This window comes from Orbicella franksi, chromosome 5 (genome assembly GCF_964199315.1).
Source record: "Orbicella franksi chromosome 5, jaOrbFran1.1, whole genome shotgun sequence".
NCBI classification, from domain to species: domain Eukaryota; kingdom Metazoa; phylum Cnidaria; class Anthozoa; order Scleractinia; family Merulinidae; genus Orbicella; species Orbicella franksi.
The window spans coordinates 8,870,411-9,014,589 of NC_138149.1; the positions used below are offsets into that span (position 1 = coordinate 8,870,411).

At 40.5% G+C, this 144,179-nt stretch overlaps 5 protein-coding genes across 10 annotated transcripts; all 5 read right to left on the reverse strand.

The window, feature by feature from the left end:
* Window positions 1-15,327: 15,327 nt before the first annotated feature.
* LOC145488563 (sacsin-like) lies at window positions 15,328-43,888 on the reverse strand. 4 transcript variants are annotated; one of them, XM_081467448.1, is made up of 10 exons: window positions 43,614-43,888; window positions 32,392-32,454; window positions 31,905-32,005; window positions 31,446-31,556; window positions 30,687-30,834; window positions 29,207-30,200; window positions 28,110-28,681; window positions 16,692-27,802; window positions 16,061-16,340; window positions 15,328-15,680 (listed from the first exon to the last, which is right to left on the reverse strand). In XM_081467448.1, the coding sequence occupies exons 2-9, from the start codon at window positions 32,393-32,395 to the stop codon at window positions 16,062-16,064; spliced, it is 13,320 nt and encodes a 4,439-aa protein (XP_081323574.1). In that variant the 5' UTR covers window positions 32,396-32,454; window positions 43,614-43,888; the 3' UTR covers window positions 15,328-15,680; window position 16,061. The 4 variants fall into 4 exon arrangements, with proteins under 4 accessions (XP_081323574.1, XP_081323575.1, XP_081323573.1 ...); XM_081467449.1 differs by lacking the exon at window positions 43,614-43,888 and adding an exon at window positions 40,471-41,467; XM_081467447.1 differs by lacking the exon at window positions 43,614-43,888 and adding an exon at window positions 33,989-41,467.
* A 381-nt stretch (window positions 43,889-44,269) lies between these two features.
* Window positions 44,270-88,745, reverse strand: LOC145488561 (sacsin-like). Of its 3 annotated transcripts, XM_081467442.1 has the most exons (12): window positions 68,764-71,121; window positions 67,253-68,541; window positions 65,118-65,180; window positions 63,416-63,478; window positions 62,917-63,017; window positions 62,444-62,554; window positions 61,668-61,815; window positions 59,872-60,865; window positions 58,778-59,355; window positions 47,271-58,480; window positions 46,546-46,825; window positions 44,270-46,056 (listed from the first exon to the last, which is right to left on the reverse strand). In XM_081467442.1, exons 4-11 carry the CDS (start codon window positions 63,417-63,419, stop codon window positions 46,547-46,549), a joined length of 13,425 nt encoding a protein of 4,474 aa, XP_081323568.1. In that variant the 5' UTR covers window positions 63,420-63,478; window positions 65,118-65,180; window positions 67,253-68,541; window positions 68,764-71,121; the 3' UTR covers window positions 44,270-46,056; window position 46,546. The 3 variants fall into 3 exon arrangements, with proteins under 3 accessions (XP_081323568.1, XP_081323569.1, XP_081323567.1); XM_081467443.1 differs by lacking the exons at window positions 67,253-68,541; window positions 68,764-71,121 and adding an exon at window positions 88,726-88,745; XM_081467441.1 differs by lacking the exons at window positions 67,253-68,541; window positions 68,764-71,121 and adding an exon at window positions 71,131-71,286.
* On the reverse strand, window positions 73,786-77,513 carry LOC145488586 (sacsin-like). The gene is made up of 2 exons (XM_081467476.1): window positions 76,746-77,513; window positions 73,786-75,273 (listed from the first exon to the last, which is right to left on the reverse strand). Exons 1-2 carry the CDS (start codon window positions 76,903-76,905, stop codon window positions 75,131-75,133), a joined length of 303 nt encoding a protein of 100 aa, XP_081323602.1. The 5' UTR covers window positions 76,906-77,513; the 3' UTR covers window positions 73,786-75,130.
* A 1,186-nt stretch (window positions 88,746-89,931) lies between the features above and the next one.
* On the reverse strand, window positions 89,932-111,857 carry LOC145488565 (sacsin-like). Its single transcript, XM_081467450.1, has 10 exons — window positions 109,726-111,857; window positions 108,891-108,953; window positions 108,390-108,490; window positions 107,928-108,038; window positions 107,178-107,325; window positions 105,696-106,689; window positions 104,588-105,165; window positions 93,082-104,285; window positions 92,410-92,689; window positions 89,932-91,953 (listed from the first exon to the last, which is right to left on the reverse strand). The coding sequence occupies exons 1-8, from the start codon at window positions 109,769-109,771 to the stop codon at window positions 94,933-94,935; spliced, it is 11,394 nt and encodes a 3,797-aa protein (XP_081323576.1). The 5' UTR covers window positions 109,772-111,857; the 3' UTR covers window positions 89,932-91,953; window positions 92,410-92,689; window positions 93,082-94,932.
* Window positions 111,858-116,823: 4,966 nt separating this feature from the next.
* LOC145488562 (sacsin-like) lies at window positions 116,824-141,241 on the reverse strand. Its single transcript, XM_081467444.1, has 10 exons — window positions 141,042-141,241; window positions 136,069-136,130; window positions 135,456-135,556; window positions 135,003-135,113; window positions 134,223-134,370; window positions 132,422-133,415; window positions 131,328-131,905; window positions 119,821-131,030; window positions 119,096-119,375; window positions 116,824-118,606 (listed from the first exon to the last, which is right to left on the reverse strand). Exons 2-9 carry the CDS (start codon window positions 136,070-136,072, stop codon window positions 119,097-119,099), a joined length of 13,425 nt encoding a protein of 4,474 aa, XP_081323570.1. The 5' UTR covers window positions 136,073-136,130; window positions 141,042-141,241; the 3' UTR covers window positions 116,824-118,606; window position 119,096.
* Window positions 141,242-144,179: the final 2,938 nt, after the last annotated feature.

Consider the following 144,179-nt stretch of genomic DNA (forward strand, 5'->3'; position numbering starts at 1 on the left):
GAGGAAAAGAAGAAAGAAGGACAAACAACCCTGACCTTTACTGGTGATTCCTTAGCACTACATTGCGAACCCTTCAAGTGCAAAATTTTCCCGAGCGGGGTACTCCGTTATATGGGCTATATAGGTATGTACGGCCCCAAAGGGTATGGTTTTTCAGCCGTTTTGGTCATAAATAGGGTATAGATTTTAGCTGATTTTGGTCATAAATAGGGTATGGTTTTTGCACTCTAGCCTTCATATGGGTAAGTTTTTAAGAAGAAGCCACTTTTTCATCATTATCGAAAAGAAAAACAACAAAAGCCCTTCACAAATTATGTTTATGGTAACTTAACATTGGTCTGAACTAGGGAACCAATCATAATGCAGGTCTGTAACAGGGTTTTGATTTAAAGGTTGGGTCATAAATAGGGTTTCGAATTTTTGGTCAGGTCATAAATAGGGCAGGGAATATCGCAGATTTTGGTCATAAATAGGGTAAGGGTCTTTGGAAGCGGGCCGCACACCCCCACTCAATTTTTTCGGAAGTACCCCCCCCCCCCCCCGTGAGAATTTTACACTTATGCAATAGCATGCAAAACAAAATCATTACTCGTGGACACAAATTAAGACCTTAAAATCTAACAACTTGAGGAACGCTCTGATTGTATGTCATTTGGATTATTTTAGATTCTTTTGCATAAGTTGTTTAGTATGTTGTTCCTCATGCTCAAAACTTCATGTATGCCTATCAAAGTTCATCAAAAAACTCTACCTTCCAGCCGCCACAAATTGTAATGTGGATTGATAAAATATATGAATAGTACTATTTATAAGAACTGGCAAAATAGGGTAAGACTGTACATCATATCTCTTTTGCAAGCATGGTGATCTATTTTAATTTATTTTTTGAGACTGTGCTTGGTAGGTAACATTCAGGGAAATGTATTGTACATTTGTTTTCATGATTGTGCCCAGGAGATTACTTTAAGCTTACTTTAAAATCGGTAGAAATCATTGCCAATACTGATAGAAGCACAGAAATATCAGACAAAATAAAGGCTCGAAAGTTCAAACTGTTACAAGAATGGTAAAACTGATTTCTTGACGTCCTGAACTAAACTCAAATTTCTTGAACTGTAACCAATTTCAATCCTTGCAATCCTACACTTTATTTCAAAACTACTGTTTTTGCTTTGCTCTATAGCATTTTTAGGCCTACTCTGGGACCTTAAGTCGCCTAAAGTCGCTTTAAGTCGCCTTAAGTTGCCTTAAGTCACCCCAAGTCACCCTAAGTCGCCTAAAGTCGCCTTAAGTTGCTTCCATTACGCAATGTTAAAAAGGTTTCAACACACTCAAATTGCCCCTTTAGAAGGTTATTAGACTTGTAACTGTCATGTTAGGGTAAACTCCACTCTAACCCTATGGAGGAGGAAGCACGATGGTCCAATGGTTGGTGCAATGGACCCCTATTGTGGATCATTGCATTGTGTTCATACTCTCATAGTGCCTCTCCTCACCCAGATGTATAAATGGGTACTGGATATGGAACAGGGGGGGGGGGGGGCAGGGTGCAGCAGAGGTAACCTTGATAGTTGTGCTTTTAATTTTTTTTAACACTCGTTCCCAATGCATTGGAGCCATCTAACCCCCCCCCCCCCCCCTTAAAGGGCCCTAGTCAGCCACACCTTTGTTTTTGTTTACATACAAGAGGTTGGCTTTTATGCTTTATTCAGAGCATGTCAAAGCAAAGAAAATCACTGTGAAGCTACTAAAGATAAAGGGACATACTTTCAGGAAGAAAACTTACAGTAAAGCAACAAGACTTTGCCTCAGCATGCAATATCAATAATTTTGATGGCATTGAAAATAGCAGAGGCTGACTTAGGGTCCTTTAAGAAGCTGAGGACCCAACAATTACTGTTATGTCTCAAGGCCGTGGCTCCCTTATACAAAACAAAAACCTAATATTATTATAGTCTTGCACCTCTCTAGCCCCCATGTTAGCAGGAATAATTTCTACATGTGGACAATACTTAAATAGGAATGACAATCTGATGTATACTCTCTCACAGACGGCTTTTTATTTCTATCAAGTTTTCTTTTTTTTTTCTTGTATTTCATTGTAAAAGAGTCAATAATTAAGATGACACTCTGTGTTGTCATCAGGAAGTATGTTAAATGTGGAAGGATATAACAAATGACTATACTGCAATAACTTCATTTAAGCTTATCAATTTTTGCACGATATTTCTGAATCAAATCTTCCGAAGACCTACAGTGTATAATTAATAAACAACAACAGTGAGAGGTGTTCCAGATCCTCTAGATGAAAAGAAAAAAAAAACAGAAAGATTTCTGGGTTAAGGCTCAATTCTTTCTAGTCACTTTTACACTGAGCAGTAAAAATATGGTCATCCAAAGTCAATTGAACCGAATTGAGTTTACACTTTATATACTTTACTTACCCAGTGTAAAAGAGTGACAAAAGTGGCCCATTTCTCCAGCAAAAATCATTGTTTGCATTTTACTTCCACATTCGACCAACTGTAAACGTTTGAATTTCGTAATTGGACGAACCAACTTGCAGCATAATGTTTATCTATCCTTTTCGTACACATGATGAAACCAGGTATTCACATAATCTTATACACTTTACGTGGACTGCGCTACTGTTACTATCGAAAGCTAAGGTACAGAAAATTCTCTGTGATCAACTCTCAGTAAACATGGCCGCCAGGGGAATGTTTGGAACACGTGACTTAGTTTGGCCCGTGACTAAGTACGCGAGCTCACGCGACCTACTCGCGCTCACGCGAGTATGATTACTCCGACAGGCGTTTACAAAAGACAAGAAAAAAAAAACTAAACACCAAATTAATACTCTCCGAAATATTTGAAGACAGTAATTTATTGTCGGGTGATTTGAAATCACCCGAACACTTAGCAAGAGAACTCGAGTTTTCGTGGCACAGATATCTTGTCTCTTTGAAGCATGGAAACCAGTTAGCGGCGCAAGGGTTACTGGGAGAATCAAAATGGCGGAGATGAGTGTGTCTGATATCGATGTATCAATTTCTAGTATTTCGTTGTGAAAATGTCGTTCTGGGCATTTGTAATTTCTCAGGTGGAAACTAGTGAAAGTTTGGAAGGTGTATTTCCTGGTAGTCTGATCAACAAAACCTTCTAAAAAGAATCGATTCACTGTATAAACTGCCAGGGTCATCAAAGTTTTCTGGAACCTGACAAGTAGTTGGTGAAATTTGACAGGACGTGTTCTTACGAAGGAACTTAGCATGCGCTATTCATTATGGTATTGGAATATTTTGTCTGACTGAGACAGGAGAGCATCAAATCGATTGGGTCCCTGAAAAGGACTGAAATTGACAGTGGAGATGCCAAAAATGGCAGATAAGTGTACCAAGATAACCATTTTTATAATTCGGGAAGCATTGTAAAAGAAATGCATGTAAAGGAGCTAAATTAATTTAAATTTCCCTGTTGTTTGAATAATTGATGGAAAATATACAAACACTTCAAATTAAATCAAGATATCTTAAATTTGAATTTTTTGTGACTGTGAATATATTTTTATTAGTTTTGTTTGATTTTTTTATTGTGATATCTTCACTAATATTCATGCTACCTTGCTGGTGTCTATTGTTATTATTATTCTTATAGTAGAAACTGTTCAGTGTTATCATAATCCTTTCTTTAATAGTATTTTTTTTAATGGTTTGAAATCTGGCCCGGGTTGTTCGAAAGCCGGTTAGCGCTAACCCAGGTAATATATTTTTTTTGAATAGAAATATCTTTCACTGCTTATGGTTGTGTAGTTTTAAAATGAATCAAACTCAAAACTGAAAGGCAAACAACATAAACAGAAAACTGGACCGAAAAGTTACAAAAAATGAAAGTAATCAAAATTTCCTCCAATGCTGGGTTAGTTTAATCAGGCTTTGAACAACCCAGCCCTGGATATTTGAGACTGTGGTGACTTAATTATGTACCAGTATTGGTACAATATTGGTTTATTGCAAGAGATATATGGAGAGACTGTTGCTAAGTTTGAATTTATAGCACTCGAGTGAAATAAAGTCTCCCCAGGTCACCTTAAGTCGCCTTAAATCGCCTTAAGTCGCCTTAAGTCGCCTAAAATCACCTTAAATCGCCTGTAGTCGCAATGTTTTTTCTGCCAATTTTGCTTAAGTCGCCTAAAGTCACCTTAAATCGCCCAAAGTCACCTTAACTTACAGCAACTTAAGGTCCCAGAGTAGGCCTATTTTTTATCCAACTAAGCTGTATATTTGGTGGCATTTGGCGATATAAGGTGGTAATAAGCTGAGTGAAAATTTGCTCTGTCGGCATGACAGCATTTCTCTATGCCCGTGACGGAGGCAGATCTTAATTGTAAAATGCAAAACACAACAGTGTGGACTATACAAACTTGTGCCAGCTTAGTTCGTGCTGCTTGAAAGCAACACGATCAACAATACTTAGATTGCTGATGAACATGTCGAAATGGCTTCGTAAACTTGAGCCATTAATTACTCACTCCATTACTGCAAACAACATAATACAATACACTACACTTCACAAAGCTTCCTACCAACAATATTAAGCTTCAAAGGCAGCTGTAAATGTGTTTCGGAACATGCAGGAAGATCCGGTTTCGAGCTGTCACCTGACAAACACCGTCCCGTCCCCTAGTAAAAATAATTCCAGAGGACACAGTCACAACGCATTTTCATTGGAAGAAACAACAACACATACAATTGGTCAAAAGGTGTTAGACGAGTTTGTTAGACATGTTTGCCACGCAGGACGAAAGTGCAACGCCATCAGTCCTAGATTCTAGGACTTCCGGCCTTCATGTATGCAGTCGTCATGTCTCTACATACTGTATGATATTGTCAATGGCGGCCGTTGAGCCAGGATTCGAGGAATCTTTGTGTCAAGCCTTAAGTGGTAGAGAGAAAGTTTCCCTCCATGTTGAACAGAGAGACGATAAGGAACATTGTTGTTTTGAAGAAAGACACTAATTTTTGACCCACTTCATTTTAAGACTGAAAGAGTAGCTGAGACCGCCTTACGCACATCGTGATTTTGAGCAACTTTGGCTCGATCTCCCGGAACTTGGGGGATATTTTCCAGTCTCGGGGAGAGACATTGAGCGAGGTTGAAATTGAAGATATCAAGTAATCGAAGTATTCAATAATTCATGACCTCCCGGAGGCGTTTGTTGGAAAATTAAGGAAGTTACTGGATTGTGAAGATGTGAGATGCAATACGGGAGCTGTCGCAACTGATGGAGCATGTCTCCTTGTAGAATGGCAAGTGTTTAAAATCTGTCTTGAGTTATTCCCATGTACTACAGTATGATATTAGGCTTTGTAAGCGAACGAATTTGCTCAGTAACTATGCTTTGGGGCCAAAGAATGTGACAAATAAAATTTTGTACCTTTTTTGAAATAGTCAACATGTCTTCTTGTAGATGAAGTTATGTGTACAAGAAATGTAATTTAGCTTCTTTATTTAGTCTTGCCTCACCTTCTCTCATTGAGGGTGGAATTCTCTGATTAGGTTGCAAATTATTACAGTGAATGGTGGCATTGTTTATGTGATCATCATTTCTATTTTATCGATGCACTCAGACAATCCCAATCCTGTATGAAAGGCTACTAATACAAAATGTGGAAATTTAATTGGCTGAGTTACTTGTATGCTACCACTGAGCACAAACTAATTATTATAAATTTATCATTGCTAAATCAGCAAACATTCGCATACATTGTGTTTACAGGAAGAGTTTTTGGCCTGCATATGCCCAACTAGGTATGCCAGGTGCCATATTTGCAAAGGTGCCTGTAGTTGCACTAACGGCAACAGTAACTGAGCAAACAAAATGTTATACATCAAGTTCCCTTGGAATGGTGGATCCAGAAATCATTGCAGTGAGCCCCAATAGGCAGAACATTTTCTACACATGTTCAGCATGACCACACACTGGTGATGTCAAAATCAAAGTGCTGCTTCTTCTGTACATAGCAAAACGACAAGTTATGAGAGAGAGGATGTCTCCTACAGTGATTTACTCCAATTTACATTCATTTTGGACATTGTATATTGACAATATAATTGGAAAATTTGACCTCAAAGCAGTATCCCTTGGTTGATGATTTTCTTAACTTGGCCTGTCTCAGACTTGAAAATGTATTACTACTACAGTAGGGAGAAATTATAGGTTGACCACTTGTTCTTGACAAGTGAAAATTTCATTACTTAGCCCCTATTTTGTAAGTGATGAACACTTTGTATATTTTCAAATCCACTGTAAACTTTGCAAACTTTAGCTATAAGACTATTATTGTGTACGTTTCCTCGGTTTCTATTTTTTTAAGTACCTATGAAATGAAAAAAATCAAGTTATTCATTTAGTACAACTCAAATTGCTCCAAATTTTATTCGAGGCTTGAAGAAACAGATGTATTTTTCTACCCTCAATGTTGGTAAAAAGGTCTCTTCATTTTGGGGGATTGATTGCAAGTCTCTCACTGATTAGTTGTCAGGTAGTAGATACAAACAGAATATCTAAATGTCTGTTTTCAGTTGCACATACATGTATATCAGCGTTGAGAATTCAATGTGTATAGTTTTATACAGTGACAAATTTGTTTTGAAATTGATGCCTTGCTGAGACCTGGTTTTAAAAACCCTAATTTCACCTAAAACATTTAATTATACCTGACTGCAAAAGGAACACCTCTTAACGTTTTGCATCAGCACATAGTTGAAATATTATCCAGTCATCATCATCATCATAAGTTCAGCTTCCTTGTTTGAAGATTGGGGCCAGCAAAGAAAAGTGGAAATCACTTATTGGCCTTCTCACAGTTCCTTCCATTGATGCCAAAGCAAAAAAAATATGCTGACAATTATTCGCCAGGAAACAAAACCAGTTACACACCGTTTTCCTTCAAGGGCAATAAAGTAATATATTTTAGACATATTTTCTGAAACACCAACCCTAAGCACGCATTTATAAACCGTTCCAACTTTTTAAAATTGTTGACGGCGCTGTAGTGCAGTCGTGTTGTTTTGGGGAGCAATGATGTTGATCACCTTCAACGAAAAAGACACATCTGACCACTTTCCACAGTTTCGCGGTTCACTCTTTTTCGCCTCACCGTAGACAGCGTAGAGTGCTGACTGGACGAGGGTGATTCCCCAACCTGTTGCGAGCCACAAACTCTTTTCCACAAGATCCTACGATCGACAATTCCTGCGAAGAAAGTGATGCCAGCCACAAAGAACGGAATTCTTCAATAGTTTCGTTGGTAAACCATCGCCAAACTTAATTTCTTTCTCAGTTAAAAACTCAAGCACTTCTCAAGATTTCTATGTTTTCAAACAGCCAATCAAAAATATTCGAATTAATCGTCCCCAACCCTTCGATTCTCGTGCTAAGGCCCTGCCGGTTAAGAAGAGGAGCGAAAAGGGCTATGGGGACGAGAATGGCCCCAGTAAAGAAATTTGGACATTTTGCGGGAGCGGGGATGAGTATTGCACAGTAAACCTGTGAGCGGGAACTCCACTACAAAGCAATGGGGATGTTTACTTCAGTGTAAGCCAGATTGCAGTCATCACGGTGTAATATTTCATTGGAGCATTTTTTTTTAGTGTGTGTAGTGGTGTAATATCGACGGGACAAACCGAAGTATTTCTGTATCTCTAGACTCCATGTTGGTAAGGGCTGCCTTTTTGAAAAGCTTCGTGTCCCCTTCTAGACCTTCTATGTGCACTTTTAACCCTGTCAGTTGATTAAAATAAAATTATACAGAGTTATAACACGTTTTATAGTGAGAACAGTTGGTGCGGCGCTTTTCTGTCTCGTTAAGGTTGAGGATTTTGCCTGTCACCTAATTAACAAATAAAGAAGCCTCGACTGTGCTCTGTTCTGTTGTAAAGCACGCAGGAAGCAGTAGAGCACGAAAGAAGTGTAGGGGAAAACACGAGACGTAGTCGAGTGTTTTTCCCTACTTCTTGAGTGCTCTACCGCTTCCTAAGTGCTTTACAACAGAACAGAGCACAGCCGAGGCTTCTTTATTTGTTTTATGATAAAGAATCCGATAATTTCTCCACGCATTCGGCTGAATTTTCAAACCAAACTTTATTTTCCAAACGAGCAAAAGTGGCGTCAGCGATGCACTGTTCTCTGATAAAGCACGCTAAAATAAGCCAATCACAATCCTTGTTAGAATTGTTCAAATAATTTGATTGGCTAACGAAGCGACAGCTGTCAATCACAAACTGGACTTCAGCTAAGCTTTCAGTTTCGAGTAGTTTGAGCGGCTTTCGAGAGAAGAACGACGCCTTCAAAGTTCGCTTTTAAGTTAATTTTTAAATACGGATCTAAGGGCAGGTAAAGGTTTATAGTCCAGAGGAATCCGGCCGTATTGTGGCCCATGAAAACGAGCACCTTTCCAGTGGAAATTACGAAACGCGGAGCTCAAAGCTTGCGGATGAAAATGCGAAATGCCGAGTTTAATTTGAAAGGAGCTGCAATTATTTACGGCTTGTAGCCGCATGCAGCAAGATTGCCCGAACTAGCGTAAAAGTTAGAAAGACCAAACGGCTCCCACTGGTTCTACTCCGAGCACAGAAGAGAATATCAGAGCAAGCTTTGCATTGACCACTCGTCGGTTCACTTCGCTGAGATGACCGGAGAACGAGCGTTACTACACTGCATGTAAGTGTTGTTTAAGCAATTGAGCATTTTTACAAAAATAAAGCTTCTCATCATAAACAGAGACAGTTCAATTGTTGTTTTCTGTCGTTGTTTTACTTCTTAAGTATAATTTCTGCCTTCGTAACAAATATAATGTCCTTATCGAAGCACTGTTTAGGTTGAGAATTTGTTTATTTCGCTATGTGTTTTGTCGGCGGGAATCTAGCAAAACTTGTTATTTTAGTACAGTTTTAACACTACTGTTGCTAACAATGGTCTCTGTGAGCCATATTTACTGCAGACAAATAGCTCGTTTCCACTGCGTTTGTCTGAGTCACAGGGGATGTTTAATTTGGGTCAAATTCGTCAAAATTCCGAAGCAAAAACTTGGAAGCCAACTTACCGTCATCAACCCGTGCTCTGTTCTCTGATAAAGCACGCTGTTTCAGCCAATCAGAGCGCGCGTTATATGGAAACTTTGTTATAACAACTTATTACTACGAGAGGTCTGTTTCATTTTCAGACAAAGCATCTGGCATTATTTATCAAAGTGAATACTGGATAGGTCCCTCGGCAGAAGTGAGAATCATAACCATCTCTTTGGTCCATATTTGAAACTCATAATTTATGTTTTTGATTCTTCATAATCATCCTCAGACTTTTCTTTTCATCTTCTAGATAATAATCTGATCAATCAAGTAGTTGTGATAGAGATTGTGTAGGAAGTTTGACTTTACTACCTCATTTTGTTGCCCTTTTTGTAGTCTCTGGCACAAGTTTTATTATTATTATTATTATTATTATTTATTTATTTATTTATTTTTTTTGCTGCCTCTGAAACAGTTTTCAAACAGTTCATGCTCCTCTATTGCACCAAGGATTCCCATTTCAGACAAGTATTATTAAAGGCTCCTTGTCTTACTTAACTGTCCTTTCATTACAGGAACTAGCAACTGATAGGCAACACTTTAGGTCAAATCTGCTACGTTTAAACCCCTACTCATCTCTTTGCCTTAGAGTAATAAAACAAACATTCCTTGCACTTGATATAACTTCTTGTTATTCCCCAAAGCCTTGGAGCCAACTATCAAACTTGGCCTATTTCAACATTGTGGAGGTTCTGTTGACTCTGGTTTGTCCAAGCTAAAGTCAGTTTTCTGGATAAATGACCATTTTGCCTGTCTACCTCATAATTAACTAGCACACACATACAGGTAACATGGCTCATTTGCCTTTTCCTTTGCAGATGAGTGTATGGCAGTCCTATTTTGATTTCCATAAGTATAACATAGTTTTCTTCCACTCAAGAATAACAAAGCATGTTATTTTAGTAATCATAATGATCAAGTACACATTGTGGTATATTGAATTAAAGCAAAAATTACTATTTTTAATTTTTGGCTTCTACGTTTTTAAAACCGACGTTGCATAATTTGGTCAGTTTAGGAAAGAAATGCAAAGCAGCAAAGATACTACAAAACTAATTGCCATGATAACATCCAGCGAAACCATCTATTTCCATTCTGTTTACTCTATCTCGTTTCTATAACCATAGTTAATAGAGAAAAATGGTTAGGAAACATTGGCAACGTTCTGTGTTGTATGTATATCGCTAATTTGGGGATTGACCCTGCACAAAACCTGCAAAATACAAAAGGTGGTTATGTGTGCTCATACAACTAACCAATAGAAGCATTGTGATAATGTAATTCATGCATAGTCTATGAGCATAAAACAAAAGATGTGCAGGGTCAAGGGACCTTCCAACATAAATCTTAGCCTGTTTGTTTGCTCCTTTGATGTTACCGGCCTTCCTGACCAGTTCCCTCTATTGACTATGCTATGACGGAATGATTCTGCAAACAAAACATTATTGTGTACTAAAATCTATTTTGAAGAAATACTTTAAAGGTATGACAGCCCCCAGGGAAACACTGTAATTGAATTCCACTAACTCTCTCCCATTTGGTTGGGAAAAATTGTCTGAACCAGCCTTTTGTGTGTAACTGGATCTCACACACGTGTTGGCAAAGAAGTATAACTAAATGACGCCAAGATATAGGGCTTGATTTAGGAATGATTTCGTTGTAAGATTAATAATGTTAGAAAGAGAAATATAGAAAACTTAGTTATAAGTTAATAAAATTCACCATCTTTATTAACTTATCACTACTCAAGATGACTTCGATAGCATTGATCCTAGCAGTATGCAGGACACCTGTCATGTATGAACTCAGTTAAATGACCTTGCTCTCCATGAGTTCTCGTAGCTCAGTGGATAGAGCGCCCGCCCGGTGTTCAGGAGGTCATGGGTTCGATTCCTGTCGGGGACTCAGAATTTTTCTTTGTCCCACGCTCGTGTCATGTTGATTAATTCACCTTCATAAAATCTTAGTTGTTATACTCGCCAGCGTTACAAACAGGAATCAGTCAATCTTGTTAAAATTAGGTGAATAGAACCACTTTTCAGATAAATTTGAATGCCTTATAGCTGGCACAAGATATTGATTCATGCATCACTTCATAATAAAAAACAGAAGAAAAGATTGAAAGGCCTAAAAGAATTTGAAGTCATTGTTAGAATTTGTGAATATCGGCTATCTTAAAGATCCTTCCTTTTCCTCCTTTGATTGGTTATGTTGAAAAATTTGAAAAAATGGTGTTGATGGTGATGATGGTTATTAACACCGTTCAAGAGAAAGCCTTAAATGCTACAGATATTTTATATGAGTATTTTTTTGTCTTGCGGGTGAGTTGGTAGCACAGTATTTGTACTCTCAGTTCTCCTGTAGTTCCAAAAGGAGATTCACAAACCAAAAAATATCTAGTAACTGAAACAGGTGGTCAGTGGGCGAGGAGCACTTAGTCTAAGAAAACTACTTCGCAAATTAATTCGATTGAGATACATCATTCCTTTCTCAAAAGAGTCCCTTGTCAATCATGTGTGATAGATGTTTTAATGTTATTTCAACCTGCAGCAGAAAAGAACCTTAGATTATTTAACTGTGACCTCTTGTACACATTTGAGAATATTCATGTTCTCTTTTTCTCCTTTAAAGCAAGATCAAACCAAGGGACAGTGCTTCACAAAAAGTGTTAATATGGACGACAGCTCCTATGTTGGTTTGATACAAGGTGTGATAGCCTAGACTCAATCATATTCAGAACTGCCACGTTATCAAAGTTTCTAGAGAAATTAATCTGTGAGGAAAGGAGTGGTATGGAGGGCAAATAGAGAATACTTTAGGTTCTGATTGCATGGTTTTCTTTTCAGCTTATAACTGACAGCTGTCAATATCTTGTTATTGTACTAGCTGTAAAATGAAATTTTCCGTTTCAATATTGCTAAAGAACTGAAATAAGGAAAAAAAGTAAGGAGGAACATTATTTGCATTATGCTGAGTCCCTTCGAAAAAGCTGGAAATTTCAAGTGTTTCACTCACTGGTTCTTTCAGTAGACTTTTTCAGTAATATAATAGGAAGGACATTACAGAAGAGCAGCCTGTACGAACGCAATACATTTTTAGACGTGAACTAGTTCAGTTCACTTTTGTCATGGTTCCCCGGGGTAATCGGCCAGTGGACGTGAACTACGGCATTGAGGTACCTCTCCCCTGAGCTATTCTAGACGGACGTTGTGTTTCTTTCAAAAGAACAAGCAAAGTCATACCCTCTCCTTGGGGTTTTTGTTATGTTGAGGCACACAAGAATAAATTTACATTGAGAAGAGATAGCGCTGTGCTTGCTCTGTGAGATGGCCATATTTTGCAGCCCCCATTTTTGTCATATGAGGTCAAACGACATCATTTGATTTGCCATCTTGAATCCATCATCTTGGATCGCTATTTTCTTAACAAGTCGAAAAATACCGGAAATTGATAAAAAATCAAACCTTCCCCCCACCCGCTGGTACGTCCGAGGGTTATATATATATAGCTGGGAGGGGCAACCTATATTTGTTTAGATAATTGCGAGATTATCCTTTATTGTTCAAGCTTCAAACCTAGCCATACAACTAAACGAGAGTCACTATACAACATTTTTCTCCATCTGAACCAGGCCTCAGGCCTGAAGCACGTGGCTTTCAATTGAGAATTATGTAACAGATACTATTAATGTCAAATTGTGAATGATTAATAATTACAGACTTAATAGAAAACTCTTTGTGATGGTTTCGGTCTATAAACAAACTAAAGAGCGTAAAGTAATATTACTTTAACCCCAAAAAGTGAAGTGCCATGAATTTCAAAACAAATAATGTTCAACGGCTTAAGCCTTTTGTCAGTTGGCAGTAAATCTGACTACAAATGTCAGTTAAGGTTTTCGAGTATTATCAGTTGTCAGTTATTTATTTTTGTTTTTGTTTTTGCCTTTTGTCAGTTGTCAAAGAAACCCATCCAGACCCTCACTACCATGCACGTCTCTCAATAGGCTACTTTTGATATATTAAAATTCTGCTTGATATTGAGGTCTAGAGGACACAAACAAAAGAAATAAATAAACATGGCATTCAAATTCCGTTATCTCCTCTAGGCCTCACTGCCACGCTTAATTTTAATATATCGAAAGTGGTCTATTAGGCACATCGTATAAAGAAGATATTTAGTCAATCCCTCTCACCTCACCCCCCTCACCGGCCCCATCATTCCCCCATCATGATAAACATTTTGGCCACTTTTTTTCGAAACCGAGCAAGAGTATCAATTAAATGAATTGTTTTAGTTTTCGTTTTTCTTTCGAATTACTGAAGCTTTGTACATGGACTATTTGCTTGGTACAAAGACTTTTAAGGTGGCTTAAAACAGTTCCCAGCACTTAGATTTTGAGGGCTTGTTATTACCTCTCTTCATCACTTGATGCTACAATCATGGTATCAAAAAACTGCCCAATCATTAGTGAACACGTTATCATTTTTGTGGCACAATAGGTTACACATAGGGTTCAGAGCCACCTTAAATTGTCAAAACTTTAAGGTGGCTCTGAACCCTATGTACTGAATTTTTTTAACCTTTAGCAAATGTTGCATCTTATCATGCCCATTAAAATTTTTAATATAAAAAATTTCACCCTGCCGTTTTTGAATTATAAGTCCCTAAAGCTGTAATTAAGGGTGTTCTTCGCAGGTCATACTATTGCTATGGTAACCTATTTTGTCACAAAAATGATAACAATGTGCTCACCAATGATTGGGCAATTTTTCTATTCCATGATTGTAGCATCAAGTGATAAAGAGTGGTTATAAGATCCATCAAAATTTAACTGCTGGAAACTGTTTTGAGCCACCTTAACTACGGCTCACGGCTCACTTTAGTTCTCTCTCACGTCACTTTATTCTATGACACATCTATATATCACAGGAATGGAGGTTTTCGTTCTTTGATCATGAACTTCATAAACACAGTCTAATAATATAAGAATCTCTATGAAAGGCATTCTTTGATTTATGTTATCAAACTCGTACTTTTGTACTGCAGACAACGTGTGTCACTGGTTTAAAAGTAGTCTGAGAATAATCAAACATACTAGCTTCTATTCAGCAAAACTGATCTTTTTATTTTCCTACAAAATAACGATGCGGCAAATCGATTATAAAACTGACAAAAAAGAAAAAGAGATAAGTGTGCATTTCTAAAACATCTACTACTGTTAAAATACGTCTCATTTAATATTCGGATGCAAAATTTGAACGCAATTGTAAAACGTCAACCGGACTAAAAAGCCATACTACTCTCATCTATCTGTTTTCTCTATTCGGGTGGTATGCCTGCAAACTAGTTTTGAGCAAGTGTATAATGACTACTAAAATCATGCAATTACCTTTCACTTGTCTCATTTCTACACTGATAAGTACGAGACAAACTACATCTACAACGAGTAAACAGGAGAGGACTCGTGTTTTCAACTAGAACGAACAAGTCTATCGTTTATATAGGATGACGCACCTGCGTGTATACCTGACTTGAAACTGACAATATAACTGAGGTTACACGTAGACTAACAGCTCAGTTTTTGCCTAGCCTGTGATTGAAAGGTATAGTAGCAAATGGGAACGTCTAAAGGGGTCCTCTGGTTGGTGAAAAAGCTCTACACTTACAAAGGCAAAACGACCTATTGAATATTGTATTTGAAGGAACACTGTCAAGATATATTTCCTTTAAACTGTTATAAATTCACGAAATGGCCCCTAAATTTAAGTAATAAGAACTTAATTAGCTCTAAGTAAATGATTAAAATCAATTTCGTGAAGAAAGTCCACAATGCAGCAACATTTTTGCAAAATTTCAACAATTTTCAGGCTAAACTTGAACCTTTTAAAAACTGACATCCCGACCTTTTTTCAAAAATCCATATCGCAATCCGTTTCCATCCTCGCCATCGTTATCCATCCTGACTTCCTAGTGGGTTTTAATTATTTGTCGAGTGCTGCTCTACAAAATAAAACCATTATTGTTCAGCTTCCAATGATCGACTGGATATGTTTTTGAGACTTTAAAAATCATACTAAAAATGGTGATAGTGTCCCTTTAATATCCCAACAAAATGACTCTTAATTTACTTGGAGCAAGGCTTAATAAAAGGTAAGTTGTCTTTGACTTTAGAACATAACTGAAACCAAACGCGACATTAACGCAAACTATGGTTATAATACTGACTGGAATTCTCCTCTGACTGTTTGGTTAATTTGAACACTAAAAGCGAAGTTTCTAACGGTAGATAACGAGATATAAAAAAACATGCACTACCGGAGACGAGAACTCCACGCTAAAAATCGTACTTGGGTTTGAATTTGGCTATATGAGCACTTCGATACATCAATCACTGTCCTTAAATCTACTGGTTTACTTCGAAGCTTTATTGTTCGATAAAGTTTAAATCGTCCACTGCTGCACACATGAGTATGAAGATTGGTCATCACTGTGAGAAATGCATGCGCACCCCTGCTTGAATCTTTCCAGTGGCACGTTTCTGTCACAGCCTGTCAAATTCAGTTTATAGCATTAGTTGTTGATATCTACACGTCATTAAATAAACGAAAGGACAGATATAAATATGCATATCACCCTTGCATATGTGCATGTGACATTAAACAAACCAAAAACATTTTCCTTGTTTCCATCGATTAATTTTTCAGTGGAATTCTACTGATATACTATAATACAATCTGATGGCTGGAGGTGGCGATCGTCCACATAATGACCGGCGACGCCCTTGTCAGCTATGTCTTGTGATAATTGTTACTAGAAACATGTAATCGTCCCACGGAGAGAGATCGCGAGGCGACTGTCCATTTATTTATCATGAATTTCACACCCACTTATGGACACACAGTACAGTATTTCTTTCTTCAGAACGCACCTTAAGAAATCCGGTCTTTAACACGCTCGACGATCTTCTTGGCAAGCTGCAAGGCTTGTTGAGCCATTTGGGCCGAGTAAACGTCGTTTGGAATCTGAGGAAAATGCATCCGATCTGGATAGCGCATGCGTGTTGAATCGCCAACAAGAACCTCCAACTGCCAAGCCAATTCGGTTAACTCTGAGTCATTCAAGCCGTTGCAATTCTGGACCAAGTTGTGGACACTAGTCTTGTCGGCGTCTATTGTGTACTGAGCGGCTTTCAGGGCTTTCTCCGCTGCCTACAAAAGCAGCATTCGCTTAGACTGAGCAAGTGTTAATTTGATAAGTTATGTTTTCAATTTTGATGAAAACGGTCGGGAAAGGGACAGTTATTTGAGCAACTGTAAGTACTCCAAGAGTAATTAAAATAGCACAAGCACATTTTTTAAAATAAGTATATGCTTGGAGAATTTCATGTAGCTGTACATTAATCTCCACATGCTGTCGTTATGGTGAAATATTGGATGCATCAGTCAACATATATGGCTTCAAAATGTGCTTCAAAATATGCATGTACAGAATGTTTCTCTTACCACCTGCACCTTGCTATCAAATTAGATTAAAGCTAGGGAAACACTTGTTAATCTTACCTGGTGGCATTTAAAACATGCCCACTCATAGGAAGGATTGCCATACACAATATCATTCTCCACTGCCGCGACATCGGCCTTAGCTTGTCTAAACCATCGCTTTGCTTCACGTGGTTGAGGATTCTTCCTGTGTGAGTTTCGAGGTGACCGTTGTCTTTCTTGATATCCCTGGCGCTGCGTGTAATGTTCCCTTGCACGAGCTCCCCAGGACGTAAAGAAATCGTCGTAGGATCCACCCGAAGTTCTGGCTCCTTTGTTAGGTCTTCTACTACCCCGTGGTTCACCTCTTTCCAATCGGGAGGTCTCGTGCTGTATATGTTGACAAACTTCTGTGCAGAATTCTTCATCGCCAAAGTTTTTATCGGGATGCCACTGCAGATACAGTCGCTTAATGATTTTCCTTCTCTTCTCTTCTGGTAGTTTCCATGCATCCTCCAGGAGGTCTGAAATTTCATCAAACACCTCCTGTCTACTTCTGTTTCTTGGAGGCTCCCTTCGCTGATCAGATAAAACAATTGCTGATGAGGTGACAGAAGTCACACGATGGAATTTGTACAAGTCAGCAGCATCGACCACAATTTCTTGATCATCTCCAATATTGATTTTGTAGCGCTTTGTCAAGGGGCTGAAATCTTCATTTGCCCTTACGTCGATAATCACAGCGTATATGTAGGTAGCGTTTCCTTCTTGCCTCTGCAGACTTGGGTCGTCTAGCTCGTATCCCACATATTCGCCGGGTTCAAATTCTTCAAAGGCATCATTCAGCAAATGGTGGTCTTCAATTGGGATAAAGCTCCCGGGCGGCGGAAAGATTTCGTCTTCTGCTGGACGATTCGAGTCATCTTGTCGAACACCCATATTATCTAACAGCGACCAAATTTCGCTGGGGGAACACAGCAACATGGTAGGAATAAGCACCGCCATTCTACCCAGAAGCCCCAAACATATTTCTACGATAACACTGGATACCAATGGTATGGCAGAGGTAATTTCATCCACTGCCGATGTAACATTAACATACACCCGCCATATCTCTTCATCAGAAACCACAACTTTGTCTAAAAAGGACTTCACTTCTTCTTCACTTTCAGGAATGGGAACTTCATTTGAAAAAAGCGTGGTTTTGAGGCTTTTTACAACACAAAGTTCGATTCGGCGAAGCCCTCTTGCGATACTGTCAATCACACTCTTATTGATATCTCTCTTCTGTCGACTGTTCTCGTCTCGAATTAGTCTGATAACTCCAGAACAAAACTGAGGGGAAGAGAGCTGGTGCTTCAGTTGTGTCACAGCTTGATTCATCACCAATTCAACGGTCTGTGGGGCACTCAGTTTTTCTTCGACAACCTGAGAAAGCATTTTTGGCTGTAAAGCTGTTGGTAACTTCATCGTTAGCTCTTTATAGTTGATCTGAGTAGAGCTGCAGGTCACATCCATCAAACGAAGGTCGAGTAAGAAAAGTTGATTGAAATTGCGCAGTCGACCCCGCAGAGAGGCAGGTGCATCATTGAAAATAAGATCTGAAGACTTGTGTAAGGAGACTGGTGTTACCGTCTGGATCCCCTCAGAAGAACTTCCTGTTAAAGACATTCCCGGAAGGTAAAGCGCTGAAAGGCTCTCCACCGCTTTGGCGTTTTCTTCTAGTCTTTCGAAGAAGCCTTTCGTTGCCTTGACACACATTCTGACTTCATTTGGGTGCAGTTTTGATTTCTGGCATTTCTTCTGTAACATGTCCAACACCATAGCATAGTGGGAAATTGTAACAACTTTGGAACAGCCAAGGCTCTCAAAGAGTGGGTGAAATTTTCCAAATTCTTTAGGAATTCCGTAAAGAAATGGTCTAATTTCAAGATGCTCATACAGCTCGAGGACTGCTTGACAAGGTAGAATGAGTTTCTTTCCATGTTCAACCAAAACGAAAGGGATATTCTCCAGGACTTTCTTTGCCCCACTGTGTGAGATTGGTTTTGTCAGCAAAAATGTGTAAATGCGTTCCATTACTGCCATAATTGTGTGACATTGCTCAGACATCTCCTCGTTGTTGTTTGCGAGATATACACATATATTTTGGCAGTGACCAACAACAAGATCGACTGGTGGCTTCTCTAAAATCTGGAGCTGTGAGACAAAAGAATTACAGTACTGGGCCATGCTGACACCGGGAGGGCTGTTAAGCTCATGAAGACGACACCGTGGGTTTGCCCATCTTGGAAGTAAATGCGCCTTCGTCCAAACAATTTCTGCATGTTCAGAGGGAACTGCCTCTTTGAACGCAAAGAAAGTAATCTGATGACCTACGACGCGCCCAAGCGGTGGAAAAAGTGCTTGAAGGGGTTCTCTTACGGGATCCCCGGCCACGAAACGAATATCGCAAATACTTTGTAGTAGTCCCTCCGCCACTACATTTTGTCGGTGTATGAGATGATTGACCAGAACTGTAGATTTCTTGTAAGTGCTATCATCTGGCGCTGATGCGGCCTCATGTGCAAGTTCCGTAGCAAATCTCTTGAAATTGTTCTTGGTAACTTCATGAACAAGACCAATACGTCGCAGAAAGTCCAACCACTCTGGTGAATTGAGAGGCTTTGAAGGAAACATGCTTTCTGAAAGCATTATGCTGAAAACATCAATTCCAGGGTCGTAGAAACAGGAGGCAGTCTTCAGACTCCCATCCGCTGAGGGAACAAGTGGGGTATTTCTTAAACATTCCAGTAGTCTTTCCTGGTCGCCATCTTCTGTTTCGAAATCGTCCAAAATGGATTTCCGGATAAATTCCAGGTGAACCTGCCTTGCATCCTCGCTAAGAATGGAGAACTTTGTCAGAATAAAGCTGCAATACACGTCAACAGCAGAAACACATTCAAGTTCCAGGAACTTGAACAACTCGGAGAGACTTTGCCAGGATTTCAGAAACACTACATTAAGCTCACGCTCCAACACATCTATTCCCTTTTGTGGTATTTCATTTGGTAGAACACACACTCTGCGATCCTTGAGTCTTATCAAACCACCATGTGTTGCTTCATAAAAGGGTAGCCTTCTTAGGATGATCCTGTCGGCATCTCGCAGGCACTTCACACTTCTACTGAAGTACTCCAGGATGGTGATACAATCCGGGGAGCCCAGCCTTCCTCTAAGTGACTGCGGGTCTAACTCCATCTTTTGATCAAGTGATGTTAGAAGTGATGCAGGGACCTTCAGCGATGCAACAATGATACGAGCGAGATTAACCGAGTTTTGAGATGAGCACGCATAGGTACCTGAACCCGTGGTTGAGAGTGTAGTAGAGTTAAGTTCAGGTAGACCAAGTTTGTGCAAGACGTCCACGAGTTTCTGGCTTGAAGAATCAGCACTTTTGAAGTCGAGGACAGATGCTGCTTTTCCCAGAGGCACAAGGAAATTTTCAGCGGGTGGGGGCCCACTGAACTGTAAGAGAGAACGGAAGGAGCGCTTCCCTTCTGTGTTTTTCGCCTCGGTAGCAGGAAGTATGCTCCAGTTCGACAGGGGTTCAAGTGCTCGCGCAATCTGAAGGTTCCTGGTCTGCGTATCCATGTTTACGTCATCGACAACATCCCTCACAATCTCATGAAGAAAAACCCATACCCTGTATATCCATCGTCGGTTGGGGGTAGCTTTTTGGGTTGGATACCACTCAACAAACTCTGCCTTTCCATAGCGTTCCTGTTGCAATGTTTGGGGTAAGTTCTCTGCGAATGCTCTTACATCCAAAGGCTTCAAAACGGACGAGTTTTTGGTTGTATCATCACTAAATATCTTCCTGTAAACTTGCTCATGAAGAAAGATATGTGGTGAACCAGGAAGAATATCTTGATATCGAGAGAGGAACTTGGGTTCTTCGCTTGAGAACAAATGAAGACGATTGTCTTGCGTAAGAAGCAGTGGAAGACCTTCCAGCTTATCGAGAAAGCTTGCATCACCTTTGCAGTACTGCAGCACCACATTAACTCCAAGAACATCTTTCAATGTTGTTCCATCTACTTGACAGGGAATTGGCCCAATCGTGCACAAGGGGTTCTGAGAACTACGTGTTCTGTAGAAATCTATAACAGAGCTTGGAGAGATGCAGCATGTAGTTATACCAGCTCTCAAAAAGGATTTGTGCAACGACAAGGAAAAGGCCACGAGGTTAAAACCGCTTTCAAGAAGTATTGCCTCAAACCTCTTTATTGTTTCCGTTTGGGATTTATTTGTTTCCTTGTCAGGGGACATGGCAAAGGGACCTTCTACTTCAAGGTTGTTGAAAAATGCTTGCTCCCTTCCATTGCTGGTTGGTGGTAGCCACGAAACTTCTACTACAGTTCTACTCTTCGCAGTTTTGCTGGCGACTTCCATTGGTCTTCTTCGAACAACTGGTATGATTTTCAGTTCTCTTCTGTTGATTTCTTGATAGACAGAGTCAACCAGCGTCTCCCAATACTGTTCCTTGGGAGGTAGACGTGGGAAAAAGGTTTCGTAGAAAGCAATCTTGTACAGGATCTCATCTTCGGTGCAGGGGTTTCTATCTTGGATTATTGGTAGCTGAAGAAAATTTCGCACTTCGACCAACAGCGTAATGTAGCACGATGCCACGACATCTTGCAACAATGCATTATTCCAGTCACTCTGGTATCCACCAGCTTCGTTGCTCCACAAATTTCTTCTTGCCTCGTGTTCCAGTGCAAAGTGACCATTAATGTGAACTGGCAGCTTAGTTTCGAATGGAAGTGGCAGAAAACAATAAGCTTTTTTTCTTCTTTGTACATGGCATTTTTGTACAGATTTCTTTTCCAAAAGGCAGGCCACACCGCCACGAGGAAGCATCCCAAGTTGATGTTTCTCAAAGGCATTAACGATACTCTTCTCCACAGACTTCTCAAAGCCCATCTGTTGAACAATTAGCCACTTTTCTTGGTTTCCAAGAGTGTCTGTGATGCTCAAGACATAGGACACTCTTGCTACTTGAATGTCAGTTGGAAGAACTTCTCTTCCCTCCTGTAGTAGCCTTCCAATCTCTTTGATGTAATTGGCAAATGCTCGTCTCTTGAGTTCATCCTCCTCTGACATCACTGCTTCGACTGTGTAAGCATTCTCTAGATCCCCACTTGTTCTATTGACTTCACAAAGGGTTATCTTCTTCACATTGTTTACAAAAAGGAGAACTTCAAATAGCTCTTTCTTCAATTCCTCCATCATTGTGTCCAGCTTTTCCAGTGACACAGAACTTGACGATATTTTGGATTCTAGAGCCATATGCGCTGTTCTCAGAGGAAATCTGAACATGGTTGCGCTATCTCTTGGAAAGTGTTTTCCCAGATAACATGGAAAAACATCCGGAAACCTTCTCTGAAGGGTTGTGTCGACTTTGATCATTAGTCCAGGTTCTTCTGAACTTGCACCAGGAGCGAACTTACAGTGGGGGTCAAAAACGCACAAGACATCGCCAATCTCCTCTCCTTTTGAAATGAAGGACGGCGCATCAGTCAAATGGTAGACAGCATTAAACCCGACACCATATTGACCAGTTTTATTTGGATCGTCGCCCTTACTACCCTCGCCAAGATTCCGTATTCCTTCAATATCGGCATTGGTGAAAGGCTTGTTGTTGTACACACACAAGGCAGGTCCCTGTAGTGCTTGCCAACTGTCTTCAAACACTTTTTCTTTGGGATGGTGTCTGGGGTCTTTTATGAAACAAATCTCAGTCGCTTTTGCATCATCAGCGTTTTGAAGAAGTTCTTTCAAAATTTCCTTCTCGCATGGATAGCATGTTAGAATACGTTTCAGGCGATTTGTGAGTTTCTCCCGCTGACCAAAGGGAATGCCAACGACATGAGACCGCAAAGCTTCTTCTCTGCGTGTTTTAACACCGACATAGTTACACGTTTCCCAAGGAATTCTAGTGCTAACAAAATGCACGCCTGGCTCATCAGGCATCCAAGGACAGTCCTTGATGCAAAGCTCGGAAACTGGTCGCAAAACTCCTCTCGAGTCAGGAAGATAAACAGTTCCACATTTTTCCTCGACTTCAGAAGGATCGCATTCAGAATCTCTGAGAGTTTCGCCCAGTTGATTCGCCAGATGCACGGCAGTCTGAAGACTTTTTTGATCAAGTTCAGTTTCAGCGAAGCGGCTTTTCATTTGTAGAAGACTTGAAATGAAATCTTTTTCCCCAAAATGGTCCCTTACACCAGCCACTTTCATCAGTTTTGGAAAAGCCTCCGCCAAACGTTCTGGAAGCTGGTAAAGGTATGGCGAGCAGTCGACTCTGAGATGAAAAGCCACCTGACTAGCAAAAAGAAACTGTCTTCCGTTAAGGATGAAGTTCTTGCTATTCAACAATTTCTCGATAGCCTTCGAATTGTTAGCAAGCGCTTTATCTAGATACGAATAAGCAGCGTGGCACAAATGGCTTATCTCTTCATGTACATTGAACTCTGACGATTCAACTTTGGTGGACATAGCTACTTCCAGTTGAGCTATTACATGGGCCAAAGTCGCGTGTTTTTTGTCTAGCCCCAACAACGGTCTAACATTTCGAGGGATAAACACTCCAACTAATGGTTCCGTGCAGCATAAAAGGTACTTTTTGTCTTCCAGAAAGACATCATTAGGTGCGAGGAGAACTTTGCTTCCTACCTCATCTCCTTTCCATCGAAGAGGAAACGAGGCAGGCTTCTTAAGAACTGGAAGAAACTTTGCCTCCAAAATGCGTCTTCCAATGATACTGTTTGAGGGAATTTTATCTTCGTATTTCATCTTCTTCTCCATAAATTGTAGCAATACCATCGTCCGCTTGCACGCTGCGTCACTGTTGACTTCATTTAGTCGTTGAATACTTTCGGCTCTCTCTGCAATCTCGTGCCAAGGAAGATAATCCGACACCATTCCCAGAGTCTCAAGTTTTGCAAGCCGTTGAGTGTGAAGGAAAGTATCTTTATTCCCAAAAGGAAACCTTCCATCGCCAGAAAGAAAGAGATGGGCTGCGTCTTTGCTTGGATGTATGAGTTGAGATGGATACTTGAGGGTGTTACCAAGTGGTGATGCTGGGATGCAAGCATGCGTCCTTATCAGGTCATTGCAGTTGATATCCAGAGCATGAAGCACTAGTGCATCTCTTAACTCTGGAGGTACAGTGGAGATGTTTGGGAAGAACAGTTCGCAAAAAAATCTATCCTTGTCGTAGATCTTGGGATTTACTACTTCTCCCAGTCCACAAAATTGGAACGACCTTAAGACATCCGCGGGAACATCAATGACCACTGCACTTCCTTTCATAAGCAGCTGGAAAACTGTGAGCGAGATATCTCCTATTAGCGGCTCCTTTCTAAAATCTGGATCAAGAAATGCAATTTCATCAATATTTAGCCACTTCTGTCCGTCAGAAAACAAAGAGTAATTTCCTCTGGCAACTTGTGTATAGAACGACTTCATGACTGGCCAGCAATTATGATGAGTCTCACAAGCTTTTGGCCACAACGAATGGAACTTATAAGATCCGTCAGCAGAAACAATGGACCTCAGATCCTCGAGAAGGCAGAGATAAGCAGAAGCAACAGAATCTTGCATGAGTATATTGTTCCAGTCTACTCCATAACACTTCTTGTCATCTTCAAGTTTTTCCTGCAAATGACGCCTGTTAGCAGCTAATGCAAATGCTCCATTTATGTGAATAGGAAGGCCACTGTGAATTGGAAGTGGGAGGTAGCAAAACAAGATCCCGTTGACATCTAATCCATCAGCTGTCTTCTTCACAGGCAAGGGCAAAATGGTGCCAGATGTATTTGGAACCAGCTGAACAGCTGCCCCCGCCGATGGGAGAAGGCTCAAATCATTCTTAGCAAATTTCAGTGCTTGACCATTACCCATGGAAGACGCCACAAGCCAGGTGCTACACTCCTTTTGATAAGGTACGTCATATGCGAAGAAACTCAGACCGTCCTCCGTAAAACTGCACTTGATGTTAACCTTCATGGCCGATTTTATTAGTTTGGTTGGTGCTCCCTTCCTAAAATTTCGAGTTACCTGTGACGACACTTGAAGAAAATTGCATTGCTTCAAGAAATCCTTTTCCTCTGAGGCCAACTTCATTGTCGCGGCTGGTAGATTAACAGGGACAGACAGGCCTCTAACTATTCCACCTTGTGCTAGTGACTTGCTTACTTGAAACAGTAATGTCGCCTTTCGGTCTTGACTGGGAGATACTGCCAAAGAAAATACACTGACATGAAGGACATTCTGCGTGAAGAGGAGTAAGGTATTGGCTCCATTAACGAGCATTAGCAACAATTCTCGTATTTGCTGGTCATCGTATGGTAGCTTCTTTATCTCACTTCTTTCAGCTTGCTCGCTCGTTCTCAATGGAAATCGAAAAAGAGTTCCATCAAATGAATTGTCTTCTTTATCAAGACGTAAATCACAGCCAAAGATACCAGTGAATGGCTTGAACTGATTGGTGAATTTTCGAAGCCTCTTCACGTCCTTGTTGAGATCAATCTTCATTCCTGGCTTCATTTTGTTCTTAATGGCCTTCCCGAGGTATGACGTGTGAGGATCAAAAATGACAAAATAGTTCCTACTAAGGAACATGGGCACATCTGTCAAATTGTACACCGCATTAAAGCCAAGTCCAAACCTGCCAATCTTTTCCGTTTCGTGCTCTTTTGTTGCCTCATTCAGTTTTGCAATGTTCTCAAAGTCTTCATCGTTGAATTGAGCGTCATTGTAGACCCACAATGCAGGACCTTGGCAACCTTTCATGCCTTCGTCGATCAAGCATGTCATGGCATCCTCGTTCGTCCTTTCATCATAGAGAAATCTGACCTCGGTGGCACCGGCATCGTCTGCGTTTTGAACAAGTTCTTTTAGAACTGAAAATCCATCCGTGTACTCCTCCAGAAGTCGGTTCAGCCGAGTAGTAAGCCTCTCTTCCTGTCCAAACTCTTCTCCTATGGACAGCTCGTCCGGGTCCAGCATTCGATTTGTGAGACTTGGGACACCAAGTCGTTCAGCAGTACTGTTAGGGACATTGGGGTGTACATAAAAGTAGTCCATGTCTTCATCGTCACCTTCTCTCTTCAGCCAATCGTGGTGGGAGTACATACAGCACTCTACTGGTTCAAGCCTTACATCTGAGTTGTTTTCAGTGTGTGTTGGTAGAACAATTTGCCCTTGTAGCTCCTCTGTCAACGTCTCGCTTGCCAACTCATTCAGAATGTTGACGGATAACTGAAGATCGTGCTTTACTTCTAAAGCGCTGGACAGGACATTTCCATCGTCATACTTCTCTTTAATCATGTGAAGGACCTGTACCAAAACAGTTGGATTACTGCGTTCCCTCATGCCAAAACGGTAAAACAGTTCACCGTACTTAGCCATGTCGGGAGGAAGAGAACGTAAGTAGGGTGTAAGATCAATGTGTGGCTTACTGAAAAGCACATGGCTAGGTGAAGAAAAGCCCTCTCCATTCCACACCCAATCAATTTCTTCTAAACAGTCATAGGCAGGATCCCCACCAACGTCCTTTGACGTTAGCACTCGACTAAGCAACAAGTAAATTTCGTTTACCACAACCATAAAGAGCGGTTTTTCTTCTTTTGAATACGATCTGATCACATTCTGCAACTGCTGAATGACCTGGAAGACACCGGGTAGATATTGCCAGCCAAAATACCTGGAAATTTGATTCGTTGGCTGTACTTCTACAAGAGGCATAACTGTTCCAACGAGGTTTGCGAGATACTGACTTTTCACTTCAGTTGGCTTGAAAAAGTGTTTGTCATTTTCTTCGCCTGCTTCAAACCATGCCAATCCCGCAGGATAGTTAGGGGGCCTCTCTTGCAACCTTGAAACCCACGGAATGTCCTTCAAAAGCGATCCTACTGGTTGTCCATTGACTGACTCTGACAACTTTTGGGGATTGTCTCTGAGGAACTCCAAAACTGCTCTTGACTTCTGCTCTGCAGTTGGAAGGTGAGTAAGCCCACTTACTAATTTCGCACTTTGGTACAAATCGTATCCAGTGATGTTGTCCTCGCTTTTCATTCCAAGTTCTTCTAACATGACGAGTACAGAACGTTCGTTGTACGCGACTGTGGGGAAAACATCTTCATTGACAAATAACTTCTTCAGGATCAGCTTTCTGGGATCAAAGAGGTCTGATGCTCTTGCGCGCCCTCTTTGTGTGGAGACAAAGGGCAAGGCCTGTAATTCCTGTTTGAAAGTGGAATTTTTGCGAATTTCCCTAGTGTGGTTTTCCAGTACATAAGTCAGGAGTTTGTCAATCTGCTCTCCAGTGTACTTTCCTCGTTGTATGTCTGGAAACACTATTTGGCAGAGTAACTCAGTTGGCGTTAGAATCTTGACGTCTAATAAAACTGCAAAAGACTTGGAATCGTGCTCGCTAATGTCAATCAGCTCTCGTACAGGTGAAACCGGAAGAGAATCAGCAACCGCTGCACAAAGACCCTCCGTCTTTGATACGAACTTCTTGGACAGCGTCTGGAAAATGGGAAGCGAACACAGAAGATTGTACTCCACTTGTCCTACAGATGACCGTCTCACATGGGCAAGAAATGACCTGAGGAGGTGCTTGTCGTTAGCAGATAATATCTTGCGTACGATTTCTGGAAACTTTCCAGCTGCCATCTGGCCAGAGGAAATCACCATTGCTTTCAAAACGCCTTGTGCGGAGGGTGGATGTACAAACGCCCCCAAGACAGCGGGATGGTGTCTTATATAGGCTGGAAAATCATTCATAATAATTACACCAAGCTTCCTCAAAACATTTGTTAGTGTGTCGTCGAGGCAATCATCATTTAGGCGTTTGACAACAACTCTAGAAGGGCGGCAAAGTCGTGCCAAGGTTATAGGTGTGTGTACTAGGCTGAGTGGAATCAGAGGTAGTTTTCCAAGGCTCTGAATATCTTCCTCTCTCGTGAAATGTTCTTGAAGATATCTCCAGACAACTTTGATCCAGTCTCTCGGGGGATGATTGTGATTACTGTCATCGGGGAACCACGAAACGGTATTACCCTTATTCCACTCATCCGGTAAGGCCTCCGAGAGAAGAGATGGTACATCATCTTCGCATAATAGCCGTAATTGTGTAACTTCTGTGAAAAAACGATAACAACATAAAGAGTGACGGTCTCCTTCATGAGACACGCAATATTAGGACGTTTTTCACCATAATAATGTAAAACCAACGAAAAGGAATTGATTAAAGGATAACAACCGGCATGCCTCAGTCGTCTTTGTTACAGTTTTGGTAAGTTAATTCGTTGTAAGGCCGTTTTTCTTTCCGCTGTGCCATGCGACTTATGAAAGGAATGTCATTAACTACTGTAGATATTAAAATTAAGAATAAAAAATGCTCGGTAAGATAACACCATAATCGAATCCAAATAGGAATCATTCTACCTTGATCAGCTGCATCATTCAGCTTCCCAATGACGTCCCCATCGAGTTTTTCGTCAAGGAAACGGTGTCCTAAACCAGGAAATAGTTGTCGTGGATGATTACGCGAGCAGACATAAATTCGCTCTCCCTGATCTGAAAATTTTGTGAAGGTGCCATTGAAGAGGGGCAACAACATCAAGCCGCAGAGTTTGTCATATTTGCGGTCTTTAAGACAAAACTGAAGAAGGAGTAGTTTCTCTCGTCTATCAAGGTTCTGGTAACAAGAAGGGACTTGCTTCAATATTGCTCTTGTACCACTGGGTGTGATATTCTTTACCCCTGCATAGCAACTAATGGCGTCCGTGACGTGGCTGGGTACTGAAACGACAGGCACATCAGCTGCTAGCAACACTTGCTGAAGCAGCTCTTTAGGTTCATCTTTAGACAGCAGGTCAAAAACGGCTTTCTGTACTGTCAGCCATTGCCCAAGATGTGCCGGGGTGTAAACAACTTTTTTCTGTAGTAGCAAGTGAAACAATACATCTCTTATCTTTTCCCACTTTGGGTCAATGGAGCTGATGTCTGGCCATGCTCTGTAAGAAACAAATAAGCGTAACACTGCAGTAGTTCCCTCGTTTCAATACCAGCATAGCAAGCAAGACTCTTCTCAAGAGCCATGCTTGCTATACTGCCTGTGCCTTGTAAACATTTTTGAAATTACATTTATTTATAGACGCAATATACGACTTAGTTCTTCTCCAAGAGTACCGAGCGTTGGCTCGGTGAACAGCGGTAGCCAGTTTTAACTTCAATGCTCTACATACTCCGTGTTTGAATGAAATAACATTTTTAACAAGTCCAGATTACTAACAAACGGTAAAAAGCACGACAAACTACGCGTTCGCGATCGTGGAAACAAAATGGGTCCAACAATACTAAGAGCTTATCATGTGCTAACAACCATCGATTACTTCTGGGTATAGAATCAAAAATCTGTAACTTACGTGAAAGCACGTTTAAGGGCCAACACTGAGTGAATATTTTGTAGTTGGAGGTATACTTATCCAAGAGCATGACAGTTATTATCCGAGTCACTTCTCAGACAAAATAACACTTACTTGAAGATGGATGTCCTTGGTACGAAAAATGATTTCTCGTTAATTGCTTCCAAAATCATCGTGGCATACGCTCTGGGTATCGCCTCCTCGAGAAGACATCTGTTCCATAGTAACGACTTGTCCGTCAGCTGCCGACCACTCGTCTCCCGATCCTCTTGATCCGCATTTGGAGATTTGATATAACGCCTGTTCTGACTCAAAGCAAAGAAGCCGTTAACGTGCACTGGCAAACCTGTCAAGCTCCTCTTTTGCACCGGCAGAGGCAAGAAGCAGAACACGTGGCCTTTGATGTCGGGTGTTTGCAGTTTGGGACCTGTTGGCAGTGCCATGGCGACACCCACTGTGGGTAGATAGTTAAGCTCTTTATCTGTCATTAGCCTCTTAAACCTCATAGAAACCTCCCCTCCACAAAAGTAATTGGTAACGAGGAAAGAATGCTGCTTCACGGGCGAGTGGAGCTTTACTGTCTCTATCGTGACAGGGTAGGTCACAGTGACAGATTCTGTCATCACTTTTCCAGGTTTGATCTGTGCGAGAAACTCCTTTCTCTTCGCTCGAACTATTTGGAGACTTTGATCGGCGATTCTAACTTGGAAGATCCTTTCAGGATCAGACTCTGACTCTTCTCTAACATAAAGCTCAATTGATTCCAGGTGTTGAAGAAAGAGGAGAATTAAGTGGGCGTCAGCCTCAAAACTTTCAAACAGTGTATCCATCTTCTCTGCAGAGTAGAGTGTTTCTGACAACTCGGAGGGTTTGGTCCTAAAAGGGAAACGGAACAAGGTGCCATCGTAAAATCCCTGGGAAAAAACATCTTTCGTACAGTCAAAGATTCCTTGGTAAGGAAGGAACTGGTCTGGTATTTCGTCCATTTCTGCGCGGTCTTCGTTGAGTCGCCAGTGTTTTCCTGTTCTTCTGTGCCGCTTGTCAGAAAAGTGAATACCATGAGGGTCAATGAAGCCAATTTGGGAATCACTGAGTAAACTTGGTAAATCTGAGATAGAAGAGTGAAGAAAACATGACTCAGGGGACCACTATATGGTGTCAAGTGCTTTTATTTAAGTAACGGAATATTGAATTCAATCTTGAAACAATTGTTTCACTTTTCTAAACAAAGTAGGCCAATTTAATTAACTAATAGAAGACAAGAGTTTTAAACGTTTCTCTTTGCAGCTATTGTCGTTTTTCATCTGGTTCAATAAATAAATATGAGTCTTTAAGCAGGGTCTCTCCTTCAGTTATGATTAAGAGGGCGCATATGTGTAGACCTATTTGTTACTCTGTGAACCTTAGATTCTCTGTGATTTCATATCACTGGATGATTTTTTGTATGGAAATATAAAAACGTGATTTGGTCGTAGCTCTCTGAAAAATTCTTTGTGTTAAGTAGATCTGGAATGTACATCTTTTACCTATGTACCATGTTAGCGACGTATATAAACACTAAAATTTATTAAGATTGTACTGGAGAGGCATGTACCTGTCATGTGAAATACAGACTTGAATCCCAAACCAAAACGGCCGACTTTCATTGGATCTTCCACTTTGATGCTATCACAGACCAGTCGAATACCCTTCCAGTCTTCTCTTGTAAACCGTGCGTTGTTGTAAGCGTAAAGCGCTGGGCCCTGTTTGAACATTTCAATAAAAGATATATGAGGAAGTCTTCTGTGGCACTGTGTCTTTTTGTAGCGTCCCCAGACGTAACTTGTGTAGTCATGTCAACTATAACAGTATGCTGTAGATATTGGCAGATTTTCTCCTTCCCTTATCTAACAACATCAGAGAAAACTTTAGGCTTTTTAAGCCTTAAAGATGTCTTTGTATCTATAGTTTCTCCAAAATAAAAACGGTTGGATGCACATTTATCTCGTTAAAGATCTGTTTGTCAGACATAAACGGAAACCATATTCTTCCGTTCGGGAAAATGCCAAGGGCACGCTCCTGTGCATGACTTCGAAAAGCCAGAACCCCAAAGGCTTTGACCATTAAATTAGAAGAAACCCTAAGTATAATGCACTGTAAAAAATGACTGTGAAACTGAACTGAGCTGATATTGTGAGTTATCCGTTCATAAGGTTTTTGGATTTTAGCACAATAATCACTCGGCCTTGAACAATTCAGTGAGTTTTTTCTACGTGGTCTTAGCGGCACATTTTTAATTTTGCGAATTTGCAGCGTTACTAAGTCATAATTTTTGTTCATTTTGATCAAAAATGAGACAAAACGATGTGTTTACCTGAAATTGTGCGAGGTCCTCATCAAAAAGATGTTCCGTGTCATGATTGTGTTTGTCGTGCAAGAATTTCACTCGACTGGCATTTGCATCCTCGGCATTTTGAATCAGTTCCTAGACACGAGAGACTCGAGTGATCAACAATTGCAAAAATAGAGATGCTACCACAGGAATATCTTTAACATCTAACGCAAAACTGTATAAATTTCTTATACACAGACTGTTACAAAAATAAACGAAGAGTTCTCGTACATGGCCTTGCTGGTTTTTATCATGAATGTGAAGTTGACGTTGTAATTCAGTATTTAATTGATCCATGGTAGTCCAATATGCTATGTGTTGTATTGTTTGGCAAAAGGACTATGTCGTGAAATTTGCAAACCTTACTGTAGCAGATAGAAGGAAGGAAATTTTGCTTCCCTGCAATCTCGGAGATTTTTGCACAAAAGTAATGTGTTTTACCTTCAGTATCTGTCCATCATCAGGATACTGATCTAAGATGGACCTCAACTGTTGGATGAGTGATGGCTGAATCAAATCAAACCCATCGTCATCTTTGTTCGCTGAGCAACAAATTAAAAGAAACAGACATTACAGGTAAGTTTCAAAGAAACCACACACAAAGACTGGCCTAAGAAATATCCGAAGTAACATAATTTCCTTCCTGAATGATCGAGGCTTTTTAAAGTTGCTTGAGACAAGAATTCCACTTCAGTTGAAATCTAATTATCTGATAATTTTGGCATATCCGGACTTCTATATGCACCACATGGACTATGGATAGACGAGAGACGTCTCTGTAACCTACGCGTAGGCATTAATTCCCGAAAGAATGCTTCCCTACGCGAGTTATTAAAAACGCCCCCAGAATATAGAAAACTAAAAATGAAACGCACCCGGATTTCTTACCGAAGTCATCGTTCAGTTATATGGCATAATTTATACCCACCCATGAGCAAGATTTCAGATTTTCTTCAAATAGCTTCTTGCTGTTCCTTCACCTGATAATCATCTGAATAAGAGAACAATTAAGAAATAAAATCAGCGCGCTTTGGAACCATATTGAACATTCAAGCACTGTATAGTTTCAAGCGATGTAAATATTCCGCGACACATACAAGTGTTAATTTTTAATTGAGAAGAACGTGTAACCGGCTAGGCACCGCTGGATCTTCTTCATTGTTATAGGAAGGCGAAAATCCTGCTGTTAAATCATAAATACGGCATATTTTGCACTTTTGAAACACGTCTCGCGTCTCGTCTTTCAAATTTTACAACCCAGATTCTGTTTGAAACGTTGCAAATATCTATCAAACTACGTTTCTTTGGGAAATTAACAGGGTCACTGAAAACGAGCGCCGTTAATCCACGCGTGAAATTATCACAGGGCTTTTAAGCAGCGTGGCGCCGAAAAATAACCCAGATTAAACTCCTTCTGAAACGATGGGCGAAACTGCTGTCAAAATGAGTCTCAAGTAGCTATGTTCGGCGATTTTTTTAATCCACAACATTCAATGTAGAGCGTTTTCATAGGGCCCTGGGTGCTGTTCAGTAACACCAGGAAATGTTTACCAAAAAAAAAAAGAACTCATTTCCCAAAGGAGAGAGTCGATATGGCTGCCGTGCTATCGAAGAAGGCTCGACTCTTCAAATTTAATTCAACGGTGTTTTGAAATGACCATTAACATAAGTTTTGTAAAATGAGTTAACCACTGTCATTTTGATATCGTATGAAATATTTCCATCATCGCACGGTTCACAGACAAATTATATTAATTACATACTGATGCGACTCAAGATAACAATGTCGCCCGAATGCGGGAAAACCATTCCGGTGTTCGGCTATAAACCGGAGTATTGAAACCTTTTCCAACGCAGGAGTGTGTGCAAAAGCATGCAAAGCATAGTGTTATCACAACAGAATTACGTGTTACCTTGAAAGTCGAGAATATAGCAACAAGAAAGAGTTTTTTCGCAGATCTTCCATGTCAGTCTGTACCAACGATTCAGCTGCGTTCTGAGAATCGAGTCAACTTTCCGAGAGACTCCTTCGTCACGCTCTGTTACGTCATTTGCCCATGGGAAATGTGCTTGGCAACGATATTCGATATGATTTAGCCCTGGCCTTTTAGCCCTTAATTAAGCTTAAAAATTTATTTGTTCAGCCAATAAATAGTAAAAGTGCTGTTTGAACCTTTTTTGATAGCATATATCTCACTTGTCGAGCATGACATGTCGTTGATCGCCGAAAGTCCTTTGAAGTTTGCCGGGCTTCATAAGTATTCCTTTCTAAACTATACATCATGCGAAATCTTAAAACGCGAAGATCTAACTCTTAACAAAAATAACAATGTCGTACACGAATGTACGGTGCCTAGCATTTCTGGGGTTTACAAGTTTACTTTTCTGTCAAACTGCATGCAAAAGTTTCGCATGGGATATTGTAATTATACAACACGCCTGTGTCTGCTCATCGTTTTTTTTTTTTGGAAGGTTTAAAAAATGTTTTTGTTACACTCTGTGACTCACTACGAAAGATCTCCTACCTTATTCCACTTTCAGATGCTCGTAACTATAGCTCCTGCTTTTTTACAACTAGGAAAACGGCCCCTTCTACCTGCACGGGCCGTGTTTATATGGCTACGAAAATATCATCGAAGATTCTTGAAGTGTTTTATTATCTCTTTCCTAGAAAGCAAATTCATTTGCATGACAACAGCAATTTGAATATGAAATGTGACAGTCGTATGAAATAACAAACCCTTAAACATCAGGCCCTTGCAGACACTGAAATTAATTTTACGATTAGTTATAACTATACTGACAAAATTCTCGAACCTGATTGGTTACCAGAACTCCCTATTTTTAACCAAATTCAGGAGCTTAATTGACCAGATAAGGAGTTCAATAACAAAGTATCCAGTAACAAGCGCTGTTTATTTAGTTCCTCTCAGTGACTCAGTATTCCTATTTATTGAAAAAAAAACCGTTCAGATAAATCGTAAACAGTCTAAACAGGCTTCGCTTTGTCGGAATCTTTCTCTTCATTTTGTTTGAAGTTATGATCGATGAATTGTTAACAGGAATTCGTGTCATCCAATTCTGTCTGTAATCCTACTTGTGTTTATTAAAGCAAATCAGACTGTCTCCCGCTTTTTGTTAATCATTCGTATGATTATAGTTTACAGTCCGAATTGGACTTCACTCCGGTTCATATCACCATAACAAACTGTTTCCACTTCTCAATAAAGAGATTTCAGTTTCTGAACTTCATTGTTTGAGATACAAGGCATCTATCATTCTGACCAACATCCAACTGAGTAATATTTATCTCTTCCATTATGCGCTCGAGATTCAGTCTACGAAGTAATAGTTCAGTAATGAGATGGTTTTAGTAGAATTAACAAAGTGTCTTTCAAGTAATCATTTTTAATTCCTCCTGAACATTTCGGTCTTGTTAAACATCACTCTTTAGCAGAAACGCTTGCTCATAGCTAGTGGCTTGAATTGAGAATCTTTTCTAATGTTGATCCGATCCAAGATTCTACAGCTGCTATAAACGCACAAAGACAAAAATCACCTTCAAAAATACAACTGCAGTAAACAATACTTACTTTTGCCATTGAGAATTTACTGAGTAAACAGTATTTCGCAGTTTCTCGATCACCGCCGCGTTCGAAGACTTAACACGTTTTTCACAATCAGAATGAAGGTTTAAAGCTGAAGACATCTTTTCTCCACTACTCCGGCCGTATTTCATTTGAATTGCTTCTTAACGAAGGGTATATTAAGACAGAATGTGAAGCTTGCGAAAAATGTCAGTAAGGGAAGCTTTTTCTAGTAGCTATATCCTGTATTTTGGATTAAGTTTATTCCTAAAGGCTGACTTAATTCCTTCGTTGAATTAGATATTTTGAAATGTTCATATAGCCACGAATTACATTTCAATGTAGAAGACTTCCGATCACCTGGCGAAGAATGACTACTTCAAGACATTTCTACCCTTTACATACAAAACATATTTGTAAGATGGCCCGCATTTGGAACATGGCAAATAGCGGTAAAGTATAAAACTTTTTGAATTCCTTTGTTTCACCATTCACCTGTTTGCATTGTAATTTTAAGACTCGGTTAATACGTCGAGGCTTATAAATTGGAATGTAAAACTGTTCGCTAATTTCTCGCAGTGAAAATTGTATTCACCTCGTCCTAAACAGAATTCACTGTACTCTTTTATTCAATGGCACAGCTGTAGTAGTTCAATACTTGGTGTTTCTTGACCATTAAAACAGACCACGAATTCTAACTTTTCAAAGAGAAATCATCTTAACAAATGATTACCTGGCAAAAAATATGACCGCGGTATTTCAAATTATTACATGTCATTTCTTTAGTTCTATAGTGTTTTTCAAAAGAAGAAAATACTATGCTTCTGGCAAAATGGTAATTTTCTTTAACTTTCGAGGTCAGAGAAACAGCAAGACCCTTAGACCTGTCTCAGCAGCAAAACACTGATTTATAATTTCTCTTTTGGCTGTTTGTGCTTGCCTTGCCTGGAAAGTTCGAAGGGTACATAAAATTCTAGCTGGGAATAAAAATTAGGCTCGGCGTGATCACTCAAGAGCGTTTCAGAAAACATTTTAGCGATCATTCACCGCCACTAAAAGCTGTGCTTTTTAGTCGATCTTTAGCAATGACTCCCTCCCTTTGAAACTTTCACCAACTCTTTGAACTAAGAGCTTGCTGAAACTGACTGCGATCGGCCGATCGAGCAACTTGTTTAAATGCACTTCTTCGGTTAAAAAGTTATAGTTTCTTAGGCTCAGTTACTGAATGGCTGGTATACAGAAATATTTCCTGTCATCAATTGACTCTGCCACGTTCGTCCATGGCAAATTAGGAGAAGATAACTCCGTCCATTTTGCAGAACATTTCGTTGTTACAGTCTATCAATCGTTTCGATCACTGTCGAACATGCATAAATTTATCACGAGCACCATAACAGTTCTTGTAAAACTGTTATTCGGTAAGAAGAAGCTGAGGAGGGTGAACGGATGACTTGATGAATGACTTTGTGAATGGCTTCATAAATTGACCTAAGTAAAGCATTATTATAAAGGCTTGTTTATCTACAGTTTTAATATATCGTGTACCTACTCGGTCGTGCCAAACCCTAATCATTATGAGACGTACCTGCATGATACTAAGTGACTCTGAAACTAGTGTCATCGTTCGGCGATATCATGTTTAAATTTCATTCCGAATACTGTTACTTTTAGACGCTTTATCACGGTGCCAACGAAACTTCCTGTTTAAAATAATATTACGACTCATTTCAAATAATTTAGCTAACAAAGCGTTTAATAACGATTAGATGATCGAATAAAACTAATTAGTGACCGTCGCATTACCCGGCTTGGTAATAGGAGGGTTGTGATATTATAGTTCGCACTTTGTGATCGAATTTAATTTGTTCTCGCGTTCAGACTAAATCGTTACCCCGACAACTGAGCGAATGCCGATATTAAAAAAGCTACTTTGCTTTTTCCCTTGCCCAAACAATCATACAAACCGATAGAACATAACAATATAACATTCTGAAGATTTTCTTATCTTGCACTTAGTTTCAAACCGCTTCTGAGTAAGTGTTCTCTTTTCACCAAACAGTGCGAAGTGACAGCACAAATAGGAATCAACAGATCCCTTTCCAAGAATTGCCAATGATTCTAGGAATTGCTTTTGTAGCCTCCACAAATATCTTTCCGAGAAACCAAGATTCTTATTACATGATAACGCCGCGTGACGTAAGTATTTGTTTTTGTCTTTTTTACCATATCCCGTATGTACTATGGCGAGTAGAGTCGCTTATCATCCGGGATAAAGTGGCGCGTCGTTTAAAACAGAGTGGCTGCGGCCTCACGAATTGAAAATGATTTTGCTTGTGTATTTGGTTTGGCGGAGGCAGAGGGGTAAGATAGGTTTGTACAGCGGATTTGGGCAAAAAGGTTTTCATGACAATTAATTTTACTATTAGTCATAACCATACTGACAAAATTCTCGAATCTGATTGGTTACCAGAACGCTCTATTTTCAACCAAATTCAGGAGCTTGACCAGATAAGGAGTCCAATAACAAAGTATCCAATAACAAGCGCTGTTTATTTAGTTCCTTCCGGTGACGCAGTACTCCTATTTATTGAAAAAAAAAAAAACGTTCAGATAAATCGTAAACAGTCTAAACAGTCTTCGCTTTGTCGGAATGTTTCCCTTGATTTTGTTTGAAGTTGTGATTGATGAATTGCTAACAGGAATTCTTGTCATCCAATTCTGTCTGTAATCCTACTTGTGATTAAACAGATCAGACTTCCGCTTTTTGTTAATCATTCGTATGATTATAGTTTACAGTCCGAATTGGACTTCACTCCGATTCATATCACGATAACGAACTGTTTCCACTTCTCAATAAAGAGATTTCTGAACTTCATTGTTTGAGTTACAAGAAATCTATCATTCTGACCAACATCCAACTGAGTAATATTTATCTCTTCCATTATGCGCTCGAGATTTCTACGAAGTAATAGTTCAGTGATGAGATGGTTTTAGAAGAATTTAATAAAGTGTCTTTCAAGTAATCAATTTTAATTCTTCCTCTACATTTCGGTCTTGTTAAATATCACTCTTTAGCAGAAACGCTTGCCCATAGCTAGTGGCTTGAATTGAGAATCTTTTCTAATGTTGATCCGATCCAAGATTCTACTGCTGCTATAAACTGACAAAGGCAAAAATCACCTTCAAAAATACAACTGCAGTAAACAATACTTACTTTTGCCATTGAGAATTTACTGAGTAAACAGTATTTCGCAGTTTCGCGATCACCGCGGTGTTCGAAGACTTAACATGCTTATACATAATCAGAATGAAGGTTCAACGCTGAAGACATCTTTTCTCCACTACTCCGGCCGTATTTCATTTGAATTGCTTCTTAACGAAGGGTATATTAAGACAGCATGTGAAGCTTACAAAAAAAGTCTGTAAGGGGAAGCTTTTTCTTGTAGCTACATCCTGTATTTTGTACTAAGTTTATTCCTAAAGGCTGACTTTATTCCTTCGTTAAATTATATATTTCGACATGTTCATACAATTACGAATTACGTTTCAATGTAGAAGACTTCAGCGCATCTGGCGAAGAAGGACTAGCTCAAGACATTTCTACCTTTTACATGTAAAACATAATTGTATGATGGCCCGCATTTAGAACATTGCAAATGGCAGTAAAGTATAAAACTTTCTGAATTCCTTTGTTTTACCATTCACCTGATTGTATTGTACTTTTGAGACTCCAGTGAAGTCGAATATAGCTAGTTCGGCGTTTCCAACACGCTCGGTTAATAGTTTGAGGCTTATAAATTCCAACGTAAAACTGTTGGCTAATTTCTCGGAGTGAAAATTGTGTTCACCTCGTCCTAAACAGAATTCACTGCACCCTTTTATTCAATGGCACAGCTGTAGTAGTTCAATACTTGGCGTTTCTTAACCATTAAAACGGACCACAAATTCTAACTTTTCAAAGAGAAATCATATTAACGAATGATGGAATACCTGGCAAAAAATATGACCTCGGTGTCTAGTAATGGATTTCAATATTACTTGGCATTTCTTTAGTTCTATAGTTGTTTGAAAGGAAGAAAATACTTGGCTATTGGCAAATGGTAATTTTCTTTAACTTTCGCGGTCACAGAAACAGCGAGACCCTCAGACTTGTCTCAGCAGCAAAACACTGGTTTATAATTTCTCTTTCGGCTGTTCGTGCTTGCCTTGTCTGGAAAGTTCGAAGGGTACATAAAATTCAAGCCGGGAATAAAAATGAGGCTCCGCGTGGTCATTTAAGAGCGTTTCAGAAAACATTTTAGCGATCATTCACCACTACTTAAACTGAGCTGTGTTTTTTAATCGATCTTTAGCAACGGTTCCCTCCATTTTGAAACTTTCACCGGCTCTTTAAACCAAGAGGTTGCTGAAACTGACTGCGATCGGCCGATCGAGCAACTTGTTCAAAGCATTTCTTCGGTTAAAAAATTATAGTTTCTTAGGCTCAGTTACTTAATGGCTGGTATATAGAAATATTTCCTGTCATCAACTGACTCTGCCACGTTCGTCCATGGCAAATTAGGAGAAGATAACTCCGTCCATTTTGCAGAACGTGTCGCTGTCGCAGTTTGTCAATCGTTTCAATTACTGTCGAACATACATAAAATTATCACGAACACCGTGACTATTGATGTGAAGTAAATTTGAAATAATTCATACTTGAACTGCGGTAGTAGATGAAAGTGAAGAATGATCATCGCAGTAAATTTTAGCAATTGGAAAATTTACTGCGATGATCATTCTTCACCGCTTTCACCGTGACTATTCTTGTAAAACTGTTATTCGGTAAGAAGAAAATGAGAAGGGTGAGCGAATGACTTGATGAATGATCAATGGCTTCATAAACTGACCTAAGTAAGGCGTTATTTTAAAGGCTTGTTTATCTACAGTTTTAATATATCGTGTACCTACTCGGTCGTACCAAACCCTAATCACTATAAGACGTATCTGCATGATACTAAATGACTCTGAAACTGTCCTATTGCCAAGCCGGATAATCTGACGGTCACTAGTTAGTGTCATTCGATCATCTAATTCTTAAACGCTTTCTAAGCTAAATTATTTGAAATGAGTTGTAATATTACTTTGAACGGGAATTTTCCTTGGCACCCTGATAAAGCGTCTAAAATTAACAGTATTCCGAAAGAAATTTAAATATCGCCGAAGGATGACACTAGTAATTAAATATTACATACTGGTTGTGATATTATAGTGCGCACGTTGTGATGGAATTTAATTTGTTCTCGCGTTCAGAGTAAATCGTTACACCGACAACTGAGCGAATGCCGATATTAAAAAAGCCACTTTGATTTTTCCCTTGCTGAAACAATCATACAAACCGATAGAGCATAACAATACAACATTCTGAAAGATTTTCTTACCATGTTCTTAGTTTCACACCACTTCTGAGTGAGTATTCTCTTTTTACCAAACAGTGCGAAGTGACAGCACAAATAGGAATCAGCAGATCCCTTTCCAAGAATTGCCAATGATTCTAGGAATTGCTTTTGTAGTTTCCAAAAATATCTTTCCGAGAAACCAAGATTCTTATCACATGATAACATGCGTGACGTAGTTGTTTGTTTTTGGTTTTTTACCATATCCCGTATGTAAGATGGCGAGTAGAGCCGCTTGTCATCCGGGATAAAGTGGCGCGTCGTTTTAAAAAAAGTGGCTGCGGTCTCATGAATTAAAAATGATTTTGCTTGTGTATTTGATTTGGCGGAGGCGGAGGGGTAAGATAGGTTTGAGCAGCGGATTTGGGCAAAAACGTTTTCATGATAATTAATTTTACTATTATTTAATCATAACTATACTGACAAAATTCTCGAATCTGATTGGTTACCAGAATGTTCTATTTTCAACCACATTCAGGAGCTTGCACCCAGATAAGGAGTCCAATAACAAGCGCTGTTTATTTAGTTCCTCGCGGTGATTCAGTACTCCTCTATATTGAAAAAACCGTTCAGATAAATCGTAAACAGTCTTAACAGCCTTCGCTTTGTCGGAATATTGTGGAAGTTGTGATTGATGAATTGTTGACAGGAATTCGTGTCGTTCATTGAATTCTGTCTGTAATCCTACTTGTGATTAACCAAATCGGACTCCCGCTTTTTTTAATCAATCGTATGATTATAGTTTACAGTCCGAATTGGACTTCACTCGGATTCATATCACGATAACGAACTGTTTCCACTTCTCAATAAAGAGATTTCTGAACTTCATTGTTTGAGTTACAAGACATCTATCATTCTGACCAACATCCAACTGAGTAATATTTATCTCTTTCGGTATTCGCTCTAGATTTCTACGAAGTAATAGTTCAGTAATGAGATGGGTTAACTTTAGTAGAAGTTAAGTGTCTTTCAAGTAATCATTTTTAATTCCTCCTCTACATTTCGGAATTGTTAAACATCACTCTTTAGCACAGACGCTTGCTCATAGCAAGTGGTTTGAACTGAGAATATTTCCTAATTTTGATCTGATCCAAGATTCTACTGCTGTTATAAACTCACAAGGGCAAACATCACCTTCAAAAATGCAACTGCAGTAGGCAATACTAATTTTTGCCATTGAGCATTTACTGAGTATAAACAGTATTTCGCAGTTTCTCGATCACCGTCGTGTTCGAAGACTTAACATGCTTATACATAATCAGGAATGAAGGTTCAGGGCTGAAGACATCTTTTCTCCACAGCGCCGGTCGTATTTCATTTGGATTGCTTCTTAACGAAGGGTATAATAAGACAGAATATGAAACTTGCAAAAAAAGTCAGTAAGGGAAGCTTTTTCTAGTAGCTATATCCTGTATTTTGTACTAAGTTTATTCCTAAAGGCTGACTTTATTCCTTCGTTAAATTAGATATTTCGATATGTTCATATAGTCACGAATTACATTTCAATGTAGAATACTTCAGGTCACCTGGCGAAGAAGGACTACTTCAAGACATTTCTACCTTTCACATGCAAAGCATATTTGCAAGATGGCCCGCATTTAGAACATGGCAAATAACAGTAAAGTATAGAACTTTTTTAATTCCTTTGTTTCACCATTTACCTGACTCGGTTAATACGTCGAGGCTTATAAATTGTAATGTAAAACTGTTCGCTAATTTCTCGCAGTGAAAATTGTATTCACCTCGTCCTAAACAGAATTCACTGCACTTTTTTATTCAGTGGCACAGCTGTAGTAGTTCAATACTTGGTGTTTCTTGACCATTAAAACAGACCACGAATTCTAACTTTTCAAAGAGAAATCATCTTAACAAATGATTACCTGGCAAAAAATATGACCGCGGTATTTCAAATTATTACATGGCATTTCTTTAGTTCTATAGTTTTTTCAAAAGAAGAAAATACTAGGCTACTGGCAAAATGGAAGTTTTCTTTCACTTTGGAGAGAGAAACAGCGAGACCCTTAGACCTGTCTCAGCAGCAAAACACTGATTTATAATTTCTCTTTCGGCTGCCGGTTTGCGCTTGCCTTCGAAGTTCGAAGAGCACATAAAATTCTAGCCGGGAATAAAAATCAGGCTCAGCGTGATCATTCAAGAACGTTTCAGAAAACATTTTAGCGATCATTCACCGCCACTAAAAGCTGTGCTTTTTAGTCGATCTTTAGCAATGGCTCCCTCCCTTTGAAACTTTCACCAACTCTTTGAACTAAGAGCTTTCTGAAACTGACTGCGATCGGCCGATCGAGCTACTTGTTCAAATGCACCTTTTCGGTTAAAAGATTATAGTTTCTTAGGCTCAGTTACTGAATGGCTGGTATACAGAAATATTTCCTGTCATCAATTCCACGTTCGTCCATGACAAATTAGGAGAAGATAACTCCGTCCATTTTGCAGAACTTGTCGTTGTTACAGTCTATCAATCGTTTCGATCACTGTCGAACATACATAAATTTATCACGAACACCATGACTGTTCTTGTAAAACTGTTATTCGGTAAGAAAAAGCTGAGAGGGTGAACGGATGACTTGATGAATGACTTTGTGAATGGCTTCATGAATTGACCTATGCAAGGCATTATTTTAAAGGCTTGTTTATCTACAGTTTTAACATATCGTGTACCTACTCGGTCGTACCAAACCCTAATCATTATAGGACGTATCTACGTGATACTAAATTGATGACTAGTGTCATCCTTCGGCGATAATTAAATTTTACTCCGAATACTGTTAATTTTAGACGCTTTATCAGGGTGCCAACGAAAATTCCTGTTCAAAATAATATTACAACTCATTTCAAATAATTTAGCTTAGAAAGCGTTTAAGAATTAGATGATCGAATGACACTAACTAGTGACCGTCAGATTATCCGGCTTGGCAATACGAGCATTGTGATGGAATCGTGATGGAATCGTGATGGAATTTAATTTGTTCTCGCGTTCAGACTAAATCGTTACCCCGACAACTGAGCGAATGCCGATATTAAAAAAGCTACTTTGCTTTTTCCCTTCCTCAAACAATCATACAAACCGATAGAACATAACAATGTAACATTCAGAAAGATTTTCTTACCTTGTACTTAGTTTCACACCGCTTCTGAGTGAGTATTCTCTTTTTACCAAACTGCGGAGTGACAGCACAAATAGGAATCAACAGATCCCTTTCCAAGAATCGTCAATGATTCTAGGAAACGCTTTTGTAGTTTCCAAAAATATTTTTCCGAGAAAACAAGATTATTATCACATGATAACGATGCGTGACGTAAGTATTTGTTTTTCTTTTTTGTTTTTGACCACATCCCGTATGTAAGATGGCGAGTAGAGCAGCTTGTCAGTGGCGCGTCGTTTAAAAAAAGTGGCCGCGGTGTCATGCATTGAAAATGATTTTGCCTGTGTATTTGGTTTGGCGTAGGCGGAGGGGGAAAATAGGTTTGTGCAGCGGATTTGGGTAAAAATGTTTTCATGACCACATATTCAACCAATATTAATCTGCACGGATTTGAATTCTTTTTTTTTTTTTTCTTTTTTTTTTTTTTGTGCAAACTAACGTAGAATAGGTATATTGATATATTTGGAGCACTTTGGATTAGTAACTATTGTCGAGGGTTAACCCATAATAGGGAACGTTCACCAAAAAATTTGTACAATCTAAAAGTCTAAAAATCTAAAAATACAATATTTCATAATACTAATGGATAAAAACTCTCGTTATGTTGTTGGGAGGGGAATCAGAGGTTTTAAAACCTTCCTGTGATCTCCAAAAATACTCTAGATTGTCGGATTTTCCGGCCTAGAAATTGCACCTGAGTTTCGTAGGCCAACTCTTTTCCATGACCGCTTAAGACCGAGACTGAGTGAATCGAGTCACACTGAGAGGAGAGAGAGCCCTAGAGCTTCTTGCATTGTAGGTTCAAAACTTTGTATCGGAAACAAATGGATCAAATGCATAATTTGGCATTTTTGCTCCATCTGGGCCTTTCTTCTACCTGCCACCCGCCCCATCACGTCTAGGAAACTGTTTTTTTTAGAAATCAAGCAAGAATGTCAAATAAACGCAAATTGGTTTTATTTTTGCTTCGTTTTTCTAACAAACGAGCCTTGCATATGGCCTGTTTCACTGTGTGCTACAGAGATTTTAACTAAATTTATTTCATTATATTTGTTTCTGGCATCGTTAAATTCAACTGAACGTTTATAATTCAGACTTATTCGACAAGAGAAACACAACCCTTTTAGACCAGGCTTCTCTAGGGAAAAATGAATTAAGCTTTCGAAGTTGTGTGCTTTGTATTGCAGCCTAAACAAGTTCATTGTTTTAAAAATAGCTCGAGCTTATTTAGCTTGGAAACATCAAAACCGCCGAAAACTCTTTGGCATTGTGTTTTAACTAAACCGCTGTAAAAAGACTACAACATCACTTAGAAACACAATAAGAGACGTAGACTAACGGTACACGTCTCCAAACATTTGCTAGTATAAAACTATTTTTTACTTGAAAATTGCCATTGAAAATTAGAACATATTTGTTTATTTATACCATTAACCTAAAGGTGTATCTCTCTTTACCTTGTAACTATCTCTACTGATTCCTCTGTTTGACAGGCATGTATTCAAGCTTATTTTGAGTAATTACAGCAGTTCTATAATCTTGCATTTACATTTTACTTCAGGTATTCTGAAGTATGAATTACTTCGTATATTCTACTGAAAATTATCTACGTAGCAAGCTGTATCTATAACGAGTAAATAGGAATTAGGTTCGTGTTTGAAAGTAGGAAGAACTTTGGTAACTGTGAAATTACGCGCCTATGTTTATTCCTGACTCACAAATTAGAATATAATCGAGCTATTGGGTCAAGAATCCTAAAGGCTCATGTTTTTACATAGTCTGTGAGTCAAAGGCAAGCCTAGGACACGTTCAAAACTATGCCCTCGATCTTACTGGTCAACAAGTTTAACTTTGCTAAAAAAAGGTAAATACGAAATGCAACGGCTGACAGGCAATGGTATTTTATGTTGCCGGCCACTGTCAATATGGAAGCGCCCGCCTATTTGCCTGCATTGACGCAACTTCTGTTAGAGGCAAGATTTCTTTGCCTTCTTAAACGGTATAAAATAACTCAAACTAAGCTAATATCGTTTCTCTGAGAAAACAAACAAACAAACAAACAAACAAGCAACTTCTATGTTCACCAAATAAGAATAAAATATTGCAATGCTCACTATAGTCATGCTTTTGCTCGTGCTTTTGCTCTCGAAAATTTTTACGGATTTGAGAAGTAAAAAAAAATATGCATTTACTGGAACCTTAAACTCCACGCTAGAGAACATGCACGGGTTTGAAATTTTTTTCTCATCAGAACGTGGATCACCGTACATGTATTACTTGACTTTTTTAAAACTGAATTGTTCGATTTAGTTTAGATCCACTGATTAACACATGCGTAGGAACATCGGCAGCAGCATCTGAAATGTATCCTTGAATATTCTCAGCTAGTCCAAACACTTGCCACACCCTGTCAGATCAATGCAAATAAGATCATGCATTAGTTTTTATTTTTACCTTTACACGTTATTGTACGATCCATTGCATAATAAGAATTTTCACGACTACCCATTCAAATGGTCAAAATTTTGCTTCGCGACCATGTAGGGATCCATATACTTCGTTTCTATTGTGACACTGCTTGTCTGTAGAGGAAATTCAGCTCCTTCCCATTTCACAACTGAGTTGCCAGGAAAAATGAAGGTAAAATGTAACCCTTTTTTTAAACTAGGAGATATCAGGAAACCCGAATGTGCAATGAAAACGCAAATTTCTAAAACTGGGTTGTCTCGCTTTGGAGATAATAACCGATCACAATTCAGTTTTGGTCATGTCACGTGACGTTTAACGTGTAATTATAACGCCTGATATTGAAAGAAATAGTCTACCGGGTTAATGAAAGGTTTCCTTTTTAAGTAAAATGTCACTTATCTATTCATTAATTTCATTTAGCATCTACCTTAGGGTATCCTGTCTTTGACTCGCATCAAAATATTCTCTGAAAGCTGTAGGGCCTGCTCAGCCATCTGGGCCGAGTAAACTTCGTTTGGGATCTTGGGGAAGGACACCTGATCTGGATAACGCATGCGCGCGGAACTAAGAACAAGTCTCTCTAGACTACATGCTAAGTCGGTTAATTGGGAGTCATTTAAACCATCGCAGTTCTGATCCAAGTTGTGGACACTAGTCTTGTCAGCATCTATTGTGTATTGAGCCGCCTTTAGTGCCTTCTCTGCTGCCTATAGGAGAACAAATCCATACAAAGTATTCAACGGAGGCACTGGTTACCAATTCTATTCACGGAGATGTTAGCTGTACTTGAACATATAATAAACAATGTTTTGTAAAGGCGGTTGAAGAGAGAACACTTTCGCACATTCATTCTTTTTTTTTTCTAACACGATAACTGCCTGGCTAATACTTCAAGTAAGAATTGATTCATTTCGCGGTCTTTTATTCTCGATCCAACTTGTTGCCTTTCAGTGGTATATTTCTTTTGTACATGAAAGTAACAAAGATTGATCAAATGGCAAGCAAAGTACATATCAATTATTTTAAAAAAAAACTTAAGAATGGGAAATTCCGAAGTTGAGTTTTTATAGCCTTATGAATATCATTGCGGGTCTCTTAAATAAGTCTAAAATGATCTTTACCGGCAAATTAACCAAACAAAGCCTTTCTTACCTGATGGCATTTAAAGCATACCCACTCAAAAGAAGGCCTTCTGGAATCAATTTCATTTGTACCGGCTGCAAGGTCAGCTTCAGCCTGTCTGAACCAACGCTTAGCCTCTTCAGGCTGCGGATTTCTAAGGCAGAACCTTGGAGGAATTTGACGTGATGACGATTCCAAGGAAACGTCCAAATTAGCGAGTCTTTCTTTGTACTCCTCACGCCGCGTGCCATGCTCTATTGCACGTGTTACCCAAGCATCAATATATTCGTCGTAAGAGCCACCCAGTTGCGAGATTGTATTCTTGATGTGCTCAAACGCCTCTGAGCAGAATTCTTCATCTCCCAAGTTCTTCTCTGGGTGCCAACGTAGAATTAGCCGCTTCACGATTTGTCGTTTTTGTTCTTCTGGTAGTCTCCATGCATCCTCCAGTTGCTCTGAAATCTCTCCAAAAATCGCCTCTTTGTTTCTGTTTCTGGGGCGTTCTTTCTCCCTTTCAGATATATCTTGTATACGGTGGAATTTGTACAAGACGGCAGCATTGACCTCAATCGGTTCTTTGTCGTATCCAATGTTGATTTGGTACATCTTTGTCAAGAGGATAGCATCTTCATCCATCACTTCGACCTCCTTGATAATCACAGCGTAGATGTACGTAGCGACCCCTTCCTCGAGTTGGAGACTCGGGTCATGTAGCTGATAACCCACATATTCCCCAGGTTCAAATTCCAAAAAGGCGTCATTCAGCAGATGATGCTCCTCGATTGGAATAAAGCCACCTGGCTCTGCATAAATGCCCATATCTGTTCCATCATAGGTGTCATCTCGTCGAATGCGCCTCCTATCCAGTAGAGGCCATATGTCACCAAGCGGACAATGCAACATCTCAGGAATTAGTACCATTTTCTTTCCCAGAAGCTCACCATAAATCTCTTCAATTACCTGGGCTATCAAGGAGGCAGCGTTGCTCATTCCTGTTACAGAATTCAAATACACCTTCAACTTTTCCTTGCCAGACACCACAACTTTCTCTTGAAAGAATGGTACATCTTCCTCACTTCCGGAAATGAGTTGACCGTTGTGAAAGAGTGAGGTTTTAAGGCTTTCTACGGCACAAAGCTCTATGTTTCGAAGACCATATTCAATATCAGCGGCTATTCCTTCATCAAATTGCTTCTTCTGCGAGTCAACGTGTCGAACAATTCTGATAATGCCCTGTACAAATTGAGCAGACAAAAGCCTCGTCGTCAATGCACTGACAGCCCCACTTGTCACTATTGCACCGTCGGTGAGTTTTTCTTTTACCACAGAGGACAGCATCACTGGTTGTAAAGGTGTAGGCAATTTCATCATTAGCTCTTCGTAGTTTGTCATGGCAGATTTTGGTCTGGCATCCAGCAGGCTAAGCTCAAGCACAAAACGTATGTTGAGCCTCGCGATCCTTGGTCCGTAAGCAGGTACATCATCGAAAACCAGCTCGGTGGACTTGTGCAAAGTCATAGGGATTTTTTTCAGAGGCTTATCAGAGGAGCGCGTTTCTGGAAACTTTGGTGGTAGGTACAGATATTCAGGAAACGTCGCTGGTAAGTACAGATTACATACTGCTGACGCTTCAACAGGATCGTCTTGAAGCCTTGCAAAGAAACCTTTCACTGCCTTGGAACACATTCTTATTTCATTTTGGTGCAATTTGTCATCCCGGCTACTTTCCTGCAACATCTCCAAAACCATGGCATAATGGGTAGCTCGAACAGCCTTGGAACAGCCCAGGTACTCAAACAATCGCTGAAACTTGCCAAATTCGGGGGGAATTTTGTATAGATATGGCTTAATCTCAAGACTTTCGTACAACTCAAGGACTGCCTGACTGGGCAGAATGAACCTCTTTCCTTCTTCAACTAAAATGCATGGAGTAGTTTCGAGGAGCCTTTTCGCTTCATATCCTGTGGTCGCGTTGACCTGCAGGAAGGCGTAAATACTTTCCATGACCGCCATTACCGCGGAGCGTTCTTCAAGTGAAGCAGTTTGTATCTTCCTTTTACGTTCAAAATGGATGCAAATGTTTTCGCAATGACTAACTACAAGATTTACCGATGGCTTCTTCACAATTTGGAGCTGGGCGAGAAAAGAATTGCAGTACTGCTCGATGTTGACACCATGAGGACGATCAAATTCGTATTGACGAGACCTTGGATCTGCCCACCCTGGAAGCAAGTGTGCTTTCGTCCATACGATGTCTTCGTAATCCTTGAAAACTGCCCCTTTGAATGCAATGAAGGGAACTTCGCCATCCATTGTTGCGCCTAAAGCTCGACAGACTGTTAGCAGTGGTTCTGTAACAGGGTCTGCAGCTACGAAGGGAATATCACAGACCATTTGTAAAAGACCTTCACCCACTACATTGGGTCGAGAGATTAGGTGATCCACCAGAATACGTGACCTCGTGAATGTATTCTTATTTCGCTTTGTGGCAGCTTCGTGTGCAACTTCTGTAGCAAATCTCTGAAAATCATCTTTAGAAACATTCTGCACCAGGCCTATCATTTCCAAAAAGGGCAACCATTCTTCTGAAGCGAAAGGGTCTGGTGGAAACTCGTCCTCTGTTAGCATGGACTTGAAAACAGGAATTCGGGGATCACAGAAACTCGACGCAGTCATCAACGTGCCGTCCTTGTTTGGAATGAACTTCACTGTTTTCAAATAATCTAACAGCTTTTGCCTCCCGATTTCTCTTTCATTTTTCTGTTTTGAACTTCCTGAATAATGAAATTGGCAAATATATCTGATATGAGCCAATGTTCCTTCTTCACTGAAATACGGAAAACATTTGAAAACAAACTCGAGATACGCTTCAACAGGAGAGACACTTTCAACGTCCAAGAATTCATAAAGATCTGACAGGCTTGAGTTGGATTTCAAAAACAAACAGTCAAGAACTGATTCCACAACATCCATCTCTTCTTCGGGTAATTCATCAGGTATAATACACGATTTTCTCTCCTCGAGTTTTGCAAGACCACCTCTTGCTGTGGGGTAAAATGGCAGCTTCCTCAAGATTTCTTTGTCAACATCTGTGAGACTTTGCACGTTCCGGTTAAAGTACTCTAGGACAACTGTTGCATGTGAGGGCTGTAATTTCCCCTCAAGGGAAAGAGGATCCGTTTCTAGAGCCTGTTTGAGTGCTGTAAGAAGGGACTTTGGTGTCTTGAGAGAGGCTACGAGATTACGTACGAACTGGTACGAATCTGGTTTGGTGTAAGGTGTGGTAAGCAAGTATATTGTTGTAATTACTACTGAATTAACCTTTGGTAAGCCCAAAGATCCTACAATAGTAGCCAGATTCCGATCTGAGATACCACAGTCAGAAAAGTCAAGAACAGTTTCAGCCATACAAAGCGGCACCAAGAAATGATCTGTCAATATTCGTTTGTTCACAACAGTCTTTGAAGAAAAAGATGTGGAGGATCTTTCCACGTGGATCGTTTTCGTTGCGGGAAGAAGGCACCATTTAGATAGTGGCGAAAGCAGCGTACGAATGAATTCTTCTTTACAGTCCTCAGTTATCTCTGCTTTAGTCATTGCATCGTTGACAAACTCTTGCAAGAAGCTCCAAACCCTATAGATCCACTGGTGATTAGGCAAGGTGGCAGATGGGTCATCTGGGCACCATTTCACATAGTGATCTTCGCTTATGTAGCTGTACGGTAGGGTTTGGTGTAACAACGAAGCGAACATTTGTACATCCAAAGGTCGAAAAACGGGGTACTTTACGCATTCGGGGCTGCTAAAAATGTCGCTACGGACTTCTCTGTGAACAAAAATGGACGGGGAACATGGAAAAATATTTTGGTAGCGACTCAGACATCGGGGATTACTTTCGCTAAAAGCATTCAAGTTGTTGTCCTCAGTAAGAAGCAGTGGAAGTCCAGAGAGACTCTTCAAAAAATGGTCGTCGTCTTTGCAGTACTTGAGGACACGGATCACTCCTTGTTCGTTTTTGAATGGTGTCTTGTTCACAGGGCATGGAATCTTCCCAACATTGCAAAGCGGATCAGGATCACCAAACGATTTGTAGAAATCCATAACTGCAGTGGGTGAAACACAAACCACCTCCACTTCTGCCTTCTTGAGTGACTCGAAAGTGGTCATTGAAAATGCGACAAGTTTTAAACCAGTCTCGAGCAAGGTTTCTTCAAATTTGGACTTCCGCCTGATTCTTCCTTCTTCTCTTTTTATTCTTTTTTCTTTCTCTTCTTTGCTTTCAAGGCCACATTTTCGGGGTGTGGCAGCAAAACAGCCTTTTATTTCGAGATTGTTGAAGTAGATTTTATCTTTTCCGGTACCTGACAGTGGAAACCACTCTACCTGGACTCTCTCAGAACCGTACGATTCCTCACGGCGGCAGCTAGAATTCTCTTCCGCTTTCCTCACTAATGGGATCAAGCGCATCTTCTTTTTGCTCATCATTTGGTAGACTGCCTCAACCAATGTCTTCCAGTACGTATCCTCTATGGGTAACCTTGGAAAGAGCTCCTCATATGTACTTAACTTTCGTAAAGTCGTACTTCTGCAGTTACTGCGAGATTCAGTACGAGATTCAGCACGATCCTGAACGATAGGCAAATGGAGGAAAACGCGAACTCCGTCTAGAAGGGTCAGATAGCATGACGCAATGACGTCGCGCAACAAGGCATTGTTCCAATCAGTCCTGTAGTTGCCGGTTACATCTCTCCACAAATTTCTCCTTGCCTCGTGGTCCAATGCAAAGTGCCCATTGATGTGAACTGGCAAATCTGTTTCAAGTGGAAGTGGAAGAAAGCAGTACGCTTTCTTCTTCCTATCTAGCTGCTCCCTCGAGTTTGTACTTTCCAGAAGGCACGCAACACCACCTCGAGGAAGCATCCCCAGCTTTTGTCTCCTAAAAGCATCGACAATTCTCTTGTCCACCGCTTTCTCAAAGCCAACCTGTTGGACAATCAACCATGTTTCCTCTCTGCCGGATGAATCTCTCAACTTCATAGTATACATACACTTTTGGACATTTACGCTTGTGGGTAGGGAATTGTTGCTCTCTTTCACACGATTCCCGATCCCTTTGATACAATCAGCGAATGCTTTCCTCTTTCTGTCATCATCTTCGGAGAGAAGCACTTCAACAGAGTATCTGTCCGTCAGCTTCCCTGATGATTTATCTATTCCACAAAGACTAATCTTCTTCACATTGTTAACAAAAAGGAGAATGTCGAAAAGCTCCTTCTTCAGGTCTTCCATCATTTCGTCTAATTTCTTCACTGTTACCACAGCTGACGATATGTTAGAAGTTGGTGCCATTTCCTCCGTTCGTAGGGGAAGCCTGAACATTGTTGAATTCTGGATGGAAAAAAGATCCTCGAGATAACAAGGGAAGACATCTGGGAACTTTGTTCTCATTTTCTCTATGTCTTTATACATTCTGCCAGGTTCTTTATCGGTTGCATTCGGGACATACTTGCAATGTGGGTCGAATACACACAACACATCTCCAATTTCTTTTCCCCTTGACATGAATGAGGGCACATCAGTCAAGTGGTAGACAGCATTGAATCCGACACCATATTGGCCGGTCTTGTTTGGATCATCGCCCTTACTACCCTCGCCAAGGGTTTGTATTCCTTTGATATCTGCATTAGTGAAAGGTTTGTTGTTGTATACACACAATGCCGGACCTTGCAGTGGTTTCCAGCTTTCTTTCAACACTCTTTCATCAGGATGGTATCTTGGGTCCTTTATGAAACAAATTTCGGTTGCTCGCGCATCATCTGCATTTTGAAGAAGTTCTTTCAAGATGTCCTTCTCACATGGGTAACCTGTAAGAATCCGTTTCAGACGAGTTGTGAGTTTCTCTCGTTGTCCACAGGGAAGCCCAAAGTCATGATGTTGTAGGGCTTCGTCTCTTCGTGTTTTAACACCCAAGTGAGAACATGTTGGCCACGGAATTTTCTCACTGACAAATTGAATACTTTCGTCGTCATCATCATCGGATATCCAAGGGCAGTCCTTCATACAAAGTTGAGATACTGGTCGCATTACTCTCTTACAGGAAGGAAGATAAATAGATCCCCATTTATCAGGTATTTTTGAACAATCGCCAGTTGACCATTCGAGTATCTCCCCTAGTTGAATCGCCATGTGGACTGTCACTTCTAGAGTTTCCTCATCAAGTTGCCTGTCATGGAAATGTCGCTCTACCCGTTGAAGACTTGAGATGAAATCTTTCTCCTCAAACTTCTCTTTCACGCCAGCAAGTTTCATGATATCGGAACAGGAATCGGCAAGATGTTCTGGAAGCTTATAAAGGTACGGAGAGCAGTTTGCGTTAATTTCCAGGGCCACCTGGTCTGCAGGGAGAAATCTCTTCCCTGATAGAATGAACTTCTTGTCAACTAAAAATTGCATGATCTCAGGGCTGTGACTGCTCATCATTCCCTGCAGAAAGGAATACGCCTCAGTGCAAACACGGTTGACTTCGTCATAACCTTCGCGATCCAATGAATCGATGTCAGTGCATATTGCTTCTTCAAGCTGGCTCATTATATGCTGAATGCTGACTTCTTTGTTTCTCAACTTCAACAATTCTGTCACCTTTTTGTGGATTTCCAGGTCAACAAGGGGCTCCGTGCAACATACAAGATACTTCTTTTCCTTCAGGAATACATCTTTTGGTGCGACCAGAAGCTTTCTTCTGCGTTGAAATTCGTCTCCTTTCCAGGGAAGGGGAAAGTGCTCTGGTTTTCGAAGAACTGGGAGAAATTTAGCCTCTACAAGGCGTGTCATAATGGGTTCTGTAGGACCTTTACCCTTGCCTTTCATTTTCTTTTGAATAAATGAGAGCAACACCTTTACACGCTTGACTGCCGCTTTGCTGTCAACTGCATTTATCCTGTCGATACTCTCTGCTCTCTCTGCAATCTCCTTCCAAGGAAGAACATCTGACACCATTCCAAGCTGTTCAAGTTTGGTTAGTCGTTGACGGTTAAGAAAGGTTTCGTCAGTTCCACAAGGAAATTTGCCATCGTCAGGGCAGAATAGAGTGGATATTTCTGTGTTTGGATTTACAAGTTGGCTAGGACACTTCAGACTTTTGCCACGGGGTGATGCTGGAATACTGGCATGCGTCTTTATCAGTTCATCTAGATCTCTAATGTTGTTATCCAAAACATGCAGCACCAATACATCTCTCAGGTCTGAACGAACTTTCAGAATGTTTGGAAAGAAAATCTGATGGAAAAAACGTCTCTTGTCGTACGTTCTAGTCTGAATTATTTCCCACAGACCACAATCGTGAAAAGACTGGAACACGTCTGCTGGCAAATCGATTACCACTTCGTCTTCTTTAGCCAACGTCTGAAGCACGGCAAATGAAGTGTCACCTATTTGAGGCTCCAAGCGAAACCTTGGATCGAGAAACACTACATGACGTATGTCAACCCATTTACGTCCATCTGCGGAGAATAGGGCATGATCTCCAACGGCAAGTTGTTCATAGAAGGACTGCAGGACAGGCCAACAGTCTCTATGTACTTCATCAGCCTTTGGCCATAATGCATGGCACTTATAAGAGCCGTCATCTGGAACAATTGACTTGATGTCTTCAAGAAGAGAAAAATAGGCAGACAAAATGGAGTCTTGCATAAGTACTTTGTTCCAGTCGAAGCCGTGGCATCTCTTGTCGTCTTCAACTTTCGACTGTAAGTGACGTCTGTTAGCAGCTAATGCGAAAGCTCCATTAATGTGCAATGGTAGGCCACTATGGATTGGAAGTGGAAGATAGCAGAAGATGACACCATTATGCGTTGGTTCATCCCCATCAACTTTAGCAGGCAATGGCAAAAATGTCTTATTTCCAGTTGGTACCAAACGAACAGCTGCTCCACCTGATGGAAGGAGACTTTCGTCGGTTTCCACAAACTGCATTGCTGAACCATTGCCCATTGCAGAAACCACGAGCCACGTGAAACGCTCATGACCAAGACACCCGAAACCGTTAAAGAACTTCAAGCCCAGTGTAGTAAAACGACAATCGATATCAACTACTATGGAACATTCAGGGAATTTACTTGGATGGACAGTGTGGTATCTTGCCTCCCTCGCTACCTTCGATGACGCTTGAAGAAAGCAACATTGCCTCAGGAAACGCTGCTCTCCAGCATCCAGTTTCTTTGCAGTAACTGGTAATGTCACCGGGAAAGACAATTCTCGAAGAATTCCTTCCTGGGACATTGATTTGGAGACCTGAAACATCAAAGCAGGCAGAGACTCTTGACTTGTTTTTCTTGGCAAACTGTAGATTTCCACACGCAGAACATTTTGTGTAAAAAGAAGCAAAGACCTCGACCTATGAATGAGCATTTGTAGCAACTCTCGTATTTCGCGGTCGTCGTAGTTCAGCTTCTTTATCTCACTTCCCAGGGCTTGCTCTCGAGTCCTCAACGGAAATCGAAAAAGCGTTCCATTAAATGAGTTGTCTTCCTTGCTCAAATGCAAATCGCAGCCAAAGATGCCGTTAAATGGTTTGAATTGATTTGCGAATTTGCAAAGCCTCTTCACATCTTTGTTGAGATTGATCTTCATCCCTGGCTTCCTTTTGTTCCTGATGGCCTTCCCGAGGTATGACGTGTGAGGATCAAAAATGACAAAATAGTTCCTACTTAAGATCATGGGCACATCTGTCAAATTGTACACCGCATTGAAGCCAAGCCCAAACCTACCAATCTTTTCGGTATCGTGCTCTTTTGTTGCTTCGTTGAGTTTTGCAATGTTCTCAAAATCTTTATCTCTGAATTCAGCGTCGTTATAGACCCACAAAGCAGGACCTTGACAACCTTTCATGCCTTCGTCAATCAAGCAAGTCATGGCATCCTCGTTCATTCTTTCATCATAGAGAAATCTGACTTCAGTGGCACCGGCATCGTCTGCGTTTTGCACAAGCTCTTTTAGAACTGAAAATCCATCCGTGTACTCCTCCAGAAGTCGGTTCAGTCGAGTAGTAAGCCTCTCTTCCTGTCCAAACTCTTCTCCTATGTACAGCTCATCCGCGTCCAGAATTCTATTGGTGAGGCTTCGAACACCAAGGCGTTCGGCTGTACTGTTAGGGACATTGGGGTGTACATAAAAATAGTCCATGTCTTCATCGTCACCTTCTCTCTTCAACCAATCGTGGTCGCAGTACATACAGCACTCCACTGGCTCAAGCCTTACATGTGAGTTGTCGTCAGTGTGTGTTGGTAGAACAATTTGCCTTTTTAGCTCTTCTGTCAACTGCCCACTTGCCAACTCATTCACAATGTTGACGGATAACTGAAGATCTTGCTTTACTTCCAAAGCGCTGGACAGGACAATTCCATCATCATACTTCTCTTTAATCATGTGAAGGACCTCTACCAGAACAGCTGGATTACTGCTTTCCCTCATGCCAAAACGGTAAAACAGCTCAGCGTACTTAGCCATGTCGCTAGGAAGAGAATGTGTGTAGGGTGTAAGATCAATGTGTGGCTTGCTGAAAAGCACATGGCTAGGTGAGGAAAAGCCATCTCCATTCCACACCCAATCAAATTCTTCCAAACAGTCAAATGCCTGATCCTTATCAACGTCCTTTGCTGGCACCCGACTTAGCAGCAAGTAAATTTCGTTTACCACAACCATAAAGAGCGGTTTTTCTTCTTTTGAATACGATCTGATCACATTCTGCAAATGCTGAATGACCTGGAAGACACCGGGTGGGTACTGCCAGCCAAAATACTTGGAAACTTGACCGGATGGCTGTACTTCCACAAGAGGCATAACCGTTCCAATAAGGTTCGCAAGGGACTGACTTCTCACTTCAGTTGGCTTGAAAAAGTGTTTGCCATTTTCTTCGCCCTCTTCAAACCATGCCAGTCCCGGAGGATAGTTAGGGGGCCTTTTTCGTAATCTTGAAACCCAGGGAATGTCCTTCAGTAAGGCTCCTAACGGTTGTCCATTGAGTGACTCCAACAAGTTTTGAGGATTTTCACTGAGGAACTGCAAAATTGCCCTCGATTTCCGTTCTGCAGTTGGAAGGTGAGTAAGCCCACTTACCAATTTGGCACTTTGGTACAAATCGTATCCAGTGATGCTGTCCTCGTTTTTCATTCCAAGTTCCTCTAACATGGCGAGTACAGAACGTTCGGCGTACTTGACTGTGGGGAAGACATCTTCGTCCACAAATATTTTCTTGAGGACCATGTTTCTGGGATCAAAGAGGTCTGATGCTCTTCCGCGCCCCCGATGTTTGGAGACAAAGGGCAAGGCTTGTAATTTCTGTTTGAAAGAACCATTTTTGCGAATTTCATAAGTGTGGTTTTCCAGTACATAAGTCATGAGTTGGTCAATCTGCTCTCCAGTGTACTTTCCTCGCTGTATGTCTGGAAACACCATTTGGCAGAGTAACTCAGTTGGCGTTAGAATCTTGACGTCTAAAAGAACTGCTAAAGTCTTGGAATCGTGCTCGGTAATGTCAATCAGCTCTCGCAGAGGTGGAACCGGAAGAGAATCAGCAACCGTTGCACAAAGAACCTCCTCCTTTGATACGAACTTCTTGGACAGCGTCTGGAAAATGGGAAGCGAACACAGAAGATTGTACTCCGCTTGTCCCACAGATGACCGTCTCACACGGGCCAGAAATGACCTGAGGAGGTGCTTGTCGTTGGTAGATAACATCGTGCACACGATTTCTGAAAACCTTCCAGCTGCTGCCATCTGGCTAGAGGAACACGCCATTGCTTGCAAAACGCCTTGTACAGAAGGTGAATGTACAAACGTCCCCAAGACAGCGGGATGGTGTCTTAAATAGGCGGGAAAATCATTCATGATGATTAAACCAAGCTTCCTTAAAACATTCGTCAGTGAATCGTCTAGGCAATCATAACTTAGGGATTTGACAACAACTTTTGAAGGGCTGCAAAGTCGAACCAAGGTTACAGACGTTTGTGTCATGTCTAGTGGAATCAGAGGTAGTTTTCCAAGTCTCTGAATATCTTCCTCTGTGGTGAAATGTTCTTGAAGATATCTCCAGACAACCTTGATCCAGTCTCTTGGAGGATGGTTGTGATTACTGTCATCGGGGTACCACGGAACGGTATTACCCCTACTCCACTCAGGTGGTAGGGCCTCGCAAAGAAGAGATGGTACATCTTCCTCGCACAATAGCCGTAATTGCGTATCTTCTGTCAAACAAACATAACAACATAGTGACGGTCTCCGTCGTAAAACACTTAATATTAGGACGTTTTTCACCATAATGTTGTTATGCCAACGGAAAAGAATTAAATGATAAATACCGACATGCTTCAGTTGTCTTTGTTACAATTTTGGTAAGCTTATTCGTTGTAAGACCGTTCTGCTTTCCACTGTGCCATACGACTTATGAAAGGAATGCCATTAACTACTTTAGATAGTAAAATAAAGAATAACCAATTGCTGGGTAAGATATAACCATACTCGTATCCAAAAAAACATTATACCTTGGTCAGCTGCATCTTCCAGCTTCCTAATGACGTCCCCATCGACTGTGTCATCAATGAAACGGTGTCCTAGACCAGGAAAAAGTTCTCGGGGATGATGAGGCGAGCAAATATAAATTTTCTCTCCCCGATATGAAAATGTTGTGAAGGCGCCATTGGAGAGGGGCAACAACTTCAAGCCGCAGAGTTCGTCAAATTTGCGGTCTTTAAGACAAAACTGAAGAAGTAGTAGTTTCTCTCGTCTATTAAGGTTCTGGTAACAAGAAGGGACTTGCTTCAGTGCTGCTCTTGTGCCACTGGGTGTGATATTCTTTACAGAAGCCCCTGCATAGCACAAAATGGCGTCTGCGACATGACTCGGCACTGAGACGACAGGCACATCAGCTGCTAGTAACACTCGCTGAAGCAGCTCTTTAGGTTCATCTCTAGACAGCAGGTCAAAGACGACTTTCTGTACTGTCAGCCACTGACCAAGATGTGCTGGGGTATAAACAACTTTTTTCTGCAGTAGCAGGGTAAACAATGGTTCTTTTATCTTCTCCCACTTTGGGTCAATGGAGCTGATATCTGGCCATGCCCTGCAAGAAACAAATAAGCGTAACACTTCATCAGATTCCTGGTTTCGATACCAGTATAGCAAGCAATGCTCTTTCCAATATATACTACAGCCTTGTAGACATTTTTGAAAATACATCATTTCTAAGCGCAATTTCCGCCGCTCTCTCAGCTCTCGTGGGTTCAGAGAACAGCGCCTGCAAATCAAGCCTAATTAAATTGTGAAAAAGAGAACTTCGATGCACTACATACTCCGTGTTTGAATAAAATAACGTTTTTCAACAAGTCTGGATTACTGCCACACGTCAAATAGTTCCACAAACTACGCTTCGTGGAAAGAACATGGGTACAAAAATACTTAAGACATGTCATGTGCTTTCAACCAGGGATGACTTCTGAGCATAGAATTAACAATCTATAACTCACGTGAAAGCACGTTTCAGGACCAGCAACAACAAATATTTCACTGTTGGAGATATATTTATCCAAGCGCAAGACAGTTATTAACCGAGTCACTGCCCTGAAAAAATGACACTTACTTGAAGATGGCTGTCTTTGGTACGAAAAATGATTTCTCGTTAATGGCTTCCAAAATCATCGTGGTATACGCTCTGGGTATGGCTTCCCCGAGAAGATACCTGTTCCATAGTAACGACTTGTCCGTCAGCTGCCGACCACAGGTCTCCCGATCCTCTTGATCCGCATTTGGAGATTTGATATAACGCCTGTTCTGACTCAAAGCAAAGAAGCCGTTAACGTGCACTGGCAAACCTGTCAAGCTCCTCTTTTGCACCGGCAGAGGCAAGAAGCAAAACACGTGGCCTTTGATGTCGGGCATTTGCAGTTTCGGACCTGTTGGCAGTGCCATGGCGACACCTACCATAGGTAGATAGTTAAGCTCTTTATCTGTCATCAGCCTCTTAAACCCCATAGAAACCTCCCCTCCACAAAAGTAATTGGTAACTAGGAAAGAATGCTGCTTCACGTGCGAGCCTAACTTTACTGTCTCTATCGTGACAGGGTAGGTTACAGTGACAGATTCCATCATCACTTTTCCAGGTTTGAACTTTGAGAGAAACTCCTTTCTCTTCCCTCGAACTATTTGGAGACTTTGATCGGCGATTCTCACTTGAAAGGTCCTTTCAGGATCAGACTCTGATTCTTCTCTAACATACAGCTCGATCGATTCAAGGTGTTGAAGAAACAGGAGAACCAAGTGAGCGTCAGCCTCAAAACTTTCAAACAGTGTATCCATCTTCTCAGCAGAGTAGAGTGTTTGTGACAACTCGGATGGTCTGGTCCTGAAAGGGAAACGGAACAAGGTGCCATCGTAAAATCCCTGGGAAAAAACATCTTCCGTACAGTCAAAGATTCCCTTGTAAGGAAGGAACTGGTCTGGTATTTCGTCCATCTCTGCGCGATCTTCATTGAGTCGCCAGTGCTTTCCTGTTCTTCTGTGGCGCTTGTCAGAAAAGTGAACACCATGAGGGTCAATGAAGCCAATTTGGGAATCACTGAGTAAACTTGGTAAATCTGAGATAGAAGAGCAACACAAACATAACTAAGAGGACCACTATGGTGTGAAGGACTTTCTTTTAAGTAACGGAATATTGAATTCAATCTTGAAACAATTGTTTCACTTTTCTAAACAAAATAGGCCAATTTAATTAACTAAAAAAAGACAAGAATTGTAAAGGTTATTTTGCAGCTGTGTTGGAAATTCACCAGGTTCAACAAAAAAATGTGAGTCTTTAAGCAGGCTCTCAGCTTCAGTTATGATTAAGAGGGCGCATACGTGTAGACCTAGTTGTTACTCTGTGAACCTTAGATTTTCTGTGATTTCATATCACTGGATGATTTTTAGTATGGCGTTCAAAAAATTTGGTCGTAGATCTCTGAAAAATTTTTTGCGTTAAGTAGGTTTGAAATGTAAATCTTTTAGTCCCGGTCCAAAACGCCGTTCCACTCATGTGCCGAACCAAGCTTGATTAAGTTTTGCTTTAGAGCGACTTTGGAGCGACGGCTGGTTCAGACGGCGTACTTGCGTCGAACTTAATTCGGGAAGCCATTGGTGACAATTTTCGACGAGAGAATATGCGTTCTGAATTCAAGAACTCTATCCAAATAGAAAAATTGTCACTAACATTTCGCTGTTATAGCAGTATTTAGGGAAGCAAATTCAAACTCTAGGTTCAGTATTTAGGCAGGTTTTCTCCTGGTTAATTCGACTTGTTAAAGGGAAATCTCATAAGCTGGGCTATTATCACGAAGAAAAACCAAAAAATGAATTTGCCCTAAAGAAACTCGCTTAAGATTGTACTGGAGATGCATGTACCTGTCATGTGAAATACAGACTTGAATCCAAGACCAAAACGGCCGACTTTCATTGGATCTTCCACTTTGATGCTATCACAGACCAGTCGAATACCCCTCCAGTCTTCTCTTGTAAACCGTGCGTTGTTGTAAGCGTAAAGCGCTGGGCCCTGTTTGAACATTTCAATAAAATATATATTAGGAAGGCTTCTGTGGAACTAGGAAGAGATTTGTGTCTTTTTGTAGCGTCCCCAAACGCAACTTGTTGAGTCATGTCAACTATAACAGTATGCCGTACATATTTGTAGATTTTCCCCTTACCTTATCAAACAACATCAGAGAAAATTTAGGCTTTTTAAGCATTATATATGTCTACGTATCTATAGTTTCTCCAAAATAAAATTGGACGGATGCACATTTTTCTGCTTAAAGATCTGTTTGTCAGACATAAACGGAAAGCATATTCTTCCGTTCAGGAAAGTGCCAAGGACACGTTCCTGTGCATGACATTGAAAACCCAAAAACCCAAAGGCTTTGACCATTAAATTAGAAGAAACCCTAAGTATTATGCCCTAGCTTTGTCAAAAATTACCGTGAAACTAAATTGAGCTGTCATTGTGAGTTATCCATTTATAGGGATTTTGGATTTTACCACAATAATCACTCTGTCTTGAACAATTCAGTGAGTTTCTTCTACGTAGTGTTAGCTGCGCATTTTAAATTTTGCGAATTTGCAACGTTACTAAGTCATAATTTTGGTTCGTTTCGATCAAAAATGAGACAAAACCATGTGTTCACCTGAAATTGTGCGAGGTCCTCATCAAAAAGATGTTCTGTGTCATGGCTGTGTTTGTCGTGCAAGAACTTCACTCGACTGGCATTTGCATCCTCAGCATTTTGAATCAGTTCCTAGACACGAGAGGCGTGAGAGATAAACAATCGCAAAAATACATATACTAACACAGGAAAATCTTTAACATCTAACGCCAAAGTGTATAAATTTCTGATATACAGACTGTTAGAAAAATAAACGAAGAGTTCTCGTACAGAGCCTCGCTGGTTTTTATTACCGATGAATGTGAAGTTGACGTTGTAATTCAGTTCTTAATTGATCCACGGTAGTCCAGTTCGCTATGTGTTGTACTGTTAGCTACTGTTTGGCAGAAGGATTATATCGTGATATTTGCAAACCTTACTATAGCAGGCAGAAGGAAGGAAATTTTGCTTCCCTGCAATCTGGGCGATTTTTGCACAAAAGTAATGTGCTTTACCTTCAGTATCTGTCCATCATCAGGATACTGATCTAGGATGGACCTCAACTGTTGGATCAGTGATGGCTGAATCAAGTCAAACCCATCGTCATCATTGTTCGCTGAGCAACAAATTAAAGAAACAAACATTAGAGGTAAGTTTCAAATAAGCCAAACACAAAGAGCTGGCCTAAGAAATATCGGAACTACTATAATTTCCCTCCCGATGGATTGAGGCTTTAAGTTACTTGCAGACAAGAATGTCACTTCAGTTTACATTTCTGATTATCTGATAATTCTGGTACATTAGGACTTAAACATGCACCACATGGACTATGGATTGACGAAAGACGTCTCTATAACCTACGCGTAGGCACTAATTCCTGAAAGCTATCATTTAAGAATGCTTCCTTACGCGAGTTATTGAAAACGGTCCCAAAATATGGAAAACTAAAAATGAAAGACCCCAACGTTTCTTACTGAAGTCGTTGTTCATTTACATGGCATGAGTTATACCTACCCATGAGCAAGATTTCAGATTTTCTTCAAATGGCTTCTTGCTGTTCCTTCACCTGATAATCACCTTAATGAGAGAACAATTAAGAATTAAAATCAGCGCGCTTTGGAGGGATGTTACTAAAACGGGAACTGGGAACCGGGAACCGGGAACGGGAGTCTGGGAACGAGTGTACAGCAGTAACCCGCCTGAGAATTTAAAATGGCGGACAAAGGAAAAGAAAAGGGAATAATTTGGGTGTGATACGGTTGTAAACGTGATTTTCTACCGGCTGTGCCTTAGATCATGTGACCAGTACCTTCTTCTTAGAGCAGAGTCCGACCGATATTGGGATAAACAATATCGTAAATATTCTTTTTCTTTGACCATCGCAGCTTTATAAGAAGTAAATGGCGTCTGGGGAGAAAATCGAATTGGTATTATTACCGATGATCAAAGCATGAAATGGCGCCTGGGAAGAAAATCGAATGGATTTTATCACATGCTACTCCAATCGGTCAGACTAAAGTCGTTCTTAAATAGAATTTCAAGCCTTCACAGTGTTGTCATATCTTCTCACTCTGTGCGCGAACTGTCATATCAATGTTTAAAAATAGCAACACGCAACATGACTGATCGCGGACAAGTGACATAACACAAGACCATCTTTGAACGTGCGTCGTCTGCTCTCTTCGCATTCGGCAGCATAGCGGTCCTTCGGAGATCGGCGATTCAGCTGGCAAATCAGGTAAGCAGCAGATAAATAACCTGTAGCCTGGCCGGTTTGTTTAAGACAAAATGTACGAAGAAACAAGCATGGAATATTCCACAATAATGCTAATCAGTTGGTGAAAGATGACCGCGGAAGAGTGGAAAAGTATGTTTTTAGACGACATTTTGTCACGTATCAGACGAGAAGCAGTCTTTATTCTCAGTCTGCGGTTTGTACCTAGACTGCAGTCCGCAGTCTACATTTTGTACCTAATCTGCATTTTGTTCCCGGTCTGCAGACTGCAGTCTGCATTTTGTACTGACCGATTGGGGTAGCATGTGATAATACCGATTCCATTTTCTCCCAAGGCCCCATTTCATGCTTTGTTTATCCAGTACCAATCGGACTCTGCTCTAACAAGAACGTACTGGTCAACTGAGGGCATAGCCGGTAGAAACTCACATTTCATGTTGAAATGTTTAGGCTGGCCTTGTCCAACCGCATTTATTCTTTTGCTTTTCGAGACACCAATCTTGACACTTTGTCTCCTTGCGCCCCGAAACACGTGATGTGGCAACGCGTGTTTCGGGGCGCAAGTGAGCTCAAAGTACGGAACTTGATATAGTGCACGGGTCATTTTCGAATCTATGTGCGTTGGCTGTTAGGCTGGCGTTACATATCTTCGCTACACAGTGCTGACGAGCCCCAAGAAGGGCGAAACAGCTTTCCACTGTTGCGATCCTACTTTATCGGTTCTTGTCACGTTGGTGTCTCGAAACGTTTTTCACGTAGTATCAGCCTTGCAGTCTACTGCTTTTATTCCACGAGCGCGCCTTGAATACAAGATGACATATACCCAACAAGGGTGTGTAGCGCCAAGTTGGCGCTAACCATCCTAAAGCCAACAAGCGCGAGTTACTAAAAAACGCCCCCAAAATATACAAAACTAAAAATGAAAGATCCAGATTTCTTACTGAAGTCAGTGCTCAGTTATATTGTATAATTTATACCTACCCATGAATAAGATTTCAGATTTTCTTCAAATAGCTACTTGCTCTTTCTTCACCTTGCAATCATCTAAACAAGACGACAAGAAAAGGGTGATTAGCATTGAATAGGAAATGCAAGAACGGCATTTGCAAAATTAGCGCGCTTTGGAGCCATATTATATATCCAAGCACTGCATATTTAAAAGCTGCGTAAACAGGGTGTTATTAAACAGAGGAAGAATAATATGAGATCTACTTGACAATTTCTGCTATTACCCAGTCTCCTTAAGATGGTCGTCTACATCGCAAGAGAACAGAAACGCCGACCCAACTGGGAAGAGCTCGAACACATGATTAAACGTAATTTTAGTGGTTTGCTGGAAGATGATTTCGACCCCGTTAGGATCACCATGAGGCATGTTGGATTCCCATCTGAATATTACCAGGTAAAGATATTTGAAAATATTTGTGGAAAAAAAAAAAACGAGCACTAGAACACTAACATAACTGTGACTTCTTAGTATTGTTAGTTCAGTCCCGAAGCGGCTAAATTGTGACATACTTTACAACTCGATACCAAGCTGAAGGAAGGAAACGTATAGTATATCATTTTTTTTTTTCTTTCTTACGTCGAAGTTTTCAAAATTATACGCAAAGTGGCTTAAGTATAAAACTCTAAAATTTAAAAGAGGCCAATGTCCCAGACTATTGGGGTGGATCACGGCGGAAAGGTTTCGCAACCTGAAATTTGATACTATACATGACATCTTCGTCAGTTCGTGGAAAGGAAATCTATCACCTGTCAGTCGTAATGTTCGAATAACTTAATTTTGTCTTCAGAGCAGACCTCAACTTACGATAATAATGGGAAAAGTGAAGAAAGAAGTCTTTTCGGCTGTTTCCAGCGTTATGATTTTGGGAATTAAGGTTACTGTATACCTTCAAAGGTGTCTCGCGTCCAAGTTATGAAGCGCGTCCGGTTTAAACTGTAGATACCCAAACCCCTATATCAAATTAAAGCTTATGGGGCTGGCTATCAAATGTACCGAGCATTTTGAAACAAAATAAATTGTCGAATTTTGCATAACCACTGAATGCGAGCGTCCGAATCACCTTTTGAAAGCTACAAGTCAAAGTGAATTTTGTTTTCCGCCAATCTAATTCTTTCCTTGGTTTCAATACACCACGCGATAAAAAAACGCGTCTGCGTTTTGCCATATTCAATTGCAGCAAAAAAAGTACAGAACATTTTCGAAATAGAATTCAGACACAATTTCTTTGGTTCCTATGTTTAACTAACAACTGTCCAAATTTGTGTGAAATCAAACGAATTCCTGTGTACCAAATTCGTGACATCCGTATAGGTAATTCCCGCGAAAGTAGTCTCGGTTTTAATTGCATACACACCATAGGGCTGTTATTCTGGAGTGAAACTTCTACCTTCGGCGAAATTAAAACATAACACCGCCGTTTCTCCGCCAATATTTCGTCTTTTTCAATCTTTTTTTTTTTTTTCTCAGAAATTAGAGATTTCTCTTCCACAGTTACTTTGACCCATAAATCCAATAAATCTGAAGGTATATGGACTTAATCCGTACGTGAAATTTTAAAATACGCCGCTTAAGAGCGTGGTATTGATGAAATTATAATACAGACTTCACGATGGGCTGAACTACAATCAAAACGAGTTCCAAGTAGCTATGCTCGTTCTTTCGTTTAGTTCAAAACATTAAGTATAGAGCGTTTTCATGGCGCCCTGGTTGCTATTCTGAAACAATGGGAAATGTTTGTATGAGAAACTAACGCCATGCAACATGCTAAATATGGCTGCCGTGACATCAGGCTCAACTCCGCAATTTTAATTCAGCGCTGTCATAGCTAGTAGTTACTGACTATGGCGCTGTTTTGAACTCGCCATTGATAAAACGAATTAGTTAAATGAATCCGCCAACGTCATTTAGCAATCGAATGAAATAATTCCACCCATTGCATGGTTCTTGAACAAATGATATTAAAATATTGATTCGACTCATGGCAGGAAATGCCGGAAGACCGTTCCGGCGATAAGCAATAAACCGGAGTGCCGAAACCTTTTCCCAAACAGGAGAGCGTACAAAAGCATACAAAGCAAAGTATTATCACAACAGAATTTCGTTTTACCTTGAAAGTCGAGAATGTAGCAACAAGAAAGGGTTTTTAGCAGAACTTCCGTGTCAGTCTGCACCAACAATTCAGCTGCTTTCATGCGAACCGAGTATTCCTTCACTCGTCACGCTTTGTTACGTCATTTGCACGTGAAAAGGGTGCCTGGCCGGCATCTATATTCAATATGATTTGTCCTTGGCCTTTTAGCCTCAAGTTTAAAAATTTACGTGTTTATCCAATAAATAGTAAAAGTGGTCTTTGAACCCTTTTTGATAGCATATAGCAAACTACAGACGCCTGCGTGACTTAATTAATAGAGCATTGCGAGATCGTCCAAAGTCCATTGAAGTTTGCCGGGCTCCATAACTATTCGTCTCTAAACTGTACATATGAAAACTCAGAACACAAAGATCGAATTCTTTACGAAAACAAAAATGCCGTACACGCTAGTAAGCTGTCTAATTTTAAGAGTTACAACTTACTTTTCTGTCGAAGTGCATGCAAAAGTTTCGCAGGGGTATTGTAATTATTCCACACGTCTGTGTCTCTTCAATACATGCGTCCTGTATATTTTGGGCAGGTGAAAATAATGTTTGTGTTACACTCTGTGACCCACTCCCAAAGATCTCCTACTTTATTCCACTTTCAAATACTCCTAATTGTAGTTTCTGCGTTTTAAAAAGTCTTAGGAAAACGGCTCCTGACACCCTCACGTGTCGTGCGAAAATGGCTTCAAAGATATCATGGAAGATTCTTGAATTTGTTTATTTTCTCTTTCCCAGAAAACAAATTCATTTGCATGACAACAGCAATTTGAATATGAAATGTGAATATCAAATGTGACAGTCGTGTCACACAACAAACCCTTAAACATCAGGCCCTTGCATACACTGAAATTATAAACAAAATTCTGGAATCTGATTGGTTACCAGAACTCCCTATTTTTAACCAAATGCAAGAGCGTGACCAGATAAGGAGTTCAATAATAACAAAGTGTCAAATAACAAGCGCTTTACATAGTATTTCCTCCCTTACACTGAGAACTCACGATCAGAGTCTCTACATTCAATAAACCGTTTAGAAATGGCTTTCTCCCGGTGAATTTTTTCATCGAAATTATAAATCGTAAACAGGCTTCGCTTTGTCGTGACAGCGTTTCTCTCGAATTTGTATGAAAGTTATGATTAGTTAATTGATGCAAACAGGACGTCGTGTCGTCCAATTCTGTCTGTAATTATATTTGTGATGGAAAAAAATTTGTTATCACTCGTATGATTACAGTCCGAATTGGACTTCACTCGGTGCTATTAACATTACGTACTGTTCCCGCTTCGCAAAAAGTTGAATGACTGACGGATTTCTGAACTTCGTTGTTTCAGTTACAAGACATACATATCCCATGATGACCAAAATCTAATTTAGAACTAGTAATAATTATATCTATCACTTTCATTAAGTGCTCGAGGTTTCTACGAAGTTAAAGTCGATGAATGTTCAGTAGAATTCAAGTTAAATTTCTTTCAAACAACAATTTTCAACTATTCCGGCCACAGTTCGGTATTATCACGCTTCACCGTTGAATTAATTACAGCTGTAGCTAGCTGTGTAACCAACCTCAACTCATTCAACAATTTTTGAGCTTTTCAGCTGTCGTAAAGGTGAATGTCCCTGTTTTTCTCTTCTCCAGATTTGAAACATCCAATAACATTTGTGAAAATTTGTGAAACGTCGGAGAAACAAGAAAAATGTTGCCATTTTGTTGACCACCTCAAGCTAGTCTGTATACTTATGGATTGCAGACTGTAACATAAGCAGTTAGTATACCAATAAAACAGCTTTTACCGACACGAATACCCACACTTGAATATACATGTACTTCATAGCCGCAAGTGGCTTGAATCAAGAACTGATCTTTTCTTATGTTGATCTGATCCAAGATTTTACTGCCGCTCACTCACAAGGGCAAAAATCACCTTCAAAAATACTACTACAATAAAAAAAAAAATACTTCCTTCAGTTATGTCCTTGACATTTACTGCATGAGAAAACATGCTTTGATAGTTTTTCACCGCGTTCGAAGACTTAGCATGCTTCTGACATAATGAAAATGAAGGTTCAAAGATTAAGGACATCTTATCTCAACCATACCGGCCATAATTCATCCGATCTACTTCTTATAAACAACTACTTCTATATGTAAGAGTACATATCCTTAAATTATACATTTAAAGTAAAAGGTCAAGCTTGCAAAACATTTATTTCGGGGAGGCTTTCCTACATGTAGTTGCTATGTCTCGTATTTACTCAGTTGATTCATAGAGACTTCCTTTGTTCCCATCGTTACATAGCATATTTCAAAATGTTCAGGTAATCTCGGTTACATTTTAATGTATATCAAGGTTGGAGGTCTCCAGCTTACCTGGCGAAATTAAAAAAGAAAAACTTCAAGATATTACTACTATTTGAAACATTTATGCAAGACGGCCAGTGAGTAGCATTTAGGACAAAAAAGAAAAATAGTATTTAAGTATAAAAGTTTTCAACAAATTCTTTGTTTGAGTATTTACCTGTGTGCTAAAATGAGACTCTATTTAAGTCGAATAGCTCGTTCGTTTACTGCATGATCAGCTATTCAAAACAAGTAAATTGAGATACGACAATGGACGTCATTTTATTTCTCTGAGTCACAATTTTATTCATTCCGTCCTAACAGACATTCATCAGCTATTCAATGATCCAGTGGCACATCTGCAGTTCGATGACACATTTTCTAAGCATTTTTTAAAACCATGATGTCGTACTTTAATTCAAAAAGAATGATAAATACCTGGCAAGTAAGACAGGGTTCAGTTACGGATTTCAATATTACATAAAGAGCTTTATAGTTTTCCAAGCACGACTGCAGTACTCGATCGGTTGCTGGTAAATAAGTTAAAACAGCGAATACCAAACGAGCTCGGTGTCACGATTCTCAGAAAACGTTTTAGCGATCATTCAGTCTAGAAGCTGAAGTTGTTTTGGTTTATTGTTTTGTTTATCAGTCTTCAGTAAAGAAAAAATACTAAGCGCTCTCTGAAATTGACTGCGATCGCCAAGCTACTTATTCAAATTCACTTCACAGAATTTCATACCCGATGGAATACGACCCCGTTCCTGTAATCATTTCCCGCTGTCAAGGCGTTCGCCCATTGGAAAAAAAAGAGACTGTAACCGCAAATATCACGGTCCATTTTGTGCAACTTGTCCGTGCTTTGTAACTCATTTCGACGACCGTCGATAAAACGTAAATTTATCGTAACACCTTTGGACTGTTCATGTACAATTTTTGATAAGAGAAAGCTGAGAATTGTGGATGAATGACTTGAGAGAATACTTCATAACAGACCCGAATATGGCGTCAGATTAGGGAATGTTTTACGTACAGTTTTAATGTATCGTGTACCTACTCAGTCGTACCAAACCCTAAGAAAACATGCTTTCGTGGCACTAGATGACTCTAAAGCTGTTGTTTTCACATGCCTGGATAACTAGTCACTAATTTCTTTCGATCTTCTTATCCTTTAACGAGTTCCAAACGAAATCATGATATTAAAATGAGGTGTGACATTATTGTGGACCGTATTTTCTTCGCACCCCGATAGAGCGCCTAAAATTGATAGTGTTCCGGATGGGGTTAATACGTTTAAATATTGCTGAAGGAGATGGAAACTCATTTATATTGCAAAACATGTTGTGATTTTGCAGTTCAGTCTCAACTCCCAAAACAGATCGTACCAATTTCCGAGCAATTTCCCATATTAAATGTTTTCCCTTCCTACAAAAAAATCAAATAAACCGATTTACTGCTAACCAGGATTTTACAATATATATGAGATTCTGAAAGATTTTCTCACCTCTTTCTTGGTTTCAAACCAACGCTTTTGTAGAAGTATTCGCTTCACCAAACTGCGAAGGGACAGCAGAAATATGAATTAACAGATCCCTTTCCAAGAATCGACGACGATTCTAGGTTTCCAAAATTATCTTTCCGGGAAAATAAGGTAATTATCACATGTTAACGATGCCTGACATAAGTGATTTTTATCAGGTCCCGTATGTGAGTTCCTTGTGCAGGGTCACTCTCGTTCCCAGAGCCTCCTGTCCCTCTGATCCTGTGTAGCCTTGGCACGAGGAAAAGGAGCCACTTTTCCTAGTACCAAGGCCCTGGCGGCTACAAGAGACTGGCCGCTTTAATTTGGAAACGAGAATGGTATCGGTCATGCTATTGCTACGTAACAACTAATATAAAAACTTGCTAAAGTGAACGAAGTTATACCATACAACGCCGAAAATAAGCAAAACCTTTGTCTCCAAGGTAAGAGAGGAGGACCTGGGAGACAAGTTTTCACAGTGATTGACTGGGGTTGCTTGCAGTTTGAAAATTCCCGAGAAAGTATCATCGAGACGGGCAATTCTTTCCAAGGAGTAGATAAGCATAGTCGCCGGAAATTTTGCTTTGAGTTTTTCACTCAAATTTTTGAGCATTTTCGTGCATATTTCAGGCTCCATTGACCCGATCATTCTGATCGGGTATCATTAGAAAGATCTTTTCCTCCTGCAGTAGCCTGTGTACGTCCGCGCCCTAGCTCTCCTCAAAAAAAGCGCAAAGAGACAAGTCTATGTGGGGGAGTAGTTAATCGTGTTCCGCACCCCGGGTGGTGTTCCTGGAATGTTCGGAACGTAAGCTGATTGGTCATTATACTAGTCTGCATTACGTAAGGCATTTCCCGTTTTTTTTAATTGGTTAACGTTAATCGATCATTTCCTGCAAATGCCGCGCGGGTTAGAGAAACCAGGCATTTTCGATCCGCCTCAAAGGTACACACCACGAGAAGTTTGTGACAAGCCGCCCTAATGTCTAACATTCTCACATATGTTCGAGTTTCGCCAGCAACTACAAACGTACAGAAATTTAAATACCGGCAACTGATGAGATCTACATGGAGGATCGACACCATGGTCTTGGCTGAACAAAGCCAATGTCATATACAGTACGCAAAACAGTCAACATTTGATTTATGTGGTGTCAGAGCGAACAATTTTAAAAAGGATGGCGGTACAAACCTAAACATCGAGCTCAAGAGACAAAAGCTCGATCAAATTGATGCAAGAAAAATGAGAACGTCTCTAAACAAACGTATAACTTTTTCCAAATAAAGTTACAGCAATCTCTGATGAGGCAGGACGAAGATAAATGTGATATCCGCGATAAGAAGCAAAATACTGTACTTCCAAGCAGTTCTTATTAAAGAGCCGGGCCCAGCGTCACAACATCTAATGTAAGTTGGCGCAATATTAGTTAATAATAATAGTTAACGAATATTTCAAACTTTGTCCCCCCCCCCCCCCCACCAGAGAGCTTTTAGGCTTTTTTATGTTTTAAAAAACACATCTTGCAATAGAATTGAGCTTATTTAAAATAAACAAAGTATACTGGCACGTGGCAAATTACAGAGGCGTCTTGAGGTGTCAGACTCTACAAAGCGGCATGTCAGATAACAGCGGAAGTCATGCAGACCTGTGGAAAAAAAAAACACATGTATGCCGGCTTTTCTTCCTTCTGTGATTTTTTTCTTTTTTACCAAAAATAAGGGGGCTTGGCGAGCGGGCTCCTCCCCTAGATCCGCCACCGGAGATCTGCCTTTGGACCTTTCTCAGTGGCAAAACACTGATTTGTAATTTCTCTTTCCTGTGATCATTTTCTGCTTGCCTTCTTCGTAGTTCGAAGAGTATATACCTTACATTCTAGCTGGGAATAAGGCTGATACTTGGCGACAATTCATGAGCGTTTCAGAAAACGTTTTAGCGATCGTTCACTACTAACAGCTCAGTTTTATTTTACTATTGATCTTTAATTTAGGAGTGTGTCCCTCCCCTTTAAACTTCCGCAACTCCAGATATATGAACTAAGCGCGAGCGCTTGCTAAAACCGACTGCGATCGCCGAACTACTTGTTCAAATGCACTCCTCAGAATTTCATACTGGGTAAATTTATTTGTCAGGCTTTCACTAAATCAATGGTATATGTATATGTAATTATTTGCTGTAAATAATTGACGCAGTAGCGTTCACCCATGGAAAAGTGGGAGAAGATAACTCCATCCATTTTGTAGAACTTGTTGTTGTTGCAGTTTAGAATCGTTTCTAGCACCGAACAAACATAGACTGTAAAACTATTAGTGACAAAAAGCTGAGAAATTAATGTGAGCGAAATTAATGTTGATGAATGACTTCATCAATTGACTTAAGTAAAGCATTATTTGAAAGGCTTTTTTTATCTACAGTTTTAATTAACAGTATTCTGAATGGGATTAAAATATCGCTGAAGGATGACAGTTCGTATATTGTGATGGAGATTATTATCTATTTTTTTTTTTTTTTTTACGTTCAGAGTAAATCGTTATACCGGCCGAGATCCGAGCGAACGCTGATATTAAGAAAAAGCTGAATTTGGTATTTGGTTTGGCGGGGGATGGAGGAGAGGGTGGGGGGGGGGGGGGAGGAGGAGTTGGATAGGTTTGTGCTGCGGATTTGGGCAAAAAGGTTTTCATAACCACATATTTCTAAAAATAATTTGAGAGGATCGTATCGCTTTTCCTGCAAATTTAGCGTATTTTAGGTATATTAATGTGTTCGGACTACTTTGGATTTTGCTTGTCATATTGCTGGGAGGGAGAAGTTTTAAAACCTTTCCGTGATCTCCATAGAAAAAACTTCTCAATTATTGAACCTGATTTTGTTAGGAGAGAGAGAACGAGCCCTGGAGCTTCCTCTAGGTTTAAAATTTGTATCAGAAACAAATGGATCAAAGGCATAATTTGACATTTTTGCTCCATCTAGGCCTTTCTTCTACCTGCCACCTGCCCCATCCCTTCTAGCAAACTTTTTTTAGAAATCAAGCAAGAATGTCAACTACACGCATTTTTTTTTTATTTTTTGCTTCGTTTCTCTTACAAACGAACCTTGCATGTGGACTAGTTGACTGTCTGCTACAGAGATTTTAACTAAATCTATTTCAATATACTTGTGTCTGGCATCGTTAAATTCTACTGATTTTTTATTCAGACTTCACTTATTCAACAACGGAAAAAAACCTTTTAGACCAGGCTTCTCGAGGGAAAAATTATGTAAGCTATCACACTTCTGTGCTTTGTATTACAGCCCAAACAAGTTGATTGTTTTAAAAATAGCCTAAATCGAGCTTATTAGTTTGAAAGCATCAAAACCATCGAAAACGTTTTGCCGCTGTGTTTTAACAAAGCCGCTGTAAAAAGATTACATCACCACTAAAGAAACGACAAAGAGACGGTACACGTCTCCAAAACATTCGCTAGTATAAAACTATTTTCTACTTGAAAATTGGTATTGAAAATTAGGACATATTTGTTTATTTATAACATCAGCTGAATGGGTGACTCTCTTTACCTTGCAACTATCAGTAATGTTTCCTCTGTTTGGCAGACATGTCTTCAACCTTATTACAGGGTAGGTTACAGTGACAGATTCTGTCATCACTTTTCCAGGTTTGATCTTTGAGAGAAACTCCTTTCTCTTGGCTCGAACTATTTGGAGACTTTGATCGGCGATTCTAACATGAAAGGTCCTTTCAGGATCAGACTCTGATTCCTCTCTAACATACAGCTCGATCGATTCAAGGTGTTGAAGAAACAGGAGAACCAAGTGAGCGTCAGCCTCGAAACTTTCAAACAGTGTATCCATCTTCTCAGCAGAGTAGAGTGTTTGTGACAACTCGGATGGTCTGGTCCTGAAAGGGAAACGGAACAAGGTGCCATCGTAAAATCCCTGGGGAAAAACATCTTCCGTACAGTCAAAGATTCCCTTGTAAGGAAGGAACTAGTCAGGTATTTCGTCCATCTCTGCGCGGTCTTCATTGAGTCGCCAGTGTTTTCCTGTTCTTCTGTGGCGCTTGTCAGAAAAGTGAACACCATGAGGGTCAATGAAGCCAATTTGGGAATCACTGAGTAAACTTGGTAAATCTGAGATAGAAGAGCAACACAAACATAACTAAGAGGACCACTATGGTGTGAAGGGCTTTCTTTTAAGTAACGGAATATTGAATTCAATCTTGAAACAATTGTTTCACTTTTGTAAAAAAAATAGGCCAGTTTAATTAACTAAGAAAAGACAAGAATTGTAAAGGTTTCTTTATGAAGCTATGTTGGAAATTCACCAGGTTCAGCAAACAAATGTGAGTCTTTAAGCAGGCTCTCAGCTTCAGTTATGGTTAAGAGGGCGCATATGTGTAGACCTATTTGATACTCTGTGAACCTTAGATTCTCTGTGATTTCATATCACTGGATGATTTTTAGTATGGCTTTCAAAAAACGTGATTTAGTCGTAAATCTCTGAAAAATTCTCTGCGTTAAGTAGGTTTGAAATGTAAATCTTTTAGAGGGTGGTAAAGGGAGGTTATAGATCACGTTTAACGGAAAATAAAGCAGCCCTTTCACAATTCACGAAAAATACAACATTGGCATTTCACGCTTCACGGAAAATAAAAGAGAACGTTTTGGAAAATCACGGTTCACGGCGACTATGGAAATCACGATTCACGAGGAAAAAAATGGCTATTTCACATTTCACAGGAAATAAAAAGGGCCGATCACGGGTCACGAAAATACCCTTTACCACCCTCCTTTTAGGCCCGGTCCAAATGCCGCTCCACTCATGTGCCGAACCAAACTTGATTAACTTCGACTTTAGAGCGACTTTAGAGCGACTTTCGAGCGACGGCTGGTTCAGACGGCGTACTTGCGTGGAAATTAATTCGGGAAGCCATTGGTAACAATTTTTGACGAAAGAATATGCGTTCTGAATTCAAGAACTCTATCCAAATAGAAAAGCTGCCACTAACATTTCGCTGTTATAGCAGTATTTAGGGAAGCAAATTCAAACTCTAGGTTCAGTGTTTAGACAGGTTTTCTCCAGGTTAATTCGACTTGTTAAAGGGAAATCTCATAAACTGGGCTATTATCACGAAGAAAAAGCAAAAAATGAATTTGCGCTAAAGGAACTCGCTTATACAGTCACGTTTCTCATAAATCGAAGGCATATTTTGTTGTCTTTATTTTCAGCGACGACGTCGAGCTTCATGCATGACTAGTCACGCCACTCAATCTTGAGCCAATCACGAGTCCTGTTATATGAAAAATACATTACAGTAATTTATGCATTAGGTTCGACACATGAGGAGAACGCCGTATGAATCAGCTGCCATTCCAACGTCGCATGGTGCGACATACCCTGGCGAATTCAACGTTGTTTGCCGCACCAAGCCCAACCTACCGAACCAAACTGATTCAAACGCCGCTCTTGTGCCGTATTTAACTCATCAGTTAGGTTCGGCGCATGAATGTAACGGCGTTTGGAACGGGCCTTACCTATCTACCATATTAAAAACGTATATAAACACTAAAATTTATTAAGATTGTACTGGAGATGCATGTACCTGTCATGTGAAATACAGACTTGAATCCAAGACCAAAACGGCCGACTTTCATTGGATCTTCCACTTTGATGCTATCACAGACCAGTCGAATACCCCTCCAGTCTTCTCTTGTAAACCGTGCGTTGTTGTAAGCGTAAAGCGCTGGGCCCTGTTTGAACATTTCAATAAAAGATATATGAGGAAGTCTTCTGTGGAACTAGGAAGAGATCTGTATCTTTTTGTAGCGTCCCCAAACGCAACTTGTGTAGTCATGTCAACTATAACAGTATGCCGTACATATTGGCAGATTTTCCTCTTACCTTATCAAACAACATCAGAGAAAATTTAGGCTTTTTAAACGTTATATATGTCTATGTATCTATAGTTTCTCCAAAATAAAATTGGATGGATGCACATTTTTCTGGTTAAAGATCTGTTTGTCAGACATAAACGGAAACCATATTCTTCCGTTCAGGAAAGTGCCAAGGACACGTTCCTGTGCATGACATTGAAAACCTAAAAACCCAAAAGCTTTGACCATTAAATTAGAAGAAACTGTAAGTATTATGCCCTAGCTTTGTCAAAAATTACCGTGAAACTAAACTGAGCTGATATTGTGAGTTATCCATTCATAAGGTTTTTGGATTTTACCACAATAATCACTCTGTCTTGAACAATTCAGTGAGTTTGTTCTACGTGGTGTTAACTGCGCATTTTAAATTTTGCGAATTTGCAACGTTACTAAGTCATAATTTTTGTCCGTTTCGATCAAAAATGAGACAAAACCATGTGTTCACCTGAAATTGTGCGAGGTCCTCATCAGAAAGATGTTCTGTGTCATAGCTGTGTTTTTCGTGCAAGAACTTCACTCGACTGGCATTTGCATCCTCAGCATTTTGAATCAGTTCCTAGACACGAGAGGCGTGAGAGATAAACAATCGCAAAAATACATATACTAACGCAGGAAAATCTTTAACATCTTTAAAAGTATATAAATTTCTGATATACAGACTGTTAGAAAAATAAACGAAGAGTTCTCCTACAGAGCCTCGCTGGTTTTTATCACTGATGAACGTGAAGATGACGTTGTAATTCAGTTCTTAATTGATCCATTGTAGTCCAGTTCGCTATGTGTTGTACTGTTTAGCAGAAGGATTATATCGTGATATTTGCAAACCTTACTATAGCAGGCAGGGGGAAGGAAATTTTGCTTCCCTGCAATCTGGGCGATTTTTGCACAAAAGTAATGTGTTTTACCTTCAGTATCTGTCCATCATCAGGATACTGATCTAGAATGGACCTCAACTGTTGGATCAGTGATGGCTGAATTAAATCAAACCCATCGTCATCATTGTTCGCTGAGAAGCAAATTAAAGAAACAAACATTAGAGGAAAGTTTCAAAGAAACCAAACACAAAGGCCTGGCCTAAGAAAGAACGGAACTGACATAATTTCCCTCCTGAATGATCGAGGCTTTAAGCTGCTCCGGACAAGAGGGTCACTTCAGTTGACATTTCTGATTATCTGATAATTCTGGTACATCTGGACTTCTATACGCACCCTATTGACTATGGATTGACGAAAGGCGTCTCTGTAACCTACGCGTAGGCACTAATTCCTGAAAGCTATCATTTAAGAATGCTTCCCTGCGGGAGTTATTAAGAACGCCCCCAAAACATAGAAACTAAAAATGAAAGATCCCCGGATTTCTTACTGAAGTCATTGTTCATTTATATGGCATAATTTATACCCACCCACGAGCAAGATTTCAGATTTTCTTCAAATAGCTCCTTGCTGTTCCTTCACCAGATAATCATCTAAATAAGAGAACAATTAAGAAATAAAATCAGCGCGCTTTGGAGCCATATGGAATATTCAAGCACTGTATATTTTCCAGCGACGTCAATATTCCGCGACAGATACAAGTGTTCTTTTTTAATTGAGAAGAAAGTGTAGCCGGTCAGGCACCGCTCGATTATAGGAAAGCTAAAATCTTGTTGTCCAATCATAAATACTGCATATTTTGCACTTTTGAAGCACGTCTCGCGTCTCGTCTTTCAAATTTAACGACCCAGATTCTGTTTGAAACCTTGCAAATATCTATCAAACTACGTTTCTTTGGGGAATTAACAGGGTCGCTGAAAACAAGCGGTTTTTAAGCAGCATGGCGCTGAACAATAACCCAGATTCCACTCCTTCTGAAACGATGGGCGAAACGGCTGTCAAAATGACTTTCAAGTAGCTATGTTGTTGTTTAAATCCACAACATTAAATGTAGAACGTTTTCATGGCGCCCTGGCTGCTGTTCCGTAACAACAGGAAATGTTTACCAAAAAAAAGAACTCATTTCCCAAAGGAGAGAAGAACACCACTATAGACTCAATATAGTTGCCGTGACATCGAAGAAGGCTCGACTCCGCAATTTTAATTCAGCGGTGTTTTAAACTGACCATTGACATAAGTTTTGTAAAATGACTTAACCAACGTCATTTAGATACCGTATGAAATAGAGGTTGCCTATTTACCGGGTTAGGATTTCGACTTGGATTTCGACTTGGATTTTCGAGTTGGATTTTCGAGTTAGGATTATTGTGGAGGGATTTTTTTTCTTTGGCGGGGTTTCCAATACATATTCAGTGGTTTTACACAACGTACTTTGTCATCGTCTTGAGGTCTTTTCAAGATGGAGGAGAACGAGGATGGTAGATCGGTACGGGCAATCTTGTTTAATCTATCCCAGTATTGCATTCGTAGCTGTATTTTGGAGTGCAAACAATAGTTGACACTTCAAAGTTCACGGAATGTGGATTCTTTGAATGCTTTGCTGTGGAACGGACGTGGTCTGAACATGTGCTTTCGGTGGGCAGTATGACATCAACTGCTTAAAATGCAGAAAACAGAACAGTTATTGGGGGGGGGGGGACTGGGAAAGCACTGTAAAGCAGCATTGGAGCCATTTGTTGGTCTTCAAAATGTGGTGGAATTATAGGATTCATATATTTACCTTTTGTCTCATTCTGGGTGCAGATTTCTAAATTTGCACCACCAGAATAGATATGACAAGAAAAATCGTATTCTAGATCTTACCTTTGATTTACGCGCGGAGCATGGTAGTGGCGAAGGGAAATGACTTCATGTAAGACCCAATGTCTTGCCTCTTGCTTCAAGTATGTTTTATTTAACAAATAAAGAAGCCTGAGCCGTGGATTACACTGATAAAACGCGACGAGCATTTGAGAACACGAGGGAAATGTAGAAAACACCAGCCGCAGGCGAGTGTTTTCTACATTTCTCGAATCTTCTCAAATGTCCTAGGTCAGTTTTATCACCGTGTAATACACGGCTTAGGCTTCTTCATTTGTTTTATATTATAGGGGAAAAACAATAAAACACGCTTTTTCTTTGTCTTATTTAAGAAATAAAAAACATGTAGCGTGTTTCTATCGAGTTTTAGTATAAATCTACTAGCGTTCTATCACGAATGCCGCTCTCTGATTGGCTTCGCTACTCAATATCTATTCTGTGATAGATAGTGAGTGGCGTGGCAGCGTGCCCTTGTTAACAAAATGACGACCGCTTCTTGTCGTGTCTGTGAAGAGGATTTAGATAAAGTTTTGAAGGACTAGTAGATTTATAGTAAAACAATTAGATTACTCGCTCTCCATTTCTATGCGTGATAGAAATCTCGAGCTCATAATGTAATTGTTTAATAGAAACACGATTTTTAACCAATCAGCGCGCGTATTTTCTTAGGACTGTTTTCTAAACTGTGATAAAACATGGGTTTTTGACCAATCAGAGCGCGTGCAGGGTCCTTTCTATATTATAAATAGTAATGTTGCTGAATAAAAAGACAAAACACAAACCCCACGCCTACAGGAGTTCTTTTGTTTACAGCATTGGATTGGAAATCTACGAGACGGTTGACGGACAAAGTAGCCGATTCATTGCAGTTGGATTACTAGTAACCATCTCGAAAAGACCGACTCTACATCCCTAGGCCCGGTCCAAACGTCGCTCCACTCATGTGCTGAACCAAACTTGATTAACTTCGACTTTAGAGCGACTTTGGAGCGACGGCTGGTTCAGACGGCGTACTTGCGTCGAACTTAATTCGGGAAGCCGGTGGTAACAATTTTCGACGAGAAAATATGCGTTCTCAATTCACGTACTCTGTCCAAATAGAAAAGCTGTGACTAACATTTCGCTGTTATCGTGCTGTTATCGCAATATTTAGGGAAGCAAATTCAAACTCAAGGTTCAGTGTTTGTATTTAGACAGGTTTTCTCTCGGTCAAATCGACTTGTTAAAGGGAAATCTAATAAGCTGGGCTATTACCACGAAGAAAAAGCAAGAAAATGAATTTGCGCTAAAGAAACTCGCTTATACAGTCCCGTTCCTCATAAATCGAAGGCATACTGGTATTTTGTTGTCTTTATTTTTAGCGACGACCTCGAGCTTCATGCATGACTGGTCACGCCACTCAATTTTGAGCCAATCACGAGTCCCGTTATATGAAAAATAAATTACAGTAATTTATGCGACACATGAGAACGCCGTACAAATCAGCTGCCGCTCCAACGTCGCATAGTGCGACAGACCCTGCCGAATTTAATGTTGTTTGCCGCACCAAACTTAACCTGCCGAACCAAACTGATTCAAACGCCGCTCTTCTGCCGTACTTAACTCATCAGTTAGGTTCGGCGCATGAATGGAGCGGCGTTTGGAAGGGGCCTTACTCGAAAATCCAACTCGAAATCCTAACTCGAAATCCAACTCGAAATCCTAACTCGAAAATCCAACTCGAAAATCCAACTCGAAAATCCAACTCGAAATCCTAACTCGAAAATCCAACTCGAAAATCCAACTCGAAATCGTAACTCGAAAATCCAACTCGAAAATCCAACTCGAAAATCCAACTCGAAATCCTAACTCGAAAATCCAACTCGAAAATCCAACTCGAAAATCCAACTCGAAATCCAACCTCGAAATCCTAACTCGGAAGTTAGTTTGTCTCCATGAAATATTGCCATCATAGCACGATTCACAGACAGATTGTATTACATACTGATGCGACTCATGATGACAATGTCGCCAGAATTGCGGAAAACCATTCCGGCGGCCATAAACCGGAGTATTGAAACCTTTTCCCAAGCAGGGGTGTGTAAAAAAGCATACCAAGCAAAGTATTATCACGACAGAATCACGTTTTACCTTTAAAGTTGAAAATGTAGCAACAAGAAAGGGCTTTTTAGCAGAACTTCCGTGTCAGTCCGTACCAACGTTGCAGCTGCGTTCTGCGAATCGAGTCAAATTTCCGAGAAACTCCCTCGTCGCGCTCTGTTACGTCATTTGCGTATGGGAAATGTGTTTGTCATCGATATTCGATATGCTTTAGCCTTGGCCTTTTAGCCCTTAAGCTTAAAAATTTACTTATTTAGCCGTAAATTGTGTAAGGGTGGTTTGAACCTTCTTTGATAAGCATATATCTAACTTAAAGCCTTCGTGACATATCGAGCATGACATGTCCCTGATCGCCCCCGTGAGTCCTTTGAAGTCTGCCGGCCTTGATAACTATTTTTCTCTGCACTATGCGAAAACACAGAGCACAAAGTTCTAATTCTTGACAAAAACAACAATGTCGTATACGCGTGTACGCTGTCTAGCACTGCTTCAGTTTACAATTTACTTTTCTGTCAAACTGCATGCAAAAGTTTCGCGTGGGATACTGTAATCTGATACAACACGCCACCGTTTACCCAACACAGCCGTCTTGTATTTTTTTTCTTGCAAGACTTAATAATGGTTTGTTAATATACTGTGTGACCGACTTCGAAAGATCTCATACCTTATTCAACTTTCAGATACTCCTGAATGTAGTTTCTGCTTTTAAAAGAAAAAAGAAAAGAAAAAAAGGGGAAAAAAAAAGAAAACTTAGGAAAACGGCCCCTGTCACTTGCACGTGCCGTGTTATGACAGTCGTGTCTCAAACATCAGCCCCTTGTAGACCCTGTTATTGATTTCACTATCAGTCGTAACTATAACAAATTTCTCGAATCTGATTGGTTACCGGAAAGCCTTATTTTTGACCAAATGCAGGAGCTTCACTAGATGAGGTGTGTAATGACAAAGTATACAACGACGAGCGCTGTTTATTTAGTTCCCCCTCAGGACTCAGCACTCCTCTATATTGAAAAAACCCTTCTGATAAGTCGTTAACGTTTTTAACAGGCTTCGCTTTGTAGTAATATTTCTCTCGATTTTGTTTGAAGTTATGATTAATGAATTGTTGTCGTCCAATTCTGTCTGTAATCATACGGCGATTAAACAAATCAGACTCCCCCTTTTTGTGCGACACTCAGTATAATTACAGTCTGAATTGGACTTCACTAAGTCCTATCAGCATTACGTACTGTTTCCAATAACGGGATTTCTGAACTCCGTTGTTTCAGTTACAAAACGAAAATTCATTTGAGTAATATTTAATACTTCCATGATGTCCTCGAGATTTCGAGGAAGGAAAAAAAAATGACAAATTCTGATTGTAGAAATGGGAAATGGCATTTCTACTTTGTGGCATTGCTAGTATTTCTGATGAAGCAGTTTTCAGTCAGGCTTCAATTTTTCTTTTTTGGGGGTTCCATGTCCCATTGATCCTGCAACCCTCCCCCCCCCCCCTCCAAACCGCAAAAATCCTGGATCCGCCCCTGATTATAAACTGGGTGGCACTGAATTGTATTCACCTCGTCCTAAACAAAATTCATTCAGTTAATCATGGCACATCTGCAGTTCAACCATTACAATCAACCATGAATTCATACCATTCAAAGAGAAATAAACAATGCAACTGCAATCAACATTTTAAAAGCCTACACGAAACTAGGAAGCTTCGATAAATGAAAACTGACATACAGTTAAGCATAAGCTTGAATACGATCGAAATTACGAAGGATAGGAAGATATCTTTTGGATACATGCAAACAGACAACGTACCGAATCTAAACTGACAAGCTATCAGAAAAAACCTACCTTGGTAACTGAAAGCTGGGAAAATAAAATTGAAGTATCTCAACCGATAATAGTACGCAAATGTGAAGCGGCCAACACGACAGAGGCAAAAAATCCACTCGCACAAGCCAACAAGCACCCAATCTTCTCATCTATGGGGTCTAAACTAGTGCCCAGTACTAGTAGAATTCCTTTCGATTACGTGATTCTCGTAAACAGACAAACTTCTCAGCTGCCAACTTAGCTTTCAAGAAAACATTTTATCGATCATTCACTACTAAAAGGTGTGATTTTTTTTAAAAATCGATCTTAAGGTTATGTCCCTCCCTTTGAAACTTTCAGCAACTCTTTGAACTAAGAGCTTACTGAAAGTGACGGCGATCGGTTGAGCTATGTGCTCAAATTAGTGAGGTGGTTTAGGGAAAAATAGTTACCGACTGAAAGAAAGCACCAAATCTGGCGCACAAGCTCTTTACGATACTGCAAACAAATTTAAGCTGGGTGCCACACGATCCAATTATCTGTGGGTGTGTGACAGGCAATCCATTTTCTGACACCCTTTGCTAGCATGAAAACGAGGCTTGTATATTTAATGTTTTAGAATATGTTTATAATCGGTTAAAATTTGGTCAGGAACAATAATTATTTGGAAACTTTTTTCATTTCGCAAAGAAGAAGTAGTACCTGTACTTATGATGTAGTCACGTGACAATCACGTGCCGATATTTTTGTTTTCCTACACACACTAAACGCGAAATAACAAATGTTTCGAGTAAAAATAGAACTGTAACCAGGATAAGACATATTGGAATAAGAACGTTCTCTGGTTAAAAATATATTAAAAACATAAGCTTTCGGCTATCAGTCTATAGCCTTTAACGAATGAAGAATGTAGCGCGCAAGCGAAAATATATACGAATGGGGTGCGAAAAATTGAGAATAAAAACAAGCGTGAAAAAAGCAAGAAGATAAAAATGTAAATGAGGCCTGATTACAATAAAATAGAGTATTGCCTAGGCAACGGTTTTGAGTTGTTATCCGCGTCGACGGTTTTTGCTGTGTGCCAAGATTCTAGTGTTTTTATTCTCAATTTTTCGCACCCCATTCGTATATATTTTCGTTTGCCCGCTACATTCTTCATTCGTTAAAGGCTATAGACTGATAGCCGAAAGCTTATGTTTTTAATATATATTTAACCAGAGAACGTTCTTTTTCCAACAAATGTTTCATTACAGAATGGAGTAAAGAAGAGCACACAAATCCCATGTTGATATATTTATTTTGAAAACTGAACGTCGTACGATGTAAATAGATTTACGGCAAGCTTGACGGAAATCAAATCATGTGTTCGGGGGAGTGGAGGAACGTCTGGGTGTTACCAGTTATCAAAAACAACTTTGAAAACTGAGAACCCACGCGGAATTTGGAACGCATTCTATTAAGATCAGGTTAACGATATTAATTGAGGAGATTAGCTTCACTGCAATTGCATCTGCCAGTTCATCCTTGTTTGCAGCCACATGTAAGGAGCTCAGGGCAGGCTTTGGCTCCCATCGGAAGGGCCATCCACACAGATTTTCACCTGGCATTTATGTCACTCTAACCCCATCCCTCTGGTCACGAAACCATCTGCGGGCTTGTGCACCAGATACTACTTTGGTAAACTTCTCTGATTTTAAAGCGTGCTGTAATAGCAAGTCCCAGTGGGTTACACAAGCAAAATTAGAATCAGCTTTGTTACTTCTGCCCCTTTGGTTGCACATTTATTAGTATAAGAACAGTGGAATACATGGAAATGAAAGTTTGAATTTCACTCGTTAAAAAATGTCGCACAGTTAATTTGCCCGTGTGTGAGATGTGTTCCCTAAGGCTCTGTTCTTATTAATGAAGATTTCTTTCCCAACTTCATTTACATTGAACCCATTGCTGGTCTTGTGGTACAGAACCACAGCAAATCGGTCCAGAAGCTTGAAAATGGAATCATCCATGGTAAGCTCGTACTAAGGGTGCGTCTTACATGATCTTACGTGATCTTCTTACATGATCTTGCGTGATCTTTCATGCATCCCATGTAGACGCATTACCCTTGCCAAGAAACAGGAGGTCGTGTCGCGTCCAATAATTGAATAAAATATTGGGAGTGCCCAATATGTTTTAGGGGAAAGAAATTCGTAGGTGGAATTCACACTAATGTACTGGACATATTTCCCCATGCCCAAGCCTGCCTAGACTGCGCTGCAGACGAATACAACATCATGAAAAAAAAAGCCCTGTCATTATAAACAAGAACTTCTGTATCCAATGTGCAGACGAGAACCTGACTGTATAAATTGTTTAGCACCTATTGAACATGTACAGCTATCCTCGTGCCAGCTCCCTAATGGACGCATTTCTTTATACAAGTAGAAACTCTGCTTTCAATAACGGATTCGTCGGAGGTAAAGTTTACTTTCTTGATCATGGGAAACTGGAAGTTTGCAACTCTGTTTGTTAGGAATTGAAGGAAGCGAATTCTTTCTTGCTGGTGTTGTCTAAAGAAAATGCTTTTCAGTTTGAGGGAATCTTGGTGTCGGCTGTCACCTTTCTTTTCTTACCTTTAGCCCTCTTCTCTCTGGCTAAATCGTTGATGTTGTTCACCTTCTAGGTATCCTAAACAGTGACCATTTGTTTACTTGATTGTCGATGATTCATAATTAATGAAATAAAGAAGTTTTCAGCTGAGCTATCAAACAGTTGTGGATGTTATTGATCCATCAAAGATCTGACAATCACAGAGTTGAGCTGCATCGGGCTGGCTTGTACTGGCAGGCTTAACGCATGTCAAGAGGTCATACTTCTTCCTGAATCGTAGCTTCCCAAATAGAAACTACCCATAGAAGTGGTAGCTGGTAGTTTAGTTTTTGTGTCTGAAACATTCATTAAGGTTTCCACTTCGATATGCTGGGTGGCTATCTATGTACAGACGGCTGAAAAGGTTGCAATTGGTGATCAAATCTGTTAAAAACCATGGTTTATTTATTACCCTCGTTTTCATGCCGATGAGGATTGTCGACAATTGAAATCCCTTGCCTTCTCCCCCCGGATCATTTGCACACGTGACACCCAGGCATTCAGTCTAATCTATAAACTGTTGATGTCTTTTGGTTTAATTTGGTGATCAAAACTGTTAAAAACCATGGTTTTATTTATCAGCCTCGTTTTCATGCCGATGAAGATTGCCGAGAATTGAAATCCCTGCCTTCTCCCCCCGGATCATTGTCACACTTGACACCCAGGCATTCAGTCTAATCTATAAACTGTTGATGTCTTTTGGTTTAATTTGGTGATCAAAACTGTTAAAAACCATGGTTTTATTTATCAGCCTCGTTTTCATGCCGATGAAGATTGCCGAGAATTGAAATCCCTGCCTTCTCCCCCCGGATCATTGTCACACTTGACACCCAGGCATTCAGTCTAATCTATAAACTGTTGATGTCTTTTGGTTTAATTTGGTGATCAAAACTGTTAAAAACCATGGTTTTATTTATCAGCCTCGTTTTCATGCCGATGAAGATTGTCGAGAATTGAAATCCCTGCCTTCTCCCCCCGGATCATTGGCACACGTGGCACCCAGGCTAAATTTGTTTCTTACAGCAACAAGATTCTTTGTTCCAAATTTCATGCTTTCTTCCACTCTGTAATGATCTCGCCGTAATATCACCCTAAATGCCCTAGTTCGGTTGATACATTGTTTAGGCTTTACTGAATGACTGGTATACGGAAATATTTCCTGTCATCAATTGACGCTGTCACGTTCACCCATGGGAAAGTAGGAGAAGATAACTTCGTCTACTTTGTAGAACTTGTCGTTGTTACAGTCTGTATAAAATCGTTTCCATAACTGCCGATCAAATAAAATTTATCACGAACACCATGACAGTTCTTGTACAGTTATTAGTCAGCCAGGAAAAGCTGAGAAGTGTGAGCGAATGACTTGACTTGACGTGAGGAATGGCTTCATAAATTCACCCCAGTGAGCCGTTATTTCAACCGTTTGTTTACGTACAGTTTTAATATATCTTGTACGATTGTACCTAATCAGTCGTACCAAACCCTAATAAAAGAGGGTGGTAAAGAGTATTTTCTTGATTCGTGAAGGGCCTAATTTTTTTCTCGTGAAATGCGAAATGGCTTGTTTTTTCCTCGTGAATTGTGATTTCATTAGAAGCCGTGGACCGCAATTTTCCAAAATAATTCTCCGTGAAATGAGAAAGAAGTATTTAATTCGTCGTGAACCGTGATTCTGGTTGTGTCTCGACTATCATCTCTTCGTGTTCTTGCTTGTTTTTCTTTTTCCTCTGCACAGAACAAGAAGCGGACTGATGATGAAGACATCTAACAAGGCTGTGCTTAGATGTAACATTCAAATATCATAAGTTACGTAAGTTCGTGTCAAAAAATATCTTTTTTTTCGTGAAACATGAAAGATCGATTTTATTTCCCGTAAATTGTGAAAGGACCAATCTATTTTCCGTGAAACGTGATCTTGACCCCTCTACCACTCGCATATAACGTGCCCTAGTGATACTTAATGACTCTGAATTTGTCCTGTTAACAGGCCCAGCAAATCTGACGGTCACAGGTTTCATTCCATCATTTCAGGATCCTTAAACGCCTTCTAGACGAAATGATTTGAAATGAGTTTTAATTTAATATTATTCTGGACATGAATCTTCTCTGGTACCCTGTTAAAGCGTCTAGAATTAACAGTATTCGGAATGGCATTTAAATAATTGCTGAAGGATGGAATCCGCAAATGTTATGTATGGTTTGTGATATTTTGTGTTCGAATTTAATTTGTTCTGATCGACGTTCAGAGTAAATCGTTACAGCGATGGTATCCAAGCGAATGCCGATATTACAAACTTGAAGGCTGCTTTACTTTTTCCCTTGCTCAAACAATTATACAAACCGATATAACATAACAATATAACATTCTGAAGGATTGTCTTACCTTGTTCTTAGTTTCAAACCGCTTCTGAGTGAGTATTCGCTCTTCACAACTTAGGAATACAACACAAATAGCAATAAATAGATCCCTTTCCAACAATCGTCAATGATTCCAGGAAATGCTTTTGTACTTTCCAAAAATATCTTTTCCGAGAAACCAAGATCAATTATCACATTATAACGACACTTGACGTAAGTTATGCAAGATGTCGAGTACGACCGTCTGGCATCCGGTATCAAGTGGTGAGTCGTTATCAGGAGGAATCAGGAGTATATTGTTTCTCAAAAGGTGGCGTGGCCTTCTGAATTAGACGGGATTCTGCCTCAGAATTTGGTTTAGCAGGGTGGGGGGTGGGGGTGTCTTTGTCGATCAGCAGAATTGGGCAAAAACGTTTTCATAACCATATATTTAACCAATAATTTGCACGGGTTCGCTTATTCTTTAAATTTAACTTATTTTAGGTATATTTTAATATAACTAAAATGCGTTAAATCTAGAATACGTTAAATTTAAGTCCAAACATATACCCCTTGGATTTTGCTCTGTAAGATCGTTGGAGGTGGGAGGTTACCACTTCCCTTGCACTGCATAGAATATACCTCTGAACTGGGATTTTAGCAAAAATACTTGACGACTGACGGATTTGGCTAGAAATTGGGACTGATTTTCATAGCCTACCCCTACTAAACCCGCCTGACTTCCCTAAAACAAACAAGCACCGTTTCATTTTAATAACCGGCGTATTGAACGATATACACCACCTGGAATAATTTTGTTGGAGTAATTTGCACGTTGACTATTAACGTTGCCAAGATTAACCTTCCTGACAAAAAGGAGCATTCTACTGATCTGGAACAAGACTCACTAAGGGCCTCTTCATATGAGCCCGGTAACCGGGCTGGCTCGGTTATCGAGACGAATTTTGTTATCTGTTCATATGGGAAATTTAAGCCCGGTCTGCCGGGATGAAATCCAAGAAACACAACCAAAATGGTGGAACATAACCTTGTATCGTTCGCGGCCGTCGTAGCTTTGTGGACTCTTTTAACTTTACTAATAAAGCTAATTCGAATACTCCTTGATTGGAAATATATACGAGACAAAAATTATGCCATTTTGGCCACTATGTTGCGAAAGCGAAGCTCTTTTGTCTAAAAAAAAAAAACCGAGCCAACCCGGAGCCAGCCCGGTTGACCGGGCTCATCTGAAGAGGCCCTAAGGGCCTCTTCAGATGAACCCGGTCAACCGGGCTGGCTCGGTTTCCGAGATCTCGCCTAGCCACTCTTTCCTTCGTAAAAATTTCGACGTGTTCATATGAGAAGCCGGGCTGGCCCGGTTACCGAGATCTCGGATTTTGTGACTAAGATCTCGGTAACCGGGATGAAAATTTTCCCATATGAACACTCCAGCCCAGGTGACCAGGACGAAACAAACAAGCTTCGCTTTCGCAACTTAGCGGCCAAAATGGCCTAATTTTTGTCTCGTATGAATTTCCACTTCAAATGTATGCGAATTATTTACATTAAAAAAGTCCACAGAGCTGCGACAGTCGCGAACGATACAAGTTTATGTTCCACCATTTTGGTTTTGTTTCTTGAATTTCATTCCGGTCGACCGGGCTGAAATTTCCCATATGACCTGAAATTCGTCCCGGTAACCGAACCAGCCCGGTTACCGGGCTCATATGAAGAGACCCTAAGAAGTGCTGGGTGCTGGGTGGTCATACTGAAGGGAGAGAGAGGGAGAGTCGTAGAGCCTCTTGAATATTGTAGGCTCTAAAATCATATTAGAAACATATGCATTAAAAGTATAATTTGGTATTTTGGCTCCATCTGGGCCTCTCTCCTACCTTCCACCCGTCCCCTCCCTATTAGCAAGCTTTCTACCGTTTAGACTCAAGGAAGAACGCCAACTAAAGTCATGGTTTTATTGGGTTTTTTTTTGCCTGCGTTGCTGTAACAACCAACCAACTAATTAGGCCTATTTCAATGTACCCATCTCTGCAATCGTTAAATGCTATCGAGCTTTTAGTATTAATAGTATTAATTACTAACAGGAATTAGGACTTCACTTTTTAAACTACAAAAACACAACCTTTTAGTAAAAAAACCTTTTTGTAGGAAAAAATGATTTAAACAATCCGAACTTTTACTACAGGCTACACAGTTTCCTTGTTCTAAAAATAGCCTAAATGGTGTTCACTAACTTGGAAGCATCAAAGTCATCGAATTAACTTTGCCCTGTATTTTAACGACATAGCGATAAAATGATTACAACACCACTCAAAAACGAAAAAGAAACTATGCGGATCTCCGAAACATCCACTAACATAAAAGCTATTTCTACTTTAAAATTCAAAAATTATACCATGTTCTGTGGCGTACCTCTCTCTCATTTTTAACTACCGTTTCCTCTGTTTGACTGGTATGTATTTTGAGCATGTGCCTTAATTCTGTAACTTTTGCATTTACATTTTATTCCATGTATTCTGAAATATTAATTACTCTTTATATCCTACTAACAAATAGCAAAAGACTCGTGTTTTAAACCAGGAAGAACTTTCAATTTGTAACTGACTTGAAATTAAGAATACAATCCAGCTACTAAGAATGCTAAAGGCTTGCTAAAGGTCTGTGATTCAAAGGATGCCCAAGAACACGTTCAAAACTGCGCCTTCTTGCTGGCGAACAAGCTTGAAAAAAAAAAAAAAAGAACGAAAAGAAAAACAAAATGCAACAACTAACAAACTGTAGTATTTCCCCGATGCCACTGTCAATATGGGAACGTCTCCTATTTGCCTGCATTGACACAAGGTCTGTTAAAGGCAAGCTTTCTTTGTTCTCTTTACCGTTACAAAATATCTGAAGCTAAGCTATGCTCCTCTCTATGAAAGAAAGCTATGTATTGTAATAATATTGACTGGAGTCATGTCTTTACACTTTGGCTAATATTTGAAAACCTAGAGCGAAGGTTTTTACAGATTTAAGAAGTAATAGAAGGACACGTACTAGAACCGTAAACTCTACGCTAGAGAACATGCACGGGTTTGGATGTTTCCCCATCAGCACTTCTTGAAACATGGATCACTCTACATACATTACTTGACGTTTTGAAAACTGAATTGTTCAATTAAATGTACAGCTACTGATGAACACGTGCATAGGAACTTTGGCAGTAACATCTGAAATGCATCAATCGTTGCACATTCTCAGTCCAAACACTTGCCACACCCTGTCAAATGCAGTTCATACCATACATTAGTCTTTACCTTTACCTTTACACCCGGAGTTATCATATGATCCATTGCCTAATACGAATTAGGCGACCATGTAGCGATCCATATACTTTACTTCTATTGTGACATTGTTTGTCTGTATACGAAATTCAGCTCCTTTCGATTTAACAATTGACTTGCGAGGAAAAATGAAAGTCAAATGCAAAGGCATTTTCTTAAACAAGGATATATCAGGAAACCTGAATGTGCAATGAAAACACAAATTTCTAAAACTTTGTTATCTCGCTTTGGGGATAATATTCGATAACAATTCAGTTTTGGCCATGTCACGTGAAGTTCTACGTGTAATTATAACCCTGACAATGAAAGAAGTAGTCTACCCGATTAATAAAACGTTATTTAGTTTTGGTAAAATATCGCTTATCTAGTCATTAATCTAATTTAGCATTTACCTTAGGGTATTCTGTCTTTGACCCGCATCAAGATATTCTCTGAAAGCTGGAATGCCTGGTCAGCCATCTGGGCCGAGTAAACTTCGTTTGGGATCTTGGGGAAGGACACCTGATCTGGATAACGCATGCGAGCCGAACGAACAACAAGTGTCTCCAAACCGCTGGCAAAGCTGATTAACTCGGAATCATTCAAACCACTGCAATTCTGAACCAAGTTGTGATCACTAGTCTTGTCAGCATGTATCATGTACTGAGCCGCCTTTAATGCCTTCTCTGCTGCCTACAGGAGAACAAATTAATGCAACGTATTCCACAGAGGCACTGGTTACTATTCTCGAAGAGTCTAGCTGTACTTAAATATCTTACAAACATTGCCATGTATGAGCAGTTGAAGAAAAAACACTTTCCGTCATTCTTTCTCTTTTTTTCTGCCAAATTACTGCCCGGCTAATAATGCTTATAAGAATTGCGTCGCAGGTTTGGTTCGCTTTTTTGCGGTCTTTTTTTCTATCCAACTTCTTGCCCCTCAGTTATATATTTTGTTTGTACATGAAAGGAAAAACGATTGATCAACTGGCAAGCACAGTATAGGTATGTAATCCCAAAGTTAACTTTTCATAGCCTTATAAATATTACTGCGAGACATTTACAAAAGTCAATAATTATCTTTACCTGATGGCATTTAAAGCATGCCCACTCATAAGAAGGCCTGCTGGAATCAATTTCATTTGCACCGGCTGCAAGGTCAGCTTCCGCCTGTCTGAACCAACGCTTAGCCTCTTCAGGCTGAGGATTTCTAATGCAGAACCTTGGAGGCATGTGACATGATGACGATTCCCAGGACCTGTCCGAATTGGCGAGTCTTTCTCTGTACTCCTCACGCCGTGTGCCATGTTCTATTGCACGTGTTACCCAAGCATCAATATAGTCGTCGTAAGAGCCACCCAGTTGCGAGATTGCATTCTTGATGTGCTCAAACGCCTCTGAGCAGAATTCTTCATCTCCCAAGTTCTTCTCTGGATGCCAACGTAGAATTAGCCGCTTCACGATTTGTCGCTTTTGTTCTTCTGGTAGTCTCCATGCATCCTTCAGTTGCCCTGAAATCTCTTGAAAAATCACCTCTCTGTTTCTGTTTCTGGGGCGTTCTTTTTCCCGTTCAGATATATCTTGTATACGGTGGAATTTGTGCAAGACGGCAGCATTGACCTCAATTGGTTCTCTGTCGAATCCAATGTTGATTTGGTACATCTTTGTCAAGAGAATGGCATCTTCATCGATCACTTCGACCTCCTTGATAATGATAGCGTAGATGTACGTGGCGACTCCTTCCCCAAGTTGAAGACTCGGGTCATGTAGCTGATAACCTACATATTCCCCAGGTTCAAATTCCAAAAAGGCGTCATTCAGCAGATGATGCTCCTCGATTGGAATGAAGCCACCTGGCTCTGCATAAATGCCTATTTCTGATCCATCATAAGTGTCATCTCGTCGAATGCGCCTACTGTTCAGTAGAAGCCATATGTCACCAAGCGGACAACGCAGCATCTCAGGAATTAGTACCATTTTCTTTCCCAGACGCTCACCATAAATCTCTTCAATTACCTGGGACGTAGCCGAAATAGCGTCGCTCATTCCTGTTACAGAATTCAAATACACCTTCAACTTTTCCTTGCCAGACGCCACAACTTTCTCTTGAAGATATGGTACATAATCCTCACTTCCGGGAATGAGTTGACCGTTGTGAAAGAGTGAGGTTTTAAGGCTTTCTACTGCGCAAAGCTCTATGTTTCGAAGACCATTTTCAATATCAGCGGCTATTCCTTCATCAAATTGCTTCTTCTGCGAGTCAACGTGTCGAATAATTCTGACAATGCCCCGAACAAATTGAGCAGACAAAAGCCGCGTCATCAATGCATTGACAGCTCCACTTGTCACTATTACACCGTCGGTGAGTTTTTCTTTTACCACAGAGGACAGCGTCACTGGTTGTAAAGGTACAGGCAATTTCATCATTAGCTCTTCGTAGTTTGTCATGGCAGATGTTGGTCTGACATCCAGCAGGCTGAGCTCAAGCACAAAACGTATGTTGAGCCTCGCGATCCTTGGTCCGTAGGCAGGTACATCATTGAAAACCAGCTCAGTGGACTTGTGCAAAGTCACAGGGATTTGTTTCAGAGGTTTATCAGAGGAGCCGGTTTCTGGAAACTTTGCTGGTAGGTACAGATATTCAGGAAACGTCGCTGGTAAGTACAGATTACATATTGCTGACGCTTCATCGGGATGGTCTTGAAGCCTTGCCAAGAAACCTTTCACCGCCTTGGAACACATTCTTAATTCATTTTGGTGCAAGTTGTCATTCCGGCTACTTTCCCGCAACATCTCCAAAACCATAGCATAATGGGTAGCTCCAACAGCCTTGGAACAGCCCAGGTACCCAAACAATCGCTGAAACTTGCCAAAGTCGGGGGGAATTTTGTATAGATATGGCTTAATCTCAAGACTTTCGTACAACTCAAGGACTGCCTAACTGGGCAAAATGAACCTCCTTCCTTCTTCAACTAAAATGCAAGGAGTAGTTTCCAGAACCCTTTTGGCTTCATTTCCTGTGGTCGCGTTGTCTTGCAGAAAGGCGTAAATACTTTCCATGACCGCCTTAACCGCGGAGCATTGCTCACGTGAAGCAGTTTCCATCTTGCTTTTACGTTCAAAATGGATGCAAATGTTTTCGCAATGAGTAACTACAAGATTTACCGATGGCTTCTTCACAATTTGGAGCTGGGCGAGAAAAGAATTGCAGTACTGCTCGATGTTGACACCACGAGGACGATCAAAGTCGTATTGACGAGACCTTGGATCTGCCCACCCTGGAAGCAAGTGAGCTTTCGTCCATACAATGTCTTCGTAATCCTTGAAAACTGCCCCTTTGAATGCAATGAAGGGAACTTCGCCATCCATTGTTGCTCCTAAGGCTGGACAGACTGTTAACAATGGTTCTGTAACAGGGTCTGCAGCAACGAAGGGAATTTCACAGACCATTTGTAAAAGACCTTCATCCACTACATTTGGTCGAGAGATTAGGTGATCCACCAGGGCCCAAGACTTCTTGTATGTACTCTCATTTCGCTTTGTGGCACCTTCCTCTGCAACTTCTTCAGCGAATCTCTGAAAATCATCTTTAGAAACATCCCGCACCAGGCCTATCATTTCCAAAAAGGGCAACCATTCTTCTGAAGCGAAAGGGTCTGGTGGAAACTCGTCCTCTGTTAGCATGGACTTGAAAACAGGATTTCGGGGATCACAGAAACTCGACGCAGTCATCAACGTGCCGTCCTTGTTCGGAATAAACTTGACTGTTTTCAAATAATCTAACAGCTTTTGCTTCCCGATTTCTCTTTCATTTTTCTGCTTTGCACTTCCTGAATAATTAAATTGGCAAATATATCTAATATGAGCCAACGTTCCTTCCTTGTTGAAATACGGAAAACATTTGAAAACAAACTCGAGATACGCTTCAACCAGAGAGACACTTTCAACATCCAAGAATTCATAAAGATCTGACAGGCTTGAGTTGGATTTCAAAAACAAACAGTCAAGTACTGATTCCACAACATCCATCTCTTCTTCGGGTAATTCATCAGGTATAATACAGGATTTTCTATCCTCGAGTTTTGCAAGACCACCTCTTGCTTTGGGGTAAAATGGCAGCTTCCTTAAGATTTCTTTGTCAACATCTGTGAGACTTTGCACGTTCCGGTTAAAGTACTCTAGAACAACTGTTGCATCTGAGGGCGATAATTTCCCCTCAAGGGAAAGAGGATCCGTTTCTAGAGCCTGTTTGAGTGCTGTAAGAAGGGACTTTGGCGTCTTGAGAGAGGCTACGAGATTACGTACGAAATGGTACAAATCTGATTTGGTATAAGATGCAGTAAGCAAGTACATTGTTGTAATTACTACTGAATTAACCTTTGGCAAGCCCAGAGATCTTACAATAGTAGCCAGATTCCGATCTGAAATACCACAGTCATAAAAGTCAAGAACAGTTTCAGCCATACAAAGCGGCACCAAGAAATGATCTGTCAATGTTTGTTTGTTGACAACAGTCTTTGAAGAACACGATGTGGAGGATCTTTCTACGTTGATCGTTTTAGTTGCGGGGATAAGGCACCATTTAGATAGTGGCGAAAGCAGCGTGCGAATGAATTCTTCTTTGCAGTCCTCAGTTATCTCTGCATTCGTCATTGCATCCTTGGCAAACTCTTGCAAGAAGCTCCAAACCCTATAGATCCACTGGTGATTAGGCAAGGTGGCAGATGGGTCATCTGGGCACCATTTCACATAGTGATCTTCGCTAATGTAGCTGTACGGTAGGGTTTCGTGTAACAACGAGGCGAACATTTGTACATCCAAAGGTCGAAAAACGGGGGATTTTACGCATTCAGGGCTGCTAAAAATGTCGCTACGGACTTCTCTGTGAACAAAAACGGACGGGGAACATGGAAAAATATCTTGGTAGCGACTCAGACATCGGGGATTACTCTCGCTAAAGGCATTCAAGTTGTTGTCCTCAGTAAGAAGCAGTGGAAGTCCAGAGAGATTCTTCAAAAACTGGTCGTCGTCTTTGCAGTACTTGAGGAGACGGATCACTCCTTGTTCGTTTTTGAATGGTGTCCTGTTCACAGGGCATGGAATCTTTCCAACATTGCAAAGCGGATCAGGATCACTAAACGATTTGTAGAAATCCATAACTGCAGTGGGTGAAACACAAACCACTTCCACTTCTGCCTCCTTGAGTGACTCGAAAGTGGTCATTGAAAATGCGACAAGTTTTAAACCAGTCTCGAGTAAGATTTCTTCAAATCTGGACTTCCGCTTGATTCTTCCTTCTTCTCTTCTTTTTCTTTCCTCTTTCTCTTCTTTGCTTTCAAGGCCACATTTTGGGGGTTTGAAAGCAAAACAGCCTTTTATTTCGAGATTGTTGAAGTAGATTTTATCTTTACCGGTACCTGACAGTGCAAGCCACTCTACCTGAACTCTCTCAGAACCGTAGGATTCCTCACGCCGGCAGCTAGAATTCCCTTCTGCTTTCCTCACTAACGGGATCAAGTGCATCTTCTTTCTGCTCATCACTTGGTAGACTGCCTCAACCAATGTCTTCCAATACGTATCTTCTATGGGTAACTTTGGAAAGAGCTCCTCATATGTACTTAACTTTCGTAAAGTCGTACTTCTGCAATTACTGCGAGAGTCGGTACGAGATTCAGCACGATCCTGTACGATTGGCAATTGAAGGAAAACGCGAACTCCGTCTAGAAGGGTCAGATAGCATGACGCAATGACGTCGCGCAACAAGGCATTGTTCCAATCAGTCCTGTAGTCGCCGGTTACATCTCTCCACAAATTTCTCCTTGCCTCGTGGTCCAATGCAAAGTGCCCATTGATGTGAACTGGCAAATCAGTTTCAAGTGGAAGTGGAAGAAAGCAGTACGCTCTCTTTTTCATTTCTAGCTGCTCCTTCGAGTTTGTACTCTCCAGAAGGCACGCAACGCCACCGCGAGGAAGCATCCCCAACTTTTGTTTCCTAAAAGCATCGACAATACTCTTGTCCACCGCTTCCTCAAAGCCAACCTGTTGGGCAATCAACCATGTTTCCTCTCTGCCGGATGAATCTCTTAACTTCATAGTATACATACACTTTTGGACATCTACGCTTGTGTGTAGGGAATTGTTGCTCTCTTTCACACGATTCCCGATCTCTTTGATACAATCAGCGAATGCTTTCCTCTTCCTGTCATCGTCTTCGGACAGGAGCACTTCAACAGAGTATCTGTCCGTCAACTTCCCTGATGATTCATCTATTCCACAAAGACTAATCTTCTTCACATTGTTAACAAAAAGGAGAATGTCGAAAAGCTCCTTCTTCAGGTCTTCCATCATCTCGTCTAATGTCTTCACTGTTACCGCAGCTGACGATATTTTAGACATTTGTGCCATTTCCTCCGTTCTTAGGGGAAGCCTGAACATTGTTGAATTCTGGATGGAAAAAAGATCCTCGAGATAACAAGGGAAGACATCTGGGAACTTTCGTTGCATCTTCTCGATGTCTTTATACATTCTGCCAGGTTCTTTATCGGTTGCCTTCGGGACATACTTGCAATGTGGGTCGAATACACACAACACATCTCCAATTTCTTTACCCCTTGACATGAATGAGGGCACATCAGTCAAGTGGTAGACAGCATTGAATCCGACACCATATTGGCCAGTCTTGTTTGGGTCATTGCTCTTACTACCTTCGCCAAGGGTCTGTATTCCTTTGATATCTGCATTAGTGAAAGGTTTGTTGTTGTACACACACAATGCAGGACCTTGCAATGGTTTCCAGCTTTCTTTCAACACTTTTTCATCAGGATGGTATCTTGGGTCCTTTATGAAACAAATTTCCGTTGCTTGCGCATCATCTGCATTTTGAAGAAGTTCTTTCAAGATGTCTTTCTCACATGGGTAACCTGTTAGAATCCGCTTCAGACGAGTTGTGAGTTTCTCTCGTTGTCCACAAGGAAGCCCAAAGTCATGCTGTTGTAGGGCTTCGTCTCTTCGTGTTTTAACACCCAAGAGAGAACATGTTGGCCACGGAATTTTGTCACTGACAAATTGAATACTTTCGTCGTCTTCATCGGATATCCAAGGGCAGTCCTTCATACAAAGTTCAGATACTGGTTGCATTACTCTCCTAGAGGAAGGAAGGTAAATAGATCCCCATTTGTCAGGTATTTCCGAACAATCGCCAGTTGACCATTCGAGTGTCTCCCCTAGCTGAACCGCCATGTGGACTGTCACTTCAAGAGTTTCTTCATCAAGTTGCCTGCCATAGAAATGTCGCTCTACCCGTTGAAGACTGGAGATGAAATCGTTCTCCTCAAACTTCTCCTTCACGCCAGCAAGTTTCATGATATCGGAACAGGAATCTGCAAGATGTTCTGGAAGCTTATAAAGGTACGGAGAGCAGTCTGCGTTAATTTCCAGAGCCACCTGGTCTGCGGAGAGAAATGTCTTCCCTACAAGAATGATCTTCTTGCCAACTAAAAGTTGCATGATCTCCGCGCTGTGACTGCTCATCATTTCCTGCAGAAAGATATACGCCTCAGTGCAAACACGGTTGATTTCGTCATAACCTTTGCGATCCAGTGAATCGATGTCAGTACATATTGCTTCTTCAAGCTGGCTCATCACATGCTGGATACTGACATCTTTGTTTCTCAACTTCAACAATTCTGTCACCTTTTTGGGGATTTCCAGGTCAACAAGCGGCTCCGTACAACACACAAGATACTTCTTTTCCTTCAGGAATGCATCTTTTGGTGCGACCAGAAACTTTCTTCTACTTTGAAATTCGTCTCCCTGCCAGGGAAGGGGAAAGTGCTCTGGTTTTCGAAGAACTGGGAGGAATTTAGCCTCTACAAAGCGTGTCATAATGGGTTCTGTAGGACCTTCACCCTTGCCTTTCATTTTCTTTTGCATAAATGACAGCAACACCTTTACACGCTTGACTGCTGCTTTACTGTCAACTGCATTTATCCTGTCGATACTCTCTGCTCTCTCTGCAATCCCCTTCCAAGAAAGAACATCTGAAACCATTCCAAGCTGCTCAAGTTTTGTCAGTCGTTGAAGGTTGAGAAAGGTTTCATCAGTTCCACAAGGAAATTTGCCATCCTCAGGGCAGAATAGAGAGGATACCTCTCTGTTTGGGTTTACAAGCTGGCTAGGACACTTAAGATTTTTGCCATAGGGTGATGCTGGAATACAGGCATGCGTCTTTATCAGTTCATCTACACCTGAAATGTTGTTATCCAAAACATGTAGCACCAACACATCTCTCAGGTCTGAACGAACTTTCAAAATGTTTGGAAAGAAAACTTCATGGAAAAATCGTCTCTTGTCGTACGTTCTAGTCTGAATTATTTCCCACAGACCACATTCGTGAAAAGATTGGAACACGTCTGCTGGCAAATCGATTACCATTTCGTTTTCTTTAGCCAACGTCTGAAGCACGGTAAATGAAGTGTCACCTATTTGAGGCTCCAAGCGAAACTCTGGATCGAGAAACACTACGTGACGTATGTCAACCCATGTACGTCCATCTGCGGAGAATAGGGCATGATCTCCAACGGCAAGTTGTTCATAGAAGGACAGCAGGATAGGCCAACAGTCTCCATGTACTTCATCAGCCTTTGGCCATAATGAATGGAACTTATAAGAGCCGTCATCGGGAGTAATTGACCTGATGTCATCAAGAAGAGCAAAATAGGCAGACAAAATGGAGTCTTGCATAAGTACTTTGTTCCAGTCGAAACCATGGCATCTCTTGTCGTCTTCAACTTTCGACTGTAAGTGACGTCTGTTAGCAGCTACTGCGAAAGCTCCATTAATGTGTAATGGTAGGCCACTATGGATTGGAAGCGGAAGATAGCAGAAGATGACACCGTTAAGCGTTGGTTCATCCCCATCAACTTTAGCAGGCAATGGCAAGAATGTATCATTTCCAGTTGGTACCAAACGAACAGCTGCTCCACCTGATGGAAGGAGACTTTCGTCGGTTTCCACAAACTGCATTGCTGGACCATGGCCCATTGCAGAAACCACAAGCCACGTGAAACGCTCATGACCAAGACACCCGTGAGCGTTAAAGAACTTCAAGCCCAGTGTAGTAAAACGACAATCGATATCAACTACTATGGAACATTCAGGGAATTTACTTGGATGGACAGTGTGGTATCTTGCCTCCCTCGCGACCTTCGATGACGCTTGAAGAAAGCAACACTGCCTCAGGAAACGCTGCTCTCCAGCATCCAGTTTCTCTGCAGTAACTGGTAATGTCACCGGGAAACGCAATTCTCGAAGAATTCCTTCCTGGGACATTGATTTGGAGACCTGAAACATTAAAGCAGGCAGAGACTCTTGACCTGTTTTTCTTGGCAAACTGTAGATTTCCACCCGCAGAACATTTTGAGTAAAAAGAAGCAAAGACTTCGACCTATGAATGAGCATTTGTAGCAACTCTCGCATTTCGTGGTCGTCGTAATTCAGCTTCTTTATTTCACTTCCCAGGGCTTGCTCTTGAGTCCTCAACGGAAATCGAAAAAGCGTTCCATTAAATGAGTTGTCTTCCTTGCTCAAATGCAAATCGCAGCCAAAGATGCCGTTAAATGGTTTGAATTGATTTGCAAACTTGCAAAGCCTCTTCACATCTTTGTTGAGATTAATCTTTATCCCTGGCTTCCTTTTGTTCCCGATCGCCTTCCCGAGGTATGACGTGTGAGGATCAAAAATGACAAAATAGTTCCTACTTAAGATCATGGGCACATCTGTCAAATTGTACACCGCATTGAAGCCAAGTCCAAACCTGCCAATCTTTTCGGTATCGTACTCTTTTGTTGCTTCATTGAGTTTTGCAATGTTCTCAAAATCTTCATCTTTGAATTCAGCGTCGTTATAGACCCACAAAGCAGGACCTTGACAACCTTTCATGCCTTCGTCAATCAAGCAAGTCATGGCATCCTCGTTCATTCTTTCATCATAGAGAAATCTGACTTCAGTGGCACCGGCATCGTCTGCGTTTTGCACAAGCTCTTTTAGAACTGAAAATCCATCCGTGTACTCCTCCAGAAGTCGGTTCAGCCGAGTAGTAAGCCTCTCTTCCTGTCCAAACTCTTCTCCTATGGACAGCTCATCCGCGTCCAGCATTCTATTGGTGAGGCTTCGAACACCAAGGCGTTCGGCTGTACTGTTAGGGACATTGAGGTGTACATAAAAATAGTCCATGCCTTCATCGTCACCTTCTCTCTTCAACCAATCGTGGTCGCAGTACATACAGCACTCCACTGGTTCAAGCCTTACATGTGAGTTGTCCTCAGTGTGTGTTGGTAGAACAATTTGCCCTGTTAGCTCTTCGGTTAACTGCCCACTTGCCAACTCATTCACAATGTTGACGGATAACTGAAGATCGTGCTTTACTTCTAAAGCGCTGGACGGCACAATTCCATCATCATACTTCTCTTTAATCATGTGAAGGACCTCTACCAGAACAGCTGGATTACTGCTTTCCCTCATGCCAAAACGGTAAAACAGCTCAGCGTACTTAGCCATGTCGCTAGGAAGAAAATGTATGTAGGGTGTAAGATCAATGTGTGGCTTGCTGAAAAGCACATGGCTAGGTGAGGAAAAGCCATCTCCATTCCAAACCCAATCAAATTCTTCTAAACAGTCAAATGCAGGATCCACACCAACGTCCTTTGCTAGCACTCGATTAAGCAAGAAGTAAATTTCGTTTACCACAACCATAAAGAGGTGCTTCTCTTCTTTTGAATACGATCTGATCACATTCTGCAACTGCTGAATGACCTGGAAGACACCGGGTAGGTATTGCCAGCCAAAATACCTGGAAATTTGATTCGTTGACTGTACTTCTACAAGAGGCATAACCGTTCCAACGAGGTTTGCAAGATACTGACTCTTCACTTCAGTTGGCTTGAAAAAGTGTTTGCAATTTTCTTCACCCTCTTCAAACCATGCCAGTCCCGGAGGATAGTTAGGGGGCCTCTCTTGCAATCTTGAAACCCAGGGAATGTCCTTCAGAAGCGATCCTAGTGGTTGTCCATTGACTGACTCCGACAATGTTTTGGGATTGTCTCTGAGGAACTCTAAAACTGCTCTTGACTTCTGCTCTGCAGTTGGAATGTGAGTGAGCCCACTTACTAATTTCGCACTTTGGTACAAATCGTATCCAGTGATGTTGTCCTCGCTTTTCATTCCAAGATCTTCTAACATGACGAGTACAGAACGTTCGTTGTACGGGACTGTGGGGAAAACATCTTCATTGACAAATAATTTCTTCAAGATCAACTTTCTGGGATCAAAGAGGTCTGATGTTCTTGCGCGCCCTCGATGTTTGGAGACAAAGGGCAAGGCCTGTAATTTCTGTTTGAAAGTGGCATTTCTGCGAATTTCGCGAGTGTGGTTTTCCAGTATATAAGTCATGAGTTTGTCAATCTGCTCTCCAGAGTACTTTCCTCTTTGTATGTCTGGAAACACTATTTGGCAGAGTAACTCGGTTGGCGTTAGAATCTTGACGTCTAATAAAACTGCTAAAGACTTGGAATCATGCTCGCTAATGTCAATCAGCTCTCGTACAGGTGAAACCGGAAGAGAATCCGCAACCGCTGCACAAAGACCCTCCGTCTTTGATACGAACTTCTTGGACAGCGTCTGGAAAATGGGAAGCGAACACAGAAGATTGTACTCCGCTTGTCCTACATATGAGCGTCTCACAAGGGCAAGAAATGACCTGAGGAGATGCTTGTCGTTAGCAGATAATATCTTGCGTACGATTTCTGGAAACTTTCCAGCTGCCATCTGGCCAGAGGAAATCACCATTGCTTTCAAAACGCCTTGTGCGGACGGTGGATGTACAAACGCCCCCAAGACAGCGGGATGGTGTCTTATATAGGCTGGAAAATCATTCATAATAATTACACCAAGCTTCCTCAAAACATTTGTTAGTGTGTCGTCGAGGCAATCATCTTTTAGGCGCTTGACAACAACTCTAGAAGAGAGGCAAAGTCGTGCCAAGGTTACAGGTGTGTGTTCTAGGCTGAGTGGAATGAGAGGTAGTTTTCCAAGGCTCTGAATATCTTCCACTCTTGTGAAATGTTCTTGAAGATATCTCCAGACAACTTTGATCCAGTCTCTCGGAGGATGATTGTGATTACTGTCATCGGGGAACCACGAAACGGTATTACCCTTATTCCACTCATCCGGTAGGGCCTCCCAGAGAAGAGATGGTACATCATCTACGCATAATAGCCGTAATTGTGTAACTTCTGTGAAAAAAGCATAACAACAAAGAGAGTGACGGACTCCTTCATGAGACACGCGATATTAGGACGTTATATTAGGACGTAAAACCAACGAAAAGGAATTGATGAAAAGATAATAACCGGCATGCCTCAGTTGTCTTTGTTACAGTTTTGGTACGCTAATTCGTTGTGAGGCCGTTTTTCTTTCCACTGTGCCATGCGACTTATGAAAGAAATGTCATTAACTACTGTAGATATTGAAATAAAGAATAAAAAATGCTCGGTAAGATAACACCATACTCGAATCCAAATAAGAATCATTTTACCTTGATCAGCTGCATCATTCAGCTTCCCAATGACGTCCCCATCGAGTGTTTCGTCAAGGAAACGGTGTCCTAAACCAGGAAATAGTTGTCGTGGATGATTACGCGAGCAGATATAAATTCGCTCTCCCTGATCTGAAAATTTTGTGAAGGTCCCATTGAAGAGGGGCAACAACATCACGCCGCAGAGTTTGTCATATTTGCGGTCTTTAAGACAAAACTGAAGAAGGAGTAGTTTTTCTCGTCTAACAAGGTTCTGGTAACAAAAGGGGACTTGCTTCAATGCTGCTCTTGTGCCACTGGGAGTGATATTCTTTACAGTGGCCCCTGCATAGAACAAAATGGCGTCCGTGACGTGACTGGGTACTGAGACAACAGGCACATCAGCTGCTAGTAATACTCGCTGAAGCAGCTCTTTAGGTTCATCTTTAGACAGCAGGTCAAAAACGGCTTTCTGTACTGTCAGCCATTGCCCAAAATGTGCCGGGGTGTAAACAACTTTTTTCTGCAGTAGCAAGTGAAACAATGGATCTCTTATCTTCTCCCACTTTGGGTCAATGGAGCTGATGTCTGGCCATGCTCTGTAAGAAACAAATAAGCGTAAAACTGCAGTAGTTCCCTCGTTTTAATACCAGCATAGCAAGCAAGACTCTTCTCAAGAGCCATGCTTGCTATACTGCCTGTGCATGCCTTGTAAACATTTTTGAAATGACATTTATTTCTAGACGCAATATCCGACTTAGTTCCTCTCCAAGAGTACCGAGCGTTGGCTCGGTGAACAGCGGCAGCCAGTTTTAACTTCAATGCTCTACATACTCCGTGTTTGAATGAAATAACATTTTTTAACAAGTCCAGATTACTGACAAACGCTAAAAAGCACGACAAACTACGCATTCGCGATCGTGGAAACAAAATGGGTCCAACAATACTAAGAGCCTATCATGTGCCAACAACCATTGATTACTTCTGGGCATAGAATCAACAATTTATAACTTACGTGAAAGCACGTTTAAGGGCCAACACTGAACGAATATTTTGTAGTTGGAGGTATACTTATCCAAGAGCATGACAGTTATTATCCGAGTCACTTCTCAGACAAAATAACACTTACTTGAAGATGGATGTCCTTGGTACGAGAAATGATTTCTCGTTAATTGCTTCCAAAATCATCGTGGCATACGCTCTGGGTATGGCCTCCTCGAGAAGACATCTGTTCCATAGTAACGACTTGTCCGTCAACTGCCGACCACTCGTCTCCCGATCCTCTTGATCCGCATTTGGAGATTTGATATAACGCCTGTTCTGACTCAAAGCAAAAAAGCCATTAACGTGCACTGGCAAACCTGTCAAGCTCCTCTTTTGCACCGGCAGAGGCAAGAAGCAGAACACGTGGCCTTTGATGTCGGGCGTTTGCACTTTGGGACCTGTTGGCAGTGCCATGGCGACACCCACTGTGGGTAGATAGTTAAGCTCTTTATCTGTCATTAGTCTCTTAAACCTCATAGAAACCTCCCCTCCACAAAAGTAATTGGTAACAAGGAAAGAATGCTGCTTCACGGGCGAGTCGAGCTTTACTGTCTCTATCGTGACAGGGTAGGTCACAGTGACAGATTCTGTCATCACTTTTCCAGGTTTGATCTCTGCGAGAAACTCCTTTCTCTTCGCTCGAACTATTTGGAGACTTTGATCGGCGATTCTAACTTGGAAGATCCTTTCAGGATCAGACCCTGACTCTTCTCTAACATAAAGCTCGATTGATTCCAGGTGTTGAAGAAAGAGGAGAATTAAGTGGGCGTCAGCCTCAAAACTTTCAAACAGTATTTCCATCTTCTCAGCAGAGTAGAGTGTTTCTGACAACTCGGAGGGTTTGGTCCTAAAAGGGAAACGGAACAAGGTGCCATCGTAAAATCCCTGGGAAAAAACGTCTTCCGTACAGTCAAAGATTCCCTGGTAAGGAAGGAACTGGTCTGGTATTTCGTCCATCTCTGCGCGGTCGTCATTGAGTCGCCAGTGTTTTCCTGTTCTTCTGTGGCGCTTGTCAGAAAAGTAAACACCATGAGGGTCAATGAAGCCAATTTGGGAATCACTGAGTAAACTTGGTAAATCTGAGATAGAAGAGTGAAAGAAACATGACTCAGGGGACCACTATACGTTGTCAAGTGCTTTCATTTAAGTAACGGAATATTGAATTCAATCTTGAAACAATTGTTTCAATTTTCTAAACAAAGTAGGCCAATTTAATAAACTAAAAGAAGACAAGAATTGTAAACGTTTCTCTTTGCAGCTATGGTCGTTTTTCATCAGGTTCAATGAATAAATGTGAGTCTTTAAGCAGGGTCTCACCTTCAGTTATGATTAAGAGGGCGCATATGTGTGGACCTATTTGTCACTCTGTGAACCTTAGGTTCTCTGTGATTTCATATCACTGGATGATTGTTTTTTTATGGAAATATAAATACGTGATACGGTCGTAGATCTCTGAAAAATTTTTTGTGTTAAGTAGATTTGAAATTTACATCTTTTACCTATGTACCATATAAGCGACGTATATAAACACTAAAATTTATTAAGATTGTACTGGAGATGTATGTACCTGTCATGTGAAATACAGACTTGAATCCCAAACCAAAACGGCCGACTTTCATTGGATCTTCCACTTTGATGCTATTACAGACCAGTCGAATACCCCTCCAGTCTTCTCTTGTAAACCGTGCGTTGTTGTAAGCGTAAAGCGCTGGGCCCTGTTTGAACATTTTAATAAAAGGTATATGAGGAAGTCTTCTGTGGCACTGTATCTTTTTGTAGCGTCCCCAGACGCAACTTGTGTAGTCATGTCAACTATAACAGTATGCTGTAGATGTTGGCAGTTTTCCCCTTACCTTATCTAACAACATCAGAGAAAACTTTAGGCTTTTTAAGCCTTAAAGATGTCTTTGTATCTATAGTTTCTCCAAAATAAAAATGGTTGGATGCACATTTATCTGGGTAAAGATCTGTTTGTCAGACATAAACGGAAACCATATTCTTCCGCTCGGGAAAATGCCTAGGACACGCTCCTGTGCCTGACATCGAAAAGCCAGAAACCCAAAGGCTTTCACCATTAAATTAGAAGAAATCCTAAATATAATGCGCTCTCAAAAATTACTATGAAACTGAACTGAGCTGTTATTGTGAGTTATCCATTCATAAGGTTCTTGGATTTTAGCACAATAATCACTCGACCTTGAACAATTCAGTGAGTTTTTTCTACGTGGTCCTAGCGGCACATTTTAAATCTTGCGAATTTGCAGCGTCATGATTTTTGTTCGTTTCGATCAAAAGTGAGACAAGACGATGTGTTTACCTGAAATTGTGCGAGGTCCTCATCAAAAAGATGTTCGGTGTCATGACTGTGTTTGTCGTGCAAGAACTTCACTCGACTGGCATTTGCATCCTCGGCATTTTGAATCAGTTCCTAGACACGAGAGACTCGAGTGATCAACAATCGCAAAAATACATATGCTACCACTGGAATATCTTTAACAACGGAAGCAAAACTGTATAAATTTCTCATACACAGCCTGTTAGAAAAATAAACGAAGAGTTCTCGTACAGAGCCTTGCTGATTTTTATCATGAATGTGAGGTTGACGTTGTAACTCAGTACTTAATTGATCCATGGTAGCCGGTCCAATATGCTATGTGTTGTATTGTTTGGCAAAAGGACTATGTCGTGAACTTGCAAACCTTACTGTAGCAGATGTAAGGAAGGAAATTTTGCTTCCCTGCAATCTCAGCGATTTTTGCACAAAAGTAATGTGTTTTACCTTCAGTATCTGTCCATCATCAGGATACTGATCTAGGATGGACCTCAACTGTTGGATGAGTGATGGCTGAATTAAATCAAACCCATCGTCATCTTTGTTCGCTGAGCAACAAATTTAAAAAATAAAACAGACATTAGAGGCAAGTTTCAAAGAAACCACACACAGAGACCTGGCCTGAGAAATATCCGCAGTAACATAGTTTCCCTCCTGAATGATCGAGGCTTTAAGTTACTTGGGACAAGAATGCCACTTCAGTTGACATCTAATTATCTGATAATTTTCGTACATCCGGACTTCTATATGCACCACATGGACTATGGATTGACGGAACGCGTCTCTGTAACCAACGCGTAGGCATTAATTCCTCAAAACTATCATTTAAGAATGCTTCCCTGCGCGAGTTATTTAAAACACCCCCAGAATATAGAAAACTGAAAATGAAACACACCCGGATTTCTTACTGAAGTTATTGTTCAGTTATATGGCATAGTTTATACCCACCCATGAGCAAGATTCCAGATTTTCTGCAAATAGCTTCTTGCTGTTCCTTCACCTGATAATCATCTAAATAAGAGAACAATTAAGAAATAAAATCAGCGCGCTTTGGAGCCATATTGAACATTCAAGCACTGTATATTTTCAAGCGACGTAAATATTCCGCGACACACACAAGTGTTAATTTTTAATTGAGAAGAAAGTGTAACCGGTTAGGCACCGCTGGATCTTCTTCATTGTTATAGGAAGGCCAAAATCCTGCTGTTAAATTATAAATACTGCATATTTTGCACCTTTGAAACACGTCTCGCGTCTCGTCTTTCAAATTTTACAACCCAGATTCTGTTTGAAACCTTGCAAATATCTATCAAACTACGTTGCTCTGGAAAATTAACAGGGTCACTGAAAACGAGCGCCGTTAACCCACGCGTGAAATTATCACGGGGCTTTTAAGCAGCGTGGCGCCGAAAAATAACCCAGATTAAACTCCTTCTGAAACGATGGGCGAAACTGCTGTCAAAATGAGTTTCAAGTAGCTATGTTCGGCGATTTTTTTAATCCACAACATTCAATGTAGAGCGTTTTCATAGGGCCCTGGGTGCTGTTCCGTAACACCAGGAAATGTTTACCAAAGAAAAAAAGAACTCATTTTCCAAAGGAGAGAGTCAATATGGCTGCCATGCCATCGAAGAAGGCTAGACTCTTCAATTTTAATTCAACGGTGTTTTGAGATGACCATTAACATAAGTTTTGTAAAATGAGTTAACCATTGTCATTTAGATATCGTATGAAATATTTCCATCATCGCACGGTTCACAGACAAATTATATTAATTACATACTGATGCGACTCGAGATAACAATGTCGCCCGAAAGCGGGAAAACCATTCCGGTGTTCGGCTATAAACCGGAGTATTGAAACCTTTTCCAACGCAGGAGTGTGCGCAAAAGCATGCAAAGCATAGTGTTATCACAACAGAATTACGTGTTACCTTGAAAGTCGAGAATATAGCAACAAGAAAGAGTTTTTTCGCAGATCTTCCGTGTCAGTCTGTACCAACGATTCAGCTGCGTTCTGAGAATCGAGTCAAATTTCCGAGAAACTCCTTCGACACGCTCTGTTACGTCATTTGCCCATGGGAAATGTGCTTGGCAACGATATTCGATATGATTTAGCCCTGGCCTTTTAGCCCTTAAGCTTAAAAATTTATTTGTTCAGCCAATAAATAGTAAAAGTGCTGTTTGGACCTTTTTTTGATAGCATATATCTAATTTGTCGAGCATGACATCTCCTTGATCGCCGAAAGTCCTTTGAAGTTTGCCGGGCTTCACAAGTATTCCTTTCTAAACTATACATCATGCGAAATCTTAAAACGCGAAGATCTAACTCTTTACAAAAGTAACAATGTCGTACACGAATGTACGGTGCCTAGCATTTCTGGGGTTTACAAGTTTACTTTTCTGTCAAACTGCATGCAAAAGTTTCGCATGGGATATTGTAATTATACAACACGCCTGTGTCTGCTCACCGTTTTTTTTGGAAGGTTTAAAAAATGTTTTTGTTACACTCTGTGACTCACTACGAAAGATCTCCTACCTTATTCCACTTTCAGATGTTCGTAACTATAGCTCCCGCTTTTTTACAACTAGGAAAACGGCCCCTTCTACCTGCACAGGCCGTGTTTATATGGCTACGAAAATATCATCAAAGATTCTTGAAGTGTTTTATTATCTCTTTCCTAGAAAGCACATTCATTTGCATGACAACAGCAATTTGAATGTGAAATGTGACAGTCGTACGAAATAACAAACCCTTAAACATCAGGCCCTTGCAGACACTGAAATTAATTTTACGATTCGTCATAACTATACTGACAAAATTCTCGAATCTGATTGGTTACCAGCACGCTCTAATTCAGGAGCGCGACCAGATAAGGAGTCCAATAACAACGTATTCAATAACAAGCGCTGTTTATTTTTTAGTTCCTCCCGGTGACTCAGTACTCCTCTATATTGAAAAAAACCGTTCAGATAAATCGTAAACAGTCTAAACAACCTTTGCTTTGTCGGAATATTTATCTTGATTTTGTTTGAAGTTGTGATTGATGAATTGTTAACAGGAATTCTTGTCGTCCAATTCTCTCTGTAATCCTACTTGTGATTGTTAAAACAAATCAGACTGTCTCCCGCTTTTTGTTAATCACTCGTATGATTACAGTCCGAATTGGACTTCACTCCGGTTCATATCACCATAACGAACTGTTTCCACTTCTCAATAAAGAGATTTCAGTTTCTGAATTTCATCGTTTGAGATATAAGGCATCTATCATTCTGACCAACATTTAACTGAGTAATATTTATCTCTTCCATTATGCGTTCGAGATTTCTACGAAGTAATAGTTCAGTGATGAGATGGTTTTGGTAGAATTTAAGAAAGTGCCTTCCAAGTAATCATTTTTAATTCTTCCTCTACATTTCGGTATTGTTAAATATCACCCTTTAGCAGAAACGCTTGCTTATAGCAAGTGGCTTGAATTGAGAATCTTTTGTAATGTTGATCTGATCCAAGATTCTACTGCTGCTATAAACTCACAAGGGCAAAAATCACCTTCACAAACACAACTGCAGTAAACAATACTTACTTTTGCCATTGAGAATTTACTGAGTAAACAGTATTTCGCAGTTTCTCGATCACCGCCGCGTTCGAAGACTTAACATGCTTATACACAATCAAAATGAAGGTTTAAAGCTGACGACATCTTTTCTCCACTACTCCGGCCGTATTTGATTTGAATTGCTTCTTAACGAAGGGTATATTAAGACAGAATGTGAAGCTTGCAAAAAATGTCAGTAAGGGAAACTTTTTCTAGTAGCTATATCCTGTATTTTGAATTGAGTTTATTCCTAACGGTTGACTTTATTCCTTCGTTAAATTATATATTTCGACATGTTCATACAATTACGAATTACATTTCAATGTAGAAGACGGGAATAAAAATGAGGCTCGGCGTGGTCATTTAAGAGCGTTTCAGAAAACATTTTAGCGATCATTCACCACTACTTAAACTGAGCTGTGTTTTTTAATCGATCTTTAGCAATGGTTCCCTCCGTTTTGAAACTTTCACCAGCTCTTTAAACCAAGAGGTTGCTGAAACGGACTGCGATCGGCCGATCGAGCCACTTGTTCAAAGCATTTCTTCGGTTAAAAAATTATAGTTTCTTAGGCTCAGTTACTGAATGGCTGGTATATAGAAATATTTCCTGTCATCAACTGACTCTGCCACATTCGTCCATGGCAAATTAGGAGAAGATAACTCCGTCCATTTTGCAGAACTTGTCGTTGTTGCAGTTTGTCAATCGTTTCAATTACTGTCGAACATACATAAATTTATCACGAACACCGTGACTATTGATGTGAAGTAAATTTGAAATAATTCATACTTGAACTGCGGTGGTAGATGAAAGTGAAGAATGATCATCGCAGTAAATTTTAGCAATTGGAAAATTTACTGCGATGATCATTCTTCACCGCTTTCACCGTGACTATTCTTGTAAAACTGTTATTCGGTAAGAAGAAAATGAGAAGGGTGAGCGAATGACTTGATGAATGATCAATGGCTTCATAAACTGACCTAAGTAAGGCGTTATTTTAAAGGCTTGTTCACCTACAGTTTTAATATATCGTGTACCTACTCGGTCGTACCAAACCCTAATCACTATAAGACGTATCTGCATGATACTAAATGACTCTGAAACTGTCCTATTGCCAAGCCAATCTGACGGTCACTAGTTAGTGTCATTCGATCATCTAATTCTTAAACGCTTTCTAAGCTAAATTATTTGAAATGAGTTGTAATATTACTTTGAACGGGAATTTTCCTTAACAGTATTCGGAAAGAAATTTAAATATCGCCGAAGGATGACACTAGTAATTAAATATTACATACTGGTTGTGATATTATAGTGCGCACGTTGTGATGGAATTTAATTTGTTCTCGCGTTCGGAGTAAATCGTTACACCGACAACTGAGCGAATGCCGATATTAAAAAAGCCACTTTGATTTTTCCCTTGCTGAAACAATCATACAAACCGATAGAGCATAACAATACAACATTCTGAAAGATTTTCTTACCATGTTCTTAGTTTCACACCACTTCTGAGTGAGTATTCTCTTTTTACCAAACAGTGCGAAGTGACAGCACAAATAGGAATCAGCAGATCCCTTTCCAAGAATTGCCAATGATTCTAGGAATTGCTTTTGTAGTTTCCAAAAATATCTTTCCGAGAAACCAAGATTCTTATCACATGATAACATGCGTGACGTAGTTGTTTGTTTTTGGTTTTTTACCATATCCCGTATGTAAGATGGCGAGTAGAGCCGCTTGTCATCCGGGATAAAGTGGCGCGTCGTTTTAAAAAAAGTGGCTGCGGTCTCATGAATTAAAAATGATTTTGCTTGTGTATTTGATTTGGCGGAGGCGGAGGGGTAAGATAGGTTTGAGCAGCGGATTTGGGCAAAAACGTTTTCATGATAATTAATTTTACTATTATTTAATCATAACTATACTGACAAAATTCTCGAATCTGATTGGTTACCAGAATGTTCTATTTTCAACCACATTCAGGAGCTTGCACCCAGATAAGGAGTCCAATAACAAGCGCTGTTTATTTAGTTCCTCGCGGTGAATCAGTACTCCTCTATATTGAAAAAACCGTTCAGATAAATCGTAAACAGTCTTAACAGCCTTCGCTTTGTCGGAATATTGTGGAAGTTGTGATTGATGAATTGTTGACAGGAATTCGTGTCGTTCATTGAATTCTGTCTGTAATCCTACTTGTGATTAACCAAATCGGACTCCCGCTTTTTTTAATCAATCGTATGATTATAGTTTACAGTCCGAATTGGACTTCACTCGGATTCATATCACGATAACGAACTGTTTCCACTTCTCAATAAAGAGATTTCTGAACTTCATTGTTTGAGTTACAAGACATCTATCATTCTGACCAACATCCAACTGAGTAATATTTATCTCTTTCGGTATTCGCTCTAGATTTCTACGAAGTAATAGTTCAGTAATGAGATGGGTTAACTTTAGTAGAAGTTAAGTGTCTTTCAAGTAATCATTTTTAATTCCTCCTCTACATTTCGGAATTGTTAAACATCACTCTTTAGCACAAACGCTTGCTCATAGCAAGTGGTTTGAACTGAGAATATTTCCTAATTTTGATCTGATCCAAGATTCTACTGCTGTTATAAACTCACAAGGGCAAACATCACCTTCAAAAATGCAACTGCAGTAGGCAATACTAATTTTTGCCATTGAGCATTTACTGAGTATAAACAGTATTTCGCAGTTTCTCGATCACCGTCGTGTTCGAAGACTTAACATGCTTATACATAATCAGGAATGAAGGTTCAGGGCTGAAGACATCTTTTCTCCACAGCGCCGGTCGTATTTCATTTGGATTGCTTCTTAACGAAGGGTATAATAAGACAGAATATGAAACTTGCAAAAAAAGTCAGTAAGGGAAGCTTTTTCTAGTAGCTATATCCTGTATTTTGTACTAAGTTTATTCCTAAAGGCTGACTTTATTCCTTCGTTAAATTAGATATTTCGATATGTTCATATAGTCACGAATTACATTTCAATGTAGAATACTTCAGGTCACCTGGCGAAGAAGGACTACTTCAAGACATTTCTACCTTTCACATGCAAAGCATATTTGCAAGATGGCCCGCATTTAGAACATGGCAAATAACAGTAAAGTATAGAACTTTTTTAATTCCGTTGTTTCACCATTCACCTGACTCGGTTAATACGTCGAGGCTTATAAATTGTAATGTAAAACTGTTCGCTAATTTCTCGCAGTGAAAATTGTATTCACCTCGTCCTAAACAGAATTCACTGCACTTTTTTATTCAATGGCACAGCTGTAGTAGTTCAATACTTGGTGTTTCTTGACCATTAAAACAGACCACGAATTCTAACTTTTCAAAGAGAAATCATCTTAACAAATGATTACCTGGCAAAAAATATGACCGCGGTATTTCAAATTATTACATGGCATTTCTTTAGTTCTATAGTTTTTTCAAAAGAAGAAAATACTAGGCTACTGGCAAAATGGAAGTTTTCTTTCACTTTGGAGAGAGAAACAGCGAGACCCTTAGACCTGTCTCAGCAGCAAAACACTGATTTATAATTTCTCTTTCGGCTGCCGGTTTGCGCTTGCCTTCGAAGTTCGAAGAGCACATAAAATTCTAGCCGGGAATAAAAATCAGGCTCAGCGTGATCATTCAAGAACGTTTCAGAAAACATTTTAGCGATCATTCACCGCCACTAAAAGCTGTGCTTTTTAGTCGATCTTTAGCAATGGCTCCCTCCCTTTGAAACTTTCACCAACTCTTTGAACTAAGAGCTTTCTGAAACTGACTGCGATCGGCCGATCGAGCTACTTGTTCAAATGCACCTTTTCGGTTAAAAGATTATAGTTTCTTAGGCTCAGTTACTGAATGGCTGGTATACAGAAATATTTCCTGTCATCAATTCCACGTTCGTCCATGACAAATTAGGAGAAGATAACTCCGTCCATTTTGCAGAACTTGTCGTTGTTACAGTCTATCAATCGTTTCGATCACTGTCGAACATACATAAATTTATCACGAACACCATGACTGTTCTTGTAAAACTGTTATTCGGTAAGAAAAAGCTGAGAGGGTGAACGGATGACTTGATGAATGACTTTGTGAATGGCTTCATGAATTGACCTATGCAAGGCATTATTTTAAAGGCTTGTTTATCTACAGTTTTAACATATCGTGTACCTACTCGGTCGTACCAAACCCTAATCATTATAGGACGTATCTACGTGATACTAAATTGATGACTAGTGTCATCCTTCGGCGATAATTAAATTTTACTCCGAATACTGTTAATTTTAGACGCTTTATCAGGGTGCCAACGAAAATTCCTGTTCAAAATAATATTACAACTCATTTCAAATAATTTAGCTTAGAAAGCGTTTAAGAATTAGATGATCGAATGACACTAACTAGTGACCGTCAGATTATCCGGCTTGGCAATACGAGCATTGTGATGGAATCGTGATGGAATCGTGATGGAATTTAATTTGTTCTCGCGTTCAGACTAAATCGTTACCCCGACAACTGAGCGAATGCCGATATTAAAAAAGCTACTTTGCTTTTTCCCTTCCTCAAACAATCATACAAACCGATAGAACATAACAATGTAACATTCAGAAAGATTTTCTTACCTTGTACTTAGTTTCACACCGCTTCTGAGTGAGTATTCTCTTTTTACCAAACTGCGGAGTGACAGCACAAATAGGAATCAACAGATCCCTTTCCAAGAATCGTCAATGATTCTAGGAAACGCTTTTGTAGTTTCCAAAAATATTTTTCCGAGAAAACAAGATTATTATCACATGATAACGATGCGTGACGTAAGTATTTGTTTTTCTTTTTTGTTTTTGACCACATCCCGTATGTAAGATGGCGAGTAGAGCAGCTTGTCAGTGGCGCGTCGTTTAAAAAAAGTGGCCGCGGTGTCATGCATTGAAAATGATTTTGCCTGTGTATTTGGTTTGGCGTAGGCGGAGGGGGAAAATAGGTTTGTGCAGCGGATTTGGGTAAAAATGTTTTCATGACCACATATTCAACCAATATTAATCTGCACGGATTTGAATTCTTTTTTTTTTTCTTTTTTTTTTTTTTTTTTGTGCAAACTAACGTAGAATAGGTATATTGATATATTTGGAGCACTTTGGATTAGTAACTATTGTCGAGGGTTAACCCATAATAGGGAACGTTCACCAAAAAATTTGTACAATCTAAAAGTCTAAAAATCTAAAAATACAATATTTCTTAATACTAATGGATAAAAACTCTCGTTATGTTGTTGGGAGGGGAATCAGAGGTTTTAAAACCTTCCTGTGATCTCCAAAAATACTCTAGATTGTCGGATTTTCCGGCCTAGAAATTGCACCTGAGTTTCGTAGGCCAACTCTTTTCCATGACCGCTTAAGACCGAGACTGAGTGAATCGAGTCACACTGAGAGGAGAGAGAGCCCTAGAGCTTCTTGCATTGTAGGTTCAAAACTTTGTATCGGAAACAAATGGATCAAATGCATAATTTGGCATTTTTGCTCCATCTGGGCCTTTCTTCTACCTGCCACCCGCCCCATCACGTCTAGGAAACTGTTTTTTTAGAAATCAAGCAAGAATGTCAAATAAACGCAAATTGGTTTTATTTTTGCTTCGTTTTTCTAACAAACGAGCCTTGCATATGGCCTGTTTCACTGTGTGCTACAGAGATTTTAACTAAATTTATTTCATTATATTTGTTTCTGGCATCGTTAAATTCAACTGAACGTTTATAATTCAGACTTATTCGACAAGAGAAACACAACCCTTTTAGACCAGGCTTCTCTAGGGAAAAATGAATTAAGCTTTCGAAGTTGTGTGCTTTGTATTGCAGCCTAAACAAGTTCATTGTTTTAAAAATAGCTCGAGCTTATTTAGCTTGGAAACATCAAAACCGCCGAAAACTCTTTGGCATTGTGTTTTAACTAAACCGCTGTAAAAAGACTACAACATCACTTAGAAACACAATAAGAGACGTAGACTAACGGTACACGTCTCCAAACATTTGCTAGTATAAAACTATTTTTTACTTGAAAATTGCCATTGAAAATTAGAACATATTTGTTTATTTATACCATTAACCTAAAGGTGTATCTCTCTTTACCTTGTAACTATCTCTACTGATTCCTCTGTTTGACAGGCATGTATTCAAGCTTATTTTGAGTAATTACAGCAGTTCTATAATCTTGCATTTACATTTTACTTCAGGTATTCTGAAGTATGAATAACTTCGTATATTCTACTGAAAATTATCTACGTAGCAAGCTGTATCTATAACGAGTAAATAGGAATTAGGTTCGTGTTTGAAAGTAGGAAGAACTTTGGTAACTGTGAAATTACGCGCCTATGTTTATTCCTGACTCACAAATTAGAATATAATCGAGCTATTGGGTCAAGAATCCTAAAGGCTCATGTTTTTACATAGTCTGTGAGTCAAAGGCAAGCCTAGGACACGTTCAAAACTATGCCCTCGATCTTACTGGTCAACAAGTTTAACTTTGCTAAAAAAAGGTAAATACGAAATGCAACGGCTGACAGGCAATGGTATTTTATGTTGCCGGCCACTGTCAATATGGAAGCGTCCGCCTATTTGCCTGCATTGACGCAACTTCTGTTAGAGGCAAGATTTCTTTGCCTTCTTAAACGGTATAAAATAACTCAAACTAAGCTAATATCGTTTCTCTGAGAAAACAAACAAACAAACAAACAAACAAACAAGCAACTTCTATGTTCACCAAATAAGAATAAAATATTGCAATGCTCACTATAGTCATGCTTTTGCTCGTGCTTTTGCTCTCGAAAATTTTTACGGATTTGAGAAGTAAAAAAAAATATGCATTTACTGGAACCTTAAACTCCACGCTAGAGAACATGCACGGGTTTGAAATTTTTTTCTCATCAGAACGTGGATCACCGTACATGTATTACTTGACTTTTTTAAAACTGAATTGTTCGATTTAGTTTAGATCCACTGATTAACACATGCGTAGGAACATCGGCAGCAGCATCTGAAATGTATCCTTGAATATTCTCAGCTAGTCCAAACACTTGCCACACCCTGTCAGATCAATGCAAATAAGATCATGCATTAGTTTTTATTTTTACCTTTACACGTTATTGTACGATCCATTGCATAATAAGAATTTTCACGACTACCCATTCAAATGGTCAAAATTTTGCTTCGCGACCATGTAGGGATCCATATACTTCGTTTCTATTGTGACACTGCTTGTCTGTAGAGGAAATTCAGCTCCTTCCCATTTCACAACTGAGTTGCCAGGAAAAATGAAGGTAAAATGTAACCCTTTTTTTAAACTAGGAGATATCAGGAAACCCGAATGTGCAATGAAAACGCAAATTTCTAAAACTGGGTTGTCTCGCTTTGGAGATAATAACCGATCACAATTCAGTTTTGGTCATGTCACGTGACGTTTAACGTGTAATTATAACGCCTGATATTGAAAGAAATAGTCTACCGGGTTAATGAAAGGTTTCCTTTTTAAGTAAAATGTCACTTATCTATTCATTAATTTCATTTAGCATCTACCTTAGGGTATCCTGTCTTTGACTCGCATCAAAATATTCTCTGAAAGCTGTAGGGCCTGCTCAGCCATCTGGGCCGAGTAAACTTCGTTTGGGATCTTGGGGAAGGACACCTGATCTGGATAACGCATGCGCGCGGAACTAAGAACAAGTCTCTCTAGACTACATGCTAAGTCGGTTAATTGGGAGTCATTTAAACCATCGCAGTTCTGATCCAAGTTGTGGACACTAGTCTTGTCAGCATCTATTGTGTATTGAGCCGCCTTTAGTGCCTTCTCTGCTGCCTATAGGAGAACAAATCCATACAAAGTATTCAACGGAGGCACTGGTTACCAATTCTATTCACGGAGATGTTAGCTGTACTTGAACATATAATAAACAATGTTTTGTAAAGGCGGTTGAAGAGAGAACACTTTCGCACATTCATTCTTTTTTTTTTCTAACACGATAACTGCCTGGCTAATACTTCAAGTAAGAATTGATTCATTTCGCGGTCTTTTATTCTCGATCCAACTTGTTGCCTTTCAGTGGTATATTTCTTTTGTACATGAAAGTAACAAAGATTGATCAAATGGCAAGCAAAGTACATATCAATTATTTTAAAAAAAAACTTAAGAATGGGAAATTCCGAAGTTGAGTTTTTATAGCCTTATGAATATCATTGCGGGTCTCTTAAATAAGTCTAAAATGATCTTTACCGGCAAATTAACCAAACAAAGCCTTTCTTACCTGATGGCATTTAAAGCATACCCACTCAAAAGAAGGCCTTCTGGAATCAATTTCATTTGTACCGGCTGCAAGGTCAGCTTCAGCCTGTCTGAACCAACGCTTAGCCTCTTCAGGCTGCGGATTTCTAAGGCAGAACCTTGGAGGAATTTGACGTGATGACGATTCCAAGGAAACGTCCAAATTAGCGAGTCTTTCTTTGTACTCCTCACGCCGCGTGCCATGCTCTATTGCACGTGTTACCCAAGCATCAATATATTCGTCGTAAGAGCCACCCAGTTGCGAGATTGTATTCTTGATGTGCTCAAACGCCTCTGAGCAGAATTCTTCATCTCCCAAGTTCTTCTCTGGGTGCCAACGTAGAATTAGCCGCTTCACGATTTGTCGTTTTTGTTCTTCTGGTAGTCTCCATGCATCCTCCAGTTGCTCTGAAATCTCTCCAAAAATCGCCTCTTTGTTTCTGTTTCTGGGGCGTTCTTTCTCCCTTTCAGATATATCTTGTATACGGTGGAATTTGTACAAGACGGCAGCATTGACCTCAATCGGTTCTTTGTCGTATCCAATGTTGATTTGGTACATCTTTGTCAAGAGGATAGCATCTTCATCCATCACTTCGACCTCCTTGATAATCACAGCGTAGATGTACGTAGCGACCCCTTCCTCGAGTTGGAGACTCGGGTCATGTAGCTGATAACCCACATATTCCCCAGGTTCAAATTCCAAAAAGGCGTCATTCAGCAGATGATGCTCCTCGATTGGAATAAAGCCACCTGGCTCTGCATAAATGCCCATATCTGTTCCATCATAGGTGTCATCTCGTCGAATGCGCCTCCTATCCAGTAGAGGCCATATGTCACCAAGCGGACAATGCAACATCTCAGGAATTAGTACCATTTTCTTTCCCAGAAGCTCACCATAAATCTCTTCAATTACCTGGGCTATCAAGGAGGCAGCGTTGCTCATTCCTGTTACAGAATTCAAATACACCTTCAACTTTTCCTTGCCAGACACCACAACTTTCTCTTGAAAGAATGGTACATCTTCCTCACTTCCGGAAATGAGTTGACCGTTGTGAAAGAGTGAGGTTTTAAGGCTTTCTACGGCACAAAGCTCTATGTTTCGAAGACCATATTCAATATCAGCGGCTATTCCTTCATCAAATTGCTTCTTCTGCGAGTCAACGTGTCGAACAATTCTGATAATGCCCTGTACAAATTGAGCAGACAAAAGCCTCGTCGTCAATGCACTGACAGCCCCACTTGTCACTATTGCACCGTCGGTGAGTTTTTCTTTTACCACAGAGGACAGCATCACTGGTTGTAAAGGTGTAGGCAATTTCATCATTAGCTCTTCGTAGTTTGTCATGGCAGATTTTGGTCTGGCATCCAGCAGGCTAAGCTCAAGCACAAAACGTATGTTGAGCCTCGCGATCCTTGGTCCGTAAGCAGGTACATCATCGAAAACCAGCTCGGTGGACTTGTGCAAAGTCATAGGGATTTTTTTCAGAGGCTTATCAGAGGAGCGCGTTTCTGGAAACTTTGGTGGTAGGTACAGATATTCAGGAAACGTCGCTGGTAAGTACAGATTACATACTGCTGACGCTTCAACAGGATCGTCTTGAAGCCTTGCAAAGAAACCTTTCACTGCCTTGGAACACATTCTTATTTCATTTTGGTGCAATTTGTCATCCCGGCTACTTTCCTGCAACATCTCCAAAACCATGGCATAATGGGTAGCTCGAACAGCCTTGGAACAGCCCAGGTACTCAAACAATCGCTGAAACTTGCCAAATTCGGGGGGAATTTTGTATAGATATGGCTTAATCTCAAGACTTTCGTACAACTCAAGGACTGCCTGACTGGGCAGAATGAACCTCTTTCCTTCTTCAACTAAAATGCATGGAGTAGTTTCGAGGAGCCTTTTCGCTTCATATCCTGTGGTCGCGTTGACCTGCAGGAAGGCGTAAATACTTTCCATGACCGCCATTACCGCGGAGCGTTCTTCAAGTGAAGCAGTTTGTATCTTCCTTTTACGTTCAAAATGGATGCAAATGTTTTCGCAATGACTAACTACAAGATTTACCGATGGCTTCTTCACAATTTGGAGCTGGGCGAGAAAAGAATTGCAGTACTGCTCGATGTTGACACCATGAGGACGATCAAATTCGTATTGACGAGACCTTGGATCTGCCCACCCTGGAAGCAAGTGTGCTTTCGTCCATACGATGTCTTCGTAATCCTTGAAAACTGCCCCTTTGAATGCAATGAAGGGAACTTCGCCATCCATTGTTGCGCCTAAAGCTCGACAGACTGTTAGCAGTGGTTCTGTAACAGGGTCTGCAGCTACGAAGGGAATATCACAGACCATTTGTAAAAGACCTTCACCCACTACATTGGGTCGAGAGATTAGGTGATCCACCAGAATACGTGACCTCGTGAATGTATTCTTATTTCGCTTTGTGGCAGCTTCGTGTGCAACTTCTGTAGCAAATCTTTGAAAATCATCTTTAGAAACATTCTGCACCAGGCCTATCATTTCCAAAAAGGGCAACCATTCTTCTGAAGCGAAAGGGTCTGGTGGAAACTCGTCCTCTGTTAGCATGGACTTGAAAACAGGAATTCGGGGATCACAGAAACTCGACGCAGTCATCAACGTGCCGTCCTTGTTTGGAATGAACTTCACTGTTTTCAAATAATCTAACAGCTTTTGCCTCCCGATTTCTCTTTCATTTTTCTGTTTTGAACTTCCTGAATAATGAAATTGGCAAATATATCTGATATGAGCCAATGTTCCTTCTTCACTGAAATACGGAAAACATTTGAAAACAAACTCGAGATACGCTTCAACAGGAGAGACACTTTCAACGTCCAAGAATTCATAAAGATCTGACAGGCTTGAGTTGGATTTCAAAAACAAACAGTCAAGAACTGATTCCACAACATCCATCTCTTCTTCGGGTAATTCATCAGGTATAATACACGATTTTCTCTCCTCGAGTTTTGCAAGACCACCTCTTGCTGTGGGGTAAAATGGCAGCTTCCTCAAGATTTCTTTGTCAACATCTGTGAGACTTTGCACGTTCCGGTTAAAGTACTCTAGGACAACTGTTGCATGTGAGGGCTGTAATTTCCCCTCAAGGGAAAGAGGATCCGTTTCTAGAGCCTGTTTGAGTGCTGTAAGAAGGGACTTTGGTGTCTTGAGAGAGGCTACGAGATTACGTACGAACTGGTACGAATCTGGTTTGGTGTAAGGTGTGGTAAGCAAGTATATTGTTGTAATTACTACTGAATTAACCTTTGGTAAGCCCAAAGATCCTACAATAGTAGCCAGATTCCGATCTGAGATACCACAGTCAGAAAAGTCAAGAACAGTTTCAGCCATACAAAGCGGCACCAAGAAATGATCTGTCAATATTCGTTTGTTCACAACAGTCTTTGAAGAAAAAGATGTGGAGGATCTTTCCACGTGGATCGTTTTCGTTGCGGGAAGAAGGCACCATTTAGATAGTGGCGAAAGCAGCGTACGAATGAATTCTTCTTTACAGTCCTCAGTTATCTCTGCTTTAGTCATTGCATCGTTGACAAACTCTTGCAAGAAGCTCCAAACCCTATAGATCCACTGGTGATTAGGCAAGGTGGCAGATGGGTCATCTGGGCACCATTTCACATAGTGATCTTCGCTTATGTAGCTGTATGGTAGGGTTTGGTGTAACAACGAAGCGAACATTTGTACATCCAAAGGTCGAAAAACGGGGTACTTTACGCATTCGGGGCTGCTAAAAATGTCGCTACGTACTTCTCTGTGAACAAAAATGGACGGGGAACATCGAAAAATATTTTGGTAGCGACTCAGACATCGGGGATTACTTTCGCTAAAAGCATTCAAGTTGTTGTCCTCAGTAAGAAGCAGTGGAAGTCCAGAGAGACTCTTCAAAAAATGGTCGTCGTCTTTGCAGTACTTGAGGACACGGATCACTCCTTGTTCGTTTTTGAATGGTGTCTTGTTCACAGGGCATGGAATCTTCCCAACATTGCAAAGCGGATCAGGATCACCAAACGATTTGTAGAAATTCATAACTGCAGTGGGTGAAACACAAACCACCTCCACTTCTGCCTTCTTGAGTGACTCGAAAGTGGTCATTGAAAATACGACAAGTTTTAAACCAGTCTCGAGCAAGATTTCTTCAAATTTGGACTTCCGCCTGATTCTTCCTTCTTCTCTTTTTATTCTTTTTTCTTTCTCTTCTTTGCTTTCAAGGCCACATTTTCGGGGTGTGGCAGCAAAACAGCCTTTTATTTCGAGATTGTTAAAGTAGATTTTATCTTTTCCGGTACCTGACAGTGGAAACCACTCTACCTGGACTCTCTCAGAACCGTACGATTTCTCACGGCGGTAGCTAGAATTCTCTTCCGCTTTCCTCACTAATGGGATCAAGCGCATCTTCTTTTTGCTCATCATTTGGTAGACTACCTCAACCAATGTCTTCCAGTACGTATCCTCTATGGGTAACCTTGGAAAGAGCTCCTCATATGTACTTAACTTTCGTAAAGTCGTACTTCTGCAGTTACTGCGAGATTCAGTACGAGATTCAGCACGATCCTGAACGATAGGCAAATGGAGGAAAACGCGAACTCCGTCTAGAAGGGTCAGATAGCATGACGCAATGACGTCGCGCAACAAGGCATTGTTCCAATCAGTCCTGTAGTCGCCGGTTACATCTCTCCACAAATTTCTCCTTGCCTCGTGGTCCAATGCAAAGTGCCCATTGATGTGAACTGGCAAATCTGTTTCAAGTGGAAGTGGAAGAAAGCAGTACGCTTTCTTCTTCCTATCTAGCTGCTCCCTCGAGTTTGTACTTTCCAGAAGGCACGCAACACCACCTCGAGGAAGCATCCCCAGCTTTTGTCTCCTAAAAGCATCGACAATTCTCTTGTCCACCGCTTTCTCAAAGCCAACCTGTTGGACAATCAACCATGTTTCCTCTCTGCCGGATGAATCTCTCAACTTCATAGTATACGTACACTTTTGGACATTTACGCTTGTGGGTAGGGAATTGTTGCTCTCTTTCACACGATTCCCGATCCCTTTGATACAATCAGCGAATGCTTTCCTCTTTCTGTCATCATCTTCGGAGAGAAGCACTTCAACAGAGTATCTGTCCGTCAGCTTCCCTGATGATTTATCTATTCCACAAAGACTAATCTTCTTCACATTGTTAACAAAAAGGAGAATGTCGAAAAGCTCCTTCTTCAGGTCTTCCATCATCTCGTCTAATTTCTTCACTGTTACCACAGCTGACGATATGTTAGAAGTTGGCGCCATTTCCTCCGTTCGTAGGGGAAGCCTGAACATTGTTGAATTCTGGATGGAAAAAAGATCCTCGAGATAACAAGGGAAGACATCTGGGAACTTTGTTCTCATTTTCTCTATGTCTTTATACATTCTGCCAGGTTCTTTATCGGTTGCATTCGGGACATACTTGCAATGTGGGTCGAATACACACAACACATCTCCAATTTCTTTACCCCTTGACATGAATGAGGGCACATCAGTCAAGTGGTAGACAGCATTGAATCCGACACCATATTGGCCAGTCTTGTTTGGATCATCGCCCTTACTACCCTCGCCAAGGGTCTGTATTCCTTTGATATCTGCATTAGTGAAAGGTTTGTTGTTGTATACACACAATGCCGGACCTTGCAGTGGTTTCCAGCTTTCTTTCAACACTCTTTCATCAGGATGGTATCTTGGGTCCTTTATGAAACAAATTTCCGTTGCTCGCGCATCATCTGCATTTTGAAGAAGTTCTTTCAAGATGTCCTTCTCACATGGGTAACCTGTAAGAATCCGTTTCAGACGAGTTGTGAGTTTCTCTCGTTGTCCACAGGGAAGCCCAAAGTCATGATGTTGTAGGGCTTCGTCTCTTCGTGTTTTAACACCCAAGTGAGAACATGTTGGCCACGGAATTTTCTCACTGACAAATTGAATACTTTCGTCGTCATCATCATCGGATATCCAAGGGCAGTCCTTCATACAAAGTTGAGATACTGGTCGCATTACTCTCCTACAGGAAGGAAGATAAATAGATCCCCATTTATCAGGTATTTTTGAACAATCGCCAGTTGACCGTTCGAGTATCTCCCCTAGTTGAATCGCCATGTGGACTGTCACTTCAAGAGTTTCCTCATCAAGTTGCCTGTCATGGAAATGTCGCTCTACCCGTTGAAGACTTGAGATGAAATCTTTCTCCTCAAACTTCTCTTTCACGCCAGCAAGTTTCATGATATCGGAACAGGAATCGGCAAGATGTTCTGGAAGCTTATAAAGGTACGGAGAGCAGTCTGCGTTAATTTCCAGGGCCACCTGGTCTGCAGGGAGAAATCTCTTCCCTGCAAGAATGAACTTCTTGTCAACTAAAAATTGCATGATCTCAGGGCTGTGACTGCTCATCATTTCCTGCAGAAAGGAATACGCCTCAGTGCAAACACGGTTGACTTCATCATAACCTTCGCGATCCAATGAATCGATGTCAGTGCATATTGCTTCTTCAAGCTGGCTCATTATATGCTGGATGCTGACTTCTTTGTTTCTCAACTTCAACAATTCTGTCACCTTTTTGGGGATTTCCAGGTCAACAAGGGGCTCCGTGCAACATACAAGATACTTCTTTTCCTTCAGGAATACAACTTTTGGTGCGACCAGAAGATTTCTTCTGCTTTGAAATTCGTCTCCTTTCCAGGGAAGGGGAAAGTGCTCTGGTTTTCGAAGAACTGGGAGAAATTTAGCCTCTACAAGGCGTGTCATAATGGGTTCTGTAGGACCTTTACCCTTGCCTTTCATTTTCTTTTGAATAAATGAGAGCAACACCTTTACACGCTTGACTGCCGCTTTGCTGTCAACTGCATTTATCCTGTCGATACTCTCTGCTCTCTCCGCAATCTCCTTCCAAGGAAGAACATCTGACACCATTCCAAGCTGTTCAAGTTTGGTTAGTCGTTGACGGTTAAGAAAGGTTTCGTCAGTTCCACAAGGAAATTTGCCATCGTCAGGGCAGAATAGAGTGGATACTTCTGTGTTTGGATTTACAAGTTGGCTAGGACACTTCAGACTTTTGCCACGGGGTGATGCTGGAATACTGGCATGCGTCTTTATCAGTTCATCTAGATCTCTAATGTTGTTATCCAAAACATGCAGCACCAATACATCTCTCAGGTCTGAACGAACTTTCAGAATGTTTGGAAAGAAAATCTGATGGAAAAAACGTCTCTTGTCGTACGTTCTAGTCTGAATTATTTCCCACAGACCACAATCGTGAAAAGACTGGAACACGTCTGCTGGCAAATCGATTACCACTTCGTCTTCTTTAGCCAACGTCTGAAGCACGGCAAATGAAGTGTCACCTATTTGAGGCTCCAAGCGAAACCTTGGATCGAGAAACACTACATGACGTATGTCAACCCATTTACGTCCATCTGCGGAGAATAGGGCATGATCTCCAACGGCAAGTTGTTCATAGAAGGACTGCAGGACAGGCCAACAGTCTCTATGTACTTCATCCGCCTTTGGCCATAATGAATGGCACTTATAAGAGCCGTCATCTGGAACAATTGACTTGATGTCTTCAAGAAGAGAAAAATAGGCAGACAAAATGGAGTCTTGCATAAGTACTTTGTTCCAGTCGAAGCCATGGCATCTCTTGTCGTCTTCAACTTTCGACTGTAAGTGACGTCTGTTAGCAGCTAATGCGAAAGCTCCATTAATGTGCAATGGTAGGCCACTATGGATTGGAAGTGGAAGATAGCAGAAGATGACACCATTATGCGTTGGTTCATCCCCATCAACTTTAGCAGGCAATGGCAAAAATGTATTATTTCCAGTTGGTACCAAACGAACAGCTGCTCCACCTGATGGAAGGAGACTTTCGTCGGTTTCCACAAACTGCATTGCTGAACCATTGCCCATTGCAGAAACCACGAGCCACGTGAAACGCTCATGACCAAGACACCCGAAACCGTTAAAGAACTTCAAGCCCAGTGTAGTAAAACGACAATCGATATCAACTACTATGGAACATTCAGGGAATTTACTTGGATGGACAGTGTGGTATCTTGCCTCCCTCGCTACCTTCGATGACGCTTGAAGAAAGCAACATCGCCTCAGGAAACGCTGCTCTCCAGCATCCAGTTTCTTTGCAGTAACTGGTAATGTCACCGGGAAAGACAATTCTCGAAGAATTCCTTCCTGGGACATTGATTTGGAGACCTGAAACATCAAAGCAGGCAGAGACTCTTGACTTGTTTTTCTTGGCAAACTGTAGATTTCCACACGCAGAACATTTTGTGTAAAAAGAAGCAGAGACCTCGACCTATGAATGAGCATTTGTAGCAACTCTCGTATTTCGCGGTCGTCGTAGTTCAGCTTCTTAATCTCACTTCCCAGGGCTTGCTCTCGAGTCCTCAACGGAAATCGAAAAAGCGTTCCATTAAATGAGTTGTCTTCCTTGCTCAAATGCAAATCGCAGCCAAAGATGCCGTTAAATGGTTTGAATTGATTTGCGAATTTGCAAAGCCTCTTCACATCTTTGTTGAGATTGATCTTCATCCCTGGCTTCCTTTTGTTCCTGATGGCCTTCCCGAGGTATGACGTGTGAGGATCAAAAATGACAAAATAGTTCCTACTTAAGATCATGGGCACATCTGTCAAATTGTACACCGCATTGAAGCCAAGTCCAAACCTACCAATCTTTTCGGTATCGTGCTCTTTTGTTGCTTCGTTGAGTTTTGCAATGTTCTCAAAATCTTTATCTCTGAATTCAGCGTCGTTATAGACCCACAAAGCAGGACCTTGACAACCTTTCATGCCTTCGTCAATCAAGCAAGTCATGGCATCCTCGTTCATTCTTTCATCATAGAGAAATCTGACTTCAGTGGCACCGGCATCGTCTGCGTTTTGCACAAGCTCTTTTAGAACTGAAAATCCATCCGTGTACTCCTCCAGAAGTCGGTTCAGTCGAGTAGTAAGCCTCTCTTCCTGTCCAAACTCTTCTCCTATGTACAGCTCATCCGCGTCCAGAATTCTATTGGTGAGGCTTCGAACACCAAGGCGTTCGGCTGTACTGTTAGGGACATTGGGGTGTACATAAAAATAGTCCATGCCTTCATCGTCACCTTCTCTCTTCAACCAATCGTGGTCGCAGTACATACAGCACTCCACTGGCTCAAGCCTTACATGTGAGTTGTCGTCAGTGTGTGTTGGTAGAACAATTTGCCTTTTTAGCTCTTCTGTCAACTGCCCACTTGCCAACTCATTCACAATGTTGACGGATAACTGAAGATCTTGCTTTACTTCCAAAGCGCTGGACAGGACAATTCCATCATCATACTTCTCTTTAATCATGTGAAGGACCTCTACCAGAACAGCTGGATTACTGCTTTCCCTCATGCCAAAACGGTAAAACAGCTCAGCGTACTTAGCCATGTCGCTAGGAAGAAAATGTATGTAGGGTGTAAGATCAATGTGTGGCTTGCTGAAAAGCACATGGCTAGGTGAGGAAAAGCCATCTCCATTCCACACCCAATCAAATTCTTCAAAACAGTCAAATGCCCGATCCTTATCAACGTCCTTTGCTGGCACCCGACTTAGCAGCAAGTAAATTTCGTTTACCACAACCATAAAGAGCGGTTTTTCTTCTTTTGAATACGATCTGATCACATTCTGCAAATGCTGAATGACCTGGAAGACACCGGGTGGGTACTGCCAGCCAAAATACTTGGAAACTTGACCGGATGGCTGTACTTCCACAAGAGGCATAACCGTTCCAATAAGGTTCGCAAGGGACTGACTTCTCACTTCAGTTGGCTTGAAAAAGTGTTTGCCATTTTCTTCGCCCTCTTCAAACCATGCCAGTCCCGGAGGATAGTTAGGGGGCCTTTTTCGCAATCTTGAAACCCAGGGAATGTCCTTCAGTAAGGCTCCTAACGGTTGTCCATTGAGTGACTCCAACAAGTTTTGGGGATTTTCACTGAGGAACTGCAAAATTGCCCTCGATTTCCGTTCTGCAGTTGGAAGGTGAGTAAGCCCACTTACCAATTTGGCACTTTGGTACAAATCGTATCCAGCGATGCTGTCCTCGTTTTTCATTCCAAGTTCCTCTAACATGGCGAGTACAGAACGTTCGGCGTATTTGACTGTGGGGAAGACATCTTCGTCGACAAATATTTTCTTGAGGACCATGTTTCTGGGATCAAAGAGGTCTGATGCTCTTCCGCGCCCCCGATGTTTGGAGACAAAGGGCAAGGCTTGTAATTTCTGTTTGAAAGAGCCATTTTTGCGAATTTCATAAGTGTGGTTTTCCAGTACATAAGTCATGAGTTGGTCAATCTGCTCTCCAGTGTACTTTCCTCGCTGTATGTCTGGAAACACCATTTGGCAGAGTAACTCAGTTGGCGTTAGAATCTTGACGTCTAAAAGAACTGCTATAGTCTTGGAATCGTGCTCGGTAATGTCAATCAGCTCTCGCAGAGGTGGAACCGGAAGAGAATCAGCAACCGTTGCACAAAGAACCTCCTCCTTTGATACGAACTTCTTGGACAGCGTCTGGAAAATGGGAAGCGAACACAGAAGATTGTACTCCGCTTGTCCCACAGATGACCGTCTCACACGGGCCAGAAATGACCTGAGGAGGTGCTTGTCGTTGGTAGATAACATCGTGCACACGATTTCTGAAAACCTTCCAGCTGCTGCCATCTGGCTAGAGGAACACGCCATTGCTTGCAAAACGCCTTGTACAGAAGGTGAATGTACAAACGTCCCCAAGACAGCGGGATGGTGTCTTAAATAGGCGGGAAAATCATTCATGATGATTAAACCAAGCTTCCTTAAAACATTCGTCAGTGAATCGTCTAGGCAATCATAACTTAGGGATTTGACAACAACTTTTGAAGGGCTGCAAAGTCGAACCAAGGTTACAGGCGTTTGTGTCATGTCTAGTGGAATCAGAGGTAGTTTTCCAAGTCTCTGAATATCTTCCTCTGTGGTGAAATGTTCTTGAAGATATCTCCAGACAACCTTGATCCAGTCTCTTGGAGGATGGTTGTGATTACTGTCATCGGGGTACCACGGAACGGTATTACCCCTACTCCACTCAGGCGGTAGGGCCTCGCAAAGAAGAGATGGTACATCTTCCTCGCACAATAGCCGTAATTGCGTATCTTCTGTCAAACAAACATAACAACATAGTGACGGTCTCCGTCGTAAAACACTTAATATTAGGACGTTTTTCACCATAATGTTGTTATACCAACGGAAAAGAATTAAACGATAAATACCGACATGCTTCAATTGTCTTTGTTACAATTTTGGTAAGCTTATTCGTTGTAAGACCGTTCTGCTTTCCACTGTGCCATACGACTTATGAAAGGAATGCCATTAACTACTTTAGATAGTAAAATAAAGAATAACCAATTGCTGGGTAAGATATAACCATACTCGTATCCAAAAAAACATTATACCTTGGTCAGCTGCATCTTCCAGCTTCCTAATGACGTCCCCATCGACTGTGTCATCAATGAAACGGTGTCCTAGACCAGGAAAAAGTTCTCGGGGATGATGAGGCGAGCAAATATAAATTTTCTCTCCCCGATATGAAAATGTTGTGAAGGCGCCATTGGAGAGGGGCAACAACTTCAGGCCGCAGAGTTCGTCAAATTTGCGGTCTTTAAGACAAAACTGAAGAAGTAGTAGTTTCTCTCGTCTATTAAGGTTCTGGTAACAAGAAGGGACTTGCTTCAGTGCTGCTCTTGTGCCACTGGGTGTGATATTCTTTACAGAAGCCCCTGCATAGCACAAAATGGCGTCTGCGACATGACTGGGCACTGAGACGACAGGCACATCAGCTGCTAGTAACACTCGCTGAAGCAGCTCTTTAGGTTCATCTCTAGACAGCAGGTCAAAGACGACTTTCTGTACTGTCAGCCACTGACCAAGATGTGCTGGGGTATAAACAACTTTTTTCTGCAGTAGCAGGGTAAACAATGGTTCTTTTATCTTCTCCCACTTTGGGTCAATGGAGCTGATATCTGGCCATGCCCTGCAAGAAACAAATAAGCGTAACACTTCATCAGATTCCTGGTTTCGATACCAGTACAGCAAGCAATGCTCTTTCCAATATATACTACAGCCTTGTAGACATTTTTGAAAATACATCATTTCTAAGCGCAATTTCCGCCGCTCTCTCAGCTCTCGTGGGTTCAGAGAACAGCGCCTGCAAATCAAGCCTAATTAAATTGTGAAAAAGATAATTTCGATGCACTACATACTCCGTGTTTGAATAAAATAACGTTTTTCAACAAGTCTAGATTACTGCCACACGTCAAATAGTTCCACAAACTACGTTTCGTGGAAAGAACATGGGTACAAAAATACTTAAGACATGTCATGTGCTTTCAACCAGGGATGACTTCTGAGCATAGAATTAACCATCTATAACTCACGTGAAAGCACGTTTCAGGACCAGCAACAACAAATATTTCATTGTTGGAGATATATTTATCCAAGCGCAAGACAGTTATTAACCGAGTCACTGCCCTGAAAAAATGACACTTACTTGAAGATGGCTGTCTTTGGTACGAACAATGATTTCTCGTTAATGGCTTCCAAAATCATCGTGGTATACGCTCTGGGTATGGCCTCCCCGAGAAGATACCTGTTCCATAGTAACGACTTGTCCGTCAGCTGCCGACCACAGGTCTCCCGATCCTCTTGATCCGCATTTGGAGATTTGATATAACGCCTGTTCTGACTCAAAGCAAAGAAGCCGTTAATGTGCACCGGCAAACCTGTCAAGCTCCTCTTTTGCACCGGCAGAGGCAAGAAGCAAAACACGTGGCCTTTGATGTCGGGCGTTTGCAGTTTCGGACCTGTTGGCAGTGCCATGGCGACACCTACCATAGGTAGATAGTTAAGCTCTTTATCTGTCATCAGCCTCTTAAACCCCATAGAAACCTCCCCTCCACAAAAGTAATTGGTAACTAGGAAAGAATGCTGCTTCACGTGCGAGCCTAACTTTACTGTCTCTATCGTGACAGGGTAGGTTACAGTGACAGATTCCATCATCACTTTTCCAGGTTTGAACTTTGAGAGAAACTCCTTTCTCTTCTCTCGAACTATTTTGAGACTTTGATCGGCGATTCTCACTTGAAAGGTCCTTTCAGGATCAGACTCTGATTCTTCTCTAATATACAGCTCGATCGATTCCAGGCGTTGAAGAAACAGGAGAACCAAGTGAGCGTCAGCCTCAAAACTTTCAAACAGTGTATCCATCTTCTCAGCAGAGTAGAGTGTTTCTGACAACTCGGATGGTCTGGTCCTGAAAGGGAAACGGAACAAGGTGCCATCGTAAAATCCCTGGGAAAAAACATCTTCCGTACAGTCAAAGATTCCCTTGTAAGGAAGGAACTGGTCTGGTATTTCGTCCATCTCTGCGCGATCTTCATTGAGTCGCCAGTGCTTTCCTGTTCTTCTGTGGCGCTTGTCAGAAAAGTGAACACCATGAGGGTCAATGAAGCCAATTTGGGAATCACTGAGTAAACTTGGTAAATCTGAGATAGAAGAGCAACACAAACATAGCTAAGAGGACCACTATGGTGTGAAGAACTTTCTTTTAAGTAACGGAATATTGAATTCAATCTTGAAACAATTGTTTCACTTTTCTAAACAAAATAGGCCAATTTAATTAACTAAAAAAAGACAAGAATTGTAAAGGTTATTTTGCAGCTGTGTTGGAAATTCACCAGGTTCAACAAAAAAATGTGAGTCTTTAAGCAGGCTCTCAGCTTCAGTTATGATTAAGAGGGCGCATACGTGTAGACCTAGTTGTTACTCTGTGAACCTTAGATTCTCTGTGATTTCATATCACTGGATGATTTTTAGTATGGCGTTCAAAAAATGTGATTTGGTCGTAGATCTCTGAAAAATTTTTTGCGTTAAGTAGGTTTGAAATGTAAATCTTTTAGTCCCGGTCCAAAACGCCTTTCCACTCATGTGCCGAACCAAACTTGATTAAGTTTTGCTTTAGAGCGACTTTGGAGCGACGGCTGGTTCAGACGGCGTACTTGCGTCGAACTTAATTCGGGAAGCCATTGGTGACAATTTTCGACGAGAGAATATGCGTTCTGAATTCAAGAACTCTATCCAAATAGAAAAATTGTCACTAACATTTCGCTGTTATAGCAGTATTTAGGGAAGCAAATTCAAACTCTAGGTTCAGTATTTAGGCAGGTTTTCTCCTGGTTAATTCGACTTGTTAAAGGGAAATCTCATAAGCTGGGCTATTATCACGAAGAAAAACCAAAAAATGAATTTGCGCTAAAGAAACTCGCTTAAGATTGTACTGGAGATGCATGTACCTGTCATGTGAAATACAGACTTGAATCCAAGACCAAAACGGCCGACTTTCATTGGATCTTCCACTTTGATGCTATCACAGACCAGTCGAATACCCCTCCAGTCTTCTCTTGTAAACCGTGCGTTGTTGTAAGCGTAAAGCGCTGGACCCTGTTTGAACATTTCAATAAAAGATATATGAGGAAGGCTTCTGTGGAACTTGGAAGAGATTTGTATCTTTTTGTAGCGTCCCCAAACGCAACTTGTTGAGTCATGTCAACTATAACAGTATGCCGTACATATTGGCAGATTTTCCTCTTACCTTATCGTCAAACAACATCAGAGAAAACTTTAGGCTTTTTAAGCCTGAAACATGTCTATGTATCTATAGTTTCTCCAAAATAAAATTGGATGGATGCACATTTTTCTGGTTTAAGATCTGTTTGTCAAACATAAACGGAAACCATATTCTTCCGTTCAGGAAAGTGCCAGGGACACGCTCCTGTGCATGACATTGAAAAGCCAAAACCTCAAAGGCTTTGACCATTAAATTAGAAGAAACCCTAAGTATTATGCCCTAGCTTTGTCAAAAATTACTGTGAAACTGAACTGAGCTGTTATTGTGAGTTATCCATTCATAAGGTTTTTGGATTTTAGCACAATAATCACTCTGTCTTAAACAATTCAGTGAGTTTTTTCTACGTGGCCCTAGCTGCGCGTTTTAAATTTTGTAAATTTTCAACGTCACTAAGTCATAATTTTTGGTCATTTCGATCAAAAATGAGACAAAACCACGTGTTTACCTGAAATTGTGCGAGGTCCCCATCAAAAAGATATTCTGTGTCATGGCTGTGTTTGTCGTGCAAGAACTTCACTCGACTAGCATTTGCATCCTCAGCATTTTGAATCAGTTCCTAGACATGAGAGGCGTGAGAGATAAACAATCGTAAAAAATGCGTATACTACCACAGGAAAATTCGCAACATCTAACGCAAAAGTGTATAAATTTCTCATATACAGACTGTTAGAAAAGCAAACGAAGACTTCTCTTTCAGAGTCTCGCTGGTTTTTATCATGAATGCGAAGTTGACGTGGTAATTCAGTTCTTAATTAATTGATCCATGGTAGTCCAGCTTGCTATGTGTTGTATTGTTTGGCAGAAGGATGATATCGTGATATTTTCAAACCTTACTGTAGCAGATAGAAGGAAGGAAATTTTGTTTCCCTGCAATCTAGATAAAAGTATTTTGTTTTACCTTCAGTATCTGTCCATCATCAGGATACTGATCTAGGATGGACCTCAACTGTTGGATGAGTGATGGCTGAATCAAATCAAACCCATCGTCATCATTGTTCGCTGAGCAACAAATTAAAGAAACAGACATTAGAGGTAGTTTTCAAAGAAACCAAACACAAAGACCTGACGTTAGATATATCGGAACTACTATAATTCCCTTCGGAAGGATCGAGGCTTAAAGCTGCTTGCGGACAAGAGTATCCGTTTAGTTCACATTCCTGTTTACCAAATAATTCTGGTACATTGGGACTTATATATGTATAACATGCACTATAGACTAAGGAAAAGCGTCTTTGATGAATGTCTCCTCGTATCTTTAGGCAATGGTTCCTTCAAACTTTTATTCCAGTATTTATTCAAGGTCTTTTGAGAACTATTCCACGAGCGCGCCTTGAATAAAAGATTACAGATACCCAACAAGGTGTGTAACGCCAAGTTGGCTCTAATCATCCTCTAACTAACAAGCGCGGGTTGCTAAAAAACGTCTCCAAAATATAGAAAATTAAAAACGAAAGACCTCCAGGTTTCTTACTGAAGTCAGTGTTCAGTTATATAGTATAATTTATACCTACCCATGAGTGAGAGTTCAGATTTTCTTCAAATAGCTACTTGCTCTTTTTCACCTGGTAACCATCTAAACAAGACCACAAGAAAAGGTTGATTAGCAATGAATAGGAAATGCAAGAACGGCATTTGCAAAATTAGCGCGCTTTGGAGCCATATTAAATATCCAAGCACTGCATATTTAAAAGCTGCGTAAATAGGGTGTTACTAACCAGAGTAACGAGGTAACGAGGTCACCAGGTCACCAGGTAACCAATAACCAGTACCCAGTAATCAGTACCCAGTACCCAGCAACCAGTACCCAGTACCCAGTAACCAGTACCCAGTACCCAGTACCTAGTACCCAGTACCCAGTACCCAGTACCCAGTACCAGTACCAGTACCCAGTACCCAGTACCCAGTACCCAGTACCCATTAACCTGTAACCAGTAACCGGTAACCAGAGTAACGAGTAACGAGTAACGAGTAACGAGTAACGAGTAACGAGTAACGAGTAACGAGTAACGAGTAACGAGTAACGAGTAACGAGTAACGAGTAACGAGTAACGAGTAACGAGTAACGAGTAACGAGTAACGAAGTAACGAGAAATCGAGTAACAAGAAAAAAATTAAATAGATAAATATATTAAAAGAGCGTAAAATCGATTAAAAGAGATAAAAAGTGAAGGGAGCATGCTCGCCAAGGCACGGAAAGGCATTTCGCTATGATTTTTTTCATGTATGTCCTCGAGCGGCTGGATTGTGACATGCTTTACAACTCGATACGACGCTGAACTGTGGAGTATACGTTTTTTTTCTTTCTTGCGTCAAAGTTTTCAAAGTTATACGCAAAGCAGCTAAAGTATAAAACTAGAATTTAAAAGAGGCCAATGCCCAAGATAGCCTGTGTACAGCCGCCCCTCCCCTCCAAAGAAAAACGAAGAAAGAAGTCTTTTCGGCTGTTTCCAGGGTTATGATTTTGGGAATTACGGTTACTGTATACCTTCAAAGGTGTCTCGCGTCCACGTTATGCAGCGCGTCCGGCTTAAACTGTAGATACCTAAACCCCACATCAAATTAAAGCTTATAGGGCTGGCTATCAAAATGTACCGAGAATTTTGAAATAAAATGAATTGTCGAATTTTTCATGACCACTAAATGCGAGCGCACGAATCACCTTTTGAAAGCCACAAGTCAAAGCAAAGTTTGTTTTTCGCCAATCTAATACACCTTATTCCAAAATGGCCGCTATTTAAGTATTCTTTTGTTTACTTGCAAATTAGCCCTTGTTGCCTCGTTCTGAAACTCGAAATTCAAAAGAATATTTTCCCTTCAACGAGGCAACACGGGCTCATTTTCAAGTAAACAAAAGAATACTAAAATGTCGGCCATTTTGGAATAAGGCCTAGGTGTATTCTTTCCTCGGTTTCAATATCCAACGCGATAAAAAAACGTGTTTGCGTTTTGCAATATTCAATTGCAGTAGGAAGTTACTGAACATTTTCGACATAGAACTGAAAAGATGTGGCGTGATCGTTAAAAAATCGCTCTCGAAGAAAAAAAATATAATAATTCGAAATAAACAATTCGCAGACACAACAACTGTCCAAATTTGAGTACAATCAAACGAATTCCTGTGTACCAAATTCGTGACAACCGTATATATGGTATAGGTAATTCCCGCGAAAGTCACGCACTCCTTTTCTATGACAATTGCAAGTAATTCATCATTTAATTGTGACTAGTCAAAAGAACGTAGCCAAAATCCAAACTGTGATTTAGTAGAATTAAAACAATTAAAAATTCAGACTGCCGCTCATGTTTTGGAAACCTTGAGCGGTGCACCGTGCAGAGCTTATTTAAAAGAAAAAAAAAGTGTCACAACTCATGGCTTCGTATTCTATGCGTAGCGTTACTCAACCTCGTTCCCGGGATCACTCATTTCCCCACCCACTGGGACGAGGTTGAGCGTTACCGAGACCTTAGACTCATGTGAATCGCTTAGTACTTCTTAATTGACATATCATAGTTTGGATTTGCTAAGTTATCTTATTTACTTGTAATAATTAATTTCTAATTAATTAAAAAATTCGGATCGCCAAGCACTGTTTCGCTGTCCGAACTGTGCTCAACGATTTGATTACCGCGCGCTCGGTCTTACAAAGGTGAAGGTCTTACAAATATCTATCGAACTATGTTTCTTTGGGATATTTGCAGGGTCGGGGAAAACGAGGGGCCTTAAGGGGGGTCCTTCGTAACTACAGATTTAGAGCAGTTGCCAAAAGGAATTACTGAAGGCGATATTTACAGGAAAGCTACTTTCGAGTGTTTTGCAGTGCTAGATGGTGAATTTTATATGAGGGAACATTTGCTTTGAAAAAAAATATATGATTTCGCGTCCGTAACTTAAGTGCCAGTCCCAAACCGCCCGTTTAGACTTTTAAATCCCTAAAACTTGGAAGAAGAGAGGAAGAGTTCCGATTTTTCTTATGATTGAATCAGAAATAACTTAGCCTTCTTTATAACCGTACGTATGGGATTACTGTTTACACGTAAGAGGAAAGCTACTGTAGAAAGTCTGTTAATACGGGTGTTTATTACCTCATAGCTTTTATGATAATGCGAGTTTAATGAAACCCATACGTAGCATTAACACCCAGACGTTCTTAAGCTATTGACACTTTTAAGTTTTAGGGTTGCCTCTATTCTGGTCACATGACTGGTCAAATATGGCCGTGATTTGAAACTTTGGCAGGACTCTTCAATGGAAAAAACCTCTGCAAAAAGCTTTAACTTAGGAGGTGTGGTTTTCAAAATATGACAGTGAGAAACCTTCCATAGCAACAAATTCATGACGAGTTGGTAGTTAAGAAATTCGTACTTGAAATTTAATAGATCGTTTTCACGTGACGTCATCACTTTCGAAAATCCAAAACTAAACAGCCACCAAAGTTTTTATCCTCATCATGCATAAGAGGGGGTATATTTATATCTGTTTACAATTTTACAGCTTAATAGCGTGCTTCGTTTGGAATCCAGAGCATTTTGAATTTCAGGGTTATGGAGGTGCGTGACACAAGGCTACGATTGAGTTTGTCGAAAAATATATACTTATCTCATGATTTTGAGCCTTTTTAGAAGTTAGAGCATTATGAAAAGTGCTTATGTAAATGCTTGTTTGATAAGTACTGATAATCAGTCGCCTAGATAGCCAAAGTAAGTTCCAGATGTTTACACTATTTTCCGGCCGCCATATTGGTGTACCACGGAGGTACACCAACATGGCGTTTTCGTACTGGGCTCTGCAAATATCTGCGAAACATTTCGACGAATATCTGAAGTTTGGGGAAACGCACAGGCCTAAAACTTGGAGAAGGGTCTTATTTAGTTATCTTATATATCATCGTAAGATCATAGCTTTTTCCACTGGATGGTTCTCGATTTATTTTTTTATTGCGTGACGGTGAAAACGATCTATACGGGGCTTAAGAGCGTGGCACTATGAAATCATACATAACACAGATTTCACCTCCTCGCAAACGATGGGCGAAACTACAATCAAAACGAGTTTCAAGTAGCTATGCTCGTTCTTTCGTTTAGTTCAAAACATTACATGTAAATAAAGAGCGTTTTCATGGCGCCCTGGTTGCTATTCTGAAACAATGGGAAATGTTTGCATGAGAAAATAACACCATGCAACATGCTAAATATAGCTGCCGTGACATCAGGCTCAACTCCGCAATTTTAATTCAGCGCTGTTTTGAACTGGCCATTGATAAAATGAATTAGTTAAATGAATCCCCCAACGTCATTTAGCAATCGAATGAAATAATTCCACCCATTGCATGCTTATTGAACAAATGATATTAAAATATTGATTCGACTTGTGGCAGCCAATGCCGGAAGACCGTCCCAGTGATAAAGCCTGGTTCTCATATCCCACCGACGTACCTGCGACGTAGTCGCCGGTTGCAAGTGACAACGTTCGGTGATCTGTCCCAGTGGGTCCCCGGCGCATCTGCGATGGATCGCCGACTTACTCACATTTGCTCGAAATGCAAATCGAATTGCGCAATTTTCAACCATTTTACCTGTAAATAGATCGTTTACACTGTCACGCAATAAAAAAATAAATTGAAAACCATCCAGTGGAAAAAGCTATGACCTTACGATGATATATAAGATAACTAAATAAGACCCTTCTCCAAGTTTTAGACCTGTGCGTTTCCCCAAACTTCAGATATTCGTCGAAATGTTTCGCAGATATTTGCAGAGCCCAGTACGAAAACGCCATGTTGGTGTACCTCCGTGGTACACCAATATGGCGGCCGGAAAATAGTGTAAACATCTGGAACTTACTTTGGCTATCTAGGCGACTGATTATCAGTACTTATCAAACAAGCATTTACATAAGCACTTTTCATAATGCTCTAACTTCTAAAAAGGCTCAAAATCATGAGATAAGTATATATTTTTCGACAAACTCAATCGTAGCCTTGTGTCACGCACCTCCATAACCCTGAAATTCAAAATGCTCTGGATTCCAAACGAAGCACGCTATTAAGCTGTAAAATTGTAAACAGATATAAATATACCCCCTCTTATGCATGATGAGGATAAAAACTTTGGTGGCTGTTTAGTTTTGGATTTTCGAAAGTGATGACGTCACGTGAAAACGATCGAAATGGATAGAGTCGTCTCACTGGAGTACGTTGCGTCAGCAGATGATGTTCAGATAAAATATTTTGATCGCCGACAACCGCCGACAACCGCCGGCTTGCCTGCGAATTTGAACTCAGCTCAACTTCGCAGGCAAGCCGGCGGTTAATGCCTGGGATAGATTATGATTTGGCGATAAACGTTTACCTATGTCCCAGGTATGTCGGCGGCATATGAGAACCAGGCTTAAGCAATGAACCGGAATGCCGAAACCTTTTCCCAAACAGGAGAGCGTACAAAAGCATACAAAGCAAAGTATTATCACAGCAGAATTTCGTGTTACCTTAAAAGTCGAGAATGTAGCAACAAGAAAGGGTTTTAAGCAGAACTTCCGTGTCAGTCTGTACCAACAATTCAGCTGCTTTCATGCGAACCGAGTATTCCTTCACTCGTCACGCTTTGTTACGTCATTTGCATGTGAAAAAGGTACCTGGCCAGCATCTATATTCAATATGATTTATAATTGGTCTTTTAGCCTCAAGCTTAAAAATTTACGTGTTTATCCGATAAATAGAAAAAGTGGTCTTTAACTATTTTTGATAGCATATAGCAAACTACAGACGCCTGCGTGACTTAATTAATCGAGCATTGCGAGATCGTCCAAAGTCCATTGAAGTTTGCCGGGCCTCATAACTATTCGTCTCTAAACTATACATGCGAAAACTCCGAACACAAAGATCGAATTCTTTACAACACCAAAAATGCCGTACACGCTAGTAAGCTGTCTAATTTTAAGAGTGACAACTTACTTTTCTGTCGAGGTGCATGCAAAAGTTTCGCAGGGGTATTGTAATTATTCCACACGTCTGTGTCTCTTCAATACATGCGTCTTGTATATTTTGGGCAGGTGAAAATAATGTTTGTGTTACACTCTGTGACCCACTCCCAAAGATCTCCTACTTTATTCCACTTTCAAATACTCCTAATTGTAGTTTCTGATTTTTAAAAACTCTTAGGAAAACGGCTCCTGACACCCTCACGTGTCGTGTGAAAATGGCTTCAAAGATATCATCGAAGATTCTTGAATTTTTTTATTTTCTCTTTCCCAGAAAACAAATTCATTTGCATGACAACAGCAATTTGAATATGAAATGTGAATATGAAATGTGACAGTCGTGTGACACAACAAACCCTTAAACAGCAGGCCTTGCATACACTGAAATTATAAACACAATTCTGGAATCTGATTGGTTACCACACTCCCTATTTTTAACCAAATGCAAGAGCGTGACCAGATAAGGAGTTGAATAATAACAAAGTGTCAAATAATAAGCGCTTTACATAGTATTTCCTCCCTTATACTGAGAACTCATAATCAGAGTCTCTACATTCAATAAACCGTTTAGAAATGGCTTTCTCCCGGTGAATTTTTTCATCGAGATTATAAATCGTAAACAGGCTTCGCTTTGTCGTGACAGCGTTTCTCTCGAATTTGTATGAAGTTATGATTAGTCAATTGATGCAAACAGGACGTCATGTCGTCCAATTCTGTCTGTAATTATATTTGTGATGGAAAAAAATTTGTTTATCACTCGTATGATTACAGTCCGAATTGGACTTCACTCGGTCCTATTAACATTACGTACTGTTCCCGCTTCGCAAAAAGTTGAATTACTGACGGATTTCTGAACTTCGTTGTTGCAGTTACAAGACATACATATCCCATGATGACCAAAATCTAATTTAGTACTAGTCATAATTATATCTATCACTTTCATTAAGTGCTCGAGGTTTCTACGAAGTTAAAGTCGATGAATGTTCAGTAGAATTCAAGTTAAATTTCTTTCTCTTTCTTAGTTTCAAACCGACGCTTTTGTAGAAGTATTCGCTTCACCAAACTGCGAAGGGACAGCAGAAATAAGAATTAACAGATCCCTTTCCAAGAATCGACGACGATTCTAGGTTTCCAAAATTATCTTTCCGGGAAAATAAGGTAATTATCACACGTTAACGATGCGTGACATAAGTGATTTTTACCAGGTCCCGTATGTGAGTTCCTAGTGCAGGTTCACTCTCGTTCCCAGAGCCTCCTGTCCCTCTGATCCTGTGTAGCCTTGGCACGAGGAAAAGGAGCCACTCTTCCTAGTACCAAGGCCCTGGCGGCTACAAGAGACTGGCCGCTTTAATTTGGAAACGAGAATGGTATCGGTCATGCTATTGCTACGTAACAACTAATATAAAAACTTGCTAAAGTGAACGAACTTATACCATACAGCGCCGAAAATAAGCAAACCTTCGTTTCCAAGGTAAGACAGGAGGACCTGGGAGACAAGTTTTTACAGTGATTGACTGGGGTTGCTTGCAGTTTGAGAGAAAGCATCATCGAGACGAGCAATTCTTTCCAAGGAGTAGTTAAGCATAGTCGCCGGAAATTTTGCTTTGAGTTTTTCAATCAAATTTTTGAGCATTTTCGTGCATATTTCAGGCTCCATTGACCCGATCATTCTGATCTGGTATCATTAGAAAGATCTTTTCCTCCTGCAATAGCCTGTGTACGTCCGCGCCCTAGCTCTCCTCAAAAAAAGCGCAAAGAGACAAGTCTATGTGCGGGAGTAGTTAATCGTGTTCCGCACCCCGGGTGGTGTTCCTGGAATGTTTGGAACGTACGCTGATTGGTTGTTATACTAGTCTGCAATACGTAAGGCATTTCCCGTTTTTTTTTAATTGGTTAACGTTAATCGATCATTTCCTGCAAATGCCGCGCGGGTTAGAGAAACCAGGCATTTTCGATCCGCCTGAAAGGTACACACCACGAGAAGTTTGTGACAAGCCGCCCAAATGTCTAACATTCTCACATATGTTCGAGTTTCGCCAGCAACTACAGACGTACAGAAATTTAAATACCGGCAACTGTTGAGATCTACATGGAGGATCGACACCATGGTCTTACCTGAACAAAGCCAATGTCATATACACCACGCAAAACAGTCAACATTTGATTTATGTGGTGTCAGAGCGAACAATTTTAAAAAGGATGGCGGTATAAACCTGAACATCGAGCTCAAGAGACAAAAGCTCGATCAAATTGATGCAAGAAAAATGAGAACGTCTCTAAACAAACGTATAACTTTTTCCAAATAAAGTTACAGCAATCTCTGATGAGGCAGGACGAAGATAAATGTGATATCCGCGATAAAAAGCAAAATACTGTACTTCCAAGCAGTTCTTATTAAAGAGCCGGGCCCAGCGTCACAACATCTAATGTAAGTAAGCGCAATATTAGTTAGTAATAATAGTTAACGAATATTTCAAACTTTGTTTCCCTCCCCCCCCCCCCCCAGAGAGCTTTTAAGCTTTTTTATATTTTAAAAAACACATCTTGCAATAGAATTGAGCTTATTTAAAATAAACAAAGTATACTGGCACATGGCAAATTACAGAGGTGTCTCGAGGTGTCAGACTCTGCGAAGCGGCATGTCAG

Coding starts and splice junctions, on each gene's coding strand:
- LOC145488586 (XM_081467476.1), bottom strand. CDS start 76,905: ATGTTCAAACAGGGCCCAGCGCTTTACGCTTACAACAACGCACGGTTT. Junction 75,274..76,745: donor GTCTGTATTTCACATGACAG/GTACATGCATCT, acceptor CTTCTATCTCAG/ATTTACCAAGTTTACTCAGT.
- LOC145488562 (XM_081467444.1), bottom strand. Junction 135,114..135,455: donor ATGATGGACAGATACTGAAG/GTAAAACAAAAT, acceptor TCTCATGTCTAG/GAACTGATTCAAAATGCTGA. Junction 131,031..131,327: donor GGAAGATGCAGCTGACCAAG/GTATAATGTTTT, acceptor TTTGTTTGACAG/AAGATACGCAATTACGGCTA.
- LOC145488565 (XM_081467450.1), bottom strand. CDS start 109,771: ATGGTTTTCCCGCTTTCGGGCGACATTGTTATCTCGAGTCGCATCA. Junction 108,039..108,389: donor ATGATGGACAGATACTGAAG/GTAAAACACATT, acceptor TCTCGTGTCTAG/GAACTGATTCAAAATGCCGA. Junction 105,166..105,695: donor CCAAGGACATCCATCTTCAA/GTAAGTGTTATT, acceptor TGTTTCTTACAG/AGCATGGCCAGACATCAGCT.
- LOC145488561 (XM_081467443.1), bottom strand. Junction 59,356..59,871: donor CCAAAGACAGCCATCTTCAA/GTAAGTGTCATT, acceptor TGTTTCTTGCAG/GGCATGGCCAGATATCAGCT. Junction 46,826..47,270: donor TATGCTTTAAATGCCATCAG/GTAAGAAAGGCT, acceptor GTTCTCCTATAG/GCAGCAGAGAAGGCACTAAA.
- LOC145488563 (XM_081467448.1), bottom strand. Junction 30,201..30,686: donor GTCTGTATTTCACATGACAG/GTACATGCCTCT, acceptor CTTCTATCTCAG/ATTTACCAAGTTTACTCAGT. Junction 27,803..28,109: donor GAATGATGCAGCTGATCAAG/GTAGAATGATTC, acceptor GTTTTTTCACAG/AAGTTACACAATTACGGCTA.